Raw genomic sequence first — 144179 nt, forward strand, 5'->3', positions numbered from 1 at the left:
TAACATGCACAAGTAAGAGAAAACATGCAGCAGTTGTGTTTCTGGGTCTGAGTTACCTCACTCAGACCCATTGTTTCTGGATCTGTCCATTTACTTTTGAATTTCATTATACCATATTTTTTTACTATGAATATTCCATTGTGTACCTGTACCACATTTCATCATGCATTTATCAGCTATCACACATCTAGGCTGTTTCCATTTCCTGGTTATAATGAATAGGGGCAATGAAAATAGAAGCCTTGAGTAACTATTGGGTAGATATTTTGTATGCATTTCCTCTGAGGCTGAAACAATACATCCTGTACGGAAACAGGAAATTATAACTCAAAATAGTTTCAGTGAGTCCCTGAGGTTGTCCAGAGTATCTAGGCCTCTGTTTCCCAATATGTAAGCAAGCCCACTTGGCTGAGAGTCACTTTCAGAGAAGCCAAGCTTTCACTAATACAGGTGAGCTTCAAGGAAGATTCTGAACTGTGGAAGAAGGAGAAACCAGCTCAACTACCTGGAAGATGTTTAGACAAACTGAGTCAACTGGAAAGGACATACTGCATCCTGTTGAGCTGCCTTCAGGCTGTGCCCTGTGTTCCAGAATCCCAGCTTCTGAGAGCTGTCAACCATGCTGGTGAGGACATTGCTCACATTGTCTTTGAGTAATTTTTGTTGCTGTCAGTAACCCCTCACCCATATTCACATGCATAATCCCAATAAAACTCATAGTTCACCAAGTCGAAATTTGGTAGAATCTATATGTTGGTCTGTCACAGATTCCCAGTTTGAGGTGAGAAGACATGTATATGTCTACTCCAAGGTCTTACCAGCAAATGTCTCTAAATCCTACATAACAGTAGGATGCAGAGTCCTTTCGGGGTATATATTCAGGAGCAATAAACTGGATCATATGGCAAATTTATTTCTACTTTATTGCAAAATATCGCACTTATTTCCCTAGTGTCTATATGAGTTGTCTCCTACACCAAGAGTTAGTATGTGGTCACTGTTCTCTATTCCCATGCCTTTGATTTTGCTTGTTTGTTGTTCTTTTGGTTTGTTTTTTTTTCCCTGATCTTGGCCATTATGGGTGAGGTAAGTGAAAATCTCAGAGTAGTTTTATTTTGAATTTCTCTCAGGGATAAGAATATTCAACTAAGAAGAAACATTTTTTCTTTTATTGAAAATCAATGTTTTTCATATGATATATTCTTATGATTTTCCCTCACAGTTCTTTGCCACCTCGCCTGACTTTCTGTCTCTCCTTATAATTACAAAAACAGGTGCCTAAGGAATAATAATAAAATATGATGAAATTAAACAGACAAAAGGAGGGGGGAAAGCACAAGAAAGGGACAAGAACAGATGCATACACAAAGACACACTCATTTTCACATTCAGAAATCTCATAAAAAACACAAAACCAGAAGCCACAATGCATACACAAAACAATCTCTGCCCTATCTTCTAGAGGGTTCCATGAGAAGATGGATTTTATGGAAACATCATGTCTAGAGCTGAGTGGTCCAGGGTCTCTTGCACTCTGTCTATTGTGCGCACATGGATCTCTGTTCTGTTTTCCATCTTCTGAAGGAAATAGCTTCTTTGATGATGGCTGACCAAATGTTGCTCCTTGAGTATAGCAGAATGTCATTATATGTCATTTTGTTGCTATGCTCATTTTGTAGAACAGCAGTATTTGGTTGTTCCCTACGTCCCTGAGCTATCTAACTTCATGTTCATCATCACTCTAACAGCATTGTGTATGTGTTCCATCTCAAGAAGTAGGCTTTAACTAAAATCAGATATTGCTTGGTTACTGTAAGTGTTACAGCTCCAAGGGGACAGCTTTCTTCAAAGCCAATGTTGCACCTCTGAAGGGAAAGGTGTCCTATGTAGCAGTCAGGATCCAAGGAATGCCATAAAGGCACACTGCATAACAAACTTTACATAAGAGATATATTAGGAAAGACACAAGAGAGTAGCTTTCACTGCTCAGGTGAAAAGCAGCAAATAACTTAGCAGGAGACACTCATTATTTAAGATTTCTTGGTGAGGACCTGGAGCTTTCCTAAGTGGCCTGGGATTGGTGCTATTTTGTGGCTTCATTTGGGGAGAAGCTAAGGAACTCTTGGGATTCTATGATCCAGTTTTAGGGCAAGCTGAAGGATTCGTGAGATTCTGTGGCCTAATCTTGAGATTTTGTTGTTGTTGTTGTTTTGTTTGTTTTTCCCTGTAGAGCAACTTTGGCCTCCTGAGTCTCGAGATGCTGGGCTCCAAAGTCAGAGCAATCTGGGGGTGGGACCTAGCCACTCCTACCTCAGGGTTTTTCAGTTACTTCTACAAGCTTAGTGTTACCATTACTTCTGTGTAACTTACAGACAGGATACCTTTGTAAATGAAAAGGTGTTCAGCTATACTGGTGTTTATTTTTCTCCTTTGATAGCATGCTGAGTACTTGCCTATGCTAAAGACACTGGAATGTAAGGATGAAGGTTCTTGTTAGGCACTAGCTCAAGGTATCCATGTGCACTGAGTTCAGGTGTAGGTGTTATCTTAAGCTGTAGGGCCTTTCCAACAGTTTGTAGAAAGCAACTGATAGATAGCTTTTGTAATAAGTTGGCGTGTTTGGACCCCTTTGTTCAACAACTCAACTACATGTAACCCATTCTCTGTACTGAGGCATCATTTGGTGATGAGAGATGTCCAGTTAGGGCTCTGTTTCCTACATTATTTTGGCAATTTCATTTAGATTGCTTTGTGTATGTATATGTTTTCTACTGTATTGGGCTTCTGTATTCCCCCTCAAATGGACTTTGATTTTAACTATCCTCCCTCATTTCCCTAATCCTTCTTTCTCCATATTCTATCCTTTCACTTCAGTCTTCCATTTGTCTATCCATAATGATCTATTCTCTTTTGCAGTCTTAGGAAAATCTGTCTCTTCTTCCCAACCTCTCACTCTATATTTAACCTTGTGATTCTGCAGACTAAAGCTCACTTTTCTTAGCAGCTAACATCTACATATAAATAGACACACACTGACTTTGTATTTTGCTGTGTGATTACCTCATTCCACATTTTTTCCTACTTCTGACCTTTACCTACAAATTTTAGTACTTCACTATTTTAAAGGCTGAGTAATAATTCACCATGTAAATATACAACATTTTCATAATCCAACAATCTCTTGCAAGACATCTAAGTTGTTTCAAATTTCTGGTTATTATGAATAAAGAACAGCAATGAACATGATTGATCAAGTCTCTCTGTAGTAGGATGAAGTGTCTTTTGGGTATATGCCCAAGAGCAGTATAACTGGATCATGAGGTAGATCAATTACCATCTTCTTAAGGAACTGCTACACTCATTGTTATCTCAGCTATATAAGTTTTCACTCCCACCAGCAATGGCTAAGATTTCTCGTTACTCTACATCCTCAATAGCATGGGGCATCATTTGTTTTATTTATGTTGTCCATTCTGATTGGTGTAAAATAAAATCTCAAAATAGTTTTAATTTGCATTTTACTGATGACTAGCAATGTTGACCATTTCTTTAAGAGCTTCCCACCCATTTTAATTTCTTCTTTTGAATATTCACCATTTATATGTGTGCCATATTTTTTTCATTGAGTTCTTTACTTGGTGTTGTATTTTTGAGTTGTTTATAAATATTTTGATATTTATATTAAAATGCATGAAACCAAAAGCCTTACCTATTTTTTAGGCTGCCATTTTGTCCTAATGATACTGTCCTCTGCCTTGTAGAAGGTTTTCTGTTTTTTAAGATCTCAGACATTAACTGTTGTTCTTAATGCTTGTGCTAGCCATGTTTTGTTCAGTAGTCTTATCCTGTGACAAAAAGTACAAACCTATTCCCTCCATTCTCTTCTATAATGTTCAATGTATATGGTTTTATGTTGAGTCTTTGATCCATTTGGGGTTATTTATTGTGCAGTGTAATAGCTTGAGCAGCATCACTTGGTGAAGATGATGTCTGTTTTCCAGCATGCATTTCTGGCTTCCCTTAAAAATCAGGTGTTCATATATGTGAGTATTTCTGGATCTTCGACTGGATACCATTGGTCAACTTGTCTGTTTTTGTACCTGTGACATGAATTTTATTATTATAGTTCTTTAGTATAATTTGAGGTCAGAGATTGCTAGCTGATACTGCTAGCAATTTTTTATTATTTAGGATGGATTTATATGTCCTTGGTTTTTGTGTTTCCATATGAAACTGAAAAATCATCCTCTTGATTATTTTAAGAATTGTGTTAGAGTTTCAATGAAAATTGCATTGAAGGCAATCAAGAGGATACAAATTGAAAAGGAAAGTCAAAGTTTCATTATATGCAGATGATATAATAATATATATGAGTAGCTGAAATGGAAATTTCTGGTTTGGTTGGAGACCAGTTGTGTCATGTGATGTTTTTCTGGAAACTGTCCTATGAGAAGATGTTTCACTGAAGCAGACATGTGAAAGGAAGTTTTTCTGTTAATTGACATGTGGTGTTTTTTTGGAAGCTGCCTGGTGAAAGGGCATGTGATGTTTTGCTGGAGCAGACCCTTGAGAGGATGCATGATATTTGCAAAGAGTTTAAATCAAACCCTAAAGACAATGGAAAACTCTCTGGCATTTGTTCACTTCTCTTTCTTCACTGATCTTTGCTTGCCCTGACTTTGTAGAGGGAAATGCACCAAAGAACTTCTAATGGTGTTCCAGCTGCTTCTTCCCACTTCAGTGAACTCGTGTTGATTGGTGGAGCCTCATGGTTTCTTCTGGATCGAGGTGCTGCTGCTGCTGTTACTGCTGCTGCTGATAATGATGATGATAATGATGATGATTATGAGGAGGAGGAGAAGGAGGAGGCTGAACAGGAGGAAGAGGAGGAATATTTGTGTTTGATGATTTCCTAGTAGACTGGACTGCAAACAACGAAGAATAGAATTGGCCCAAGGAACTACTTCTAATCAGGTCCACAGCCCCTTGTCCTATTAGCCATCATCTTCCCTTACCTTTGGTCAGTGGGCTACAAGGGAAGTCAAAGCATTAAAGACCCCTTATTAAAAAAGGTTTTGAAAAATATAAGCCTACAAGGTACTATACAAATTCAACTGGAAACTCCCAAAGATAGTAAAACTTTCAGAAAAGTGGTTGGACTGAGAAAAATGAGATAAATAACACCTTTCATAATAACAAAATATGATATAAACATCATGGGACTATTCTAATCAAGCAAGTATAAGACTTGTACAAATAAAAAGTTCAAGTCATTAAAGAAGGTATCGGGGTGATAAAGATACTTTATAGTCATGTATATGTAGGATTAACTTAGTAAAATTGCCCATCCTAAGAAAATCAATCTACACATTCAATGAAATTCCCATCAAAATTCTAACATGATTCTTCACAGAATTTAAAAGGGCAATTCTCAACCTAATGACCTACCAAAAACTCAAACAGATGACTAAAACTTTTCTGAACAGGAAAAGAATGACCATTCCTGATTACAATTAATTTGCACTACAGAGCAATAGAAATCAAAACCACATGGTACTGGCATAAAAACAGCAACATTGATCAAGGGAAAACCCAGACATAAATCCACACTCTAATGGATTTTTGATAGCAAAGTCAGAAATAAATACTGGACGAAAGACAACATATTAAACAAATAGTGATGGTCAAACTAGATGTAAGCATGTAAGTGCAACCATACTTATCACCCTGAACAAACCTCAAGTCCAACTATATCAAAGACCTCAACATAAAACCAGATACACTGAATATGATAGAAGAGAAATTGAGGAATAGCCTTGAATTCATTGATACAGGAGACAGCTTCCTGAACAAAACACAAAAAAGTCATGCACTAAGAACAACAATAAATACAATCTCATGAAATTGAAGTTTCTTGAGGCAAAGGACATCAACATTAGGACAAGTGACAGCCTGAAGGAAAAAAATTTACCAACTTTACATCTGATAGAAGATTAATATTTAAAAATAAAGAACTTAAAACCTAGATATGCAAAATGATCTAATTTAAAAATGAGATACAGATATAAACAGAGAACTTCTCAATAGAGGAAACTCAAATGGCTGAGAAACATTTAAAGAAATGTTCAACATCCTTAACCAAAATGGAAATGCAGTTCAAAACTACTTTGAGATTCCATTTTACCTACGTCAGAATGACTAAGATCAATAACACAAAGGACAGCTCAAGCAGGATAGGATGTGAAGCAAAGGAAACATGGCTCCATGGCTGGTGGGGATGCAAACTTTTAAAACCATTATGGAAATCAATATGGCAGTTCCTCAGAAAACTGGTAATCATCTACCTCAGGATCTATCTATACTGTTCTTGGGCATGTACCCAAAGGAAACCCCATCCCACCACGAGGACAGGTGCTTAATTAACGATGCTCAATTTTGCTTTATTCAAAATACCAAGAAACTGAAAAAATCTAGATATTCCTCAGTAGAAGAATGCACTAAGAAAATGTGGTACATTTACACAATGGAGTATTACTAAGCTGTAACAAAATCCAACATCATGAAAATTGTAGGCAAATAAATGGAACAACAAAAAAAGACATCCTGAGTGAGCTAATCCAGACCCAGACAGTCATATATGTTATGTATTTACTTGTATGTGGATATTAATCATTAAATAAATGATAACCAAGATAAAAATCCATAGACCCAGAAAAGATAGGCATAAAAGAAGGGACCTTAGGGTGGGGAGGCAGATACATGTATCTCTCTGTGATGGGGAAGAGTAGAATAGATTTTTATGAGTGGAGTGGGAGAAGTTGGGGACCTAAATCAGAGGGTCAACTAGGGAAGAAGAGGGCACATAGAGTTGAGGGAGAGAATTCAGGAGAAACAGCTGGACCTGAGGGACATTTGAGGTCTTTACAGAAACCTATTACAGTGGAAACTTCCTAAAGTATATGAAGATAATCACAATAAGACCTCTTAGTAATGAAGAATATTGAGTCTCAACTGGCCATCTCTTGGGACTTGGTTGCATTCAATTGAGTTGTTAGCCAAGGGGGTCCCAAAGAAATCGCCAAACAACTCAGGCTGTTGCTAAGATAATGAATTGCTGTCCACAAACTGACAGCAGGGCCCCATTGCTAAAGACAATACACACACACACACACACACACACACACACACACACACACACACACACACACACACAAACACATGCACGCACACACGCGCGCACACACACAGAGACAAACACAAACAGAAACACAGACACACACAACTCATTCATTGAACATGGAGAAGTCAAGCAGGTACCAACTTTGAGCCTTCATCCCTATGTTCTAGTGTTTTTGGTGAGATAAAGTACTCTGCACGCTACCAAAAGACAAACACAAACACAAACTGAGCCACTAAACTTGATCCATAATCTGTCCTGTCTGCAAAATATAGTGTGGCAATGGTATCATAGACAGAAGCCATTGAGCCTTCTCTGTTTCACAACTGTACACACAATGTGACCAACCGCCACACACTGTCTTCCAGGAAATGTTGAACCACAACTGACCCATTCTTCTGTGATCTACCTTCTCTTTTTGCTAGAGCAAAGAGAGAAGTGACCAAAAGAAATAGCCAATAGTATAAACATAAACAAATATAAAAGAGGCTTTGTTGCATCGGTTTATCCAACCAGTGTCTGTATAATGTGTGTGCCAAAGACACTAAGAAATTAGTAGACACTCAGTCCCAGAAAATGGAGGCTCAAAACAAAGCAGACCAATGGCATAGCCCCAGTCTGCCGCTGAAAGGCCAAAGCTCTCTGGAGAGTTGCTGGCTTTACTCTTGTCTTAATGATAGAATGTTTCCCAGTATAATTTTAGGTGTTATAATCTAGACAGAGAAATGTTCTTTTAATACTTTATTTGTAACAAACTACCATATTAACATGTTTTGCTCCCTCTTACAATTTCAAAATATTGAAGTCTATAAATTATAATATCATTATCTAATAAAAACTATTTTAGTGTTGGGTCATAACTTTTATTTTCATCCCCTTAGTTACTAGAGACAATGAACACTTTTTTCCTTTTTTTCTTGAAAAAATATTAATACAATATAATTTGATCATTGTGTCCTCTCCCCAAATTCTTCCCACAACCTCCCCACCTCCACATCTATGCAACTCTACTGTCTCTTTAAACAACAAACAGGCTAATGAACAAGCAAAAACACACCAGATTTTTTTAGTGAACAAAACTATCCAGAAAACACACACATATACACAAACAATACCCATCAAACACAAAATTGTAAAACATAATATACAAGACCAGTAAGACAAAAAAGTACCCAAAGAAAACAACATGAAGCAAAATGTCTACAAGAATATCATTGTGTCTCCCAATGTTTGAACATAGTTGTGGTTTTCATGCCTCTAGTTTTATTACAGATTCCACATCTGTGTTAATAGTAACAGTGCCAAACATGTTTATCATATATATATATATATATTCTATTACATATGTAATGTTATATATAATATATTATATAATGTAATATACTATATATACTATATGTTGATGTCAGTTGAATTTTTTCAGTACTTCAAATTTTTAGAAATAGCGTTAGACATTTGCAATGAAATTGCTTTCATCTTTGCATTTTCCAAACTATTATTTAATTTTCTTTAAATATTGAGTCATTTAAATTTTTCCACTTATTTATTTATTTATTCACTACCACCCCTTAAGTCCCTGCCTCATGCCATCCCTTCCCTCCCTTTCTTATCTGAGAGGGTGGGGGACCCCTGATTATCCCCAATTCTAGCACATCATGTCTTGGCAGGGCTAGGCACGTCCTCTCCCACTGAGGCCAGACAAGGCAGCCCAGCTAGAAGAACATAGGCCCAGGACAGGCAACAGCTTTTAGGATAGCCCCCATTCCAGTTATTTTGGATTCACATAAAGACCAAGCTGTACATCTGCTCTATATGTTTGGGTGTAACAGTGGTTTACCCAGCCCATTTATACTCTTTGGATGGTGGTTCAGATTCTGACAGCCTCAAGGGTTCTGCTTAGTTGGCTCTGTTGGTCTTCCTGTTCTCCTGCCCTCAATCCTTCCCACAACTCTTCCATAAGATTCCTCAAGCTCCATCCACTGTTTTGCTGTAGGTCTCTGCATATTTCAATGAGGTGCTGTGTGGAGCGTCTCTGGACAGTCATGCTAGGCTCCTATCTGCAAGCATACCAGAGTATCATTTTGAGTGTCATGGATCGGTGCTTGCCCATGGAATCGTTCTCAACTTGGGCCCCACAACCGAAGAATGGATACAGAAAATGGGGTTCATTCACACAATGTAATATTACTCGGCTATTAAAAACAAAGACATCATGAATTTTGGAGGCAAACAGGTGGAACTAAAAAAATACCATTCTTAGTGAGATTACACAGACCCAAAAGGACATACATGGTATATACTCACAAGTGGATACTAGCTATAAAGTACAGGATACCCAGGCTTCAATCCACAGGCCCAAAGAAGTTAAAAAGAAGGAAAACCCAAGACAGGATGCTTGAATCTCACATACAAGGGAGAATAAAAGTCATACGAGGCAGATACAGAGAGGAAACTCTGTGGGAGAAGGGATGGAGAGGGGAATGGGGTAGTCAAGATCAGGTGTAAAGAGAAAGAAGTGAGAGGGCCAGAGGACCAGGAGAGTGGATGGAGATCTGCTTACTATGGTGGGGTTGGAGCATCTCTAGGACATGTCAAAAACCTGAGATAGGGGGGCTCCAAGGAGTCTATGGGAGTGACTTTATCTGAAACTTATAACAGTGAGGATATGGAACCCAAAGTGGCCACCTCTTGTAGTCAGGCAGGACCCCCAGTGGAGAGATAATTATACCATCCCTCCAACAAAACTTCGGACCCAAAATTTGTCTTGCATACAAGTAATTTAAACTTTAATGAGTTCTAGTAATTACATGCTAATTAAATTATATTCCTTTTTATGCTAATGTTTAAATTATTTTGAATACTTTTTTATTGAGACATCTCAACACTTCTAGAATATATCCTGTTTGAACACCATGCATACATTTCTAGTTTACTCTTCAGTTCATTCTGGTAACTTAGTTTGATTAACTCTCAATTTTAATCTAATAAAGATGCTGGTGCTGTGAGATCTATATGCTTTTTGTCTGAGCTGATCCTTTAACCATCATGAGAATTATTGCAGAAACACACCATGAAGTCAGAAGAAAGCATGCTGGACCAATCAGTGCTGCATGATTCAAGCTTTTGGAAAACACAAGGAACTGCCATGCTATAGTATTTTGAGTTTTTAAAAATTTTTATTGCTGCTTTGTGAATTGCACATCATGCACCCCAGTCCCACTCATCTGCCCTTCCCTCTATATCTGTCCTCTGCCATTGTAACCTCTGTCCTAAAGAAAATAAAACAAAGCAAAAACATCTCCTTGTAGAAACTGTGTTGTATCACACAGTATACTCATGCTGAAACAGATTCACCGGCAAATGTTCATCTCAATGAGTCATCAGTGTGGTTCCAGGGCTCTGGCTTCTGCTGCACTTCCAATACTAAATCCTCCCAGAACTCCTCTTGGTGTTGTTATTGCCCTGTGTCATGGAGATTTTGCAGCCTTGGTTCTACTGTCATATCAACCCTGCAGAGCTTTGGTTCTACAGAACCACCCCCTTAACATGTTTCAGCAGTTGGGATGGAATAACTCCAGTCCCTAGATTTGGGGCTGGGTGGTAGCTGAGTCAGTCTGCCCACCAGCCCTCTTGCACTGATACCATTAGGGCCAGCTCTCCCTCGCTTCCCTGGCAAGCAGCAGGCCAGCTCATGAGAAAGCTGCTACCAGTAATGGGCAGGTCCAGTTCTCATGATCTTATGTCCTCAGGGCTGGCTCACCCAGATCTCATCCATCAGAGCCTGCTCTACTGTGCTGCCCAGGTGCTGTGCAGGGTCCACTCTCTTGAGTGCAACAGTAGACGAGAAGAGATGGTGGAGATTTCCGACACTGCCTAGTCAAGATTCAGGGCCACCTCTCCTAGGCCCACAGAATAGCATGACTGGCAAGAGACAGAGCCAGCTCTCTTGTATTAATGCCTTCCTGGCTGGCTCACATGCTACCCCACCACCATAGGCAGCTCTACTCTGCTGCCCAGGCTCTCTGTGTGTGGGTGGGGTGGGTGGGGGGTTGTCCACTCTCCAAGTGCTGCAGCCAGCAAAGGAGAGGATGACCTCTCCCTTTTTGAGGACTAGCTCTCTCATCCTGCCCAGACGAAGGGTGGTGAAAGCTTTACTCAACCTTTGGACCTCCACATGACCATCAGCATGGACTTTGATGGTAATGTGAGACCTGTACATAAATACAGACTCATGCTGTTGCAGGGCCATGGATGCAGACATGTCTGTCAGTAGTAGCTCAAAGCCAGAACTCACCATGGCTTCAGTGGAGGCAACTCACATCAGCCTGTTCCTCACCACCCTCATGTTTCCAGTTCCACCTCACTTTATAGTACACAAACCGTTCTGCTTCTCTCCCTCCCTCCCTCCCCCTCCTCTCTATCTCTCTATCGCATACTTGCATATCATATGGTGCCCTACTCTGTGTCAACAATGACATCTTTTGAAAGATAAGATGATTAAATATTTGTTCAATCCTAAGATTCCAAAAGAAATAAACCCCTGGCCAAAGTTAAACACAGTGCAGAAAAATTGTAACTCTACATAGAGTCATCCAGTCTCATGGTTGAACCACCATCCCAAACATCTGGGCAGATTAGCAGATAATTAAATAATGAGAAGTTAACACAGAAGGGTATGTCCAGTCAGTTGCGGGTCACCACGCTTCAGAAACTACCCTGAGCTAGGATATAGCTCTGGGAGTCACACAGTGACTCACACAGTGACTGGTTTTCTCAATGGAAGAGAGCATAAGCCCAGTGGTACATGTGTTGTTATTGCCTCTAGTGATGGACAGTGTGATTCGCTATTTCCCAAGGAACAAGAATAGCAAACACCTTTGCATCTCCATTTCTGCTCCTCTTCATAGTGCACAAACCATTCTGCTTCTCTTTGTTCTCTATCTCTCCACTCTAATTTCTATCTCACTACACTGTGCCCCAGGTGTGGCCCATAGTGTAGGGTTATTTTTTTTTTTTACTGTTTTTTGATAGTTTGCTCTAGAAATTGTGCTTAATTTATATTTTTCAAAAATGTGATCATTTAAGTTGTTATTCAACTCAAAATTTTCTCATAAACATTTTTAATTTTGTTGTTTTTTTCCTTTTATTATATTTTGATTTAAACAATTTTAAATTTTAGTATATTTTGATCATATTCTTCCTTTCCACCAAGTCCTTCTCTCATCCTCCCTACTCATTCAACTTTTAAGTTTTTTTTTCAAAAAATAAACCAACACTTCCCCAAACATAGTAAGCAAAATAAAATACCAAAGAAAAAGGAAAAAAAAGCCCACACTGTAACCAAACAAAATAATTAAAACACAAACCAAACAAACTGTGTAGTCAATTATATGTTTGTCAACCACTCCTGAACATTAGGTCTGTCATGTTGTTGATGTACCCAGTGTCACTCTATTGGAGAAAACTGATTCCCTCTCTCCAGGCAGGTATGACTGGCAGGTCAGTTGTTAAACCTTTAACCTAGAGACTAGGTTTTTATTCAGTCAGTTATTTACTTTTATAAATATAACAAAATATAGTATAAAAAGATTAAAACAAAACCCTTTACACTGATGTTGGACAAGATAAACCTATAGGAGGAAAAGAGCCCCAGACAAGGCACAAGAGTCAGAGATCCACCTGTTGACACACTCAGGAATCTCATAAAAGAATTAAACTTGAAGCCATTATATGAATGCAGAAGACCTAGTGCAGAACCTTGCAGTTCCTGTGCACTTTCTCTCTGTGAGCCCATAAGGTTTGCTCATGTGGATATAGACAACATTGTTTCCTTAGCACTGTGGATCTCCTCTGGCTCCTACACTCTTTCTACCCCATATTATGCTGGGTCGCTGACCTCTAGGGAAAGAATTTGATGGAGACGTCCTATTTAGGCTGAGTGTTCCAAGGTCTCTCGTGCTTCATCCTTTCATAGGGACACTAACTCATCTACGTCCTTTGCTGCTCTCTTCATAGTAGACAGACATTGGAAACAACCTAAATACCACTCAACAGAAAAAACAGATTTAGAAAACGTGGTTTATTTCCACAATCTAGTATTTATTTCTCATCCATTAAAAAGAATTACATCATAAAATTTCTAGGCAAATGGATAGAACTAGGAAAAAATTTTTCTGAGCTAGGTATCACAGAATCAAAAAGTCTTTCATCATACGAGCTTTTTCCTACAGCATATAAGGACAAATATAGAAACCCACAGTCACATTTTGCAAAGAATGAGAGGTCATGAAATATAATTTTTAAGCATTCTTTTGTATTGGATATTTTTATTTACATTTTAAATCCTATCCTTTCCTAGTTTCCCCTCCAGAAACCTGCTATCCCGTCCCTGCTCCCCCTGCTTCTAGAGGGTGCTCCCTCACCTACCCACTCACTCACTCCCATCTCCACACCCTGATATTCCCCTACACTGGGGCATCAAGACTTGACAGGACAAAGGGCCTCTCCCATTGATGCCCAACAAGGACATCCTCTGCTACATATACAGATGGAGTCATACATCCATCCCCATGTACTCTTGGGATGGTAATCTAGTCCCTGGAAACTCAGGAGGGTCTGCTTGGTTGATATTGTTGTTTTTCCTATGCGGTTGCAAACCTTCATCTCCTTCAGTCTTTTCTCTAACTCCTCTATATGGGGAGCTAGTGCTCAGTCCAATGGTTGACTGCAAGCATCCACCACTGTAGGTGTCAGGCTCTGGCATAGCCTCTCAGGAAACAGCTATATCAGGCTTTTGTCAGCATGCACTTCTTTATAAATGCAATAGTGTCTGGTTTTGCTGTCTGTTTATGGGGTGGATCCCCAGGTGGGGCAGTCTCTAGATGACATTTTCCTCAGTCTCTGCTATACACTTCATCTACATATTTCCTCCTGTGAGTATTTTTATTCCCCCTTCTAAGAAGATCTGGAATACACTTTGGTATTCCTTCTTCTTGAGCTTCATGAGGTTTGGGAATTGTATCTTGGGTATTCTGAGTTTTGGGGTTAATGTCTGCTTATCAGTGAGTGCATACCATGTCTGTTCTTTTGTGATTGGGTTACCTCATTCAGCATGATATTTTCTAGTTCCATCTATTTGTCTAAGAATTTCATGTAGTCATTGTTTTTATTTGGTAAGTAGTATTCCATTGTGTAAATGTATCACATTTTCTGTACACATCCTTTGTTAAAGGGCATCTGGATTCTTTCCAGCTTCTGGCTACTATAATTGATGCTGTTATGAACACAGTGAAGCATGTGTCTTTGTTGTATGTTGGAGCATCATTTGGGTATATGCCTAGGAGTGGTATAGTTGGGTCCTTAGGTAGTATTATGTCCAATTTTTTGAGGAGCCTCCAGACTGATTTCCAGAGTGGTTTTTAATGAGGTAAAGATATTTGTTTCTGGTATGGGAACAGAACTGAGGACAAGTGGTGAGAGGCAACAGAGTCACATGACAAATCCAGGGAAATCTGACTCTGGAGACCAACATCAGGTACAGACCTGAGTTTATTGCTCAGTCTATAAGCTTATATAAAGTGTTTGAGCCAAACCCAAGCCAGTAAATCTTTGGCCAATTGTGCCTTGCCATACCAGCACCATACTCCAATGAAATCCCTGCTTAATGAGGAAGCATGGAAGGACCGGGGGAGTATAGACACCTTGGCCTTGGATCCTATTTGCTGTATCACTGGTGTGCCTGGTGTCACCTTAGATATAATGTCATGTACAGCAGATCAGGATTCTTTAGGGAGTCACAAGAGCCTATGGCACCTTGTCTCTGTGATGGTTTGTATATGCTTGGTCCAGAGAATGGCACTATTTGGGGATGTGGCCTTGTTGGAGCAGGTGTGGCCTTGTTGGAGTAGGTAAGTCACTGTGGGTGTGAACTTTAAGACCCTACTCTAGCTGTCTGCAATTGAGTCTTCCACTAACAGCCTTCAGATGTAGATATAGAACCTCAGATCTGCCTGCATCATGCCTGCCTGGATGCTGCCATGTTCCTGCCTTGATGGTAATGGACTGAACCTCTGAACCTGTAAGCCAGCCCCAATTAAATGTTGTCCTTAAAAGACTTGCTTTGGTCATGGTTTACAGCAGTAAAACCCTAAGTAAGACACTTTCCATCCCACGTTTTTCTTCACAAGGGTTGACCCCTACATCCCCCACATGCTGGACTTTAATCTTTTTTTAAATATGATACTCATATTTTTTTAAAATCTCATATATTCATATATTATATTTTGATCACACTAGCCCTTCTATGCTACATCTAGTTCCTCCTAAATTCCTATCCTCAACCCTCTACCCAACTTCATGTATTCTTTTTACTTTTTTTCTTTACAACGCTCTAAGTCCAATTTGTATAGCTCATATATGCATACTTGTGGTGCCATCCACTGGATCATGGTTAAACTACAGGGGACCACACCCTTAAAATAAAAACTCTTCATCCTAGTAACTATCTGTTGCCAATAAATCCTCAGCTGGAGTTAGGAGTTTGTGATCCACTTCCACACCCGTGGTGAAATGATTATTGATAATGGCTTGATCTTCTTCAGGACTCATGAAGGCAGCCATGTCTTCATTCTCATTGCAACAGTCCTGCCAGTCCAGAGGACATCTGCCTCACTCTGGTCCTCTCCAACATCTACCTTTTACAGTCTTTCTGCCCTTTCTTCCTCAATGATCTCTGGAGGAAATGGGCATAATAATCATGTGTATGACAGATTTATGGACAAGGACCCTACAGATAGTAAGTTTTGCACTTTTACCAAATTGCAATTTTTTTGTAATTTTTTGTTTCCTCTTGTTTACTGCTCAGAAAGAATTCTCCTACAAGTGCTGGGAGCTACACTAATCTCTGAGGCTAGAGAAATATGTTTCAAATGCAGTTTAATACTTTCCACTTAGGAAGATAATAGTAGTTCATTTCCCATCAGACCTACGAATGTCCCAGCCCTAGTTTCTTCACCATATTCACAGCATCTGGCATACTTTGCCTCCTGTAGAATGAGCCTTAAATCCAATCAAAAATTATTATTCTCAAAACATTTGTGCTATTATTTTACCCATGGTCATTTGTAAATCTCAAGATAACTTCTTCCTCCACAAGAACTGTTCTATATGCTTATCAAAAATTACGATGTAACTAGATAGTTGAAAAATATTTCATGTGTATCAACGTAAGTTAAATAAGGAAAAATTTCTCAGTTCTGGTTTAAGATAGTTTTAATGATGACCCCTGAGGAGATTTTAATATGTTTATGCCAGGAAGTGACACTATTAGGAGATGTGACCTTGTTTGAGGAATTGTGTCATTGTAATGGTGGGCTACACCTAGACACATGAAAGCCAATCTGCTCCTGGCTTCATTTGAACGAAGATGTAGAACTTTTGGTACCAGGGACTGGGGTATTGTGATAGGCCTGACCATGCTTTTGTTTGGAGGGATGTGGATTTGGGGACTCTGTAGAGCAGTGGAAAGAGTTCAACAGGGCTTAATGGGCCAGACTAGCAGAAGCATGGAGCATTCCTGAGTGTGTTTAGAACTGCGGGGACCTAGTTCAAGTGTTTTCTGAGAAGACTTTTAGTGTGTAGTCTAGAGACTGTTTTGTGATATTTTTGGTGAAAATGTGATTGCTTTTTGCCATTGTCCAAAGACTCTGCCTGAGGCTAAAATGAAGAAATCTATATTACTTGCTTTGAGAAAGAAAGTCTCAAAACAGTTCCTACCTTCATGCAAATGGACTGAACCTCTGAACCTTTAAGCCAACCCCGATTAAATGTTGTTCTTTATAAGAGTTGCCTTGGTCACAGAAGTAAAACCCAAACTAAGACAATTCCTTTCTTTTATAAAGGAAAAAAATAAAAAGTGAGAAGATTACTATAGTTTTATATTCACAGAAATCTTGGGTCAAATGACAACAACGGCACAAATTAATCCAGCTTTTCTGGTTTACCAACAACAGTGCCATGTCAGGGAAGAGCCTCCTATGATAAGGTCAGAGAGATCAGTGATCAGATTGCTGGTAAAACGGAAAATAATCCTCAAACTGTAAAAAAAAATAATGGAAGTAATGAAGATAAGGATTACTTTATCAACTGAAATTCCTAATTTCCCAGAGTTACTCAACTTTAAACAAAAGCACGAAACAACTGAACACAACCATATGGAGTTGGCAACAGTACCGGGACATCCAGTAACTGACAAGGATTTTAGTGGCTCCCAGTGGAAATGCAGTTATTTTTGCAGTTGTTGTTACTGACAGAAGGGAGAGTAGGCCTGGGTATCATCAGCTAAGACACCTCCTTAGGTTAGGAATGCAATTTCTGTGTGGGCTATTGATCCATTTCAAACTATGAAAATAATACTGCAAATAATTCTCACTCCCACAGATGATTGACTAGGTATCATCTTGAATTAGAAATCATTGTTTAAGAATAAATAAATTTTAGCCTTTTAAAATTAAAATAAAGTATATTTGCATAACTATACTTTTGAAGGTTTATTTCTTGAAACCCAACCCAATCTATATATGTATGTATGTATGTATGTATGTATGTATGTATGTATGTATGTATGTGTGGTTATGTATATACATATATGATTCAGTGCTACTTCATATATATGATTCCAGGAATAACCACTTATAATAGATATCCAATTAGGAGCTCCAGACTGAGCTTGGTCTTCCTAAAGTTCAAATATGAAAGCTCTGAAATGATTTGTAGTGAGGATACCAACATTACTCTCTACTACCCAGGAACATTTTGTAATAAGTAGTAAATAGACTTCATATAAAATGAATAAATAAAGCAAAATCTAATGCAATTTACCTGGGTAATGAGCACTCCACACAAATGTTACTGTTATGCTTCTCCCCACCACTCTCTCCTCACTCACTTATCATCCCACTCTCAACTCAGCCTGGAAACTGCCACAACCGTTTGAATATAACTACACTCAAATTATAGTGCTAGTTTAGAAATCATAGAGAGTACCTCAACTCATAATAATACAGATGACAATGAAACAAATATCCCAAGTTTGTCAGTTTAGAAAAATTAGCAACATACCTAACATACCCAATTAAAATTAGGTTTATCCAAAGTTCAAGTCATAGTTAAACTCTTTAATTTTAAAATGCTTTAGGTTACATTGCTAACCAAAAGACCAACTAGCTACATGTACCATCACAGATTTTCTTTTAACCAAATTATATACTTATCTATTAATCTCTGGCCTAATTGTAAATGAAATGGCGCTGTGGCGAATGATACGGCTCCATGGATTCCATCCTCTATGTGGTCATGGGTGAAAGTAACTCCAACATTTCTGAGTCGTGTGACGTAAATAAGTCCATCATCTCTTAGGATGTCATGCTCACATGTGAGGATATAAGTTAATGGCAATTTTTGTAACTGGGAATCATTGACCAACAAAGGTGATACTCTGCTATCCACAAGTCCTGGATGGGATGCACTAAGTTTTCCAAGAACTGGTTCAGTGTAAACATGGTTCTTTTTGTACTTCTCAGGAAGGAAGTCACTCCAGTTAACAAACTTGAATAGGTGTCTTGACTCCTTAGGCACATGAGCATTTCTCAGTATTGTCTTGGGCAATTCTTTATCTTCTGATAAATATAGACATGTCATCTTAATTGCTACCTTCCTTGTCAAAAAGGGACCATGTTCATATTCTCGAAAAGATGGCATTAAGGTATCAAGTGCCTGTAGTCCAGGATATAGCAAGGTTTGTGCTTTAATTTTGTTTTTGTATTCTGGGTCATCCTGTAGCTGTAAATATAACACAGTATGAGTGTTAAGGAGTCAATAGCTTTTAAGCAGAAGGATTGGCACCCTGTTTTTATAACTGGAAGTGAATAAATTTACAAACCTAAAACAGTGTCTGATGATTACTCTAATATTTACTCATTGTTTGAAACAGGAACATGTCATTCAGTGAGAAAGTGGTACTCTCCTATTCACACACATTCATTCACCCATGGCAAGAAAATGGGACCATGATCTGAAGAGTCCCACTGAAGAAGACAGAAGGGCTATGCTTAAAAATATTTTTTGTTTTTGGTGACGTTATTTTTATCTATATAGGACAAACATACTGCCTCCCAAGTGATCTCTACATAGGCATATGTCATGATGCCAAGTTTGCTTATAACAATATAATGACTATACTAATATACATATACATATACATATACATATACATATACATATATATATATAAAAGGAGCAGAAAGAATAAATATAATAAAACAGCATGTCAAAAATCCATTCAAACAGACATAACCATTTGTTGCTACATGTTGGACACAGTATAATCATATGTCTTACCTTTAGCTGATTAGTATTATAACATGACAGAAAATACAAAGAATACTTTACAAAATCAGAAGGGCAGAAGGATGTAGTCGGCCATTTTATGTGTCATTTGTCTTCACCAAAAATGGGAAGTGTCCTTAGTTTGTAGCTGTAAGGAGACTCTTCCCTTTCACTTTCTAGTCCTGCTCATTTCTGGAGAAAATGTACAGTGGCCTCCCAAGAGTTGTCACTTAGGCAGCATATGTGTTTATACAGTAGTGCCACATCCACAAATGTTTGTCTCTACGGCCCTCCAGCCTAACACAGGGAGGATTACAATCTGTTTAGGTCAAGAACAGGCCTCCATCAAAGACGTTAATTTAAATGAAATGAGAGGATTGATTGAACGACAGCACATCTCAAGAAAAATCATCTGACAAACTCCAAAGTGCACACACAACAGACACAAAGTCAAAAATGTGCACATCGCAGACAACACAGTCCAGCAAGTTCCCGAGGAAAGTGAAGAAAAGTTTTTCCCTAAGAAAATGTTGTCAGATACTTGATCCTTCCCAGTGTCTTTAAGCTAGTGATTTTCCAAAATAAATGCAGTGTCCCAGATCATTCAGAGAATAAGGAGCACAAGAGTAAAACTGAAGCTGAGACAAGCAATAGCTTTTCCATGTACAACCTGACATTGTCCCCCGTGAAGGTACATGAGGACCAAGAAGATTACACGTCAATTAAGTTGTTCATGGCTCATTGAGACATGGCTCAATTGGTAATATCCTTGCCAGAACAAACCTCTGGAGCACGACCTAAAATTAGACCTGGTAATAGTGGCAGCCCTGCTCCAGTGCTAGGGTAGAGAAAGAAAGAAACAGCTGAGTTTATTGGATATTTAATCTAACAGATGATCCTGGGGAGTTCCAGGATCATTGGAAAGTACTCATGATACACACACACAGATACACACACACACATATGTGTGTGTTTGTATATTATTTATGTATATATATATATGTATATATATGTATGTCATATATTATATGTGTATATGATTTTCAAGGCCAAACTGGTTTACCTATCAAGTTACAGGCCAACAGATGCTACACAGTAAGAGTCTATCTCAGAAAGAAAAGAATAAAGGATGGAAAAGAAAATGAGGGAACAGCTGACTTCCACATGCTTAAACACATGTATGTACAACATATGTACATGCAAGGACCAACTCACATTCATATTCAAACGAACATGAATCCACACAGATACACAAAAAAAGAAAAGCATAATTACATTGAGTCTATCACACATTAAGAAAAAAAGAGAATAATGCCTTTCCCGGCAGTAATTTAAACTCCACAAAATTTACATCAAGAGAAACCCAGAAAGGCCAGCAAGTCAGCCAGTTAACAAAATAGAAAGAGCTGAGGTAGGGAGTGTCTATATTTGCAGGTATCTTGAACCCCATTCTGAGCCAAACAGTTATTTCTTCAATGTCTTTTGTGTTAAAGCTGTAAGATATGGGGATATTCTAACTGTTCCACTGGGGACCCGGTTCTCATTGGACAATGGTTGGCTGTGAGCTGGACTGAAGGAGTGGAAAGGGTTTGCAACACCATAAAAAGAACAGCAATATCAACTGACCAGACACCTCAGAGTCTCCCAAGGACTAAACCACCTATCATTGAGTATACATGGAGGGTCCCATGGCTCCAGCCTCATATGTTGCAGAGGATGATCTTGTCGGGCATCAATAGGAGGGACTGCCAGGATGGGGAGGAGGGAGGGAGGGAGTGGGTGAGTGAGCACTGTCATAGAAGCAGGGGGAAGGGGATGGACTCCAAGGTGCTGGAGGGGACACCAGGAAAGGGGATAACATTTGAAATGTAAATAAAGAAAATATCTAATAAAAGGGAAAGAAGATATGGGAATATTTGTCTTTACCTCTAAGTACTTCCTAAAACCACCATCCTTTGTTATGAGAAACCACAAAACAGTGGCTCCTGGGACACTAAAATACTTTCAGAATATCACATGCCAAATCTCCCAGAAGTCTAGTGAATAGAACATTCACTTATAAGGGTCCTTTCTACATAAAAGGTAAATGATTGAGAACTTGTCATTGCTCGGATTTATTAGCGCCATGGAAATCTGAGAAGTAATCACAAAAATTTTATCCATTAGCTAAGCCAGAGAAATCGTGTGGTCTCATTTGATCAAAAGGGGTCCAGATGCAAGACATGTCAACAAAACCACTGGCCCTTTCAGTCTTTTATATATCACAGACTTTTGTGAGGTCACACCTATGCTTTCAGAAAAGGTAGTTACTTTTATCCCAGAGTCAATGTGTGGTGTTCAACTTTGTATGAACCTGGAGACCCTCTCCTGCATTGCCCTCTACCAGAACCTTGGAAGGGAAACCACTGCAGTTGGATGGCGACCCCCTCCCTCCCAGCTAGAAAAGTCACCTCATGCAAAGAGGTATATAGTAACTGCCATGTGATAAGCTTCTTGAATTATTTCTAGACTTTTCATGAAGCCACCTTTATGAACTTTAGTAAATGTTCCAAAGAAATGAAGAAGCAGTTGTAGTAGTGGTTGAGTGGAAATCCCTTATTCTTCCCAGTGTGGTTGACAAGCAGAATGTGGAGAATAGAAGCAGCAAGGACAGGGTGTGCTGGTAGGCAGTATCTGTGCAGGTCTTAGCATTGCAGCTCCAGCCCACAACATTTTCCACAAATATTTCAATCCCAATAGCCATACTGCTTCCCTAATATTGTCTACTAATTTAGACTCCAACATCCTTACCTATCTTATTTCAAAACTTAGGTCAGATTTAGTCTTCTTCAGTTACATGATGCATAAAATGTCCAAGGATACTGACCCTGTACTGTCCACAACCACAGTGTTACCAGTCTGGTAACAATTTTGCAGGTGCTCTGAGGCAGTTTTAATTTTACCCGTAAGCATGCACCTGTACGTTTGTGCACGCAAACACCTAAGCAAGAGAATCACCTCATAAATTCACAGAACAATATACCGAATTTCCAATGCACCAATGTTCAATTCCCACCTTACATTAAAGACCATGTGTCATACTATGTCCTAAAAAGATATGGATGATTAAAGCAAGTAGACTAGCAAGAACAGCCAAATCAATGAGATCTGAGTTTGACTGAGAGACACTTTCTCCACAAACAAGATGGATGCACAATGGAGTATGCTTTCTAACACTGATCTCGGGCTTCCACATGCATGTAGGAATACACATGCAAAAACGTGTATAAACACGCATAGTGACATCACACACACACACACACACACACACACACACACACACACACCTTTAAAGGCCACTATATATAACATGAGCATAAACTGACATTTCATAATGTCTGTTCAGGGCCCTCCAGGATGCTGAAAGTGGTCGTGATTTGCTCTGATGACTCACTTCCAAGTTTCGTTGACTCACTTTGCTCATCTGTACTGCTCTTAAGAAGCTCACAATACACCCTGAGTTCCCGAAGCAGCACACAAACTGTCTTACATTTAAAAACCAATGATGTATGCAGTCAACATCCAGTCTGCCAAGAGGAAAGATCAGCTGGGTTTGAAAGGAGAAACTTTAGAGCCTGGCTTGTGTTAATTTGAGTTCTGGCTTCACAACATATAAATGTTGTACACTAGGCAAGATAACCTGTCTTGTCAAGGCTTGGGTCTCTAATGTGGAGTTTATAGCAGTAAGAATAATGTATAGGTTTTCCTTAATGTAACATTTTCCTTTGGGGGCATTGCTGTAAGAGTTCTGGGTTTATATCAGTTGCATACCTTCCCCCTTCCAACTCCTCTTATGTCTCTCTACCACTGTCTCTGAACTCATGACCTCCCCTTCCTTAATTATATTACCTTTCTGGAAGATATTTTAGCTTGAGCACAGAAACAATCATCTTAACTTTGTTTTTGTTGGGAAAGGCATACACAGGGTTTTGTGAGGGCCAGCAGGGGAAAACTTGTGGTAATATTAAATTAAATTAAGAATATGAAGTCATTGTTTTTGATAGTTGAGTAGCTCTCTGCTCCCAAAACCCGTGGGAGAGAGACCTCACCGCCTGGTCAGGTGGGCACTCCTGAGGCTGCAGAGCGGAAGAGACCACCAACACTGCCCACCCCTGCCCACATCCCTGGCCCAAGAGGAAACTGTATAAGGCCTCTGGGCTCCCGTGGGAGAGGGCCCAGGAAAGGCAGGAGCCCTGCCTGAGACACCGCCGGAACCTGAAGGAAACAGACCGGATAAACAGTTCTCTGCACCCAAATCCCGTGGGAGGGAGAGCTAAACCTTCAGAGAGGCAGACACGCCTGCGAAACCAGAAGAGACTGCTCTCTGCACACATTACTGATTCCAGAGGAAAACACCGGAGGCCATCTGGAACCCTGGTGCACGGAGGCTCCCGGAAGAGGCACAGAATCTTCCCAGTTGCTGCCACCACAGAGAACCGTGGGCAGCACCCAGCTGAACTTGAGCCTCGGGACCACAGGTAAGACCAACTTTTCTGCTTGAAAGTGACCTGCCTGGTGAACTCAAGACACAGGCCCACAGGAACAGCTGAAGACCTGTAGAGGGCAAAACTACACACACGAAAGCAGAACACTCTGTCCCCATAACTGGCTGAAAGAAAACAGGAAAACAGGTCTACAGCACTCCTGAAACACAGGCTTATAGGACAGTCTAGCCACTGTCAGAAATAGCAGAACAAAGTAACACTAGAGATAATCTGATGGCGAGAGGCAAGCGCAGGAACACAAGCAACAGAAACCAAGACTACATGGCATCATCGGAGCCCAATTCTCCCACCAAAACAAGCATGGATATCCAAACACACCAGAAAAGCAAGATCTAGTTTCAAAATCATATTTGATCATGATGCTGGAGGACTTCAAGAAAGACGTGAAGAACTCCCTTAGAGAACAAGTAGAAGCCTACAGAGAGGAATCGCAAAAAAAATCCCTGAAAGAATTCCAGGAAAACACAATCAAACAGTTGAAGGAATTAAAAATGGAAATAGAAGCAATCAAGAAAGAACACATGGAAACTGGATATAGAAAACCAAAAGAAGAGACAAGGAGCTGTAGATACAAGCTTCACCAACAGAATACAAGAGATGGAAGAGAGAATCTCAGGAGCAGAAGATTCCATAGAAATCATTGACTCAACTGTCAAAGATAATGTAAAGCGGAAAAAGCTACTGGTCCAAAACATACAGGAAATCCAGGACTCAATGAGAAGATCAAACCTAAGGATAATAGGTATAGAAGAGAGTGAAGACTCCCAGCTCAAAGGACCAGTAAATATCTTCAACAAAATCATAGAAGAAAACTTCCCTAACCTAAAAAAAGAGATACCCATAGGCATACAAGAAGCCTACAGAACTCCAAATAGATTGGACCAGAAAAGAAACACCTCCCGTCACATAATAGTCAAAACACTAAACGCACAAAATAAAGAAAGAATATTAAAAAGCAGTAAGGAAAAAGGTCAAGTAACATATAAAGGCAGACCTATCAGAATCACACCAGACTTCTACGCCAGAAACTATGAAGGCCAGAAGATCCTGGACTGATGTCATACAGACCCTAAGAGAACACAAATGCCAGCCCAGGCTACTGTATCCTGCAAAACTCTCAATTAACATAGATGGAGAAACCAAGATATTCCATGACAAAACCAAATTTACACAATATCTTTCTACAAATCCAGCACTACAAAGGATAATAAATGGTAAAAAGCCCAACATAAGGAGGCAAGCTATACCCTAGAAGAGGCAAGAAACTAATCGTCTTGGCAACAAAACAAAGAGAAGAAAAGCACACAAACACAACCTCACATCCAAATATGAATATAACAGGAAGCAATAATCACTATTCCTTAATATCTCTCAACATCAATGGCCTCAACTCCCCAATAAAAAGACATAGATTAACAAACTGGAAACGCAACGAGGACCCTGCATTCTGCTGCCTACAGGAAACACACCTCAGAGACAAAGACAGACACTACCTAAGAGTGAAAGGCTGGAAAACAACTTTCCAAGCAAATGGTCGGAAGAAGCAAGCTGGAGTAGCCATTCTAATATCAAATAAAATCAATTTTCAACTAAAAGTCATCAAAAAAGATAAGGAAGGACACTATATTCATCAAAGGAAAAATCCACCAAGATGAACTCTCAATCCTAAATATCTATGCCCCAAATACAAGGCCACCTACATACGTAAAAGAAACCTTACTAAAGCTCAAAACACACATTGCACCTCACACAATAATAGTAGGAGATTTCAACACCCCACTCTCATCAATGGACAGATCATGGAAACAGAAATTAAACAGAGACGTAGACAGACTAAGAGAAGTCATGAGCCAAATGGACTTAAGAGATATTTATAGAACGTTCTACCCTAAAGCAAAAGGATATACCTTCTTCTCAGCTCCTCATGGTACTTTCTCCAAAATTGACCATATAATTGGTCAAAAAACGGGCCTCAATTGGTACAGAAAGATAGAAATAATCCCATGCGTGCTATCGGACCACCAATGCCTAAAAGCTGGTCTTCAATAACAATAAGGGAAGAATGCCCACATATCGTGGAAATTGAACAATGCTCTACTCAATGATAACCTGGTCAAGGAAGAAATAAAGAAAGAAATTAAAAACTTTTTAGAATTTAATGAAAATGAAGGTACAACATACCCAAACTTATGGGACACAATGAAAGCTGTGCTAAAGAGGAAAACTCATAAGCGCTTGAGTGCCTGCAGAAAGAAACAGGAAAGAGCATATGTCAGCAGCTTGACAGCACACCTAAAAGCTCTAGAACAAAAAGAAGCAAATACACCCAGGAGGAGTAGAAGGCAGGAAATAATCAAACTCAGAGCTGAAATCAACCAAGTAGAAACAAAAGGACCATAGAAAGAATCAATAGAACCAAAAGTTGGTTCTTTGAGAAAATCAACAAGATAGATAAACCCCTAGCCAGACTAACGAGAGGACACAGAGAGTGTGTCCAAATTAACAAAATCAGAAATGAAAAGGGAGACATAACTACAGATTCAGAGGAAATTAAAAAAATCATCAGATCTTACTATAAAAGCCTATATTCAACAAAACTTGAAAATCTGCAGGAAATGGATAATTTCCTAGACAGATACCAGGTACTGAAGTTAAATCAGGAACAGATAAGCCAGTTAAACAACCCCATAACTCCTAAGGAAATAGAAGCAGTCATTAAAGGTCTCCCAACCAAAAAGAGCCCAGGTCCAGACGGGTTTAGTGCAGAATTCTATCAGACCTTCCTAGAAGACCTCATACCAATATTATCCAAACTATTCCACAAAAATTGAAACAGATGGAGCACTACCGAATTCCTTCTATGAAGCCACAATTACTCTTATACCTAAACCACACAAAGACCCAACAAAGAAAGAGAACTTCAGACCAATTTCCTTATGAACATCGGCCTTAAAAATACTCAACAAAATTCTGGCACACCGAATCCAAGAGCACATCAAAACAATCATCCACCATGATCAAGTAGGCTTCATCCCAGGCATGCAGGGATGGTTTAATATACGGAAAACCATCAACGTGATCCATTATATAAACAAACTGAAAGAACAAAACCACATGATCATTTCATTAGATGCTGAGAAAGCATTTGACAAAATTCAACACCCCTTCATGATAAAAGTCCTGGAAAGAATAGGAATTCAAGGCCCATACCTAAACATAGTAAAAGCCATATACAGCAAACCAGTGGCTAACATTAAACTAAATGGAGAGAAACTTGAAGCAATCCCACTAAAATCAGGGACTAGACAAGGCTGCCCACTCTCTCCTACTTATTCAATATAGTTCTTGAAGTTCTAGCCAGAGCAATCAGACAACAAAAAGGAGGTCAAGGGGATACAGATCAGAAAAGAAGAAGTCAAAATATCACTATTTGCAGATGATATGATAGTATATTTAAGTGATCCCAAAAGTTCCACCAGAGAACTACTAAAGCTAATAAACAACTTCAGCAAAGTGGCTGGGTATAAAATTAACTCAAATAAATCAGTAGCCTTCCTCTACACAAAAGAGAAACAAGCCGAGAAAGAAATTAGGGAAACGACACCCTTCATAATAGACCCAAATAATATAAAGTACCTCGGTGTGACTTTAACCAAGCAAGTAAAAGATCTGTACAATAAGAACTTCAAGACACTGAAGAAAGAAATTGAAGAAGACCTCAGAAGGTGGAAAGATCTCCCATGCTCATGGATTGGCAGGATTAATATAGTAAAAATGGCCATTTTACCAAAAGCGATCTACAGATTCAATGCAATCCCCATCAAAATACCAATCCAATTCTTCAAAGAGTTAGACAGAACAATTTGCAAATTCATCTGGAATAACAAAAAACCCAGGATAGCTAAAACTATCCTCAACAATAAAAAGGACTTCAGGGGAATCACTATCCTGAACTCAAGCAGTATTACAGAGCAATAGTGATAAAAACTGCATGGTATTGGTACAGAGACAGACAGATAGACCAATGGAACAGAATTGAAGACCCAGAAATGAACCACACACGTATGGTCACTTGATTTTTGACAAAGGGCCAAATCCATCCAATGGAAAAAAAGATAGCATTTTCAGCAAATGGTGCTGGTTCAACTGGAGGTCAACATGTAGGAGAATGCAGATCGATCCATGCTTATCACCCTGTACAAAGCTTAAGTCCAAGTGGATCAAGGACCTCCCACATCAAACCAGACACCTCAAACTAATAGAAGAAAAACTAGGGAAGCATCTGGAACACATGGGCACTGGAAAAAATTTCCTGAACAAAACACCAATGGCTTATGCTCTAAGATCAAGAATCGACAAATGGGATCTCATAAAACTGCAAAGCTTCTGTAAGGCAAAGGACACTGTGGTTAGGACAAAACGGCAACCAACAGATTGGGAAAAGATCTTTACCAATCCTACAACAGATAGAGGCCTTATATCCAAAATATATAAAGAACTCAAAAAGTTAGACAGGGAGACAAATAACCCTATTAAAAATGGGGTTCAGAGCTAAACAAAGAATTCACAGCTGAGGAATGCCGAATGGCTGAGAAACACCTAAAGAAATGTTCAACATCTTTAGTCATCAGGGAAATGCAAATCAAAACAACCCTGAGATTTCACCTCACACCAGTGAGAATGGCTAAGATCAAAAACTCAGGTGACAGCAAATGCTGGCGAGGATGTGGAGAAAGAGGAACACTCCTCCATTGTTGGTGGGATTGCAGACTGGTACAACCATTCTGGAAATCAGTCTGGAGGTTCCTCAGAAAATTGGACATTGAACTGCCTGAGGATCCAGCTATACCTCTCTTGGGCATATACCCAAAAGATGCCCCAACATATAAAAAGACACGTGCTCCACTATGTTCATCGCAGCCTTATTTATAATAGCCAGAAGCTGGAAAGAACCCAGATGCCCTTCAACAGAGGAATGGATACAGAAAATGTGGTACATCTACACAATGGAATATTACTCAGCTATCAAAAACAACAACTTTTATGAAATTTAGGGGCAAATGGTTGGAACTGGAAAATATCATCCTGAGTGAGGTAACCAATCACAGAAAGACATACATGGTATGCACTCATTGATAAGTGGCTATTAGCCCAAATGCCTGAATTACCCTAGATGCCTAGAACAAATGAAACTCAAGACGGATGATCAAAATGTGAATGCTTCACTCCTTCTTTAAAAGGGGAACAAGAATACCCTTGGCAGGGAAGAGAGAGGCAAAAGATTAAAACAGAGACTGAAGGACACCCATTCAGAGCCCCTGCCCCACATGTGGCCCATATATATAGAGCCACCCAATTAGATAAGATGGATGAAGCAAAGAAGTGCAGAAGTGTAGATCGCTCCTGAGAGACACAGCCAGAATACAGCAAATACAGAGGCGAATGTCAGCAGCAAACCACTGAACTGAGAATAGGACCCCCGTTGAAGGAATCAGAGAAAGAACTGGAAGAGCTTGAAGGGGCTCGAGACCCCATATGTACAACAATGCCAAGCAACCAGAGCTTCCAGGGACTAAGCCACTACCTAAAGACTATATACATGGACTGACTCTGGACTCTGACCTCATAGGTAGCAATGAATAGCCTAGTAAGAGCACCAGTGGAAGGGGAAGCCCTGGGTCCTGCTAAGACTGAACCTCCAGTGAACTAGACAGTTGGGGGAGGGCAGCAATAGGGGAGGGTGGGGGAGGGAACACCCATAAGGAAGGGAGGGGGGGGGATGTTTGCCGGAAACCGGAAAGGGAATAACACTTGAAATGTATATAAGAAATATTCAAGTTAATAAAAAAAAAAAAGGAGTGAAAAAAAAAAAAGAAAGTAAGTGAATAGTTGAGTAGCACTCCATTGTGTAAATGTACCACATTTTCTGAATCCATTCCTCTGTTGAAGGACATGTGGTCTCATTCCCGCTTCTGGCTATTATTAATAAGGCTGCTATAATCAGAGTGGAGCATGTGTTCTTGTTATATGTTAGAGCATCTTTTGGCAGACGGGGTAACTGGGAAAGGAGATAACATTTGAAATGTAAATACATAAAATATCCAATAAAAAATAGGAATATGCATTAAAAACCTTAGTTCTAAAAACTACCAAAGATAATCAAAGGCTATACAGTAATACTTGAATATGTTAGGAATTTTAGAAATAGAACAGACAAGACTCTATGTAGATATATACATATATATATATATATATAATTTAAGATATGATTTTATCATATTTCTAAAATGGGAACTCTTTAAATTTTTTCTGAATAAAAGAAAAAAATTGAAGAGGAAAATCATCGAACAAAGAAAGGTGTCCTAGTGATTCAGCTCAGATGAAGCTTAGAATCTGTGGTCAACTAATATGATTATGGTAAAAAAAAAATATTCTGAAAAATTAACTAGCAAATGCTATTAATAGATAGCTTTTGGAAGTTCCAAAATCAGATATTCCTTTATTTTTCCTATAAAAAGTATTAAAATTTAATATTAATGACAGACATGTTACCAAGCTGTAGAAATGTCTCAGCAGTTAAGGGCATTTGCTAAGTCCCAGTAAGTACATGGTGGCTCATAACTGTCAATACCTCCAGTTTCTGCGGAGTACATTGCCACCTTCTGGCCTCTGTGAGTATTGCATGAACACTAGGCGCAGGCAAACATGGGGGCAAAAACACACACATGTGTAAAAATAATAAGTGAAAATGTAAAAGAAAAACACAAAAATACAAGGAGATGTTTTATTTATCTGTGTAAAAAGTAAGATCATTATAAATGTGGCTATTCACTTCCTGTGAACATGAATCAAAGTACACACATGCTTAGATTTCTAGGACATATGAGGATTATTAAATTTACTTAGCAAATAACATGTGTCAATCCTTAAACATCATTAAATTTGACTTCTCAAAGCCTCACTCTCTCAAAGGAGCTATTGATTTTTGATGGCTCTTGGGAAAAGGAGTGTCTGTTTCCTTTAAGGATGTGGCTCCTGGTGACTTCCCCACCCTTGAGCAAAGCCCAAACATCTAAGAACTTCTGGGCAGCACAAGCAGTACTTGATGGGTGTCCTGATTTGTTTTTGCCAAACCAGGACAACATAGAGATATCTAAGACGATGAAACTACTTGGAATAAATGTCTCTGTAAGATTAGCCCGTGACAAACCTGTGATATATTTTGGCAACTAGTGATTACTGTAGGAGTACCCATCCAATTGTGGGGAATACAGCTTCTGGATGGGTGGTCCTGAATGATACAAAGAAGCTGACTGAGAAAGCCATGAGGATTAGTCCAGAAAGTTGAAAATCTCTTAAAGACTCTATCAGGGCCATCTATCAGATATTTTGATTCAAGAACCACTAAAATGAAAATCTTTAGTTACCTAGAACAATCAATACTGGTTGCTTGGGTTGAAGAATCAGCTGTGACTAAGCCACTATCCAAAGACTATACATGGACTGACCCTGGGCTCCAACCTCATAGGTAGCAATGAATATCCTAGTAAGAGCACCAGTGGAAGGGGAAGCCCTTGGTCCTGCCAAGACTGAACCCCCAGTGAATGTGATTGTTGGGGGGAAGGCATTAATGGGGGGAGTATGGGGAGAGGAATACCCACATAGAAGGGGAGGGGGAGGAGTTAGGGGGATGTTGTCCCGGAAACCAGGAAAGGGAATAACAATAGAAATGTAAATAAGAAATACCCAACTTAATAAAGAAAAAAAAAAAAAGAAGAGACTCATATCACTGAGTCAAAATCTTCTGAGAAGGGTTTCCTCAGGGTCAACACGTGAAGGCTGCACTCCAGGTGGAGTCAAGGTTTTACTTGGTGCTGGCAGTTGAACTTGGCAATATATAGTTTCACAGGTGGTGCTGGTTTTTAAATGAATGAAGGGATCGTGGGGAACAGTCAAAGCATGGCAGGCACCATGAGAGGCCCATAGAGGCTACTGATGAATGTGAAGCCGCAGGGCAGATAGAAGCCTAAGGACTGAAAGGTTCAGGGAAAGAGGGTGAGTCTTGGCACTGTGGGGCAGGGTTCATGACCCTGAAGAGAGCACAGGCAAAACCCTCTCAGTAATTGGTAAGCCCAGATGCCATGGAGACCACAACATTTTGGAGATGTCAGTAACACAGCAACAGCTATGGGGGTAAGCTAGTCACAGACTGTGAGACGTGCTGCACATGCTGTGGCCAACCTTTTGGAGTCTATATAGTGACTCTTCTATGTCTGGCATTGAGTTGTGTTATGTTGAGCATTTTCTTGCTTTATTCTGATTATGAGTATGCTCTGATACTTTCTTCTTGAATACAAAAGCATTTAACTAATTGATTATCTTAGAGAAGCCCACAGTTGTAGACTTTGGAATTTTAGGGAGACTTTGAATATTTTACAGTGACTGAACCGTCAAAGTCTTGGAATTTGCAGATTGCAGGACTTTTAAAGTTGGAATATGTTGAATATTGACATAGTAATATTAGTGCAAGATGTTATAATAAACAAGAGAATAAAGGCTAGAGTTGAATAATGATGTGTTTCTGACTCAAGGTGACAAGAACTCAATTTTCCTGGCTGGTTCAGTTTTATTTCATTTTGTTTGAAAACATGACAAAGGCTAGATTTATTTGAAAGAAAGGAACAATGAAGAAAATGCCTGTTAGATTGGTCTATGGGTGAGATTATGCAGTATATTGTAAACAAGTGATTGATTTCCCCAGCCCATTATGGGAGGTTCCATCCTGCATAACATAAGAAAGCAAGATGAGCAAGCCAGGAAGAACAAGTCATTGGGTACCATTTCTTCATGTCCTCGATTCATGGCTTTCTGTGTTCCTGGAGAAATGTAAGCAATCTGCTCCAGCCTCCTGCTTCATCCAGAGATAAACCCCCTCCCACTTCCATGTTTTTTTCTACCATGATGCATTGTACCTTGTCACACCACAAGCCCATAACTCATTTCTCCTTTAACTACTTCTTGCCATCTTTTCTAGTCAGAGAGACAAGAGAGCAATTAAGGGCAGTGATACCAATGTCACAAGAGATTTTACAATTTATTGTTAAAAAGTTAGCAGTAAAACTTATTTTAAATGGTAGGTCATAGTTATTGGTATCCTTTTAAAATTTATATGAGGTAGGCCAACTTGAGAAGAGTTTAAAAGGAGTTAATGGTAGACCATTTCTCTAGCAAGCATTGGATTCAATGCCCAGTAAATACAGAGAGAGAGAGAGAGAGAGAGAGAGAGAGAGAGAGAGAGAGAGAGAGAGAGAGAGAGAGACAGACAGACAGACAGACAGACAGACAGACAGACAAACATGCAGAGAGATAGATGAAAAAGAGAGAGAGCAGGATTATGAAATCCTTATTTAATATTACTTACTTAAAGTCAAAACTCAAGCTAAAATCATTCCAAATAAATAAATTTACTGGGTTATTTTACATTATATAGATTACAGTCCAAACATCATGGAAACACAAAACCCAAAAGATTTCTTTTGTTTTAGCACTAAACTGTATTGGTTTCTACCACAGGTAATACATACGACATACCAGTTGAGTCACTGTTGCTGCCAAGGTACCCCCAGAACTGTCTCCTGAAATGCAGATGCGAGTGGGATCCACTCTGTATTTTGCAAGAACTTTATCCTGGAGAAAGAATTTGGTCACCAAAACACAGTCTTCTAGGGCAGCTGGGAATAGGTACTGAGGAGCAAGTCTGTAGCTTTAAAGGTAAATCAATCAATCAAACAAACAAACAAAAAGAGTGGAGAAATTTTGATCAAGTTCATGTTTTCAACTATCTCTTGATTTCCCAAGATTTTTTTTAATTAGCCCATTTTGAACATTTAATTCCATCAACGAAACCTGGGCTTACTAAAATTTACAATTTTAAAACAAGAAGTAGATTCTGGATTCAAGGGTTTGGGGTATTGTTTCTACTGGGAGAAGAGTGAGGTAGGATGTGTCTCTGCCTTCAGAAAATCTGTAAGCTTCACCAAGCCCTCAATAGAGTCGGTGACTCAAAAGCAACTCATGATCATTGATTAGATAATTCAAGGAATTTAAAATCAGGGAACCTTAGAGAAGATCATTGGTAGTTGTCTCTAGTTAGAAATTTATTTAGATCAAAATTCCACAGAATGGTAGAATTTCATTTAATAAACATGAGAATGTGAATTAAAATTAAAAGTTTTATATATAAACATGAAGTCTATTACTAAAATACTGTAATCCTTAACACAAAAGAGTATCATAATTCATACTTGGCCCCTTCTTGCTCACCTCTCACTGTGTTCTGTTATAGAATCACAGCTCAAATGAGCCTCTCAGTTTTTTAACTCTCACTCTTACACACTAAAATCTACAATGATTTCTTCAATTATTCACAGTTCTACAATAAACAATAATATTCAGTCAGTCCTTGTGAATTCTTAAATTTTAAGATGTGACTAAGTGTTTTTAAGTAGCTAAGTATCAACCAAGCAACATTAAAATATTATATTTCACAGTAAAGTACAAATTGACCAAAATAACTATAGAATGCTTAAACTAGATATACCTTATTAGGCTCTCTGTTTTTAAAAAGAAAACTTCTTTAAATTGTAATGTGGAAATATTGGTTAAATTGTAATGAGGGAAGCAAACTATCATTACTACTTAGAAATTCCACAAATGTAATTAATTCCCTTTGCTTTGAAGAGGTAGCTGTGAACAGATCAGTACTGAGCTTTCTCATTTTTGCTACTTGACCCTACAATACCGTCAGCCAAAATTCTTTATAGTGTTACTGCACAAATCAAAAATTTTGTAAACTAATTTCTTTACTATAATATTGGCAAGTAAAAACTAATTTCCTCCAACCTCATCCTGGGATTTAAGAAGTACAGAATACTTAAAGTAACAGGCATATATTCAACTTTCTAGTATATTGTTGGACATTTGAGCAGGGAAAATCTTAAAATACTAAGGACTGTCATTGGGAAGGTTCTTGGAGTATTTGAATGGTCCCAGCATTGGTTCCAATATTACTGGACCCAGGAATAATCCTAACATACTTTGTTTTTGCTGTTATGTTATATAAAGCCCAACACCCCTGAGACAAGATTGCGATACATTGCAGGCACATTACCTGGGTGGGCTCTATGTTCTCAGAGCTATCACTGCTCTATACACAAAGATTCTTACTCCTCTGTGTCTCACAGGTGTCTACCATGGCAGAGATGAAAGCGAAACTGTGCCTTGTTGGGGACTCACTGGTATTATAGTAATTAGGAAAAAATTATAAATCAAAATTTCCTAGCAGTAGCCTAGCCACTGTTAAGGATTGTGTGACTTGGACTGTAAACCAAGTTTATCTTGGGAGGGCAAAGACCACAAAGATAAAGATTGTGAGGTCTCTTACTCTGGAGCAATAACAACAGCATCAAGTTTGTTGGCTGTCCATCGGTTCATGGAATCATAAGGCAGCATCTCTGGAATGGAAGAAATAAATGTAGAATAGACCTGCATACAGCCAAGAAATGAAAATCCAACACATCTATGAATCATAACCTACTTGAATTGTGGTTAATTGATAGAAACCTGTATCAACACTTCTGTGACAACATATAGGAAAATCAGACTTACGAGACCATCTTATATCCTGCCTACTAAATTACTCCTGAGCTGAGCCTGAGAAGTCAATATTTTGTCCTGAGAAGACAAAATCAGTTTGGTCACAATGAAATAAACAAGCTTGTATTCTGATGGCCTGCTGTGTTACCTCAGAAACTTTCCTCTGGGTTCATTGTGTTGCTCACTTATATGACCCTTGCTGCAGACCATAGTCTACAAGAATCATGCTCTTGTTCTTGTCTGGGGCCAGTTTCATCAGGAGAAGGCATATGCTTGAGCAGTACAGAAAGAAATTACACCAGGCAATATTGCACCAACAATGGCCACTGAGCAAATGTGAAGACCGTTATCCCAAAGCTTTAGTAGTAATAAATATTCTTTTCTTGATTTTCTTCTGGGAAAGGAAAAAGTGTATGCCTTGACTTTCTCAAAGTAACCACTTCCAAATCCATTAAACTGGCTTTAAATCAGAACTCTGGAAGTAAGTGAAGATATTATAATCATCACTATAATACTCATAAAATCAGATAGTAACATAATTAATCTTTAAATATCTTTTAGAGTTCTTGTAATTTTTAATAATGGAACTTTAACTTTACATATATATATATATTATGCAAAGCTTAGACTTTTAAGTAAAGTCATACATATTTAATGCATTTACAAATAAACTTCATTACTTTTTTGAATATATGTGAAAATTTTAATTGTAGTTAAAAATCAGTCAATGTATTCTTGTTTGTGTAATTTCTTACAGAAACTAACTATGGATTGTATCTAGTGATTATACAAAGAGTTGGGAATAAGAAAGGGTAAATTTATGATTAAAATCTTAACCAAAAACAATGTCAAAATGTATTTTGAAAACACAATTCACTTAAAGAGTATCAAACTGTATTCATGTTATAAAATATAATAACTATGCTATAAAACATAACAACTCCTATGACCTGCTTAAAGGGAAAATGAAATCACTGGAGGAGAAAGTGTATCAAGGTCATGAGAATACACAGAGTTCCATTTACTATAATAAATGTAATCAAAGAAAACCTCCATTTAAAAAATATACTTACTGAAGCTTCCCAATATAAAGGCACCACCATGAATGTGAATCACAGCTGGTCTCTTTCTTTCAGACTCCCTTTTGGGTAAATACAGACGAACAGGGATATCATTGAAGTCTGTGTCAATCACTGTAATGTTTTCATCTGAAACTGCCTTTGTATCTTGGATTCCCATTAATATGCCAAAAAACTCTTCAAATTTCATAAGACCCATATTTTCCAACCATGTGGCCTATTAAAACAACATCCAAATGCAAACATTAATATTATAATGTTAGTAATACTAAATACACATAGAAGTGAAGTGGGAAAAGTTAGTAGGAGGTGATAATACTGTATTGTGTATGACATAGCCCTTGCCACCGATTATGTGGACATAATGATGGTGAAGAAAGATGGAAACCCAGAAGAGGAAGACTGCTGAAATAGTGTCTTCCATACATGGCAAGGCAGTTGCACTTAAAAACTCACAGATGCTCTGCTTATCTGCATGAGATGCACATATGAACAAGTCAAACAATATGTAAGTGTAGATTGGAGGTTGTGATTAAAGAGACCCTAACCCCAACTCAGGAGCTATTGGCAGTTCCTGGCTACTGGGGATGGGAGAATCAGGTACCTTGAGGCATATGGCCCTTGGTCAGTTGCCTGGTTCCAATATATGGCTCTATATCTGCACACATAGTCAGCACCAACTGGACTAATTGAGTTATAGAAATATTTTGTAAAAGGACATGATGTTGAACAGGGTATGAAATAAGAAGGGTCTGGGAGAAATAAGTATCATTCCTACTTTAGAAAAATGTGAAAAATATCGTTGAACTCTAAAAAATGAGACTTCGTACATGTCCTACAACATGGACTATCATTTATGCCATAGGCATCTCAATAACTTCACCTGGAAGACTTTCATAAGATGGGGCCAATCAACATTTCATGATAGATATGGGAGTTACTCATGAAGTCCCAACCCAAACTCGTGGAAATACTGACAGTTAATGGTTGTGGTGGGAGTTCCCACTTTCTTCAGTAGTGTAGTTATCGTTATTCTTGTCCTGGTACATAATCTTCCTTCATGTTAAAAAACTAATTAAACCAAATGGGTCTTTGCAAAAAAATACATAAAAGTAGAAAGAGAAAATTTTGAGAATAATTTCATCAGAAGAGAGGGGAGCTCATCTCATGAGTGTATGGACTGTCAAACTTAAAAAAGAAATCTCAAGCATCCAAACTTTGGAAACAAAATAACTTCTTTTGACACCCCAATATTTTGGTTTTGTACTTTTCATTGTGTTAAGTTCTCCTTATCTGTTTTATCTAAAAATACCATGTAGGAATAGCATTTTATGCTTTTTTCCTTGAATGCATATTTCCAATATTTATTTTGTTGTTCAATCAATTTAGTTACAAGTTTTAAAGTTGTGTGTGTGTGTGTGTGTGTGTGTGTGTGTGTAGGCACATATGTACTATGTGTCTATGAAGCCAGAAGATACATTCAAATATTGTTTCTCAGTTTCCATACTGTGTGAGTTAAGGTCTGCATTTCTTGGCCACTGCATATGCCAGTTCTGCTACCCCACGAGCTTCTAGAAATTCCCCTGTCCCACCTCCCCATACCACTGTGGGAGCTGCACGGTTTCAAATTAACACTGTTGTGTTTAGTTTTATGTGGATATGAGAGATCCAAACTCATGTTTTCATGCACGGGCAGCAAGTGATTTACCCTCCAAGCCATCTCCCTGGCCTTCGATTCATTTCAGTGTTGAAATGTAATAATTTAGTTACCACATAACTAGTAGTCTGTTTCCATTTTTCAGCTACCAAGAACTTTCTTTTCTTTTCCTTAAATAAATCTCTTTTTATTTCTATAGCTGAAAAATAATCGCTCTTTAGTTTTTCTGTTTTCCTAACATGTAACTGTTACCTCAACTAAGTAATTAAAATTTGTTTTGTTACTTCAGTATTTCAGAAGCATATATTAATGTAATTATCTCTGGATAGAGACATCAATAATTCTAGTTTTGATAATCTTAGTATAGATAAATATCTATTTTCTGTCAACAATAATTTGGTTCACTTTAGAGAGACACTATCTCTATTAGTTAAAGTATTTTATTGGCCACCAATTAATAAGGCATTGGTAAGTTAGATGCAATCTAATAAATCAGATGTAATCCCATGTTAGCTTTAACGGGCTTGGTGATTTTATTTTGACTCAAAAAATAATGAGAATTGTTATAGATCATTAATCTCAAAACCATTTAGAAAGTGAATATCATTCATTTTAAAAATTGTAAGCCACAAATCTTCTTGACTGTCTTTAACAAATATAAATATATTCTCTTTTAGTCTTTTGATAACCTGACTAGTCAACTCCCAAAGTAAAAAAGTGACAAAAATAGTCTATATTCTTATTAGAAATTTTACAACCCATTTGTCTAGTTTACAGCCCAATTTTTCTATTGCCGTGATAAAATACCCTCACCAAGGAAACTTATAAAAGAAAGTATTTAATCTGGCTTAGGGTTACAAAGGGTTAAATCACGAGAACAGAAGAAAGGCCTGCAAGCGTATATCTTTATCAAAACCAACAAGGCAGAGAGAAACCATTAGGAATCACAAAAGTCTTTTAAAACCTGAACACTGTTGCCCAGTGGCACACCTCCACCAAATCCTTCCCAAACAATTCCACCAACTGGAGCCCAAGTTGATACAAGCCACTGTGAGGTACTGCCATTCGAAACACCATGCCAAAGTGTTCAGAAAATCAATGACAAACCACAATTACCTGGCCAAAAAACAAAAATGGAACAAAACAAATTAAACTATTTCACTGCAGGAAACCAAATCAAAGATAGAAAATGAGATTACCTGCATCTGAAGTTATGATTTTAAAATGATACTATAATTATGTTCCCTAATCCTCTGGGAACAGATTCAATAACAGACACCTTGTAAAAAAATAAGTACACTAAGAATGACTCGATGAAAAGTTATAACAGAACTAAAAAATTATTTATCCAAAATATTTATTACTAGACTTCAATAGTGAGAGGGAGAAGACAATGATTCAATAAACTTGAAAACATATCAAAAGAAAGTACACAATCTGAAATAAAAACAGTAACTGAAACTAAAGGAAGCAGACCTAAGATCCGTGAGATGATCCTTAGTGATTTCATATTTATAGAGTTGGAGAAAAAGGAAAGAATGTTACAGCAGAAAAGGCATATTTACTGAAATAATAGCTGAAAACTTCCAGATTTTTAAGTGATGCATTTTCATATCTAATAACCTTATCAGTGCTTAGAAAAGACAATCACAGACCAAAAAGTAACTCATCATATACAAGAGCTTGCCACCAAGTCTGATGACCTGAGTTCTGTCTCTAAGACCCAAATAGTGAAAGGAAAGAATTTGTCTTTTGACATTTAAGTGCAGGCCATGGCATAAACCTGCACCTATGAATGCAAATACACACAGAGAACAAATAAATTTAATCTATAGTTCTTGGCCCTTAAATTAAAATATACTCAGAAAAATCACAGTAAAAGTGCTGAGCAGCAAAGTTTTTTTTTTTTATTTTAATCTAGAGTAGTCAGAGCACAAAACACAATATTTGAGAAAGAATGTAAATGAAACAGCCCAGATGTTCCATGATAGAAGAATGGATACAGAAAATGTGGTTCATTTACATAACAGAATACTACTCAGCTATTAAAACAAGGGCATCCTGAGTTTGCAGGCAAATGGATGGAACTAGAAAATATCATCCTGAGTGAGGTAACTCAGACCCAAAAAGACATGCATGGTATGTTTTCACTAATAATTGGATATTAGCCAAAAAAATAAAGTACAGAATACCCAAGATACAGTCCACAGAAATAAAAAAAGATCAACAAGCTGAAGGGCCCAAGTGAGTTCATGTCAGTTACACTTGGTAGGAGAAAAAAGGGAGGGGGAGAGGGAGGAGGAAGGGACAGGGATAGAAAAGGGGATGGAGGTGGGGGCAGAGGGGAATATGATCCAATATTGCCTGGGGGAAAGACTGAAGCCCTGAGGGCCAGTAGAAAGAAGGGAAATAGGCAACCTCAGGAGGAAGGAGGTTGGAAGGACACTCTAGAATGTACCAGAGGGGAGGGGACCCTAAATGAAGGCCCTACAGTGGGGAGAGGGAACTTACTGCATCCACCTCCAGCAGAAAGACAGGGTCATCAAGTGAGGGATGGGGTTGCTATCCCACAGCCAAAACTCTGACTCATAATTCTTCCTGTCTTAAAGAAATGAAGGGATGGAAATGGAGAAGAACCTGAGGAAAAGAAGGTCTAGTGACAGGCCCAAAGTGGTTCCAGTTCAAGGGGAGGCCCCAAGACTTGACACCATTACTGAAGCTATGGGGCATTCATTAAAAAGTACCTACCATGACTGCCCTCCAGAAGACCCAACAACCAGCTGAAAGAATCAGATGTAGATATGTGTACCCAACCAATGAACAGAAGCTGCTGACCCCTCTGGTTGAATTAGGGAAAAGCTAGAGGAAGCCTAGGAGGAAGGCAACCTTGTAGGAGGACCAGCAGTCTCAATTAACCTGGACCCCTGAGATCTTTCAGACAATGGATCATCAACCAGGCTGCATACACCAGCTGAAATGAGGCTTCCAACACATATATAGCAGAGGACTCCCGGGTCTGGGTTCAGTCAGCGAAGATACATCTAACCCTCAAGAGACTGGAGGCCCCAGGAAGTTTAGAGGTCTGGTGGGGTAGGTGAGGTGGGGACACGCTTGTGGAGAAAGGAGATATGGGATGTGGAACTCTTGGAGGATGGACCAGGAGGGGAATAAAATCTATAAAAACAAATAAATAAAGAAGGAAGGAAGAAAAAGAAAGAAAGAAAAGAAAGAGAGAAAAAAGAAAGAATTGAGTATTGCTGAAAGAAAAGACCCAAAACATAGACTTAGACGCATTCAGAAATTGTTCTTTTTAAATATTTTTATTTGATATATTTCTTTACTTATATTTCAAATGTTATTCCCCTTCCTGGTTTCCTGTCCATAAGTCCCCATTACCTCCCCTCCCCCTCCCCCATACAGGTATTCCTCCTATACATCCCCCTTATTGCCCCCCCATATTCCCTTGCACTGGGGGGTCCAACCTTGGCATGACCAAGGGCTTCCTCTTCCCCTGGTGCCCCAACATGGTTAGAATAATATACAGGAGAAAAACAAACATAGCAACACAACTGAAAAGTCTATGAGAATTTATCTTGATCAGATTTGTTCTTGGTGGAAATAATGAAGGGAGTTCAAAAAAAACAGAAAAAAAAAAAGGGAAGCCTAAGACCTTCAAAAACCAGTTGAATTGGTTTCATATTATTTTCACATTATTGAAATAAAATACATTAACATTAGGAAGAGATCAAGTTATTTTATATAGAACACTCCCACCTTTAACAGAAAAAAAGATGAAACATAAAATAGCACACAAGGATAAAGGGATATCTTCTATAAAGAATCACTTTTAAGAGCTGGAGCCGGAACCTCGCTGATCCCGGGCCACAGCTCCCTGCTCCCAAACCCTGTGGGAGAGAGAGCTCACTGCCTGGACAGGTGGACACTCCTGAGACTGCAGAGCGGGAGAGACCACCAATACTGCCCACCCCTGCCCACATCCCTGGCCCAAGAGGAAACTGTATAGGGCCTCTGGGAACAGGAAGATAGGGGCACTCAAGCGGTAGGTCCCGTGCGGTCCAGACACCACCCTGACCTGAAGGGACCCGGCCAACAGCTCCCTGCACCCAAATGCCTGGTAGGGAAAGCTAAACCTTCAGAGGGGCAGATACGCCTGGGAAGCCAGAAGAGACTACACTATGCCCACATTTCTGACACCAGAGGAAAACATCTAACACCATCTGGCCCCCTGTGCACTGAGGCACCAGGAAAAGGCAGAAAAAGCCTCCTGGTTGCCGCCCTCACAGAGAGCTCAAAAGGAGCCCCCCAGGAGCAACTTCAGCCACAGGACAAGAGGTAGGACTAACTTTTTGCTCCAAGAGACCGCCTGGGGGACTCAGGACACACTCCTACAGGAGCAGCTAAAGACCAGTAGACAGTAAAGACAACACGACTAAAAGGAGAACACTCTGTTCCCATAACTGACTGAAAGAAAACAGGAAAACAGGTCTACAGCACTCCTGACACACAGGCCTACGGGACAGTCTAGCCACTGTCAGAAATAGCAGAACAAGGTAACACCAGAGAAAACCTGATGGCAAGAGGCACGCACAGGAACCCAAACAACAGAAACCAAGACTACATGGCATCATGGGAGCCCAATTCTCCCAACAAAGCAAACACTGAATATCGAAACACACCAGAAAAGCAAGATCTTGATTTTAAATCACATTCGACCATGATGATGGAGGACTTCAAGACAGACATAAAGAACTCCCTTACAGAAACGCAGGAAAACATAAATAAACAAGTAGAAGCCTATAGAGAGGAATCACAAAAATCCCTGAAAGAATTCCAGGAAAACACAATCAAACAGGTGAAGGAATTAAAAATGGAAATAGAAGCAATAAAGAAAACACAAAGGGAGACAACCCTGGATATAGAACACCAAAGGAAGAGACAAAAAACAGTAGATACAAGCATCACCAACAGAATGCAAGAGAGAGAAGAGAGAATCTCAGGAGCAGAAGATTCCATAGAAATCATCAACACAACTGTCAAAGATAATGTAAAATGGAAAAGGCTACTGGCCCAAAACATACAGGAAACCCAGGACACAATGAGAAGACCAAAGCTAAGGATAAGAGGTATAGAAGAGAGTGAAGACTACCAACTCAAAGGACCAGTAAATATCTTCAACAAATCATAGACGAAAACTTCCCTAACCTAAAGGGAGAAATGCCCATAAACATACAAGAAGCCTACAGAACTCCAAATAGATTGGACCAGAAAGGAAACTCCTCCTACCACATAATAGTCAAAACACCAAATGCACAAAACAAAGAAAGAATATTAAAAGCAGTAAGGAAAAAAGGTCAAGTAACATATAAAGGCAGACTTACCAGAATCACACCAGACTTCTCACCAGAGACTGTGAAAGCCAGAAGATCCTGGACAAATGTCATACAGACCATAAGAGAACAAATATGCCAGCCCAGGTTAGTGTATCCAGCAAAACTCTCAATTAACATAGATGGAGAAACCAAGATATTCCATGACAAAACCAAATTTACAAAATTACTTTCTACAAATCCAGCCCTACAAAGGATAATAAATGGTAAAGCCCAACATAAGGAGGCAAGCTACACCCTAGAAAAAGCAAGAAACTAATTGCCTTGGCAACAAAACAAAGAGAAGAAAAGTACACAAACATAACCTCACATCCAAATATGAATATAACAGGAAGCAATAATGACTATTCCTTAATATCTCTCAACATCAATGAACTCAACCCCAATAAAAAGACATAGATTAACAAACTGGATACACAATGAGGACCTTGCATTCTGCTGCCCACAGGAAACACACCTCAGAGACAAAGACAGACACTACCTCAGAGTGAAAGGCTGGGAAACAACTTTCCAAGCAAATGGTCAGAAGAAGCAAGCTGGAGTAGCCATTCTAATATCAAATAAAATCAATTTTCAACTAAAAGTCATCAAAAAAGATAAGGAAGGACACTTTATATTCATCAAAAGAAAAATCCACCAAGATGAACTCTCAGTCCTAAATATCTATGCCCCAAATACAAGGGCACCTACATACGTAAAAGAAACCTTACTAAAGCTCAAAACACACATTGCACCTCACACAATAATAGGAGATTTCAACACCCCACTCTCATCAATGGACAGATCATGGAAACAGAAATTAAACAGAGACATAGACAGACTAAGAAAAGTCATGAGCCAAATGGACTTAACGGATATTTATAGAACATTCTGTCCTAAAACAAAAGGATATACCTTCTTCTCACCACCTCATGGTGCTTTCTCAAAAATTAACCATATAATATGTCATTAAGCAGGCCTCAATAGGTACAGAAAGATAGAAGTTAAGATTCTCTTAACTATTAAAACTTCAGGTTTCTCAAAAACATGTCCTGCTTCCAATATTTCCTGGTACAACTTAATCATCATCATGAGTAGGGTTTAAACTTCCCAGAGAACAAGGGGAGCAGTCAGCCACCACATCCAGACCCCTTGTCCTGTTATCCTGAGTTGGCTACTTGAATGGCCAGAGCCAGAGCAATTTGTTTAAATAGCTATCAAAGCCATTTCCTTCTCTAGTAATACCCTCAACTATACCAAAATTATATTTAAGAGCAAATGGGGTATAGAAAAAGGCAAAATAAACAAGCATGTAAGGAAGATCAAGCCATTTGTATACTAGAAAGCCAGAGATGCATTATTCAGGGTGAAAGTGCTCCTGCAGCTGAAACTATGTCATGCAACTGTATTCACAACCATGCCACACCTGACATGACACATAGATAATGATTAAAAGAGAGTCACACTGGCTGTAAAAATGGTAAGCAAAATGCTTAACAATTGAACTCCCAGTGGAAACATGTCAATAACTGGAATGATCATTTAAATAACTCATAATTTGTTCATACATATCCATGTAGAAGGAAAACAATGTGCAGCTACATGTTTCATAGTTCTATTTTACATTTGAGAACACAAAAGTCACAGAATACGTTTATACTGATAGGGTATAAGTATCAGACCAGTTTGAAGTCTAGTAATACACCAACTTGTCAAAGATGATGATGCAGTAATTTCTCTATAAAACAGAACTGGCTTACCCGTCATTTCCTATATTGTCTAAGTCAATAATGTGAGGCATTAAGAAGCCCAAACCAGGATAACTCAGCTAACATTGGACTCAGAAGTAAACGTATTAGCTATTTTAATGATTAGTTCTACTGTCTACTTCATACAACCTAGAATCACCTTAGGAGGGTGTCTCATCAATTTTTTAAAGTATTTATTTATTTTATGTATGTAAGTACACTGTAGTTGTCTTCAGACACACGAGAAGAGGGCATCAGATCCCATTACAGATGGTTGTGAGCCACTGTGTGGTTGCTGGGAATTGAACTCAGGACCTCTGGAAGAGCAGTCAGTGCTCTTAACCACTGAGCCATCTCTTCAGCCCTGAGAGTGTCTCATTAAAGGACTGTCTTGATCGTGTTGGCTGGTGAACAGATGTTTGGGGAATTGTTTGATTGTATTAATGGATGTAGCAATATACAGCCTTGTAAAGTAGGTGGCCCCATTCCCCAATTTTGTGCCTGGATATTTAACTAAATATAAGATGCATACTTTCACTTCTCTCTGCTCTTGATGGCACATCAAGACCCAAAACTTGATCTTCCTGGAATAAAGGGGTGTTCTTTATGTAGCGAACTAAAATAAACATTCTCTCACGTAGGATGCTTTTGCCAGGGTGTATTATCACAGAAATCAGAATGAGAATAGGGCAGTTGTCTGGCATGGGGAGATCATCCTCTTTCTGCAGCACAATAGCCATGACTTCCTCATCTACTATACATTGCTGCATCTTCTCTGATCATTCATTGTTTGCTCTTTTCTACTTTCCGAACTTTCCTATCGTCACAATAGCCAAAGGCTTCCAAAAAGAAGTATATTTTGGTAAAAGAGAATGAGATGTATTCTTGAGTTCAAATTCAGGCACTGTCATTATAAATTCTGAATCCCAGAAACTTGGACCTAAAAACAGGCAACAACAGCAGAAGGTGCCAAGCTGTGGCCTTTGAGCTGTCAGGGAGTATGTGTTATATAGCACATTTTCTGAGAGAGAGAGAGAGAAAAGAGAGAGAGAGAGAGAGAGAGAGAGAGAGAGAGAGAGAGAGAGAAAGAGAGAGAGAGAGAGAAAGAAGAGAGAGAGAGAGAGAGAGAGAGAGAGAGAGAGAGAGAGAGAGGTGATCTGCTCATAAGTGCACAGGCTTACTTTCTAGTAGACTTTACAAATGGGGTATTGCAACACATAAATGCAAAAGCAGGTAGGACAGACAGCTTTACAATTATTACACAAATAATTGTTAAATGATATGAAAAGATAGAAATAAATAACACTATCATAACATTTTTCTGATTGTTAAAATATAATTTATTTAACATCAGCATAACCCTTGTATAAAGTTGTAGTGAAATTGTCTTTACCATTGAATTGATTACTAACATAGTTAATATTGATCAATTCTTTGGCATAAGGATAGTTTTTGAATATAGGAAACTTAGGAATTACCTAAAAATGGGGAAAAGATACTAAAACAAATAAATGTTTAACATATGCTAGCTTTTATAACACGAGTGGTTTAAACACATGAGTTTAAGAAAATATATGAGCCTAGGTATTCCAATATATTTAAACATCTGAACAGTTACCCAAATATTCTTCTAAGAACACTAATTCTTTTTTGTGGTCAATATATTATTAATTTTAGCAATAGCATCTTTTAAATACTAATTCCCTCAATAGACAATAAAGCATGTTAATGATTAACTCTAATGTTAAATACATGAACTATGGTAATTTGTACATACAGCACTAAACAAAACCAAAGAATCTTTCAAAATACTGATGAAAGGAAATTTCATATTAATTTGTAACAAAGCTTCACAATTTCTCAGGAAAAAAGTATTACCGTAAGTGATGATATTTTCATGCCAGCATCTATGATTCTCACTTTCCATGGTTCTTCAATGTTTTCTGGTATGGGTATATAAATATAATAAGCAAGGAATATAAAAAAGAATCCAAAGCACAGAGTTTTGTGCTTCATGATAAGTCTTCTCCAAACTTCTTTGTGTGAATAGTCAAATGTCACCTCATATGTATATATATATATATTGCTAAGTAGTAAGACAAAGGTAGAAGGCATATCTGTCCAGATCAAATGGTGATATAGCAACACTCACTGAAGATTAAGCACCAAGATCATTCCACTATTTTAATACGTTGAGCAACTGTGCTTTTTTGTGGAACAGAATGTACCATGTCTACTGATAATTCTCATTAAGAGCCAAAACATTTCAGAGTAGCAAATTCTTCTTTAACATCAGTGAAACACATCTTAATGGGACTCTCAGAACAGTACAGGAAAAATAAAAGTCCATTTTTGGTACCATTTTACCAAAAGCATTGACAAGAAGTTTAAAAAACGGGGATAGCATTGAATCAATCTAAACACTAAAGCCTATAGCCCAATAAAATATACTGTGTGAGGTGAGCATAGAATATAGAATAGGAAACTAAATGCTTGTCAAAATTACATATTTAATTCATTTGATGAAGACTAGGCAGTATTAAAATATAACACATAAAAGTTAAATTCAGAAAATTCATAGAGCTCTTTGCATTATCATGAGAATAATATCTATTCATTAAGCAAACATTTGTTGCAACATTGTATCTTTCATGTTCTGTGTGTAAACCTGACGTATGCCCATTCCTTTTATGAAACACCCGTGCTCTATTTACTTGTTCTGAGATCTTTCTGCCGATGTTATAATAGTTTCTTTATTTAAGTCCACTTCCAAGTTTCTCCAAGAAATTTGAGGCAGAAGCTATTACTGGCATGATTGTTCCATGTTTTTCCTTGCTGTAATGTTTACCAACCCTGCATTGATATCTACCAGAACAAAAAAAAATCAGAAGAAAAATCATTTCTCAAAAGCGTTTGGGATAATAAACTACATGGAATCATGGATGCTGAGCACGTTATACTTACACATTTAAGATCACATGTATATACATATAAACATATGTATGTAATAACAGTTCATTTAAGAAGAGCCCATGAACTTGTGAAAACAGCAAAAAGTGGTATTTGGGAGTGTTTGGAAGGAGGAAAGGAAAGTTTCAAATGAGGTAGTTATATTATAATCTCTGAAAATGAAAGAAATGATTTTAGAAAGAGAAGGTAGAGGCTGACAACAAGCAGAGGGAAAAATACGCAGACTGGAAAGAGAACTTAACTATGAATTATTAGGTGACTCTTGCATGTTCTTCTTATTTCTGAACTGCAGAGAGCTTTCGCAGAATTTTGTGACCCCACCACTACCTCATGTCCAGCCTGGTAAATCCTGTTCTTCCCTACTTTTCAAAACAGAATGTATCAAATGGAAGGAGAAAAAAGCAAAACCATCTTAACTTTGCTGTTGAAAGCTGAAAAGTTTTAGTAACAGGAAAATGTTAACAAGTCACAAAATTGGGTATCTTTCATAAAAACAAATGAGTGTGAGAACAAAAGAGGCAGGTCAGTAATGTTAGTCTCCACTGACACAGGACAAGCAAGCAAATATTAAGGCAAAAATCACAAGAGATATATTTCCAACGTTCATTGATCCGATGTGCGCGCGTGTGTGTGTGTGTGTGTGTGTGTGTGTGTGCCTATGTGTGTGTGTCTGTGTCTGTGTGTGTGTCTGTGTGTGGGAGAGAGAGAGAGAGAGAGAGAGAGAGAGAGAGAGAGAGAGAGAGAGGAGAGATTCTCATAAACAGAACAATATAGAAATAGAGAGATCATGCAGCACAGAGAGTAAGCATCCTCTAAAAGTAGAATTGACCTTAATCCAAAGACACAAAGAAAGGACAGTAAGCTCAGACATGGTTGTCAAAATTGTAAACCCATTACAAGGAAGTTCAAATGGAAGAATCACATGTTTAAAGTAAACCTACAGGTCAGTCAAAGCTACAGCATAATACCATTCCCCACAATTAAAAAAAAATCTAGACAGAGATAGAGACACACTGAATGAATGTGGCAATACCCTAAAATTCCTTACCATGATACCTCAGTTCTATGACCATAGAAAACAATAAAAGCCTAGGACAGCATTCAGAGGTCTTCCCCAAGTTACCCACTTCTACCAGTTGGTTTTTCATCCCATCAGTTTCTGACTTCAACTGCCCCCCATATGAAGGTAGAATGATATGTCAATGGGGATTGAACCCTTTAATGACAGGTTCAAATTGGAGAATTCTGACTATCAATGGGATTGGCAGAGGGCATCAAAAGTTCTGTTCACTTGCAGAAATTTTTATACTGTTTCTGATAATGTCCATTTGATAATCACAGTGAAGGAGACACAGGAGGCATACAGCTCCCATCAATACAAAGTCAAAGACAGTTGGGGAGCCAGGTCAAGCCTGATACCTCACCTCCTCTTGGGACTCTGACCTTCTGATTTCCACTGACTCTAATAAACCATGGAGGAAATATCCTTGCATTGCTAATAACTCTTTGGAATGGTTCCTGCTATTCTTGGACCACAGTTACAGCAGCTTCTATACATTGAAGCTAATGACAAATTTTCTAGGCAATTATTTTCTTGGAGGAAGAAAGTCTTAGCTTTTCTTTGTTGGTTTTAATCTCTTCAACAATGACACTACCCCTCCCTCTTCAGTAGACAAGTGACTGTACTCTTAAGTGTCCTGGTGCCCTTTTCTGCTCCAAGCTGCACACATCATTTCTTCCTGTCCTTGTTGCTCCTGTTCATTATATACTTAAGTAAGAGTGACCAGTAATAACCAATCCACAGGCTCAACATTGGCTATATTGAAACTTCCCCCTGGAAAATAAATCAGTATCTCACTTTTCAATTTAGTCTCTTAAAAAACTCTTAGGATAGTAGAAAGATACAGCTAGATTGTTGGTTAAAATATCACATAAATGTCATCTAGCCCAGTGGTTGATAGAGTCTCTGGTTCCTGCTGAGACTTTATGAACCAGATTTCTATCCACAGTGATTTCAGCAAAATTGCCTTTCAAATTCTTGATAAAAAAAAACTCCATTAAGCTCTGCTTAAAGCATTCAATTGCTTGTCTAGCACGAAGTTCCAAATGCTTCCACATACCTTCAAAACTCAACAGGATCAGGTTCCTTACAGCAACATTCTACCTGTGGTACCAATTTCTTTATCAATTGCTTTTGTGTAACTGTGATAAAGCATTGTGATAAAAAAACAACTTGGCAGAGGAAAGGTAGTAGTTTTAACTTTATGTTCCAAATGAGTAGAGTGCATGATAGTTTAGAGACAGAACATAGCATCAGGAGCTTGAAGCTACCTGATCAGATGTCCATTCATGCAAGGAAGCAGAAAGAGGTAATGGGAATTGGTGTGAGGGTATAAACCTACAAAACTCTACTCTTAGATTTATGTCTCTTAATGATTTCCTTGTATTTGCATATCTCTCATTTCATTTTAAGATTGTTCATCTGTTTCTCTATCTCTACTATTATTATATATTCACTTTATTTTCACCCACAGTACATAAACTTGCTATGGCAGTTAAAATGAAAATTGTCCCTCATGTGCACATACATTTGTGTTGCTATTTGTGTAAATTATGAAACCTTTAAGAGATGAATATACTGGAGGAAGCACACCTCTGACTTACTGGTATGTCCAGTCTATAATCCACCTCTTTGTAAAGCACCTGATATTTAGTGATCCATCATAGATCTGGATATTATATACTTTATGATAGAAGTTAGGCTAATTTATCTTTATATTCAATTTTTATTGGATTTTTTAATTTACATTTCAAACATTATTCCCTTTCCCAGTTTCCCATCCATAGACCCACTATCCCATCCCCCCTTCTTCTATGGGGGTGTTCTTCCACCCATCCACCCACACTGTCCCAACTGCCCACCATGAAATTCCCCTACATTGTGGATCTAGCCTTGGCAGGACCAAGGGCTTCTCCTCTAATTAGTGCCCAACAAGGCCATCCTCTGCTACATCTGCAGTTGGAGCCATGGGTCTGTCCATATGGACTCTTTGGATGGTGGGTTAGTCCTTGGGATCTCTGGTTGGTTGGTATTGTTGTTCTAATGAGGTTGCAAACCCTTCAGTTTCTTCAATCCTTTCTCCAATTCCTCCATTGAGGACCCCTTCTCAGTTCAATGGATGGCTGCTAGCACATGCCTCTATATTTGTCATGTTCTGGCAGAACTCTCAGGAGAAAGCTATATTAGGCTCCTGTCAGCGTGCAAATCTTGGCATCAGCAATATTGTCTGGGTTTGGTGGCTGTATGTATATGGGCTGGATCCCCAGGTAGGGCACTCTCTGAATGGTCATTCCTTCATTCTCTGTTCTAAACTTGATATCCATATTTCCTCCTATTAATATTTTAGTTCCCCATTCTAAGAAGGACTGAAGCATCCATACTTTGGCCATCCTTCTTCTTGAGCTTCATGTGGTCTGTCAATTGTATCATTGGGTAATCCAAGCTTTTGGGCTAATATCCACTTATCAGTGAGTGCATACCATGTGTGAATTTTTGTGATTGAGTTACCTCACTCAGGATGATGTTTTCTAGTTCCATCCATTTGACTATAAATTTTATGAAGTCATTGTCTTTGATAGATGAGTAGTACTCCATTGTGTGGATGTACCACATTTTCTGTATGCATTCCTCTGTTGAAGGGCATCTGGGTTTTTTCCAGCTTCTGGCTATTATAAAATAGGGCTCCTATGAACATAGTGGAGCATGTGTCTCTGTTTTATGTTGGAGCATCATTTGGGTATATGCCCAAGAGAGGTATAGCTGGGTCCTCAGGTAGTGCAATGTCCAATTTTCTGAGGAACCTCCAGACTGATTTCCAGACTGGTTGTACCAGTTTGCAATCCCACCAAAAATGGAGGAGTGTTCCTCTTTCTCCACAACCTTACCATAATCTATCCTCACCTGAGTTTTTAATGTTAGCCGTTCTGAATGTTGTGAGGGGGAATCTCAAGATTGTTTTGATTTGCATTTCCCTGATGACTAAGGATGTTGAACATTTCTTTAGGTACTTCTCAGTCATTTGATATTGCTCAGCTGAGAATTCTTTGTTTAGCGCTGTACCCCATTTTTAATAGGCTTATTTGATTTCTGAAGTCTAACTTCTCCTATTCTTGCATATTTTGGATATTAGCTCTCTATCAGGTGTAGGATTGGAAAAGATTTTTCCCAATCTGTTGGTTGCCATTTTGTCCTAATGACAGTGTCCTTTGCCTTACAGGAGATTTGTAATTTTCTGTGGTCTCATTTGTAGATTCTTGATCTTAGAACATAAGCCATTATGTTTTGTTCAGGAAATTTTCCCCAGTGCCCATGAAATCAAAACTGTTCCCTACTTTTTCTTCTATTATTTTGAGTGTACCTGGTTTTATGTGGAGGTCCTGGATCCACTTGGACTTAAGCTTTGTACAGGGTAATAAGAATGTGTCGATCTGCATTCTTCTACATGCTGACCTCCAGTTGAACCAGCACCAATTGTTGAAAATGCTATCTTTCTTCCACTGGATGGTTTTAGCTCCTTTGTCAAAGATCAAGTGATCATAGGTGTATGGGTTAATTTCTAGGTCTTTAGTTCTATTCCACTGATCTATCTGCCTGTCTCTGTACCAATACCATGCAGTTTTTATGACTATTGCTCTGTAACACTGCTTGAAGTCAAGGATGATGATTCCCCCAGAAATTCCTTTGTTGTTGAGGATAGTTTTCACTGTCCTGGGGTTTTTGTTATTTCAAATGAACTTGCAAATTGCTCTTTCTAACTCTATGAAGAATTGAGTTGGAATTTTGATGGGGATTGCATTGAATCTGTAGATTGCTTTTGGCAAAACAGCCATTTTTACTATATTAATCCTGCCAATCCGTGAGCATGGGCAGTCTTTCCATCTTCTGAGATCTTCTTCAATTTCTTTCTTCAGAGACTTGAAGTTCTTGTCATATGGACCTTTACTTCCTTGGTTAGAGTCACACCAATATATTTTATGTTATTTGTGAATATTGTGAAGGGTGTCATTTCCCTAATTTCTTTCTCAGTCTGTTCATCTTTTGAGTAGAAGAAGGCTATTGATTTGTTTGAGTTAATTTTATGTCCAGTCACTTTGCTGAAGTTGTTGATCAGCTGTAGGAGTTCTCTCATGGAACTTATGAGGTCACTTAAATATACAATTATATCCTCTGAAAATAGTGATATTCTGACTTCTTCCTTTCCAATCTCTGCTCCTTTTACCTGATTTTGTTGTCTAGTTGCTCTGGCTAGGACTTTGAGTACTATATTGAATAGGTAGAGAGTAAGTGGACAGGCTATTAAGTATATTTGCTTCAATATTCACAAGCAAGATTGGTCTGAAGTTTTCTTTGTTGCATTTTTTGTGTGGTGAAGGTATAAGCATTATTATGGCTTCAAAGAACAAAATGATTAGTGTTCCTTCTGTTCTATTTTGTGGAATAATTTGAAAAAATATTGGTATTAGGTTTTTTTTTTTTTGGTTGGGTGATTTTTAATGACTGCCTCTATTTCTTTAGGAGTTATGTGACTGTTTAGATGGTTTATCTGATCCTGATTTAACTTTGGTGTCTGGTATCTGTCTAGAAAATTGTCCACTTCCTCCAGATTTACCAGCTTTGTTGAATATAGACTTTTGTAGTAGAATCTGATGATTTTTTTTAATTTCTTCAGTGTCTGTTCTTATGTCTCCCTTTTGTTTCTGATTTCGTTGATTTAGATACTGTCCCTCTGCCCCATGGTTAGTATGGCTAAGGGTGTATCTATCTTGTTGATTTTCTTAAAGAGCCAGCTCCTGGTTTTGTTGCATCTTTGTATAGTTCTTTTTGTTTCTACTTGGTTGAGTTCAGCCCTGAGTTTGATTATTTCCTGCTGTCAACTCCTTTCAGTGTATTTGCTTCTTTTTGTTCTAGGAATTTGAGGTATGCTGTCAATCTGCTATTGTATGCTCTCTCCAATTTCATTTTGGAGGTACTTTGAGCTATAAGTTTTTCTCTTAGCACTGCTATCATTGTGCCACATAAGTTTGGTTATGTTTTGCCTTCATTTCATTAAATTCTAAAAAGTCCCTAATTTCTTTCTTGATTTCTTTCTTGACAAAGTTATCGTTGAGTAGAGCATTTTTTAGCTTCCATATGTATATGGGCTTTCAGTTGTTTTTGTTGTTATTGAAGATCAGCTTTAGTCTGTGGTGACTGATAGGATGCATGGGATTATTTAGGTCTTCTTGTATCTGTTGAGGCCTGTTTTATGACCAATTATATGGTCAATTTTGGAGTAGGTACCATGAGGTGCTGAGAAGATATATTATGTTCTTTTGGAATAAAATGTTCTATAGATACCTGTTAAATCCATTTGGTTCATAACTTCTGTTAGTTTCACTGTGCCTCTGTTTAGTTTCTGTTCCATATTCTGTCCTTAAATGAGGGTGGGGTGTTGAAGTCTCTCACTATTATTGTGTGAGGTAAAATGTGTAATTTGAGCTTTAGTAATGTTTCTTTTATGAATATCTGTGCCCTTGCATTTGCAGCATGGATGATCAGAATTGAGAATTCATCTTGGCAGATTTTTCCTTTGATGAGTATGAAGTGTCCTTTTTATCTTTTTTGATAACTTATGGCTGAAAATCAATTTTATCCGATATTAGACTGGCTACTCCAGCTTGTTTCTTGGAATCATTTACTTGGAAAAATTTTTCCCAGTCCTTTACTCTGAGGTAGTGTCTGTCTTTGTCACTGATGTGTGCTTCCTGTATGTAGCAAAATGTTGGGTCCTGTTTACATATCCAGACAGTTAGTCTATGTCTTTGTATTGGGCAATTGAATCCTTTAATGTTAGGAGATATTAAGGAAAAGTGGTTGTTGCTTCCCGTTTTTGTTTCTGTTGTTGTGTTTGTTGTTGTTGCTAGAAGTGGAATTATGTTTGTGTTTAAACCCCTTCTTTGGGGTTTAAAGAAGATTAATTTCTTGCTTTTTCTAGGATGTAGTTTCCCTCCTTGTGTTGGATTTTTACATCTATTATCCTTTGTAAGGCAGGATTTGTGGAAAAATGTTGTGAACATTTGGTTTTGACATGGAATATCTTGGTTTCTCATCTATGTTAATTGAGAATTTTATTGGGATAGTAGCCTAGGCTGTCATTTGTGTTCTCTTAGGATCTGTATGACCTCTGCCCATGATCTTGAGGCTTTCATAGTCTCTGGTGATTAGTCTGGTGTAATTTTGATAGATCTACCTTTATATGTCACTTGACTTTTTCCCTTATTGCTTTTGATATTCTTTTTTTGTTTTGTGCATTTAGTGTTTTGATTATTATATGATGAGAGGAATTTCTTTTCTTGTCCAGTCCATTTCGATTTCTGTAGGCTTCTTGTATGTTCATGGGCATCTTAGGTTAGGGAAGTTTTCTTCTATAATTTTTTGGAAAATATTTACTGGCCCTTTAAGTTGAGAGTCTTAACTCTCTTCTATACCTATTATCCTTAGGTTTGATCTTCTCATTGTCTCCTTGATTTCCTGAATGTTTTGGGTTAGGCGTTTTTTTCATTTTGCATTTTCTTTGACTATTGTGCCCCTGAGATTCTCTCTCCTATCTCTTGTATTCTGTTGGTGATGCTTGGATCTATGACTCCTGCTCTCTTTCCTAGGTTTTCTATGCCTAGGTTGGTCTCCCTTTGTGATTTCTTTATTGTTTCTATCTTTAGATCCTGGGTTGTTTTGTTTTGGCTTCAACTTGAGAATTTTTCTTATTTACCTCAACAACAATCTATTAACAAATCACTAAGATTTCACCAATAAGAGTCTTTCCTGATATTAATACACTAACTATTTAAGCAAACCAGGATCATTTGCTGTTGCCTGAATAATGATATGTATAAAGATAAGGTATTGTGTGTAACAATTCTTTTCATGTTTATAAAAGAGAAGGGACATTGATTAACCCATGCTGAAACAAAATTGACTAAAATTTCTTTGAATTGTCCATTATTCATTTAATCATATGAGTAGGTAATGTATAAGTTCTTGTTTTATGTCATTGTGAACAAAGAAATCTCTAGATAACTCCAATTATTTATGCATTTGTTAACCCATAGCCAACTTCTGCTTCAAGGGACCCTCCTAGAGCCTTCAGGACACAAGAAGTGAGGAGCAGTCTGGGACAGGATCCTTCCAGTTTCTACCTGCACCTGGAGCTGACCCAGTCCCAGTTCCCTTTACTAAGATCCCATAAGGAGAGAGTTGGACTCTCAGAAATGCAGACAATCCTGAGAGCATAAGTGAGACCACCAGTTCTGCTGACATTCCTGGCCCAAGAGAAACCAGCCTAGTGCTCTCATGACACAGGAACCGAGGAGCAGTCTGGGAGAGGACCCTTCTGGTTTCTGCCTGTGCCCAGAGCTTACCCTGTGACACAGCTCTCTGTACCCAGATCTCACTGGGAGAAAGCTGACCTCCCAGAGTGCTGACACATAGGCTTATAGAAGGGCCAAAGCACTGTCAGAGAGAGCAAGACTAGCTAACACCAGAGATAATCAAGTGGTGAGAGGCAAGCACAGGAACCTAAACAACAGAAAACAAGACTACTTGTGCTCATCAGAGCCCAGTTCTCCGACCACAGCAAATACTGGATATCCCAACACATCAGCAGAGCAAGATTTGGATTTAAAATCACATGTCATGATAATGATAGAGGACATTAAAAAGGACATAAATAACTCCTTTAAAGAAATACAGGACAACACAGGTAAACAAGTAGAAGAAATTAAAGGAAAACATAACTAAACAGGTGAAGAAATTGAAAAAAACCATCCAGGATTTAAAACTGGAAATAGAAACAAAAAAGAAAGCACAAACACGGAGACAGCCCTGGAGATAGAAAAACCAAGGAAAGAGACCAGGAGTAATGGATGCAAGCATCACCAACAGAACACAAGAGACAGAAGAGAGAATCTCAGGGACAGAAGATACCATAGAAAATACTGACACAGCAGTCAAAGAAAATGCAAAATGCAGCCTCCTAACCCAAAACATCCAGAAAATCCAGGAGAAAATGAGAAGATTAAACCTAAGAATATTTGTTATAGAAAAGAGCGAAGATTCGCGACTAAAGGAGGCAGTAAATATCTTCAACATAATTATAGAAGGAAACTTCCCTAACCTAAAGAAAGAGATGCCCATGAACATACAAGCAGCCCACAGAACTCCAAATAGATTGCACTAGAAAGGAAATTTCTCCCATCACATAATAGTTAAAACACCAAATGCACAAAACAGAAAGAATATTAAAAGCAGTAAGTCAAAAATGCCAAGAGACATATAAAGGCAATTCTATGAGAATTACACCAGACTTCTCACCAGAAGTCACCATAGTCTTTCACTATGAAAGCCTGAAGATCTTGGGCAGATATCATACAGATCCTAAGAGAACACAAATGCCAGCCCAGGCTACTCTATCCAGCAAAACTCTCAATTAACATAGATGGAGAAACCAAGACATTCCATGACAAAACCAACATATACACAACATCTTTCCACAAATAAAGTCCTACAAAGGATAATAGATGTAAAACTCCAACACAAGGAAGAAAACTACATCCCAGAAAAAGCAAGAAATCATCCTTCTTTCAACAAACCCAAAAGAAGAGAGCCACACAAACATAATTCCACCTCTAACAACAAAAATAACATGGAACAACAATCACTATTCCTTACTCTCTCGTAACATCAATGGACTCAATTCCCTCAATAAAAAGACATAGACTAAGAGACTGAATACATAAACAGGACCCAGCATTTTGCTGCATACAGGAAACACACCTCAGTGACAAAGTCAGACACTATCTCAGAGTAAAAGGCTGAAAAACAATTTTCCAAGAGAATGGTCTTAAGAAACAAGCTCAAAAAGCAATTCTAATCATAAAATTGACTTTCAACCAAAAGTTATCAAAAAAAGATAAGGAAGGACATTTCATATTCATCAAAGGAAAAATCCACCAATATGAACTCCTCAATCTATGTGCCAAATGCAAGGGCAACTTCATTCATTATAAAAAAAATCACCTTACTAAAGTCCAAAGCACACATTTCACCCCAACCAATAATAGTGGGAGACTTCAACACATCACTCTTATCAATGGAGAGATCATGGAAACAGAAACTAAACAGAGATACAGAGAAACTAACAGAAGTTATGATCCAAATAGATTTAACAGGTATCTATAGAACATTTCATCCAAAAACAAAAAAATACACTTCAGCATCTCATAATACAGTCTCCAAAATTAACCATATAATTGGTCACAAAACAGGCCTTAGCACATACAAGAATATTGGAAAAAAGTCCCATGCATCCTATCAGATTACCGTGGACTAAGGGTAGTCTTCAATAAAAACCATAAGGACAGAAAGTCCACATACACACGGAAGTTGAACAATGCTCTTCTCAATGATTACTTTGTCAAAAAAGAAATTAAAGACTTTTTAGAATTTAATGAAAATGAAGATACAACATACCCAAACTTATGGGACACAATGAATGCAGTGATAAGAGGAAAACTCATAGCTCTGAGTGCCTCCAAAAAGAAACTGGAAAAAGCATACATCAGCAGCTTGACAGCACACCTGAAAACTCTAGAACAAAAAGAAGAAAATACACCTAAGAGGAGTTAAGGGCAGGAAATAATCAAACTCAGTGCTGAAATCAACCAAGTAGAAACATAAAGAACTATACAAAGAATCAACAAACCCAGGAGTTGGTTCATTGTGAAAATCACCAAAATAGATAAACCCTTAGCCAGACTAACCAGAGGACACAGAGAACGTATCCAAATTAACAAAATAAGAAATAAAAGGGAAGACATGACCACAGAATCTGAGGAAATTCAAAATATCATCAGATCCAATTACAAAGCCTATACTCAACAAAACTGGAACATTTGGATAAAATGGACAATTTTCTTGACAGACACCAGTACTCAAGTTAAATCAGGATCAGATATATCATCTAAACAGTCCCGTAACTCCTAAATAATTAGAAGCAGTTCTTAAAAGTCTTCTAACAAAAAAAAAAGCCCAGACTAGATAGGTTTGGTGGACTCTATCAGACTGTCATAAAACACCTAATACTGTCAAAAATATTACACAAAATAGAAACAGAAGAGACATTACCCTATTCCTTCTATGAAGCCACAATTATGTTTATACCTAAACCACACAAATACACAACAGAGAAAGAAAACTTCTGACAAATTTCCCTTTATGAATATCGACACAAAAATACTCAATAAAATTCACACAAACCAAATTCAAGAACATATCAAAGCAATCATCTATCATGATCAAGTAAGCTTCATCCTAGAGATGCAGCGATGGTTCAATAAATAGAAATTCATCACCATAATCCACTATATGAACAAACTCAAAGGAAAAAACACATGGTCATCTCATTAGATTAGATTTATCAATGCTGAGAAAGCATTTGAAAAAGTTCAACACCCCTTCAAGTTGAAAGTCCTCAAAGATCAGGAATCAAGGCACATAGCTAAACATAGTAAAAGCAATATACAGTAAACCATTAGTCAATATCAAACTAATGGAGAGAACTTGAAGCAATGTGACTAAAACCAGAAATTGAAAGAGAAGAAGCCAAAATATCATTATTTGCAGATGATATGATAATATACTTAAGTGACCCCAAAATTTCCACCAGAGACTTTCTATAGCTGATAAACAACTTCAGCAAAGTGTCTGGATATAAAATTAACTCTAAGAAACCAATAACCTTCCTCTACTCAAAGGATAAACAGGCTGAGAAAGAAATTAGGGATATGTCACCCTTCAGGTGGGACTCTAACCAACCAAGTGAAAAATATGTATAACAAGAACTTTAAGTCTCTGAAAAAAAGAAAATGAAGAACTGAGAAGATGGAAAAATCTCCCGTGTTCATGGAAAGAAGGATTAATTTGATAAAAATGACCATCTTGCAAAAGCAATCTATAGATTCAATGCAATCCCCATCGAAATTCCAAATCAATTCTTCATAAAGTTAGAAAGAGCAACTTGCAAATTCATGTGGAATAACAAAACCCCAGGATAGAGAAGATTATCCTCAACAATAAAAAAAGATTTGGAGGAATCACCATCTCTGACTTCCAGCTGTATTATAGACCATAGTGATAAAAACTGTATGGTATTGCTACAGAGACAGGCAGGTAGATCAATGGAATATAATTAAAGACCCAAAAATGAACCCACACACATTTAGTCACTTGATCTTTGACAAAGGAGCTAAAACTGTCCAGTGGAAAAAAGACAGCATTTTCAACAAATGGTGCTGGTTCAGTTGGAAGCTGGCATGTAGAAGAGTGCAAATCTATTCATTATTAGGAGCTTTACAAAGCTTGAGTCCAAGTGGATCCAGGACCTCCACAGAAAACCAGATACACTCAAACTAATAGAAAAAAATGGGGAGGAGCCACAAACACAGAGGCACAGAGAAAATTTTCAACAGAATTCCAATAGCTTATGTTCTAAGATTAAGAATAGACAAATGGGACATCATAAAATTTCAAAACTTCTTTAAGGCAAAGGACATTGTCAATAGGACAAAAAGGCAAACAATATATTGGGAAACAATGTTTATCAATCCTACATCCAATAGAGGCTAATATCCAATATGTACAAAGATCTCATGAAGTAGGCTCCTAAAAACAAAATTACACTGTTAAAAAAAATGAGTACAGAGCTAAACAAAGAAATCTCATCTGAGAAATCTTGAATGCCTGAAAAGTAGCTAAAGAAATGTTCAACATTTCTCAGGTGACAGCAGATGCTGGCCAGGATGTGGAGAAATAGGAACACTCCTCCGTTGTTTATGGGATTACAAGCTTGTACTTATACTCTGAAAATCAGTTTGGCAGTTTGTCACAAAATTGGACACAGTACTACCTGAGGACCCAGCTATACCACTCCTGGGTATATACCCAAAAGATGCTCAAACAAGTAACAAAAACGCATGCTCTATGATGTTGATAATAGCCTTATTTATAATAGCCAGAAGCTGAAAAGGACAAAGATGTTCACAACTGAGGAATGGTAGAGAAAATGTTGTATATTTTCACAATGGAGTACTACTCAGCTATTAAAAACAATGACTAGACATGGTCCAGACCCGAAGGGACCAGGTCAACAGTTCTCTGCACCCAAATCCCATGGGAGGGAGAGCTAAACCTTCAGAGGGGCAGACATGCTTAGGATGCCAGAAGAGACTACACTCTGCCCACATTTCTGATTCCAGAAGCAAACACTTAATGCCATCTGGGACACTGGTGCACGAGGCCCTGGGAAAAGGTAGCGCAGGTCCTCCTGGTTGCCGCCCTCACAGAGAGCTCAAAAGCAGCTCCCCACAAGCAACTTGAGCTCCAAGAGACCTGCCTGGTGGAATCAGGACACAGGTCCATGGGAACAGCTGAAGACCAGTAGAGAGGAAAGACTACACGCCCGAAAGCAGAACACTCTGTTAACATAACTGGCTGAAAGAAATTAGGAAAATAGGTCTACAGCACTCCTGACACACAGGCCTATAGGACGGTCTAGCCACTGTCATAAATAACAGAACAAGGTAACACCAGAGAAAACCTGATGGCGAGAGGCAAGCACAGGAACCCAAGCTACAGAAACCAAGATTACATGGCATCATTGGAGCCCAATTCTCCCACCAAGGCAAACACTGAAAATCCAAACACACCAGAAAAGCAAAATCTAGATTTAAAATCACATTTGATCATGATGATGGAGGACTTCAAGAAAGACATAAAGAACTCCCTTAGAGAAACGGAGGAAAACATAAATAAACAAGTAGAAGCCTACAAAGTGGAATCACAAAAATCCCTGAAAGAATTCCAGGACAACACAATCAAACCGATGAAGGAATTAAAAATGGAAATAGAAGCAATAAAGAAAGCACAAAGGGAAACAACGCTGGATGTAGAAAACCAAAGGAAGGGAAAAGGAGCCATAGATACAAGCATCACAAACAGAATACAAGAGATAGAAGAGAGAATCTCAGGAGCAGAAGATTCCATAGAAATCATTGACTCAACTGTCAAAGATAATGTAAAGCGGAAAAAGCTACTGGTCCAAAACATACAGGAAATCCAGGACTCAATGAGAAGATCAAAGCTAAGGATAATAGGTATAGAAGAGAGTGAAGACTCCCAGCTCAAAGGACCAGTATCTACAACAAAATCATAGAAGAAAACTTCCCTAACCTAAAGAAAGAGATGCCCATAAGCATACAAGAAGCCTACAGAACTCGAAATAGACTGGACCAGAAAAGAAACTCCTCCCATCACATAATAGTCAAGACACCAAATGCACAAAACAAAGAATATTAAAAGCAGTAAGGGAAAAAAATCAAGTAACATATAAAGGCAGACCTATCAGAATCACACCAGACTTCTCACCAGAGACTATGAAAGCCAGAAGATCCTGGACAAATGTCATACAGACCCCAAAAGAACACAAATGCCACCCCAGGCTACTATACCCTGCAAAACACTCAATTAAAATGGATGGAGAAACCAAGGTATTCCATGACAAAACCAAATTTACATATCTTTCTATAAATCCAGCCCTACGAAGGAGAATAAATGGTAAAGCCCAACATAAGGAAGCAAGCTACACCCTACAAAAAGCCAGGAACTAATCGTCTTGGCAACAAAACAAAGAGAAGAGAAGCACACAAACATAATCTCACATCCAAATACGAATATAACAGGAAGCAACAATCACTATTCCTTAATATCTCTCAACATCAATGGCCTCAACTCCCCAATAAAAAGACATAGATTAACAAACTGGATATGCAACGAGGACCCTGCATTCTGCTGCCTACAGGAAACACACCGCAGAGACAAAGACAGACACAACCTCAGAGTGAAAGATTGGAAAATAACTTTCCAAGCAAATGGTCCAAGGAGCAAGCTGGAATAGCCATTCTAATATTAAATAAAATCAATTTTCACCTAAAAGTCATTAAAATACATAACGAAGGACACTTCACATTCACCAAAGGAAATACAAGGGCACCTACATACATAAAAGAAACCTTACTGAAGCCCAAAGCACACATTGCACCCCACAAAATAGTAGTTGGAGATGTCAACACCCCACTCTCATCAATGGACAGATCATGGAAACAGGAATTAAACAGAGGCATAGACACACTAAGAGAAGTCATGAACCAGATGGACTTAACAGATATTTATAGAACATTCTATCCTAAAACAAAAGGATATAACTTCTTCTCACCACCTCATGGTACTTTCTCCAAAATTGACCATATAATTTGTCATTAAACAGGCCTCAGCGATACAGAAAGATTCAAATAATCCCATGCGTGCTATCGGACCACCACGGACTAAAGCTGATCTTCAATAACAATAAGGGAAGAACGGCCACATATACATGGAAGTTGAACAATGCTCTACTCAATGATAACATGGTCAAGGAAGAAATAAAGAAATTAAAGACTTCTTAGAATTTAATGAAAATGAAGGTACACAATACCCAAAACTTATGGGACACAATGAAAGCTGTGCTAAGAGGAAAACTCATAGCTCTGAGTTCCTGCAGAAAGAAACAGGAGAGAGCATATATCAGCAGCTTGACGGAACACCTAAAAGCTCTAGAACAAAAAGAAGCAAATACACCCAGGAGGAATAGAAGGAAGGAAATAATCAGACTCAGAGCTGAAATCAACCAAGTAGAAACAAAAAGGACCATACAAAGAATCAACAGAACTAAAAGTTGGTTCTTTGAGAAAATCAACAAGATAGATAAACCCTTAGGCAGACTAACAAGAGGAAACAGAGACTGTGTCCAAATTAACCAAATCAGAAATGAAAAGGGAGACATAATTACAGAATCAAAAGAAATTCAAAAAATCATCAGATCCTACTACAAAAGCCTATATTCAACAAAACTTGAAAAATCTGCAGGAAATGGACAATTTCCTAGACAGATACCAGGTACTGAAGTAAAATCAGGAACAGATAAACCATTTAAACAACCCCATAACTCCTAAAGAAATAGAAGCAGTCATTAAAGGTCTCCCAACTAAAAAGAGCCAAGGACAAGATGGGTTCGGTGAAGAATTCTATCAGACCTTCATAGAAGACCTCATACCAATATTATCCAAACTATTCCAAAACAAAAAATTGAAACAGATGGAGCGCTACCAAATTCCTTCTGTGAAACCACAATTATTCTTATACCTAAACCACACAAAGACCCAACAAAGAAAGAAAACTTCAGACCAATTTCCCTTATGAATATCGACGTAAAAATACTGAATAAAATTCTGGCAAACCGAATCCAAGAACACATCAAAACAATCATCCATCATGGTCAAGTAAGCTTCATCCAAGGCATGCAGGGATGGTTTAATATATGGAAAACCAGCAATGCAATCCATTATATATACAAACAGAAAGAACAAAACCACATGATCATTTCATTACATGCTGAGAAAGCATTTGACAAAATTCAACCCCTATTCATGATAAAAGTCCTAGAAAGAATAGGAATTCAAGGCCAATACCTAAACATAGGAAAAGCCATATACAGCAAACCAGTAGCTAACATTAAACTAAATGGAGAGAAACTTGAAGCAATCCCACTAAAATCAGGGACTAGACAAGTCTGCCCACTCTCTCCCTACTTATTCAATATAGTTCTTGAAGTTCTAGCCACAGCAATCAGACAACAAAAGGAGATCAAGGGGATACAGATTGGAAAAGAAGTCAAAATATCACTATTTGCAGATGACATGATAGTATATTTAAGTGATCCCAAAAGATCCACCAGAGAACTACTAAAGCTGATAAACACCTTCAGCAAAGTGCCTGGGTATAAAATTAACTCAAATAAATCAGTAGCCTTCCTCTACACAAAAGAGAAACAAGCCGAGAAAGAAATTAGGGAAATGACACCCTTCATAATAGTCCTAAATAATATAAAATACCTCGGTGTGACTTTAACCAAGCAAGTGAAAGATCTGTATGATAAGAACTTCAAGCCTCTGAAGAAAGAAATTGAAGAAGACCTCAGAAAATAGAAAGATCTCCCATGCTCATGGATTGGCAGGATTAATAGAGTAAAAATGACCATTTTACCAAAAGCAATCTACAGATTCAATGCAATCCCCATCAAAATACAAATCCAATTCTTCAGAGAGTTAGACAGAACAATATGGAAATTCATCTGAAATAATGAAAAACCCAGGATAGCTTAAACTATCCTCAACAATAAAAGGACTTCTGGGGAAATCACTATCCCTGAACTCAAGCAGTATTACAGAGCAATAGTGATAAAAACTGCATGGTATTGGTACAGACACAGACAGATAGACTAGTGGAATAGAATTGAAGGCCCAGAAACGAACCCACACACCTATGGTCACTTTGACAAATTTTGACAAAGGAGCCAAAACCATCCAATAGAAAAAATATGACATTTTCAGCAAATGGTGTTGGTTCAACTGGAGGTCAGCATGTAGAAGAATGTAGATCAATCCATCCTTATCACCCTGTACAAAGATTAAGTCCAAGTGGATCAAGGACCTCCACATCAAACCAGATACACTTAAACTAATAGAAGAAATAGTGGGGAAGCATCTCGAACACATGGACACTGGAGAAAATTTGGCATTGTTGTTCATATGGGGTCTTGAACTCTGTCAAGCTCTTCCAGTCCTTTCTCTGATTCCTTCAATCGGGGTCCTGTTTGGCTTATGCTCTAAGATCAAGAATCAACAAATGGAATCTCATAAAACTACAAAGCTTCTGTAAGCAAAGGACACTGTTGTTAGGACAAAATGACAACCAACAGATTGGGAAAAGACTTTTATCAATCCTACAATTGATAGAGGGCTTATGTCCAAAATATACAAAGAACTCAAGAAGTTAGACTGCAGGGAGACAAATAACCCTATTTAAAAATGGGGTTGAGAGCTAAACAAAGAATTCACAGCTGAGGAGTACCGAATGGCTGAGAAACATCTAAAGAAATGGTCAACATCTTTAGTCATCAGGGAAATGCAAATCAAAACAACCCTGAGATTTCACCTCACACCAGTGAGAAATGGCTAAGTTCAAAAACTCAGGTGACAGCAAATGCTGGCAAGGATGTGGAGAAAGAGGAACTCTTCTCCATTGTTGGTGGGATTGCAGACTGGTACAACCATTCTGGAAATCAGTCTGGAGGTTCCTCAGAAAATTGGACGTTGAACTACCTGAGGACCCAGCTATACCTCTCTTGGACATATACCCAAAGGATGCCCCAACATATATCTAAGACATTTGCTATGTTCATAGCAGCCTTATTTATAATAGCCAGAAGCTGGAAAGAACCCAGATGCCCTTCAACAGAGGAATGGTTACAGAAAATGTGGTACATATACACAATGGAATATTACTCAGCTATCAAAAACAATGACTTTATGAAATTCATAGGCAAATGGATGGAACTGGAAAATATCATCCTGAGTGAGGTAACACAATCACAGAAAAACACACATGGTATGCACTCATTGATAAGTGGCTATTAGCCCAAAAGCTAGAATTACACTAGATGCACAGAACACATGAAACTCAAGAAGGATGACCAAAATGTGAATGCTTCACTCCTTCTTTAAAAGGGGAACAAGAATACCCTTGGCAAGGAATAGGGAGGCAAAGTTTAGAACAGAGGCAGAAGGAACACCCATTCAGAGCCTGCCCCACATGTGATCCATACATATACAGCCAACCAATTAGATAAGATGGTTGAAGCAGGCCGACAGGAACCAGATGTAGATCTCTCCTGAAAGACACAGCCAGAATACGGCAAACTCATGGGCGAATGTCTGCAGGAAACTACTGAACTGAGAATGGGACCCTGATTGAAGGAATCAGAGAAAGGACTGGAAGAGCTTGACAGAGTTCAAGACCCCATATGAACAACAATGCCAACCAACCAGAGCTTCCAGGGACTAAGCCACTACCCAAAGACTATTGACTGACCCTGGGCTCCAAGCACCAGTGGAAGGATAAGCCCTTGGTCCTTCCAAGACTGAACCCCCAGTGAATGTGATTGTTGGGGGGAGGGTGGTAATGTGGGGAGGATGGGAAAGGTAAAACCCATAGAGAAGGGGAGCGTGAGGGGTTGGGGGATGTTGGCCCAGAAACCATGAAGGGGAATAACAATCGAAATGTAAATAAGAAATATTCAAGTTAATAAAGATGGAAAAAAATAAAAATAAAAACAATGACTTCATGAAATTCTTAGGCAAATGGATGGAACTAGAAAATATCACACTGAGTGAGGTAATCCAATCACAAAAAATACACATGGTATGCAGTCACTGACAACTGGATATTAGCCCCAAAGCTTGGAATACCAAAGATACAATTTACAGACCACATGAAGCTCCAGAAGAAGGAAGAAAAAGTGTGGATGCTTCAGTCCTTCTTTGAAAGGGGAACAAAATGATCACAGGAGAAAGTATGGAGGGAATGTGTGGAGCAGAGTCTGAAGGAGAAGCCATCTCAAGACTGCCTCACCTGGGGTCTATCTCATATAGTCACCAAACCCATGTACTATTGAGGATGCAAGAAGTGCATGCTGACAGGAACCTGATATAACTGTCTCCTGAGAAGCTCTGTCACAGCCTGACAAATACAGAGGCAGATGCTCACAGCCAACCATTGGACTGAGAATGCAGTCCCCAATAGAAGAGTTAGAGAACAGACCGAAGGAGCTGAAGAAGAAACACAGGAAGAACAGCAATATCAACCAACCAGACCCCCTAGAGTTTCCAGTGACTAAACCACCAACCACATAGTACACATGTGCTGGGGACAGCATAAGATGACAGGGACTGCCCAGAGTAGGCCAGGATGGAGACATCTCAGTAGCCTGCAACATCTCTTTGTAAAAAAAAAAAAGTTTGTTCCAATTTCTCCTAACCTTATCCCTGGACAAAGGCTGTATAGATTTCATTTGTGCGTAACTGCTTTTCAGTTGGCTTTGATGTACATAATTGTTCTATTATATCTCACTTTCCTACTTCTTTCTCTTGCTCTGGTAAATTCTGTGAAACTAGATGCTCCTTGATGTAATGATTCTTAAACAATTGGAAATTGAGGCATAGAAGCAGAGCACAGCAAAGTCCTAATGGCCCAGGTGTATGTTGTGTGTTCTCATCTTGGGAACAATATAGTAACTGCATAATGGTAGTTCTAGATTAATGCTTGACTTGTAAAGATACTATTAGAAAATGAATTAGAGCCAATATTGGGACCCCAAGAAAAGCAAAAGTTATTGAAGTTTGGAAATACATTTTGCATAACATTTGACAGTTGTTCATGGATAAGGAAGTATAGAATACATAAAATTATATACTAGTAAAACTAAGTCAAAATACTGGGACTCTTAGAAGAGTCATTGTGTGTAATGTAAAGGAACAGAAAGCTAGTAGAACTACTGAGTTAAGTGTTAACTTGATTCTTTCTGGCCACTGCCTAGCAACTTTGCCCATGTCATTTATCTTAGAGCTTCACAGGAAAATGCAAGTAACTGACCTCAGAGCACTGAGGCCTAAAGTATAATAGTTTAAAAGTTAAAGGTTAAATAATGATAAGTTTGCAAAATATTATTATTTTGGCCATAGGCCTGGGAATAGGGGAACCTTGAAACTTTAGGAAACAATTGTGATTCTAAATTATTTGTGGGATGTGGTTATTCTTTTGAATCTGATTTGGCACTGATTATACAATGTCTTTTTTTTCTACCTGCTTTTTGAGACTCAATAAGAGAAAGGCTATAGAGCAAATGAGGGAGCAAGTGAGGAAGCAAGTGAGAGAGCATGTGTGAACATGTGTGAGCATGTGTGAGCATGTAAAAAACAAGTGGAGAGTGAGATGTACATGAGATTGTGTGTGTGTGTGTGTGAGAGAGAGAAAGAGAGAGAGAGAGAGAGAGAGAGAGAGAGAGAGAGAGCATGAGAAGAGCATGTGAAGACTAAGTGAAGATAGAATGTGAGGTGTGTATGAAGATTGTGTGTGTGAGTGAAAGGAGAGTGCATGTGGTGTGTGTGAGATGTGTATAAAGAGTATGTGTGAAAGTGAAAGGGTAATGAGCAGAGGTATACATGAGTGTGGGAGTTCAAGAAATGAAAAGTGCAAGGAAGAAAAGCAGAGTGCACAAGAGAGTGCCGAGTGTGTGCAGCCTCAAACTGTAGGCCAGTGAGCAAGAGAAAAAGAAAGCAGAGAGAGAGAGAGAGAGAGAGAGAGAGAGAGAGAGAGAGAGAGAGAGAGAGAAACTTTAAGCCTTGAAATTGCCTGTCAGTTTGTACCCAAAGAGTAGTCTGTGTATATTTATTATATGCCTTCCCAATATCCCTGCTTCCAGTGAGAACTCCGATTCTGTATCCAGTCTGGACTCAGACCCACATGGAAGGACCCATGGCTCCAGTGCATATGTAGCAGATGATGGCCTTGTTGGGCTTCAGTGGGAGGAGAGGCTCTTGGTCCTGTGAAGGCTTGATGCCCCAGTGTAGGCGAATGCCAGGTTAGGGAGGTAGGATGGAGATGGTGGGTGGTTGGGGAAGCACCCCCATAGAAGCATGGGGCAGGGGCATGGGATAGGGGGTTTCAGGAGGGGAAAGTGAGAACGGGGATAACAGTTGAAATATAAATAAAGAAAATATCCAATAAAATAGAAATAATCAGAAAACAAAGAAAAACAAACAAAAACTAATAAAATTTCTTGGAATGAGGATTGGATTTTAAATTAAATGCACAAAATTCACTTTGGCATATTTAAAAAAGAAAACTGATCCGGCATAGGATAAAGATCATCTCAGGTAAAAGAAGCCATGTGCAAACAGCATACTCATTTGTATCTCAGAAATTATATAATTTTAATACCTCCCAAAGAAAATGAAAATTGGTTATTATGCAGTTGTGAGCTGATGAGTGTGTTGGTCTCATCAAAGAGGGAAGCAAATAGATTGGAGCTTATATAACTTCCTAGGTGAATAGTCTCCACGTTTGCTAATGACTCACTTTGAAAATTAAGAAAAGCAGCATGAATAATTCTGACTGCTATCTATACTTGTTTCTATGACATCAAGGATTAAGAATCATTGGTTAGCAATGGATGATGTTCAGACAGTTATCTTCAAGTTTGCTTTTACTAAAGTATAAATAAAGATGACATATTTAAACTACAGGAAATATTTTCAGTTTAGATGTTAAGCTTCTCCACAATAAAGGAAAGCTTTCTATTCAGAGTATATATAAGCTTCCAAAAACATAAACTAAAAAATGGGTTTAATTTATATTGAGCATATGGAATTAATGTATAAATAAATAATTGGAAACTTTGCCAGAAATACTAAATAGTGTTCGCTCAATACAACTGTATTGTCTCCATCACTTGGTTTTTATCATCGTCTGGGAACAGACATGTGTTTTTGCATATAACCACATTTTAATGCTGAACTACTACAATTGAATTCTTAGAGACGTTCCATCACAAGATAATACATGATAGTAATGGGAATAATAAGTGAATACCTCCACGTTTTCAGTAACAAACAGGATATTTATGTATATTTATCAAATTTGTGCAAAGATCTTTATGCTAAATTATATGTATGTTCAAATACAACTCAAATTATCATCATGCTTACTAAACATTAGATTAAATTATCTCCAGCTATGCTTAATTTATAAGTTTTTTTCTAACCAACTGATATATTTTTCTCCTACTTTTAATCCTAACTGTAATTTGTATGGCATTGCAATGAGTGACATGACTCCATGGATCCCTTCTTCTATGTGGTCATGAGCAACTTGAACCCCAACATTTCTAAGACGTGTAATATAAATGAGACCCTCATCTCTTAGGACATCATGTTCACAAGTGAGGATGTATGTTAATGGCAAACTCTGTAACTGAGAGTCACTGGCTAGCAAAGGAGATAGCCTGCTATCCATAAGGGCTGGGTAGAATACATTTAGCTTTCCAAGAGTGGGCTCATTATAAACATGGTTCTTTTTATACTTCTCAGGAAGAAAGTCACTCCAGTTAACAAACTTGAACAGGTGTCTTGATCCTTGAGGCATGTGTTCATTTCTCTGCATAGCCTGCTGCAGGGCTATGTCTTCAGTTACATATAGGTGTGCCAGCTTAATTCCTATCTCTCTTGAAAGAAAGGGACCATGTTCATACTCTCGATGAGATGGCATCAAGGTGTCGATAAATTGTAGTGCAGGATATATCAAGGCTTGTGCCTTAATTTTATCTTTATATTCTGGATTATTCTGGAGCTGTAAATATAAAAATTATACTCATGATTTTTACACAAAAGGGATACATATTTGCATCAATAACCCAGGGTAAATAAATTCATAAAATGTAAACAGTAGTGATTATTCACACAATAGTTACTCATTGACTTAGAGATGTGAGGATGTGTCATTCCACATTCATCAATGTGGAAATAGTGTATGCTCTCCTATGCATGCAGTTATTCACTGTATGATAATAACCAAAACATGATCAAGGGAGTTCCCAAGATGATGACAGCATAATTATATCTCAGACTACTTTTAAAAATTTGAGTTTTTGAATGCTTGGCTTTTGTGTGGTGGGTGGTGTGTGTCTGTGTGTGTGTGTGTGTGTGTGTGTGTGAGAGAGAGAGAGAGAGAGAGAGAGAGAGAGAGAGAGAGAGAGAGAGAGAGAGAAAGGAGAAAGAGAGAAAGAGAGAAAGAGAAAGAAGGGTGTTTATACTTATCTATACCAGGTTGTTTTGGAACATACTGTTCTGTCTCATCCTCCCAAGTACTTGTAGTTATGTGTCAACATGCTCAAATTACTTAAACACACACACACACACATACACACACACAAATACATATATATATGTATACATAAAATGTATACATATATATGTATAATATATTATATATATAAAATATGTGTGAATGAGCAAAACAACTCCAAATTTGATATATAAATCTTATAAAAATGGAAGCTTAATGTATTGAGGCAATGTCAGGAGCCAACTAGGAGAGGCTAAGACTAGCAGATGAATTTTCTGGAGGTGGCACCCCATTTTTTACATAGCTTCTTGGGTGAGGTCTGACCTTCAAGTTTCCAAGAGACTTCATCTCAGGATTAATTCTTGCAGCTGATATAACTTTCCTGTAATGATTGTATAGACTAAGAATTCCTAGGCATTAGCCCACTCTATTGAGCAAATTTCCTGCATATCAACATAAAGATGAAGTTTCATGAATTAATGCTGTTTAGATGAATTAATGATTTTATAGAATTCTTGAGTTGATTCAAATAATTATAGGAAGAAAGTTTTAAGTGATAGTTAAGTTGTTTTGCCAGAAAGTTATAATAAAGTTAGAATCACGAAGAGAATATGGCAACCCTCCTAAAATAGTAAATAAAGGGTGAATAATATTGAGCTTTCACTATTATATGAAAAAGAAAAATAGGCTTGGGACAAATTTGTGATCAAGAAAAACCATTCATTCTATGTCAGGTCCAAGGATGAAGCCATGGGTGTAAACTATAATAAAGCAAGGATATATAATATTCTTGCTTTGAGCTTATAATGAGCTTACAGAACAAAACACTGCTTTGAGCTTAATATCAACATCCTTCTGCAATTCTCCTTTTTAGTAATATATCTATGAGGTAAATTTTAAAGAACTTTGGTCTATTAAAAGGTCATAGGAAAGAAGTAAAATGGAGGCTTGGGAGGTTCTGCTTCATCCATTTATCTAAATGGCATTTGAGGTTCAGCTTAATCCACTAAATGTATATTTGTATATGTCTGTTTGTCTATATGTATGTATGCAGGTATATGTGTCTGTATGTAAGACACATAAACACATTTGGAGTTGACTGAGACAGGTGGTCATGTCTGACTAGAATGTACGTGTGTGTGTGTATGTGTGTGTGTGTGTGTGTGTGTGTGTGTGCCTCTGTAAAGAATTTTAATTCTAAGAAACTAGTAGTTTTTAACACAAATAGTAAGAGAACAAGTAATAAAAGTACAAAGCCAGGGATCATCAGTCTTTGACTGTCATCTGACATTGTGTTGTGCCCAGTAGCATTCCCCTAAAGGCATAAAGGACCTGTGTAGGCTCCCAGCAAGGAAAGAATTCAAACATGAATCCTATCTTTAGGAAAACACAGGATGATATATAAAAATCAAAAACAGTGGGAAAAGATGAGGAATGCTTTGTGTATACAGCCCCCATCTTTACCAGAAATGGGAATTGTTCTGCGTTTGCAGCTACAAGAAGATTCCTCTTCCTTCCATTTTCTAGTTATACACACTGCAGAAGAGGGTCTGTAGTGGGATCCTAATGCTGATCACTCAGTCAGAACATGTGCTTATGCAGCACTGCCCTATCTACAAATGTCTGTCTCTGTAGCCCTCCACAGGGATGCTCAGGATTCATTTAGAGTTCTCAAGGCCTCGTCAAAGAAGTTGAGTTGTATAAAACGGAAGGATTAGTAGAAATCTCAATAGCACATAAGGAAAAATAACTGACCAAATTCAAAATATGCACACACAAATAGATACGAAGTTCTACGTGATAAAGAATTCCTAAGAGAATCTTTTTCATTGTTTATAAAATAAAAACTAAAATTTTAAATTTTATTACGATAATTTACAGAGTCTTTTCCATGCATTCATTTGTACATCCAAGTGACAAGATTTTCGAGCAGCCAGACACATTTTTAGGCAAATTTTCTTCCTTATGTAATCTACATGTGAGTGTCTATGGAAAGGAACAGCAAATCTGCAGTCTCATATCCATATATGCCTGCAGCCCAAACCCATATATGTCTGTTTATTTTAAATAAATTAAAATGAAATAACATTAAATATTCACATCCTCAGTCACATTATTCAAAATTAAATACTCTATGACTCTGTATGACTAATGACTACCTTCTTTGTTGGGTGAGGAGTCTTGATCTTAAAGGGGTATGGAGTGTATCAGAAGAATCAGAGAATAAACAGAATGGAACATGGTACCAATATTTTGGTAGATTCAAGTGATAGCTTCTCCACAAGGGAGCAGGTGTAATCCCAAATGAGTTGGTAGATGCTTCAGGTAGAGCAAAGTGCATTCCTGGAGTCCACCGGGCACGTAGTCCCACAGTTTCACAGAACTCCAAGGTCAGTGCATCAGCTTACTTGAAAACAGATCAAAACTGAATGAGAAATGTATTGATTTCTACACATTTGTGCACACATATGAGCATGAATCAGAATACATGCCCACATTTACCAGCACATGTATACATATTTATATGAAAAATAAAGCAAAATTCAAGTGAGTACCAGCACACATTAGGAAAATGGGCAAGAATGGACTTTCTTTGCAGAGTTCAGATTTCCCCAAGCTTTAACTCAAAAGAAGACAAAAGATATGCTGTACATTAATAGCTTAAACTTTAAGCATTAAATGAAAGAACTAAAGAGAAATGACAATATCTGGAATTCCATTTTCACTATTCCTGTGCAGTCTCAGAACACTTGTTATCTTTTTCAATACCCATTTTATTAAAGTTACTAAACTTTTGCAACAAGAATATATGTTTGCACCTCATACTTTGTGGTCAAACTAGTCTTTACTATTAAAATCCCAGTTCCAAATGCGCTGAAACACTGCCAGAATATCACAGGAAACATCTCCAGAAATGCTCTGATAACCAGGACATCCAGCTCAGGGTCTTTGGTAAAATAGTAATTATATGAAACTTCATGTTTCCTGGATTAGTCTAGGACTGTGAAAGAGTCCTGGGAACAGCTACAGAAGTCTCAGTCTTGGTCACTCAGCTGGATAACAAGTCTCACCTATCCAAAAGTATCTGAAATTGCATGATACAGAAGTGGATCTATATGAACTCTTTGTTTCTCACCTTTTCCACAGCCCTTTGTGGGTCACACCAACCCTTTGTAGGAAGACTGTAGCTATCTCATTGGAATATATGTGTGGTATTAAATTCTACAGATATAGAGAACCTTTGTCTAATTTCATGACCACTAGAACCATGGAGGGAAAACACTGCAGTTGAATAGGTAAACCATGTCTCCTCGACTAGAAAAGCTTCAGTCTGGCAAAGACGTGATCTGACAATCAAATGTCTTAAAATGCTTGAATTATTTCTAGATTTGTCTTGCAGACCACCTCATAGAATTTCATTAGCTATTTCAAAGAAATGTAGAGTCAGATAGAAAAAGAGTAGAGCAAAGTTTACTTGTGGTGCCTGGTGTAACTGGAAAAGTGAGATATACAGAATAGAAGCAGGCAAGGAGAAAGTCTGTAGGCATGGGAGTAGCAGTGGCCTATGTATGACAACATCAGAGCAGAATAGTCAAACATCTGTAGGAACAAAACATACCAACTGAGTTGCTGCTGTTGCCAAAGAGCCTCCAGAGCTGTCTCCAGAAATACAAATGCGAGTCGGATCTACTCCATACTTTTCAAGAATTGTGTCCTGGAGAAAGAACTTGATCACAAGAACACAATCTTCAAAGGCAGTTGGGAATGGATACTGAGGAGCAAGCCTGTAGCTTTAAAGAAAAAACAAACACTGAGAAAGTATTATGATTAAACTTATACATATCTCTCAACTTCACCAATACATATATTAATAAAGTATTGTTCTTTGAACCTTTAATTTCATCAGTAAACCTGGACTTACTAATTGCTTCTGTTTTAAAACAAGAAGCAGATTCTGGTTTAAAGGGTTTCAGGTACTAGTCCTTTAGTAGGATTAGTGAAAGAAGATGAACCTTCACCCTCATAAAGTCTGTAGGATTCATCAAGCCCTCAGCAAAGTTTGTGACTTAAAAACAATTCACAATTATTATAGAAGTTCCCAGGAAAATGTAAAATCAGATTAAACATAGGTACCTTGATTTAGGAATTTCTTTAAATCAGAATTCTATAAAAATGAAGAATTTCATAGACAAACCCGAGAGTTTTAATCAATATTAGCATGTTATTACTTAATAATTTAATAATTACTTAATTATGTGATGATAATATTAAAGTATTTCTATATACTGAAGTATATCCTAATAGTATGTAAATATATTAATGGGTCCTACCAAAATACTGTAAGTTAATTATTAAGACAAAATACAAGACATCCCAAGGTCGCAGACAGACTGCAACCTCTGCACACCTCATTCCACATCCTGGTCCAAGGGGAAACTGCACAGTGCCTCTGGACACAGGGATATACGAACAGAGAGCCGCCAGTCCCCGCCGTTCTGGTCTGCACTTAGGACCAAACTGAACAGGCCAAACAGCTCCCTGCACCCAAATGCCACGGGGGAGAGAGCTGGAACCTCAGAAGTGTAGATACTCCTGAGAAGTCAGTCCAGTCCCAAGAAAGAATTGCATAGTGCCAACTATACCCAAGGGTTGCAAGGACCTAAATGAGCAATCAGGGGCAGGACCCTTTGATTCGTGCCCGTACCTAGAGCTGGAAGACAGTACAGGAGTGCCTACACACCTGAAATCAGAGCACCTGTTCTCAGGAAAGGCTGAAAGAAAACAGGAAAACAGTTCTACGGGAGTGCTGAGACAGAGGTCTACAGCAGGGTCAAGTCATTCTCAGAAACAGCAAAACAAGCAAACACGAGAGACAACCCAATGGCCAGAGGCAAGCACAGGAACCTAAGCAACAGAAACCAAGACTACTTGGCATCATCAGAGCCCAGATCTCCCACCAAAGAAAATACTGGATATCCAAACACACCGGAAAAGCAAGATTTAGATTTGAAATCACATGTTTTAATAATGATGGAGGACTTTAAGAAAGACTTAAAGAACTCCCTCAGAGAAATGCAGGAAAGCACAAGTAAACAAGTAAAAGCCCTTAGAGAGGAAACACAAAAATCACTGAAAGAATTACAGGAAAACACAAACAAACAGGTGAAGGAATTGAAAATGGAAATAGAAACAATAAAGAAAGCACAAAGGGAGAAATACCTGGATATAGAAAACCAAAGGAAGAGACAAAGAGCCATAGACACAAGCATCACCAAGAGAATACAAGAGATAGAAGAATACAGGGACAGAAGATACCATAGAAAACATCAACAAAACTGACAAAGATAATGTAAAATGCAAAAAGCTCCTAGCCGAAAACATACAGGAAATCCAGGACACAATGAGAAGATCAAACCTAAGGATAATAGGTATAGAAGAAAGTAAAGACTCCCAACTTAAGGGGCCAGTAAATATATTCAACAAAATTATAGAAGAAAACTTCCTAACCTAAAAGAAAGAGATTCCCCATAAACATAAAAAGCCTACAGAACTCCAAATAGATTGGACCAGAAAAAAACACCTCCGTCACATAATAGTCAAAACACCAAACGCACAAAATAAAGAAAGAATATTAAAAGCAGTAAGGAAAAAAAAGTCAAGTGACATATAAAGGCAGACCTATCAGAATTACATAAGACTTCTCACCAGAGACTATGAAAGCCAGAAGATCCTGGACAGATGTTATACAGACTGTAAAAGAAGACAAATGCTAGCCCAAGTTGCTGTATCCAACAAAACTTTCAATTATCATAGATGGAGAAACCAAGATATTCCATGACAAAACCAAATTTACACAATATCTTTCTACAAATCCAGCCCAACAAAGGATAATAGATGGAAAACTCCAATACAAGGAGAGAAACTACACCATACATAAAGCAAGCAATTTAATTTCCTTGCAATGAAACCAAAAGAGAGACAAACAAACAAAATTCCACCTCTAACAATGAAAATAACAGGAAGCGACAATCACTATTTGTTAATATCTCTCAACATCAACAGACTCAATTCCTCAATAAAAAGACATAGACTAACAGTCTGGATATGTAAAGAGGACCCAGCATTCCTGCATGCAGGAAACACAGCTCAGAGACAAAGACAGACACTACCTCAGAGTAAATGGCTGGAAAACAATTGTCCAAGCAAATGGCCCGAAGAAACAGGCTGGAGTTCCCATTCTAATATTAAATAAAATTGACTTTCAACCAAGAGTCATTAAAAAAGATAAGGAAGGACACATCATATTCATCAAAGGAAAAATCAACCAAGATGAACTCTCAATCCTAAATATCTACGATCCAAATGCAAGGGTACCTATGTTCATAAAAGAAACCTTACTAAAGCTCAAAGCACACATTGCACCTCACATGATAATAGTAGGAGATTTCAACACCCGACTCACATCACTGGACAGATCATGGAAAAAGAAATTAAACAGAGATGTACAGAAACTAACAGAAGTTATGAACCAAATGGAACAGATATTTACAGAATATTCCATCCTAAAACAAAAGGATATACCTTCTTCTCAGCACCTCATGGAACCTTCTCCAAAATTGACCATATAATCAGTCACAATACAGGCTTCAACAGATACAGGAAGATAGAAATAATCCCATGCATCCTATCAGACCACCGTGCACTAAGACTGATCTACAAAAACAATAATAATGACAGAAAGTCCACATATATATGGAAGTTGAATAATGCTCTACTCAATGACGACTTGGTCAAGGAAGAAATAAAGAAATAAATTAAAGACTTCTTAGAATTTAATGAAAATGAAGATATAACATACCCAAACTTATAGGGTACAATGAAAGCAGTACTAAGAGGAAAACTCATAGCTCTAAGAGCCTGCAAAAAGAAACAGGAGAGAGCGTATGTCAGCAGCTTGACAGCACACCTTAAAGGTCTAGAACAAAGAGAAATAAATAAACCCAAGAGGAGTAGAAGGCAGGAAATAATCAAACTCTGACCTGAAATCAACCAAGTAGAAACGAAAAGGACTATACAAAGAATCAGCAAAAGCAGGAGCTGGTTCTTTGAGAAAATCAACAAGACAGATAAACCCTTAGCTAGACTAACCAGAGGTCACAGAGAGGGTATCCAAATTAACAAAATCAGAAATGAAAAGGGAGATATAACAACAGAATCTGAAGAAATTTAAAACATCATCAGATCCTACTACAAAAGCCTATATTCAATAAAACTGGAAAATCTGGAGGAAATGGACAATTTTCTACACCAGGTAAAAAAAGTTAAATCAGGAACAAATAAACAATCTAAACAGCCCCATAAATCTTAAAGAAATACAAGCAGTTATCAAAAGTCTCCCAACCAAAAAGAGCCCAGATCCAGATGGGTTCAGTGCAGAATTCTGTGAGACCATCATAAAAGACCTCATACCAATACTATCCAAACTATTCCACAAAATTAGAAACAGATGGAGCACTACCGAATTCCTTGTATGATACCACAATTACTCTTATACCAAAAACACACAAAGACCCATCAAAGAAAGAGAACTTCAGACCAATTTCCCTTATGAATATTGACACAAAAATACTCAATAAAATTCTTGAAAACTGAATCCAAGAATGCATAAAATGATCATTCATCTTGATCAAGTTGGCTTCATCCCAGGGATGCAGGGATGGTTTCATATACGAAAATCCATCATGTAATCCACTATATAAACAGACTCAAAGATAAGAACCACATGGTCATTTCATTAGATGCTGAGAAAGCATTTGACAATATTCAACGCCCCTTCATGATAAAAGTCTGGAAAGATCAGGTATTCAAGGTCCATATCTAAACATAGTAAAAGCAATATACAGCAAACTAGTAGCTAACATCAAACTAAATGGAGAGAAACTTGAAGTAATCCCACTAAAATCAGAAACTAGATAAGACTGCCCATTCTCTCCCTACTTATTCAGTATATTACTCGAAGTCCTAGCCAGAGCAATCAGAGAGCGAAAGGAGGTCAAAGGGATAAAAATTTGAAGGGAAGAAATTAAAGTATCACTATTTGCCGATGACATGATAGTGTACTTTTGTGACCCCAAAAGTTCCACCAGAGAACTACTTAACCTGATAAACACCTTCAGCAAAGTGTTGGGGTATGATATTATCTCAAACAAATCAGTATCCTTCCTCCACACAAAGGATAAACAAGCTGAAAAAGAAATTAAGGAAATGACACCCTTCATAATAGTCCCAAATAATATAAAATATCTTGGTGTGACTTTAATCAAGCAAGTGAAATATCTGTATGACAAGAACTTCAAGTTGCTGAAGAAAGAAATTGAGGAAGAGGAAGATCTCAGAAGATGGAAAGATCTTTTATGCTCATTGATTGGCAGGATTAATATAGTAAAGATAGTCATTTTGCCAAAAAGCAACCTACAGATTCAATGCAATCCCTATCAAAATTCCTACTCAATTCTTTATAGAGGTAGAAAGGGCAATTTGCAAATTTATTTCGAATAACAAAACCCAGGATAGCGAAAACTATACTCAACAATAAAAGAACGTCTGGGGGAATCACCATCCCTGACTTCAAGCAGTATTACAGACCAATAGTCATAAAAACTGTATGGTATTGGTACAGAGATAGGCAGATAGATCAGTGGAACAGAATTGAAGACTTAGAAATGAACCCACACAACTATGGTCACTTGATCTTTGACAAAGGAGCTAAAACCATCCAATGGAAGAAAGATATCATTTTCAAAAAATGATGTTGGTTCAACTGGAGGTCAGAATCTAGAAGAATGCAAATCGATCCATTCTTTTCCCCGTGTACAAAGCTTGAGTCCAAGTGGATCAAGGACCTCCACATCAAACAAGATACACTCAAACTAATAGAAGAAATAGTGGAGAAGCATCTCGAACACATGAGCACTGAGAAAATTTTCCTGAGCAAAACACCAATGTCTCATGCTCTAAGATCAAGAATCGACAAATGGGACCTCATAAAACTGCAAAGCTTTTGTAAAGCAAAAGACACTGTCATTAGGACAAAATGGCAGCCAACAGATTGGGAAAGATCTTTACCAATCATACATCTGACAGAGGACTAATATTGAAAATATACCATGAATTCAAGAAGTTAGACTCTAGAGAGCCAAATAACCCTATTAAAAATGGGGTATGGAGCTAAACAAAATATTCTCAGCCGAGGCTTATCTAATGGCAAAAAACACCTAAAGAAATGTTCAACATCCTTAGTCATCAGGGAAATGCAAATCAAAACAACCCTGAGATTCCACCTCACACCTGTCAGAATGTCTAAGATAAAATGTCAGGTGACAGCAGATGCTGATGAGGATATGGAGAAAGAGGAATACTCCTCCATTGTTGGTGGGATTGCAGACTGGTACAACCACTTTGGAACTCAGTCTGGAGGTGCCTCAGAAAATTGGACATTACACTACCTGAGGACCCAGCTATACCTCTCTTGGGCATATAACCAAAAGATGCTCCAACATACAACAAAGACAAATGTTTCACTATATTCGTAGCAGCCTTATTTATAATAGCCAGAAGCTGGAAAGAACCCAGATGCCCTTCAACAGAGGAATGGATTCAAAAAATGTGGTACATCTACACAATGGAGTACTACTCAGCTATCATAAACAATGACTTCATGAAATTATAGGCAAATGGAATGAACTAGAAAATATCATCCTGAGTGAGGTAGCTCAATCACAGAAAAATACACTTGGTATACACTCATTGATAAGTGGATATTAGCCAAAAAGCTTGAATTACCCAAGATGCAATCCACAGACCACAGGAAGCTCAAGAAGAAGGATGACCAAAATGCAGATGCTCCCAGTCCTTCTTAAAAGGGGGGAAAATCCATAGGAGGGGATATGGAAGCGAACTTTAGAGCAGCAACTCATGGAATAGTCATTCAGAGCATGACCCACATGTGGTCTATATATATATATATATATATATATATATATATATATATATATATATATATACAGCCACCAAAACTAGATAAGATTGATGAAGTTAGAAAGTTCATGCTGAAAGGGGCCGGATATAGATCTCTTCTGATAGAGACATCCAGAACATGTCCAATACAGAGGTCAATGTTAGCAGCAAACCTCTGAACTGAGAACAGGACCCCCTTGGGTGGAATTAAAGGGAGTATTGAAAGAGTTGAAGTAGTTTGCAATCCCATAAAAACAATGCCCACCAACCAGAGCTTCCAGGGACTAAACCACTACTGAAAGTCTATACATGGACTGACCCAGGGCTCCAATTGCATATGTAGCAGAGAATAGCCTTGTTGGGGCATCAGGGGAAGGGGAAGCCCTTGGTCCTGACAAGGTTGGTCCCCCAGTGCAGGGGAATATGGGGAGGGGGCAATAAGGGGAATGTATAGGGGGAAAACCTGTATGGGGAAGGGGGTGGGGAGGGAATGGGGACTTATGAACAGGAAACCGGAAGGGAATAACCTTTGAAATGTAAATAAAGAAATATATCTAAGGGGTTGGGGATTTAGTTCAGTGGTAGAGCGCTTGCCTAGCAAGCACAAGGCCCTGGGTTCGGTCCTCAGTTCTGGAAAAAAAAAGAAATATATCTAATACCAATTTAAAAAAAAACAAACAAAATACCATTGTGTTTTATATCCTGTGTGTGTGTGTGTGTGTTTGTGTGTGTGTGTTGATATAGGAATACATATCAATTGGACTGTCTTATTACTTTCTTTATAATTTTAAGCCATTAGTATTCTTCAGTTATTTATACACCAATATAAACAATTTTATTCAGATGATCTTTGCTTTTATATTTCAAATAATGCCTAAATGTTTCTAAAATAGCAGTCTAAATGAAGTAGACTTTAAAATATGAATATATATGCCAAGATAAATAAGTACAAGTACCTAAAGAAATATAGATTTATTAAAATAAATGTGATATAATACAGCATTTTAAAAGCCTGCATAAAATGATAAAGTGGTAGGTTTGGTTGAAATTACAAAAGGGAAGGCAGGTCCTTAGTCAGATCATCGTATGTCATTTATTTCTTAAAATACAATCATTCTGATTCCTTTAAGGAATGATTATGGGGACATCACTGATCCCTACAGTATGTTTACCTAATTCTATTATATTTGCAGCCAAGAAATTTCTCTCAGTGTATTCAGATATGTCCAAATGATGAAATTTTGGACTACAGAATTGACAGGAAAGATTCACCCTCATGATGAAGGTTTCATAATATAGAGTATACCAAATACATACTAAAGTAATAGGCACCTTCCTGTCCTTGGTGTGTAGTAGAAAAGTCTGGCCAATTTTCATGATATATGAAAATTATTATTTGGTAGAACACCTGAAATATTTATATGGTGCCAACATTGGTCATTTAATGTTACTAAATGCATGAATAATTCTAACCTACATTGTTCTTCTTAGTAGCTCTAATAAAGTACTGTTCCAAGACTGTCATGGCTGTATTTTCTAGGTAAGAAAAAATAATATAAATGTCAGAATAAGGATCCAGCATCACCCACTCCCCTTTTTTGAGGTTTAGTTGACTTGCTTTCTAAACCAAGCCTATTCTGGGAAGGCTATCACCACAGCATGGAAATTTTTGTTTTCTTACTCTAGTCCCACAACAACAGCATCAAGCTTGTTTGCTGTCCATCGGTTCAGGTAATCATAGGGGCGTATCTCTGAAATGAAAGAGAAAAACAAAACTGTGTTTGGTGAATGTCGAGCAGTGGAAACACAGGTAAATCTAAGAAATGCTATAGAAATGTGAACCATGGTGGACTGATGACAACTTTAAGAACAATTAACCATGTAACACTCCCCCCCCTTTTTTGGTAGTCAATGCATTCAGGCAAAATCTGGTTGGTCACAATGGGAGATTCTTGTTTTATTTAGCAAGACTTCCTTGGGATAAACAGAACAATTTCTCCAGTTTCAAGGTAGTGCTCCATTCAAAAGATGCCATTGTTACAGATAGGTCCCCTTGCATCACACTGCTTCTTTTTGGGGTCATTTTCGTGAGAAGGAGGCTTTTGATAAGCAGCACTGATAGAAACTATATCAGGCAATATTGTACTCATGATGACCCATTAGCAGGAAGTACGGACAAAGTAAAAATGCTTGATTAGCAATAGACACATTGTTTTCAATGTTCTTTAATTGAATTTTATATTTCTCAAGAGAGGAAAAAGTGTATGTCTTTACTCTCAAACTCAAAAGTAGCACATTCCCTACAACTATGGTTAGAAGAACTTAACCGGAATTTCTATTTTCATAAATTCAGATTTTTGCCATAATTAGCGTTCTAAGACTTTGTTAGTCCTAATTTTGTACATTTTTAACTTTTTAAAATCTGATATTATAATACAATTACATAATTTCTCTTTTCTCCTTTTGAAGCCTCTCAAATATCTTTCAAATTCATGGTTCATTTTTCATTAATTGTTCTTACGTGTATGTATTGTATGTATATACCTACATATGGTTCTAAATATAACCTGCTTAGTCTGTATAATGTTACTTGTATTCACTACTGATCATTTGACATTGGATAGCCAATTAATGCGCTCTTCACTGGGACAGATTATTTTAGCATTCCTTAGTTGTCAGTAATCCTTTGAGTAGTATTAAGGCCTGATGAGCTAGTCCACTTTGGCATGTGTATTGCCTTATGAGACTTGAACTAAAGCTAGAAATACTTCATGGTATAAATTTTTTTAAAAAGTTTTTTATGTTGTCATGAACATGAATACTTACACAAATACTTTTATACTTAAAAATTTATAACAAACTTTGTTAACATTCTAAACAAATAATTTCAGATGTCATTAAAATAAGCAATATTATATTCTTATATTAGTAATTCCTTATAAAATGTATTATTCATTAACTCTAACTATTACATACAAGGTAGATAAAAAGAGGGTTAAAATTTGTAATTAATGCCTGAGCAGAAAGCAATGACAAAATTCCTTTTACTTAATAATGGAAACCAATTATATAAACACAAACATAATGACTACTATTAAGTGCTTAAGGAAAGAATGAAATCATTGCAGTAAAAACTGTAATAAGGTCATGAGAAGTAAAAGCTCTCAACTCAAAGTAGCGAGATGCAAATTATATATATATATATATATATATATATATATATATATATATATATATATAAAACCAACTTACTGCAGCTTCCTAAGGTGAAGGCACCACCATGAATGTAAATCACAGCTGGTCGCTGTCTTTCAGACTTCCATTTGGGTAAATACAGACGAACAGGGATGTCACTGAAGTCTGTGTCAATCACTGTAATGTTTTCATCTGAAACTGGTTTTGTCAGAAGCACTCTCATAAATATGGACAAAACATCTTCATATTTTATAAGACCCAAGTTTTCAAACATTTTGGCCTATCAAAACAAAAATTTAAACATTAATTTTTTTAGTAACAACAAATATATATATATATATATATATGTAGTGTAAAAACAAATAAGTGATGTGAAGATGCCATATGTGTGTACATCTAAATTGGAGGCAGATTAATAATGTCCTGAGGTTGTGGAGGACTGCAAAAATACAGTCTTCTGGACATTATATGATGCTGTACTTGTGATCTCAAAGCAGTTGTGATTGCCTGAAAAAGATATGCCACTCAACTTTTCAGTAAGTAGGAGTGAGTGACTCAGTAGGACCTTTCCATGGTAAGGAGAAATTGGCTAGTGAAGAATGGAGAGTCAAGAAGATGTGTGGGGAAAAGGAAGCTTACCTGTATGGTTCAGGAGTCTGATGGAAATGGAAGAGAGGTAGGAGGAAAATGGAGGTTCCCCTGGGATAAATTTCCTAATTTCATATTGCATCATAGCTAAATTAAATTGTGTTCTACACATATACGTTTTCTTTTCATATCTGTTGCTTCATAGTAGCTCTTTATGTATTATCACCTAATCACCATGTGCATCCTTATACACAGATGTTCGATTTTCTCTGTGGTAAGACTTTATAATCCATTGGCTATACACAGGAATAGTATAGGTTATGTGGAGGTTCTAGTTGTGCTAGGGACCCTCACTGAGCTTTCCACAGTGGCTGCTCATAGTATTTTGCTAACAATGCCAGTGTTCTTTTTTCCCCCACATCCTCATCAACATTTGGTGTTATTTGTTTTCTTGATGTGAGGGGTTACATTTATAGGAGATAAAAATTTCAAACAGTTCTAATTTTCATTTCCCTAGTAGTCAGGATGTTATACCACTCTCAGATATTTATTAACCATTATTGTCTCTTCTTTTGAGAACCTTCCCCTCATTTAATGTGTGCATTCATTTAAGCAACAGAAACCGATGCTATTTGCCATCATCAGATCCCACTTCTCCCACCACAATAAGCTCTGGATACACCAACACACCTGAAAAGCAAGATTCTGTTTTAAAATCCCATTTCATGAAGATGATAAAGGCCTTTAAGGTGAATATAAATAATTCCTGTAAAGGAATAAAAGAAGACACAGGCAAACAGGTAGAAGGCCTTAATGAGGAAACAAATAAATCTCTTAAATAAACATAGGAAAACACAATCAAAGAGGTGAAGAAATTGAATAAAATGGTCCAACAACCAATATCAAATTAAATGGAGAGATGTTTGAAGCAATCCCACTAAAATCAAGGACAAGACAAGGCTGCCCAATCTTTGCCTATCTATTCAATATAGTACTTGAAGTTCTAGCTAGAGCAATTAGACAACAAAAAGAGATCACGGATATCAAAAACAAATTGGAAAAGAAGAAGTGAAGGTATCACTATTTGTGGATGATATGATAATATACATAAGCAACAGCAAAAATTTTACTGACAAACTCCTACAGTTAATAAACACCTTCAGCACAGTGGCTGAATATAAAATTTACTCAAACAAATCAGTAGCCTTCCTTTATATGAATGATAAATAGGCTGAGAAAGAAATTAGGGAAACAACACTCTTCGCAATAGCCACAGATAATATAAAAGATCTTGGTGTAACTCTAACCAAGCAAATGGAAGACTGTCAGGAGGAATGAGTAGAAGCTAAAAGCTAGTAGGTGATCTTCCTGAGATGGATCCACTTTGGATTTGCTCTGCTAGCAAGGCTCAGGAGAAATCTATTTTAGGAACAATTCCTGCTATTTATATGCTTTTCCTTTTATTATTATTTATAATTACTAGGCATTAGCCCACCCCTTTGAGCAGATCTCTGAAGAATAATAAAGATGTACTGGCTTGTAGTGATGCTATATAGACAAATAGATGATTTCTTAATACTTAATGAAGATCCTATAAGAATTCCTAAAAATTTTTACTCTTTTATAATAATATTGCTATTAAGCTTTTTCTGATAGTTAAAACTGCATTGAGAACTCTGCCAGTCTTTAGTGTCAAGACGTGCATGCTTCAGAGATAACAAGCAGGAATCTAGTACTCAGAGCATATTCAACGAGGTTGTAAAAACATTAACCAAAGGTCATAAAAAGGAAACTAGTGATCTACTATAGGAGCTAGGACATAAGATGAAATATTGACTGAGTTTATCTGTACAAAACTTTACTAATAGCATGGTCACAAGTGTTAGGGTTTTTAGCTCTCTATGAACCTACAGAGCTGATGACAGGTGATATGTTTAGCCAGATAATTACTCCTAATGGATATGTATGTAAACATTCTCTGTTGTAAACTTCTTATTTGCTTTATGATTTGAATTTATGTGTAAATTTGTGGTGAACTTTTTACCATGTGATCATGTATTCTGAAAAAAAAACTATGAGTGCTGAGAACAAAGAGAGGAGACAATTAAACTGAGGAGAATTCTTTAGACAGAACTAAGGAAAACTTTTAGACAGAATTGATCACAGGAAGAACTTAGAACTAAACACATTGGGTGTAACAGAATTATTATATAAGAGCAGGAGGAGACAGCAAGATTAGGAGAATGCAGAGTCGAATAACTTAGAAACTATAAGAAAGCAATTTTGCAGAAAGAAATATGCAGAATGCAGAAGGAAAGAGGAAAAATGAAGCTACAGAGAGAGCAGGAGGAGCTGGCAGACTTCCCCTTACCATGGGACAGAATGGGCCTTTTCTATATAGCAAGGAAGACTTAGTCTTAATAAAGAGTACAAAGCTTCTTACTTACTGACTTGAGTTTAATTCCTTTAGGAATAAAAAGGTAGAAGCTTTTACTCTCTCTATGCAATAAAGATTGGAGCCCATTTTTCACCCAGAATGAGTGAATTCATTCTGCACTAGTGCTTAGTATTTTACTCCATATACATAAGTAAGTATGGATGTGTGTTTGTAAATACATATTTATGACATAGTATGAAAGCTGGAGCCAACTGGCTTGAATATGTATGTATGAATATGGTATGAATTTATGTGACTTTAATTCATATTTGCTTATATAAAATATTTTTCTTCTGTGAGTATGATTCTCTTTTCCTGTTTCAATAGAAATTTATTGCTCCAAATTTCCCCCTAGCCTGACAAGCAAGAGGCATCTGGACAAAAAGGAAAAGGTTCTAGCAATTAATCCTTGACTTAGTACCCTGCTATTATAATGAGGTGCTAAATGCCAGAGACTACAGTTTCTGGCCCTGAAGGGCACAGGCAGATAAGCTACAGTAGCAAAATGACTTAGACTTAGATAGATAAACATTTTATTATTATACAGCAACGCTAAATATCTTGTAAGTCCAATTCTTACCCCTGCCAATGTTCTTACCCCTCTGTTGCCTCAAGAAGAACTAAGAACAAGATAGAACAACCAGGACTGGCCCCAGGCAAAAGATCTGTATTAAAAGAACTTCAAGTCCCTGAAGAAAGAAATTGCAGAAGGCATCAGAAGACAAGATCTATGCTCATGGATCAGTAGGGATAACACACTAAAATTGACCATCTTACCAAAAGCAATCTACAGATTCAATTCAACCCCCATCTAAATTTCAACACAATTTCTCACAGACATGGGAAGAACAATTCTCAACTTCATATGGGAAAACAAAAACCCTAGGATAACCAAAACAATAAAAGAACTTCTGGAGGAATCATCATCCCTGACCTCAAGCTCTAAGCCAGAGCAATAGTGATAAAAGACAGTGGCATGCAGATCTCTGAGTTCGAGGTCAATCAACAGCACAAGTTCCAGAATAGTCAAGCTTAGGTAGTGAAAGAGTTGGAAAACAGAAACCTGGTAATAATGCAATAGAAAAAAGGCACATACTCCAGCCCCATCAAGCAGCAGGTTAAGCCATGTTGCTCTGGCTTTAGGGTGAAGAATAGAAGAGACAACTTCGACAATTGATATTTGTTAACAGAGCTAAGAAATCAGTGGTGATTAAGAAGAGAATAGCACCACTAAAGTGAAATCTTCTGGGAATTATTTTCTGAGAGTAAAAAGCTGTGTTCCAGAGATAGCTAAGGTTATAGCTCATGCTGCAGCTGGTCTCAGTAATGTGTGAAAAATCATCCAAGTGGTTATGGTTTTGAAGGCATGAAGAACAGCTGAGGCTTGGTACTGTGAGAGGCCAGGGAAGGCCATTGTTGATGATGCAGCCTCATTTTCAATTGAAGCCCAGGACCTAAGGGGTCATGCAAAGAAGTTCACGCTTAGTAACATGACAAGAGCCTTTGAGAGGCTATTAGTAAAGCCTAGTTGCAGTGGAAGACTTCAATGTATTGGAGATGCCAACACCATGGGATGATCATGAAGAACATCAGCAGCAATGGAGTAGAGTCAACCAGGCCTAGAGTTCTGTAGAAGGCAGAGCTGGAGAAGTGATCCAAGCCCTTGTGAGAAGCCCAGAAGATCATGTTTAGATCACAGACATTGGAATAAGAATCTGAAAAGTTGAAGTTGCCTTGGAGACCCCAACATTTTAGAGATTCTAGAGCTCTGGCATACTGCTGAGGAAAGCTGCAAACAGGAAGTGGAACTATCCCAGGAGAAAGAAGTTTGTTCCAGTCAACAAAAATGAAAGGAATTGGAACCTTATAGCAAGAATAACAGTATCAACGAACCAGACACCCTAGAGCTCCCAAGGACTAAACCATCAACAGAAAAGTACACATCGAGGTACTCATGGTTCCAGATGCATATGTGGCAGAGGATTGCCTTATAGGGCATCAATGAGAGGAGAGGTCGTTGGTGCTATGAAGGCTCAATGCCCCAGTGTAGGGGAATGCCAGCGTGTTGAGGTTGGAGTGGATGGGTGGGAGGGGACACATCTTCATAGAGTCAGGGAGAGGGGGATAGGAGAGGAGAGAAAGGGGATAACATTTGAAATATAAATACATAAAACATCCAAATAAATAAATAAATAAATAAATAAATAAATAAATAAATAAATAAGAAAGTGCTTTGACATTAGACATAGAGATGCAGAGTTTAGAGTTGTCCCAGCTGGTTATTGTTCTTGTTTGGTCCAATATTCTTCACTATGATACTTTGGAATGGTAATGTATATCCTGAGATGCTTAAGGTCTCCTTATTGATTGAATGAATCTTAAAGACAAAAGTTTGAACTTTTAACATTGTTGAGACTACTATAGACTATAGGGTATTTGAAAATTGGACTAAATGTATTTTTATTATGCTATGGCTAGGTATAGCCCCTATAGAGTCATGTGTTTAATCAAGTCTATGGAGGCCAAGAAGTGAAATGCAGTGATTTGAATATTTTTGACCCAGGGAGTGGCACTATTAGGAGGTGCGGCCTTGCTGGAGTAGGTGTGGCCTTGTTGGAGGAAGTGTGTCACTGTGGGACTGGACAATGCAAGCCTCCTCCTAATCACATGGGAGCAAGTCTTCTCCTGTTTGCCTTGGAACAAGATATAGAACTCTTAGCACCTCCAGTGCCATATCTGCTTGTCTAGACACTGTCATTCTTCCTGGTATGATTAAAATGGACTGAACATCTGAACCCGTAATCTAGTCCCAATTAAATGTTGTCATTTATAAGAGTTGCCTTGGTCATGGTATCTCTTCAAAGCAATAAAACCCTAATTAAGATACAACCTAACACATTTCTTATTCTGATAATTAGTTATATTACTTACTAGTACTAAGAAAATGAAATTAAAGGGCATGTAATAACTTCCTATTATTTTAAAAGGTATGCGAGGAATCAAACACAGGTCCTCTGTAAGGGACCAAATGCTCTAAAGTGCTGAGCCGCCTCTCCATGAGAACTTAAGGGGCCATTTGGACACACAGTAAAGAAAAACAAGTTTTATAAGTCTATAATGCAAAGAAAGGATTTTGTATACACATTTAATTTTTTAAATGTTACTGTTATTAAAAATTACATTAAAACTAGCCTAAACAATTGTTTATTGCTCTGTTTATGAAATGTTTTACTCTCTGCACTTCATTTTAGAAGTGGTAATAATAACAGTGATCCCTTCAAAGTGGAAAACAAGAGGTTAAATTCTTAAGATAATTGAAGTGGTGAGCCACTAGTAAATAACTCAGTGGCTTTTAACATAGTCACTGAATGTTAAAATATCAATTTTAGGGCCCATAGACTCCTGAACTGGAGCTGACCTGATAGCCCCTTCCTGAAGACTAGCTTCCATGGTATTAGAAGACAACATGCAAGCTACCAAAGAGAAAGGGAACTAACATTCCTACGTAGCTTTGAAGACTATGAACCACATCAACAACCAGCATGCCACTAATATCCTAAAAGTGAAGTAGTAGGACATACCTTGGTGGTAACCCACAGCTCTGTGATTGGATTTAAGACCTTCTTAACAAGAAATAAACCATGCCCAGAATTAAAAAACCTATTAACTAAATCAGCATAATTCCAACCATCTGTAAAATGTATATTTATACCTAGAGATAAATGTAACATCCAACCCTTGTCAAGGAAATTTTACTGTTTGCAACACACAGAGACCACTGCAAAAAAAAAAAAAAAATCTAAATGGAGAGTTTTAGAGCCCAGTTCCAATCGACACATATACAAAATACTCCCAACCTAAGCACAGGGAACATTTCAGTAGTGTTGTTGTAAAATTATTTTAAAAGGTTTTCTTTTACCCCACTAGGTCTGGTACTGTAGTGCCCCAAGATATCTGCTAGATATCTTGGCAGAATTACATCCCAACACCATGGCGGCCCAGTGTCTCCAGCCACCACACACTCTCTTACACTTAAATTGCTACAAGAAAGAACACACAACAAATTAACCTCTGCTCCAATTGATAAGATTTATACTTATCAACTAAGATATATAATTATATTTTTTTGCCAAAGATAATCAGTATGTTTATTCATGAGAAAATTACAAACTTGCACATGCAACATCTATTGTCTGCTTCATAACAAAATTATATTTTGACATGGAAATATCTTCATTCAGGTTTTTAATATAATAATAAATTCAATGTTTGCATATTCTATTTTAATCACATTGTTTTGATTTGTTAGTTAATTTATTTCTATGTATGTGTGCGTGTATGATACACAGTTGTGTGCTGACAGGTTTACATGGCTATACATGCTTATATTACATAAATATACATATAAACATGTGGAGGTCTGAGGTTGTCTTTGAGGCCTTCTTTAGTAGTTTTCTCTATTTTACACGGTAGAGAGCATCTCTCAGTTGACTTAGACCGTACAGACTCATCTTTGAAGGTCCTATTTCAGCCTTCCAAAGAAGCTACTATCTGCCCAAAGAATGTACCTGTGTGCTAGGATCTCAGTTATATTCCCTTCTCAGTAGGCCATAAGATTTTGTTATCTTTATTAACTTGAGTATTTCTTATTTACATTTCGATTGTTATTCCCTTTACCGGTTTCTGGGCCAACATCCCCCTAAACCCTCCCTCTCCGCCTCCCCTTCAATATTGGTGTGCCCCTCCCAAATCCTCCATCCATTACCGCCCTCCCCCAAACAATCACGTTAACTGGGGGTTCAGTCTGGGCAGGACAAAGGGCTTCCCCTTCCACTGGTGCTCTTACTAGACTATTCATGGCTACCTATGAGGTCAGAGTCCAGGGTCAGTCCATGTATAGTCTTTGGGTAGTGGCTTAGTCCCTGGAAGTTCTGGTTGGTTGGCATTGTTGTTCATATGGGGTCTCAAGCCCCTTCAACCTCTTCCAGTCCTTTCTCTGATTCCTTCAATGGGGGTCCCGTTCTTGGTTCAGGGGTTTGCCGCTGGCATTCACCTATGTATTAGCTGTATTCTGGCTGTGTCTCTCAGGAGAGATCTACATCCGGTTCCTGTCGGCCTGCACTTCTTTGCTTCATCCATCTTATCTAGTTTGTATATGTATGGGTCACATGTGGGGCAGGCTCTGAATGGGTGTTCCTTCTGCCTCTGTTCTAAACTTTGCCTCCCTATTCCCTGCCAAGGGTATTCTTGTTCCCCTTTTAAAGAAGGAGTGAAGCATTCACATTTTGGTCATCCTTCTTGAGTTTCATGTGTTCTATGCATCTAGGGTAATTCAAGCATTTGTGCTAATAGCCACTTATCAATGAGTGCATACCATGTGTGTTTTTCTGTGATTGTGTTACCTCACTCAGGATGATATTTTCCAGTTCCATCCATTTGCCTATGAATTTCATAAAGTCATTGTTTTTGATAGCTGAGTAATATTCCATTGTGTAGATGTTCCAGGTCACAATCTTAACGCAACCTTGCTTTGATGTCTATCTGAACATCAGAGTCAAAAGTCACATGGATGGAACAACACTAAGCAGGCTACAAACAAGTTTAACCAAACAATCCTGTGTTTACATCCTGGAAATATCAACCCACTATTTATTTTGCTTGGTCTTAGTGTGAAACAAATTTAAGCCAGGTATGGTGGTACACAGCTGAGTTTCCAGCATGAGGGAGTTCATTTGTAAGAAAAATTATGAATTCAAAGTCAGTCAGGGCAGCATAGCAAGCTCCAGGTCAGTTTTCCTATGAGGCAATGCCTTTTCTCAAAATATAAAAGAGGCAAGCAGGGAGGAAGAGACACGAAGAGATGGGAGAGGAGAAGCAGGAAAAAGAGAGGGAGGAATGGGAGAAGAGAGAGAGAAAGAGTGAAAGGGAAGAGGGAGGGGAAGAATAAAAAATAGACAAGTAAGAGGAGAGGGAGAGAGAAGAGAGGGAGAGTGGGGAGGGTTAAGGGGAGAGAGAGGAGGGAAGGCCACAGGAAGGGATAGGGATATAAATATGGGAGAGGGTGGGAGAGTGTGAGGGACCAATTTGATTAAAAAATTGAAGTGGCATTAGGCTATCAGAAGGCAGACAAGTATCCGACAAGTACCAAGCAAGATGAGGTGGAGTGGGTTCAGATCTTCCACCTCTATCACAGGTGCTTCTTCTGATGCATATTTCTGGGATATTTGTCTGAATTTAGGACGATGAGGTCACATGAATTATTTTCATGGCATCTAGTCTGATATATTGAGTACTTTGATCTGTGCATCTGTTTTTTAAATTGGCTATTATTTAATTAACATTTCATAAGTTATCCCTTTTCCCAGTTTCCCATCCATAAACCCCTATTCCATCCCTCTCCCCCATCTTCTATGAGGGTGTTCTCCCACCCAACCACCCACCCCTTCCTGCCTTCCCTACAGTGGTGGTGGGAGGGGTCCAGCCTTAGCAGGACCAAGGGCTTCTCCTCCCATTCCTGTCCAAGAAGGTCATCCTCTGTTACACATACAGATGGAGCCATAGGTCTGTCCATGTGTACTCTTTGGTTGGTGGTTTAGTCCTTGGGAAGCCTGGTTGGTTGGTATTGCTGCTCTTTTGGGGTTACAAGCCCCTTCAGCTCCTTCAATCCTTTCTCTAACTCCTCCAATGGGAACCCCGTAATCAGTTGAATGGTTGGCTGTGAGCATCCACCTCTGTATTTGTCAGGCTCTGGCAGAGTCTCTCAGGACACAGCTATATCAGGCTCTTGTCAGCACGCACTTCTGGACATCAACAATATTGTCTGGGTTTGGTGGCTGTATGTATATGCGCTGGATCCCCATGTGGAGCAGGCAGCGAATGGCCATTCCTTCAGTCTCTGCTCCAAACTTTGTCTCCATATCTCATCCTTTGAATATTTTTTGTTCCCCCTTTTAAGAAGGACTGAAGCATCCCCATTCTGGTTGTCCTTCTTCTTGAGCTTCATTTGGTCTGTGGATTGTTTCTTGGATAATCTTATCTTTTGGGCTAATAACCACTTATCAGTGAGTGCATACAATATGTGTTTTTGTGTGATTGGGTTACCTCACTCAGGATGATATTTCCTAATTCCATCCATTTGCCTATGATTTTCATAATGTAATAGTTTTTGATAGCTTAGTAGTATTCCATTGTGTCAATGTACCACATTCTCTGTATCCATTCCTCTGTTGAAGGGCATCTGGTTTCTTTCCAGCTTCTGGCTATTATAATTAAGGCTACTATGAAAATAGTGGAGCATGTGTCTTTGTTATGTGTTTGGGCATCTTTTGGGTATATACCCAAGAGAGGTATAGCTGGATCCTCATGTAGTTCAATGTACAATTTTCTGAGGAACCTCCACACTGATTTCCAGAATTTTTGTACCAGTCTGCAATCCCACCAACAATGGAGGAGTTTTCCTCTTTCTCCACATCCTCACCAGCATTTCCTGTCTACTGAGTTTTTGATCTTAGCCATTCTCACTGGTGTGAGGTGAAATCTCAGAGTTGTTTTCATTTGCATTTCCCTTGTGACTAAAGATGTTGAACATTTCTCTAGTTGTTTCTCAGCCATTCGTCATTCCTCAGTTGTGAATTCTTTGTTTAGCTCTGAACCCCATTTTTTAAATGGTTTATTTTTCTCCCTGCTTTCTACCTTCTTGAGTTCTTTGTATATTTTGGATATAAGCCCTCTATCTGCTGTAGCATTGGTAGAGATCTTTTTCCAATCTGTTGGTTGTCATTTTGTCCTAACAACACTGTCTTTTGCCTTACAAAAGTTTTGCAGTTTTATGAGATCCCATTTGTCGATTCTTGATCTTAGAGCATAAGCCATTAGTGTTTTGTTCAGGAAATTTTCTTCAGTGCCCATGTGTTTGAGATGTGTCCCCACTTTTTCTTCTATTAGTTTGAGTGTATCTCGTTTGATGTGGAGGTCCTTGATCCACTTGGAATTAAGCTTTGTCCAGGGTGATAAGCATGGATCGATATGCATTCTTCTACATACTGACCTCCAGTTGAACCAGCACCATTTGCTTAAAATGCTATCTTTTTTCCATTGCATGGTTTTGGCCCCTTTGTCAAAAATCAAGTGTCAAAATAGGTGTGTGGGTTCATTTCTGGGTCTTCAATTCTATTCCACTGGTCTATCTGTCTGTCTCTGTACCAATACTATGCAGGGTTTTTTAATCACTATTGCTCTCTAATACTGCTTGAGTTCAGGAATAGTGATTCCCCCAGAAGTCCTTTTATTGTTGATGATAGTTTTAGCTATCCTGGGTTTTTTGTTATTCCAGATGAATTTGCAAATTGTTCTGTCTAACAAAACCATCCAGGATTTTAAAATGGAAAAAGAAACACTAAAGAAAACACAAAAGGAGACAACCCTGGTGATAGAAAACCTTTGGAAGAGATCAGAAGTCATAGATGCAAGCATAACCCACAGAAAACAAGAGATAGAGGAGAGAATCTCAGGGGTAGAAGATACCATAGAAAGCATCAACAGATAAGGTAAAATGCAAAAAGCTGATAACCCAAAACATTCAGGAAATCCAGGACACAATGAAAAGGTCAAACCTAAGGATAATAGGTATAGAAGAGGGTGAAGACTCCCAACTTAAAGGGTCAGTAAATATATTCAACAAAATTATAGAAGAAAACTTCCTTAACCTAAAGAAAGAGATGTCCATAAATGTACAAGAAGCCTACAGAATCCCAAATAGATTGGAACAGAAAAGAAACTCCTCCCACCACTTAATAGTCAAAACACCAAATGCACAAAACAAAGAAAGAATATTAAAAGCAGTAAGGGGAAAAGGTCAAGTAACATATAAAGGAAGACCTATAAGAATTACACCAAACTTCTCACCAGAGACTATGAAAAGCAGAAGATGCTGGGCAGATATCATACAGGCCCTAAGAACACAAATGCCAGCCCAGGGTACTATATACAGCAAAACTCCCAATTGACATAGATGGAGAAAACAAGATATTCCATGACAAAACCAAATTTACACAATATCTTTCTACAAATCCAGCCCTTTGAAGGATAATAGATGGAAAACTCCAACACAAGGAAGAAAACTACACCCTAGAAAAAGCAAGAAAGTAATCTTGCAGTGAAACCAAAAGAAGAGAGACACACCAACATGATTCCACGTCTAAAATAACAGGAAGCAAAAATCAATTACTATTGCTTAATATCTCTCAACACCAATGGCCTCAATTCCCCAATAAAAAGATATAGACTAGCAGACTGGATAGATAAAGAGGACCCAGCATTTTGTTGCATACAGGAAACATACATCACAAAGAAAAAGAGACAATATTGCAGAGGAAAAGGCAGGAAAACTACTTTCCAAGCAAATGGTATGAAGAAACAAGCTAGAGTTCCCATTCTAATATCAAATAAAATCGACTTTCAACCGAAAGTCATCACAAAAGATAAGAAAGGACACTTCATATTCATAAAAAAAAAGCCACCACGATGAACCCTCAATCCTAAATATCTATGCTCCAAATGCAAGGGCACCTACATTCATAAAAGAAACCTTACTAAAGCTCAAATCACACATTGGACCTCACACGATAATAGTGGGAGATTTCAATACCTGACTCTCATCACTGGACAGATCACAGAAACAGAAATTAAACATAGACGTACAGAAATTAACAGAAGTTATGAACCAAATGGATTTAACAGATATTTATAGAACAGTCCATCCTAAAACAAAAGGATATATCTTCTTCTCAGTACCTCATGGAACCTTCTCCAAAATTGACCATATAATCAGTCACAAAACAGGCTTCAACAGATACAGGAAGACAGAAAAATTCCATGCATCCTATCAGATCACCATGCACTAAGACTGGTCTTCAATAACAACAATAATGACAGAAAGCCCACATATGCATGGAAGTTGAACAATGCTCTACTCAATGACAACTTGGTCAAGGAAGAAAGAAAGAAAGAAAGAAAGAAAGAAAGAAAGAAAGAAAGAAAGAAAGAAAGAAAGAAAGAAAGAAATTAAAGTCTTCTTAGAATTTAATGAAAAGAAAGATACAACATACCCAAACTTATGGGAAACAATGAAAACAAAGCTAAGAGAAAAATTCATAAATCTGCATGCCTGCAGAAAGAAACAGCAGAGAGCATATGTCAGCAGCTTGACAGCACACCTAAAAGCACTAGAACAGAAAGAAACAAATACAAGAGGAGTAGAAGGCACAAAATATTCAAATTCATGGCTGAAGTCAACCAAGTAGAAACAAAAAGGACTATACAAAGAATCAGGAGCTGTGCTTTTTGTTTGTTTGTTTGTTTGTTTGTTTGTTTTTTGAGAAAATCAACATGATAGATAAAGCCTTAGCCAGACTTACCAGAGGTCACAGAGAATGTATCCAAATTAGGCAAATCAGAAATGAGAAGGGAGACATAACAACAGAATCTGATGAAATTCAAAAAATCATCAGATCCTACTACAAAAGCCTATATTCAACAAAACTCAAAAATCTAAAGGAAATATACAATTTTCTAGACAAATACCAGGTACCAAAGGTAAATCAGGAATAGTTAAACCATCTAAAAACCCCATAACTCCTAAAGAAATAGAAGCAGTTATTAAAAGTCCTCCAACCAAAAAGAGCCCAGGACCAGATGAGTTTAGTGCGGAATTCTATCAGACCTTCATAGAAGACTTCATACCAATACTGTCCAAACTATTCCACAAAATAGAAACAGCCAAAACACTACCAAATTCCTTCTACAAATCCACAATTACTCTTATACCTAAACCACATAAAGCCCCAACAAAGAAAGAGAACTTCAGACCAATTTCCCTTATGAATATCAACGTAAAAATAGTCAATAAAATTCTTACAAACCAAAACCAAGAACACATCAAAACAATCATCAGTCATGATCAAAGTAGGCTTCATCCCAAGAATGCAGGATGGTTCAATATACAGAAATCCATGAATGTAATCGAGGATATAAACAAAACCAAAGATAAAAATCACATGATCATTTCATTAGATGATGAGAAAGCATTTGGCAAAATTCAACACCTTTTCATGATAAAAGTCTTGGAAAAATCAGGAACTCAAGGCCCATATCTAAACATAGTAAAAGCAATATACAGCAAACCAGTAGCTAACATCAAACTAAAAGGAGGGAAACTTGAAGCAATCTCCAAGGCTGCCCACATCTCCCTACTTATTCAATATAGTACTCCATGTCCTAGTCAGAGCAATCAGGCAACAGAAGGAGGTCAAAGGGATACAAATTGAAAAGGAAGAATTCAAAATATCACTATTGATATAATAGTATACTTAAGTGACCCCAAAAGTTACCCCAGAGAACTACTAAGCATGAAAAACAACTTCAGCAAAGTGTCTGCATATAGGATTAACTCAAACAAATCAGTACCTTTCTCTACTCAAAGGATAAACAGGCTGAGAAAGAAATTAAGGAAATGACATCTTTCACAATTGTCCCAAATAATATAAAATACCTCAGTGTGACTTTAACCAAGCAAGAGAAAGATCTATATGTCAAGAACTTCAAGTTTCTGAAGAAAGAATTTGAAGATCTCAGAAGATGGAAAGACCTCCCATGATCATGGATTGGCAGGATTAATATAGTAAAAATGGCCTTTTTGCTGAAAGTAATCTACAGACTCAATGCAATCCCCATCAAAATGGCTCATGGTCTAAGATCAAAAATCGAAAAATGGGACCTCATAAAACTGCAAAGCCTCAGTAAGGCTAAGGACACTGTCATTAGGACAAACAGCAACCAACAGATTAGGAAAAAAAATTTACCAATACTACATCCAATAGAGGGCTAATATCCAAAATATACAAAGAATTCAAGAAGCTAGACTACATAGAGAGACCAATAACCTTATTAAAAATGGGGTAAGGAGCTAAATAAAGAATTCTCAGCTGAGGAATATCGAACGGCTAAGAAGTACCTAAAGAAATGTTCAATATCCTTAGTCATCAAAGGAAATGCAAATCAAAACAACCCTGTTATTCCACCTCACACCAGTCAGAATAGCTAACATCAAAACTCAGGTGACAGCAGGTGCTGGCAAGGATGTGGAAAAAGAGGAACACTCTTCCATTGTTGGTGGGATTGCAAACTGGTACAACCAGCTATACCTCTCTTGGGCATATACCCAAAAGATGTTCCAATATACAGCAAACACATGCTCCACTATCTTCATAGCAGCCTTATTTTTAATAGCTAGAAGCTGGAAAGAACCCAGATGCCCTTTAACAGAGAAATGGATACAGAAAATATGGTACATTTACACAATGGAGTCCTACTCAGCTATCAAAACAATGACTTCATGAAATTCAAGGCAAATGGATTGAACTAGAAAATATCATCCTGAGTGAGGTAACCCAATCACAGAAAAGCACACATGGTATGCACTCACTGATAAGTGGATATTAACCAAAAAGCTTGAATTACACAAGATGCCATCCACAGACCACATGAAGCTCAAGAGGAAGAATGATCAAAATGTGGATGCTTCACTCCTTCTTAAAAGGGGGAACAAATATATCCATAGGAAAGGATATGGAGGCAAAGTTTGGAGCAGAGACTGAAGAAATGGCCACTCAGAGCCTGCCCCACATCTTGCCCATATAAAGATAGATGATAGATAGATAGATGAGAGAGAGAGAGAGTGAGAGAGAGAGAGAGACAGAGAGACAGAGAGAGAGAGAGAGAGAGAGAGAGACCAAATCTTGATAAGAATGAGGAAGCTAAGAAGTACATGCTGACAGAGACCGGATATAGATTTCTCCTGAGAGTCACAGCCAGAGCATGTCAATACAGAGGCGAATGCTAGCAGCAAACCACTGAACTGAGAATGAAACCCTAGTTGAAAGGAGTAGAGAAAGTATTGAAAGAGCTAAAAGGGCTTGCAACACCTTAAGAACAACATTGATTGTGGATGTGAGTGACTAGAGGTTTTAAGAGTTCTGTCAACATTTTTCCTGCGTTGAGTTGCTTTTGTCAGGATGCAGTATTAAAGAAACAGAAACAAAAATAGGACAGTTGTTCTTCATGGAAAATTGTCTATCTCTTCTGTAGCATATTAAGAAGCTTCATCCTCACTTACTAAACCTTGATGTGACTTCTCTCATCATATATTAGCTGCTTCTGTTTTCTCTATAAATTTTTCCATTGTCACTATATCCATAAGGCTTCCAGACAGAGATATATTTTTGTAAAATGAAACATGGTGTATTGTTGTGATAAACCTAAATTTAGGTACTACCAAAATAAAATTTGAACCCTAGCAGCGTGGACCTAAAGACAGACAGCACCAATCGCATGGGTCAAGATGTGGCCTTTGAACTACTTGGGTCTCTGATGTGTCATCTAATGCACTTACTGTTTCAAATTCTCCTCTGCTTATAAGAACATAATAACGGTATCTAGGGTGATATCAGTAGATGGAATATTGCAAAATCAATAATTAATGTGAAAGCAGACAGGAAAGCCAGCTCTTTCCCTTAAACAAATGTGTTTCAGAGATCTAAGAAATTGGAAAAGGTTCTTCCACATTGACATTTTCCTGTTACTAAAAGTATATTTTTATGTTAATATAAATACTCCACTGTGTAAATTGCAATGATCTTCATCTTCTTCTTCTTCATCATCATCATCATCTTCATCATCATCATTGGTGAATTAGTTACTAACACAGTTAAGAATGACAGTTGACACCTCTTTGGAGTTCACAAAAACACAAGGAATGTGTATAATTTCTGAGAATAGGAAATTGAATTATCCAAAGGAGAAAATAGTAAATGATTAAATATACATAGAAATGCTATAATATAATAGACATTATATAATATTACATTAGTTTAGGAGTGTATAAGGTCTTAGATTTTTAGAAAAGCATTTAGTACATTTTAACTTTTCAAAAATCACTCAAGTGTTGCTTTAGACAACACCAGTTCTTTTATTCTCAGGACAGTATATGATAGCCGTTTAGTTTAGAAATAGTATCTTAGAAAACATGTGTCCCTTTCTTTGTGTACATTCAATTAAACATGTTAAACATTAAATAAGGCATTAAGTTTTTTGATTATTCAGAATGCCATAAAAGGAAATCAAAGTCTATTTGGAATTACTGCTGAAATATTATGAAATTTGAACTATTTTCATAAATAATTGTAACAAGTCCTCCTTGCACCCCAGAAGAATGATTTTAAAACATTGTGTTAAATTCACAAAAAAATTAATAAAATATTATATTAGAATATATTACCATAAATGACAACATTTTCATACCAGCATCCAGAAACTGAATTTTCCAGCGTTCTTCAATGTTTTCAGGCATTGGTATATAACTATAATAAGCAAAGAGAATAAGGAACAACCCAAAGCACAGAGTTTTGTATCCCATGGCTAATCTTTCTTTACTTCTGTGCAATGAGGAGTGTCATCCTACATACTGACTACTAAATATTAAGTCAAAGGGCTTAAGTGAAGTCTCTGACATGTAACACCCATTTAGCAACACTCACCTGTAGGGGAAATATTATAATGATTTTGTAATTGCATGGCTAATAAAGCTAACTTTATGACCACATATCTAAATATGAACCAATACTAGACAACATTATGAGAGCAGCTGACCGTTCTTACTCAACCGTGCAATGCCAGCAAAGCTCAGTAGAACTCTTGTCAGAGCACACAAACAAGAAGTAAATACTATTGTGCAAATATTTTAAAACTATGCTGTACATATACAGGCTCTTCCCAGTTTCAAGGCTGAGAGGGAGTTCCCAACAATGAGAAGAAGTCAACATAAATCCTACCCCTAATCAAAAAGCTGTCTGCAATTGGCACCATGTTACAAATTAAAACACAGTTTCTTTCTGAGTCTTATTGGTTATATTAATCACACTTAAAAGTAGGCATCATGCTTAGCAGTAGATGGTAAACACAAGATGAGAACTATGGTATTTTATAAACTTTTTATCTGAATATTGTTTTATTTGAGCATACCAGTCTGTTGTGCTAAGTTATTATTATTTGTCAATTTGTAGTATTATGTTTCTCTCTCTCTCTCTCTCTCTCTCTCTCTCTCTCTCTCTCTCTCTCTCTCTCTCTGTGTGTGTGTGTGTGTGTGTGTGTGTGTGTGTGTGTTTGCATGTGTGTGAGTGTGTGTTTTTCTTTTTTGTTTCTTATTGTTGTCACTGTTTTATTTTGGTTTGATGTTCTGCCTGTTTGATTTCTAAAAAGAAAAAAGAAATAAGAAAAAGGGAAGGAAGGAAGGGAGGAAGGAAGGAAGGAAGGAAGGAAGGAAGGAAGGAAGGAAGGAAGGAAGGAAGAAAGGAAGCATGGAGTTGAGTGAGTGAAGATTTGGGGATATAAGGTTTAAGGGTGAAGAATTTAGAAAGAGTTAAAGGAGCAATGTGTTGTATGAAATATTTTCAATAGAAAGGGGAAAAGATGCAATGTGGGGTGTCATTTAATTAATCTGAAGGATAGAACACAAATGGCTTAGAAAATCGAAATCTACTGAATCCCAATGAGATTACATAGGAAAGGGGAAAGTGAAACTACTGCCAAAATTTCAGAATTAATTCATTAGATTCTGAAACATTAATGCAGTGTTCACCAAGCCTTCAACTTAAAAACTGCTAATTCATGTAACTCCTTGTATAATTTGTGGAAGACTTTGAATATTGATAAAGAAAATATTTGCTATGTACTTGATTATGAAAAACAAAACAAAACAACAACAACAACAACAAAAACGTTGAGCAAACCTTGGCATTTGTTCTTTCTTTGGGAAAACGTCCTTCATCCTTTGGCAGTCATTGTTCTAAGACTTTCTATAAACGCTATCACAGAGTAAGGTCCTCATTTAAAGCGGCTTCCAGAGTGTGGGGGAAAGAAACTTGTTGCCCTCTCTTACTTGTTCCATGTAAGTCTATGCTGCAACTTTTTTTTTTATGTTATATTTGAGTGGACTATTCTTTTTTTCCTTTTCTTTAAATCTTTATTAACTTGAGTATTTCTTATTTACATTTCAATTGTTATTACCCTTCCCGGTTTCCGGGCCAACATCCCCCTAACCCCCCCCCTCACCCATCCATCCTCTCCCCATTGCCACCCTCCCCCCAACAATCATGTTCACTGGGGGTTCAGTCTTGGCAGGACCAAGGGCTTCCCCTTACACTGATGCTCTTACTAGGATATTCATTGTTACCTATGAGGTTGGAGCCCAGGGTCAGTCCATGTATAGTCTTTGGGTAGTGGCTTAGTCCCTGGAAGCTCTGGTTGCTTGGCATTGTTGTTCATATGGGGTCTCAAGCCCCTTCAAGCTCTTCCAGTCCTTTCTCTGATTCCTTCAACGGGGGTCCCATTCTCAGTTCACTGGTTTGCTGCTGGCATTTGCCTATGTATTTGCTGTATTCTGGGTATGCTGCAACTTTTACCAACCATGCTTTCATGTCTGTCTGAACAACAGAATATCTGAAGAAAAGGTCATTCTCAAGTACATTTAGAGATATAGAAGTACACAGATTATGGATGAAAGAGGCTAAGAGGAAAAGGAGGCTACAAAATCTGGAGGGAAAAATCCCACATGTACAGGAAAGTAAACCAAGTTTTTAAACATTAGATTACGTTTGCAAAGTTTGTCCTTCTTTTTCCCATTTCATCTACATAGAACATGCATCATCAGTTCTCAACCTGTGGGTCACAACCCCTTTGGGGAGGGGGATCAAATTGTTCTTTCATAGGAGTCACATATCAGATATTTTTATTATGATTCATAAGAGTATCAAAATTGTAGTTATGAACTAGCAATATATAACTTTATGGTTGGGGTCAACACAACATAAGGAACTGTATTTTGGGGGTCACAGTATTAGGAAGGTTGAGAATCACTGACTTACAAGTAACTGATGAGTCCTGCTCCCTCCAGTCACGAAAGCCTTTTACTCTCAATTTTTCAAGAATAAAATATATAATCAGAAAATATAAAAATTAAATAATTAACTATCTAGCATAGTACATCTGAAAAGCAAAGAGAACATTAAAGACTGTTTTAGGTAAAGTTGCAAAGGAGGTTAAATTCCACTGGTGTTTCCTGTTGTTGTGAAAGCAATTTAAAAGACAAAGGGTTTATTTGGCTCATGATTAGTTCTCATGTTTTGTCTGTGCATAGAATTCAACTTGACCTGATTGTTCATATCAACAGTTAAAAGCAGAGCACAGTGAATGAATGATGTATGTATCCTAGTGCTCAGGAAGCTTCCTCTTCATGCAATGCAGAATCTTCTCCTTAGATTGTCAAGTTTTCCAAACTCATTAATGGGACTTAACTATCTTCAGAGGCACTGTTACGCTATACTATCTGTGTGTCTATTATACTAATAACTCTTCTAATAATCTTCATACTCCTCTTGAACCCTACATCATATATCTATCACTATTCATCTTTAAAGGTCTCCAAAGTCTTTAAAAATTACAATTAAAGTTGAACTTTAATTCAAGTTGAGGAGTACTGGAAGACAGTAATTGTACATAGGTATGGTTGCTGTATGTGGTATAAATAAATATATAAAAGAAGAAATTTGTATAAAAGAATGAAAATAAAGGGGTTGGGGACTTAGTTCAGTGGTAGAACACTTGCCTGGCAAGAACAAGGCGCTGGGTTCGGTGCTCAGCTCCGGAAGAAAAAAAAAAGAATAAAAATAGATTTCTATAAATTATTTGGTGCAGACAATCTCAGATCCATAGAACTGTATGAAGGTGACTGTTCAGTCTATTGAGAGACCTGCAAGCCTTTTAATAGGATTCAAAGATGTAGTCATTGGGAGGCATCTCCCTGCCAGGGTGAATGTTTTAATGATGATAATGCCTCTGAGTCCATGAACCTGTGAGTTACCCCTTACCAATACCCCTAAAATTAAACTAATAAATATTTGTTCACCAAGTTAGACATTTATAGAACCATTGTTTGTTTTAGTGTTGGTTTCTTATCAGTCTTGAGTAAGCATTTACCCAGTTCTCCCAGAAAAATTCACAAATGTTTATATCTCAAGGAGTTGTGATAATCTAAGATGGGGCAATGGATGTGAGAGGGGCAGACATGCATGGAAAGCCAGAAGAGACTACACTCTGCCCACATTTCTGACTCCAGAGGAAAACACCTAAAACGATCTGGAACCCTGTTGCACTGGGCCCCAGGAAAAGACAACTCAGGCACTACTGGTTATCACCCTCACAGAGAGCTCAAAAGCAGCCCCCAGGAGCAACTTCAGCCATGAGACCAGAGGAAAGAAAAACTTTTCTTCTCCAAGCGACCTACTGGGTGGACTCAGGACACACAAAGGCAAAATTCCTCTGGGACCTGACACTACCAGTTTTTAGCTGGAGACAGAACCTCACTGATACCAGCCCACAGCACCCTGACCAAAATGCGAATGCTTCACTCCTTCTTTAAAAGGGAACAGGAATACCCTTGGGAGGGAATAGGGAGGCTATTAAGTTTAGAACAGAGGCAGAAGGAACACCATTCAGAGCCTGCCCCACATGTGGCCCTTACATATACAGCAACGAAACTACATAAGATGGATGAAGCAAAGAAGTGCAGGCCAAGAGGAACCAGATGTAGATCTCTCCTGTGAGACACAGCAAGAATACAGCAAATACATAGGCGAATGCCAGCAGCAAACCATTGAATTGAGAACAGGACCCCCGTTGAAGGAATCAGAGAAAGGACTGGCAGAGCTTGAAGGGGCTTGAACCCCATATGAACAACAATGGCAACCAACCAGAGCTTCCAGGGACTAAGCCACTACCCAAACACTATACATGCACTGACCCTGTGCTCCAATGTTAAAGGTAACAATGAATATCCTAGTAAGAGCACCAGTGGAAGGGGAAGCCTTTGGTCCTGCCAACACTGAACCCCCAGTGAACTGGATTGTTGGGTTGAGGGCAGTAATGGGGGGAGGGTGGGGAGCAGAACACCCATATAGAACGGGAGGGTGAGGGGTTATGGGTTAGACCCTGTGGTCTAACTGCTTGAGTTCTTTGTATATTTTGGATATAAGCCCTCTATCTGTTGTACGATTGGTAAATATCTTTTCCCACTCTGTTGGTTGCTGTTTTGTCCTAACAACAGTGTCCTTTGCCTTACAGAAGCTTTGCAGTTTTAGGAGATCCCATTTGTCGATTCCTGATCTTAGAGCATAAGCCATTGGTGTTTTCTTTTTTCTTTTTTTTTCTTTTTTCTTTTTTTTCTTTTTTTCAGAGCTGGGGACTGAACCCAGGGCCTTGCGCTTGCTAGGCAAGCGCTCTACCACTGAGCTAAATCCCCAACCCCGCCATTGGTGTTTTGTTCAGGAAATTTTCTCGAGTGCCCATGTGTTCGAGATGCTTCCCCACTTTATCTTCTATTAGTTTGAGTGTATCTGGTTTGATGTGGAGGTCCATGATCCACTTGGACTTAAGCTTTGTACAGGGTGATAAACATGGATCGATATGCATTCTTCTACATACTGACCTCCAGTTGAACCAGTACCATTTGCTGAAAATGCTATCCTTTTTCCATTGGATGGTTTTGGCTCCTTTGTCAAAATTCAAGTGACCATAGGTCTGTGGGTACATTTCTGGGTCTTCAATTCTATTCCACTGGTTAATCTGTGTGTCTCTGTACCAATACCATGCAGTTTTTAATCACTATTGCTCTGTAATACTGCTTGAGTTCAGGGATAGTGATTCCCCTAGAAGTCCTTTTATTGTTGAGGATAGTTTTAGCTATCCTGGGTGTTTTGTTATTCCAGATGAATTTGCAAATTGTTCTGTCTAACTCTCTGAAGAATGGGATTGGTATTTTGATGGGGATTGCATTGAATGTGTAGATCGCTTTTGGTAAAATGGCCATTTTTACTATGTTAATCCTGCCAATCCATGAGCATGGGGGATCTTTCCATCTTCTGAGATCTTCTTCAATTTCTTTCTTCAGAGGCTTGAAGTTCATATCATACAGATCTTTTACTTGCTTGGTTAAAATCAGACCGAGATATTTTATATTATTCGGGACTATTATGAAGGGTGTCGTTTCCCTAATTTCTTTCTCGGCTTGTTTCTCTTTTGTGTAGAGCAAGGCTACTGATTGATTTAATTTTATATCCAGCCACTTTGCTGAAGGTGTTTATGAGGTTTAGTAGTTCTCTGGTGGAACTTTTAAGATCACTTAAATATTTTATCATATCATCTGCAAATAGTGATCTTTTGACTTCTTCTTTTCCAATCTGTATCCCTTTGATCTCCTTTGTTGTCTGATTGCTCTAGCTAGAAATTCAAGAACTATATTGAATAAGGAGGGAAAGTGTGGGCAGCCTTGTCTAGTCCCTGATTTTAGTGGGATTGCTTCAAGTTTCTCTCCATTTAGTTTAAGGGACTGGTTTGCTGTATACGGCTTTAACTATGTTTAGGTATGGGCCTTGAATCACTATTCTTTCCAGGACATTTATCATGAAGGGGTGTTGAATTTTGTCAAATGCTTTCTCAGCATCTAATGAAATGATCATGTGGTTTTTATCTTTCAGTTTATTGATATAGTGGATTACGTTGATGGTTTTCTGTGTATTAAACCATCCCTGCATGCCTGGGATCAAGCCTACTTGATCATTATGGATGATTGTTTTGATGTGCTCTTGGATTTGGTTTGCCAGAATTTTATTGAGTATTTTTGCGTCAGTATTCATAAGGGAAATTGGTGTGAAGTTCTCTTTCTTTTTGGAGTCTTTGTGTGGTTTAGGTATAAGAGTAATTGTGGCTTCATGGAAGGAATTTGGTAGCGCTCCATTTGTTTCAATTTTGTGGAATAGTTTGGATAGTATTGGTATGAAGTCTTCTATGAAGATCTGATAGAATTCTGCACTGAACCCATCTGGACCTGGGCTCTTTTTGGTTAGGAGAACTTTAATGACTGCTTCTATTTCATTGGGAGTTATGGGGTGATTTAAATGGTTCATCTGTTCCTGATTTACTTTGGTACCTGGTTTCTGTCTAGGAAATTGTCCATTTCCTGCAGATTTTCAAATTTTGTTGAATATAGTCTTTTGTAGTAGGATCTGATGATTTTTTGAATTTCCTCTGATTCTGTAATTATGTCTCCCTTTTCATTTCTGATTTTGTTAATTTGGACACATTCTTTGTGTCCTCTCATTAGTGTGGCTAAGGGTTTAATCTATCTTGTTGATTTTCTCAAAGAACCAACTTTTGGTTCTGTTGATTCTTTCTATGGTCCTTTTTGTTTCTACTTGGTTGATTTCAGCTCTGAGTTTGATTATTTCCTGCCTTCTACTCCTCCTGGGTGTATTTGCTTCTTTTTGTTCTAGAGCTTTTAGGTGTGCTGTCAAGCTGCTGATATATGCTCTCTCCTGCTTCTTTCTGCAGGCACTCAGAGCTATGAGTTTTCCTCTTAGCACAGCTTTCATTGTGTCCCATGAGTTTGGGTATGTTGTACCTTCATTTTCATTAAATTCTAAGAAGTCTTTAATTTCTTTCTTTATTTCTTCCTTGACCAGGTTGTGATTGAGTAGAGCATTGTTCAACTTCCATGTATATGTGGGCATTCTTCCCTTATCGTTATTGAAGACCAGTTTTAGGCCGTGGTGGTCTGATAGGATGCATGGGATTATTTCTATCTTTCTGTAACTGTTGAGGCCTTTTTATGATCTATTATATGGTCAATTTTGGAGAAAGTACCATGAGGTGGTGAGAAGAAGGTATATCCTTTTGTTTTAGGATAGAATTTTCTATAAATATCTCTTAAGTCCATTTGGTTCATGATTTCTCTTAGTCCGTCTATGTCTCTGTTTAATTTCTTTTTCCATGATCTGTCCATTGATGAGAGTGGGGTATTGAAATTTCCCACTGTTATTGTGTGAGGTGTATTGTGTGCTTTGAGCTTTAGTAAGGTTTCTTTTATGGATGTAGGTGCCCTTGCATTTGGAGCATAGATATTTAGGTTTGAGTGGATCCATCTTGGTGGATTTTTCCTTTGCTGAATATGAAGTGTCCTTCCTTATCTTTTTTGATGACTTTTAGTTGAAAATCGATTTTATTCGATATTAGAATGGCTACACCAGCTTGCTTCTTCAGACCATTTGCTTGGAAAGTTGTTTTCCAGCCTTTCACTCTGAGGTAGTTTCTATCGTTGTCTCTGAGGTGTGTTTCCCGTATGCAGCAGAATGAGGGTCCTCATTGCATATCCAGTTTGTTAATCTGTGTCTTTTTATTGGAGAATTGAGACCATTGATGTTGAGAGATATTAAGGAAGCGTGATTATTGCTTCCTGTTATATTCATATTTGGATGTGAGATTATGTTTGTGTGCTTTCCTTCTCTTTGTTTTGTTGCCAAGACGATTAGTTTCTTGCTTCTTCTAGGGTGTAGCTTGCCTCCTTATGTTGGGCTTTACCATTTATTATCCTTTTTAGGGCTGGATTTGTAGAAAGATATTGTGTAAATTTGGTTTTGTCATGGAATATCTTGGTTACTACATCTATGATAATTGAGAGTTCTGCAGGATACAGTTACCTGGGCTGGCATTTGTGTTCCCTTATGGTCTGTATGATATCTGTCTAGGATCTTCTGGCTTTCATAGTCTCTGGTGAGAAGTCTGGTGTAATTCTGATAGGTCTGCCTTTATATGTTACTTGACCTTTTTCCCTTACTGCTTTTAATATTCTTTCTTTATTTTGTGCATTTGGTGTTTTGACTATTATGTGACAAGAGGATTTTCTTTTCTGGTCCAATCTATTTAGAGTTCTGTAGGCTTCTTGTATGTTTATGGGCATCTCTTTCTTTAGGTTAGGGAAGTTTTCTTCTATGACTTTGTTGAAGATATTTACTGGTCCTTTGACCTGGGAGTCTTCACTCTCTTCTATACCTATTATCCTTAGGTTTGATCTCGTTGAGTCCTGGACTTCCTGTGTTTTGGATCAGTAACTTTTTCCATTTTACATTATCTTTGACTGTTGTGTTGATGATATGTATGGAATCTTCTGCTTCTGAGATTCTCTCTTCTATCTCTTGTATTCTGTTGGTAATGCTTGTATCTGCGGCTCCTTGTCTTTTCCTTTGGTTTTCTACATCCAGGCTTGTTTCTCTTGTGCTTTCTTTATTGCTTCTATTTCCATTTTTAATTCCTTCAACTCTTTGATTGTCTTTTCCTGGAATTCTTTCAGGATTTTTGTGATTCCTCTCTATAGGCTTCTACTTGTTTATTTATGTTTTCCTGCATTTCTCTAAGGGAGTTCTTCATGTCTTTCTTGAAGTCCTCCAGCATCATGATCAAATGTGATTTAAAATCTAGATCTTGCTTTTCTGGTGTGCTTGGGTTCCTGCACTTGCCTCTCGCCATCCGGTTGTGTCTGGTGTTGCCTTGTCCTGCTATTTCTGGCAGTGGCTAGACCGTCCTATAAGCCTGTGTGTTAAGAGTGCTGTAGATCTATTTTCCTGTTTTCTTTCAGCCAGTTATGGGAACAGAGTGCTCTGCTTTCGGACATGTAGTCTTTCCTCTCTGCTGGTCTTCAGCTGTTCCTGTGGTCCTGTGTCCTGAGTCCACCAGACAGGTCACCTGGAGCAGAAAAGTTGGTCTTACCTGTAGTCCTGCAGCTTAAGTTGCTCCTGGGGCACTGCTTTTGAGCTCTCTGTGAGGGCAGCAACCAGGAGGTCCTGCACCACCTTTTCCCATGGCCCTGGTGCACCTGGGTCCCAGATGGCATTAGTTGTTTTCCTCTGGAGTCAGAAATGTGGGCAGAGTGTAGTCTCTTCTGGCTTCCCAGGCATGTCTGCCCCTCTGAAGGTTTAGCTCTCCCTCCCACGGGATTTGATTGCAGAGAACTGTTGACCGGCTCCCTTCAGGTCCAGTTGGTGTCTGGACTGCCCACTATTGTTTTCAAAAGAGCTTTTGAAATTATTCCCCTACTGTACTCTTAATTCCATTGATCAACATTGCCATATGATTTCTGCCATTCTTGTTTCAGGAAACAAATAGTCTTTCTACTGAGACCAACTTTTCCCTTTGCTTATTTTTTACAGTTTGTTTTATAGACAACCAGGTAGTTAGCCATTAAATCAGGCATCAATACATAATTTGATTCCATACCATAACTATTTTTATTAATGTCATTACAAGAATGCAAATATTTTGATAAAGTATCTAAATTTTCATCTAATATTTGGTCATTTTTCTCATGTGAATACTATATTTTGATCATATTAACCCTTATTAATTTCTGTGTTCCCACCCATTCTTTTGAATCCCTTCTTCCTAGTTACCGCCCTGTCATTTCTACCTTTTTAAATGTTTTATTATATTTATTTGTATCTTGGCACAGAAAAGAGAGGAGAGACAGAGACAGAGTCAGACAGACAGACTGAGACAGAGAAACAGAAAGACAGAGAACATTCATGACAAGGTGTATCTATATGTCAGAGGGCAACTCTTAGGAATCTGTTCAACATGTGGTTCCAGGGGTAGAACTCAGATCTTCCAACTTGGTAGTAAGTGTATTTATCCACTGAGCCATGTCACTGGCTTTCTCTTGTTTTTTATCTCTGTGTTCAGTTAGGATTCTGGGTTTGAGATTATTTACCAGAATATGGGCAAACTAAAATATGCTACAAAACTGAAGAAAAACGACCATCTCTCCATTAGTAGCCATTAATAGTTATAGTTCTTCTGCTAAGGATTTTGCTTTATAATCCTCTTCTCAATTCACTGATGGGCTCAATTTTGTAGAGATCTTGTGAGGGTAACCACATCTGCTGAGATTTCAAGAGTATAATGGCATGCTTTTATATTTTTCTACCTCCTCCTCTGCAACTGAAGGGGGGATGATACAAGTGTCTTGTGATAGCACATTCCATGATTACATATTCTCTCTATGTTGACAAGTTATGAATCACTGCATTAATCAATATTCAAAAACCATCTTTTCTTCCCTAGTCTGAAGCAGCACTACCCTAAGAGTGTATACATAAATAGTTTTAAGGCAATTTTTTATTCACCAAAATAACTGTAACTAGAGTCACTTCTGAAGTCTTTTAGTGACTAAGCCAAAATTTTGACCAGTCTTATAGTACACGGAATGAATTCCTTCTTGTGGAATAGGCCTGAAATCCAAACAAAAGGTGGTTTATTGACACCCCTTGCTACATATAACTACTGTACATGGACACATCTTGCTTATCAAGTCAGTAAGTGATATGTACATTCTAACACATTAATGACTTGTTTCCATATATAGCAGCTTCAGTACTGTGAAGTCTATACAACATGGAGAATGATTCTAGTAATTCAGTTACAACTTTTATTTTTCTGTATGCTAAAAGCAATGTATGTGATATGTTCAACCATCTCTGTTCAGTGAGCAATCAAGGATAGCAGAAAAAGACCAATTTTGGGGGGGATCCTACAGGACCATGAAGAGGTATAGAGAGATATATGTTGCCTGAAACTATTGAGAGGCAAGGTGATCTAAGGCTTTCTCAGAGGCTCTGTTGAAAGGACAAGGGAATCTAATTCAGTGTCTTGGCCCAGTAACAAATTTGACAAGGACTGGGGCTGGGGTCAAGTCGTCAAAGAGTTATGTATGGTTTTAGTTCCTGGGAACTTGGCTATTTAACCAGGATAGATTAATAAATCCCAAAATGTGTATTTTCAGTCTGTGATGTACTTGAGATATCCTGTGTTCCCTTTGTGTGACAATGCTCAAATGTATTCCTATCACTTCATCCCATTGCAGGATAGCTGTCCCTTGACTCCATCTCATGTCTCACCCCTTCAAACTACCAACAAGATGTTGTGTTTCTTAATTAACTTATTTGGCATAATTAATCAGGTTTTGCAAGGTCTGATCCCAACTTGCCCATCTTGTTTATTTTCTCATACCTGTTCCTATCCCATAAAGCCCTATTCCTAAAGAATAAATTGTTGGTCTCTCTATCAAAAAGTTATCATTTTTTAAATAATTTATGACATCTGGGAGCAATATTGTCCACATATGAAAGGAATACTCAAACTCATTTATTAATTAATCCATTAATTTAAACTACATTTTAATTAGTTTGAGAATGAATACTATCCATTTGTCTTTTCACACATTAGTTTTGGTTAGCATTTTATCTATGTATTCTTCTCTCCCTGTCCCTTTTCCCCTATACCTGTTTAAAACTTCCCCCTCCAAGTATAATCTCCCTATATTTTTATATCACATGTGTCCTAGTGTTCCCCACATCTTTGTCCTCCATCTACATCATGGGCTCTTCCTAGATTCATGCTCTCCAGACAATCCAAATTAAACATACAATTTTAAAATCTGAAGCACGTTTGAATATTAGAGAAAACAGGGAATGTTGTCTATCTTGTCCTTGATTATTTCCAGTCTCATCCATTCTCCTAAACTTCAATTATTTTTTAGATATTAATAAAATTTCATTGTGCAATGCCTTACTTTCACAATGGATTTATCAAGAGATAACAATCTAAGATGGTTACAACTCTTGCTATTGTGAGTAAAATGACATTAAACATAGATAAACAAATAATTCCATTTTAGTTCTGTGCATATCTAGATTCAAGACCAGTCCTATTCTTCACATTGTGAGAAAACTTCCACACTGATTTCCAGACTTGCTACATTAATTTATACTCCCAATATCAATGTTAAAAGTTCATTTTCCCTACTGTGTCAGTTTGAATGACAAGAGTTCCCCCATAATCTTTAACTCTTGAGCGCTTGGTTTTAGGTTAGTAGCACTGTTTGGGGAAGCTAAGTTGATACCAACCTAGGGAGGGATGATAAAGACATCTGTGCGGTCAATGCTACTCCATATGATTTTGTTCATTTTTCAAAATTTCTGTATTCAGTATTGAAAACACACACACACACACACACACACACACACGTTTACACACTACATGAATAGAGGTCCCCACTTAGTGAACTGTTTTTCCTTTTACAAAGATTCCTGGTAACTAAATTATAATGACCATAGTCGTGCCTGTGAGTCCTTTACTTCAGAAGAAAAAAGGAAGAACCAAGAATTCATATACAATGGGTCATATGATAGATTCTGGTACTCTAGTCATTTGTGTGTGGATCCTAGTGAGCCTTGGAATTCTTCTTAATAATAATGCTTTTTCTCTACTTGTTTGTTGTTAACAGTATCTTGCTATGTATCTAACTTGTAAATGTTGTCCTTTTGAATGTTGACTTAGAACATATATGCACATACATATGCACACACACACACACACACACACACACACACACACAAATCTGGTGCCCAAAGTGAATCCAGTATAGGATGAACTATTTCTATTTGATAATCTAGTGTTTAGCTTATAAATATCAAATTAGTCGATGGGAAATTGAAATCTGTGTCACAAATACAGCAGTCTAGCCATAAGACATGTCCTTCAGCCAAGAGCATCCTTCCAGATAGTTGTGAACTGCCTGATATGGGTGCTGTGAACCAAAATCAGGTCTTCTGCAAAAGCATTGTTCACTCTTATTTCACTCTTAATTGTTGAGCCATCTCTTTAGCTTTGAAGAGTGGTTGTATCAACGGCATTTCCTGCCACTGTTGAGATTATTGTGTGATATCTGTCCATTAATGAAATGAATTGCTTATATTGATTTGTGTATATTGAACAATCCTTACATCACTGTTTAAAGCCAATCTTGTCAAGATGGGAGATTTTTTATTTAATATTGAACTTAGTTACTATGCGTTTTACAGAGGATCTTTGAATATGTATTGATCAAGAAGATTAATCTGTAATTTTCTTTTCTGGGATCTTTATCTGATTTTGATATCATGGTAATAATGGTTTCATTAAAAAATGGAAACTTTCTTTTTTATTTTATGGAATAATTTGAGTAATGTTAACATTAAATCTTCTTGGAAGTTTTGCTACAAATCTGCAATTAATCCACATTGCCCTGAGAATTTATTTAGTTGGGTACTATTTTATTACTACATTGATATCATTGTTATATATGGATTTTAAAGTCATTTATTTCATTGTTGTTTATCACTAGTAGATTGTACGCATGTAGGAATTCATTTTTTTAGTGTTTCCAAATTGAAAATATGTTTGCATAGTATATCCTTATAAGTTTCTGAATTTAATTAGTAGATAGTATAATGTCTCACTTTTCATTTGTAATTTTATTAAAATGGTTCTTCTATCTGCATTGTTTTTTCTAAATTGACAAGGTGTTTTTTAATATTGTTGATTTTTTTAAAGAAAGAGCTTTTCATTTTATTAAATCTTTATAATTTTTCTAGTTCCATATCACTAACTTCTGCCTAACTTTGACTGCTAGCTTTTTACTCTCACATAGTAAATTCTCTTAATATGAGCTTTGCATTTGGTTTACTGAGGTTTTAACTTCCAGTCTGGCTATGAACCAGCCACAGTACTAAGCATCAGTTCTGAAAGAAAGGTAAGGATGGGCAGCATTGCAAGAGTAAAACTTGCTTACTTTTGATAATATTTGCCTTTGTAAATTCTACTCTATTCTGTGGCAGTAGATTAGATAAAGGAATTAGCTCAGTCATAAGGCAATTTATTAACACTTTGGGAGCCAAAAAAATAAAAAAGGAAAAAAACCTTGGAGTGGAGGAAAAAACCACTCTGGATGAATAAAAAAGTGATTCCATGCATACATACATAAATACATACATACATACATACATACACACTATACATATATATATATATATATACACATACATACCTATAAAAATATTTGGTTGATGAAGTAAAAGCTTCCTGGAGAAAGCTCCAGCAACTTCGTAATACACATATATACACATAATAATACACATATATACAAATATTTGATAGATAGAACAAGCTTCATAGAGCAAGCCCCAACATAACTTTATTTATGCACACAGGAAAAAATACACATTCTTGATGAAGCTGAATAAAAATGTATCATCGTTTGTTTATTTTTGGTTCTTAGTTCTCATACTCTTTCAGGATAATTGGTCACATGGTTTTCTAAGTATCTTTAAGTTCCATAAGTTCATGTCACAAAATGACAGAGTTGCAGTGGAAATGTTTGCATGGCTTTTAAGACTAGTATGTGACTAAACATTCATTATCTAACTTTTAGACCCATAAGTTCATTGTAAGTTTAAAGCAACATGGTTTTGTTGATAGAAAAGTCATCTGCCTAGTGTCATTATTTTTGAAGTTTTGTGTGAATAAACTAGTCAATATTTTATTTACTGTCCCTGCATCTGCAATAAATTGTCCATTCCCAGTTTATGACCTTTAGTTACTTAGATAGTGGTCTTACAGCTAACCTGGAAGAGATGTTTCTCCTGATCATAAATTTGTTCCAAGCCTGTTTTCTTTTCCTAGTACAATTAGTCTATGACACATGAAGGTTTACAGAGCCCGAATTTCAGCTTTTAGAGAGCTCAAAATTACTTGTTTAAATTTAGAAATTTTATAGAATCATTTTTATGAATTATGAAATCATAGAGTTATCTACTACATAGCATTACCACATAAAAGTACATCTTCATGTTAATCTTCAAAAAACATGTCCAATATGGTGAGCTAATGCCCAGGAATCATTAGCCTATGTAAGAGGGTCAGAAATAAGGTATATCAGGAGCAAGAGGCAATCCTGCAATGAAGTCTCTTGGGACCTTGCCTCAGAGCTCACCCATCATCACAGACCACGCAAAATGGTGGGCCATCTCCAAAGAAGTCACTTGCATGCCTTTAGGCTTGCTTAGTTGGCTTCTGATAATTATCTTTTCAGTTTGCTTATTCTTCAGCAATTGAGGAATTTATTAATTTTATTTTTTGTTTCAGTTATACTGAAGTGTATTTGTATATTATTAGGCTGTGCAAAGATAATATAATTGTTCTTTTTTATCAAATTTTTGTCTTATTTACATTTCAGATGTTATTCCCTTTCCCAGTTTCCTGTCCATCAGCCCCCCAGCCCCTCCCTTTCCCCTTCTACAAGGGTGTTCCCCTCCCCATCAACCCCCTTATTATAGACCCCCAATAATCCCCTACACTAGGGGTCCAACCATGGCAGGACCAAGGGCTTCCCCTTTCACTGGTGCCCCAATAAGGCTATTCACTGCTACCTATGAAGTTGGAGCCCAGGGTCAGTCCATGTATAGTCTTTGGGTAGTGTAGTCCCTGGAAGCTCTGGTTGGTTGGCATTGGTGTTCTTATGAGATCTCAAGCCCTTTCAGTTCTTTCAGTCCTTTCTCCAATTCTTCCAATGGGAGTCCCGTTCTCAGTTCAGTGGTTTGCTGCTGGCATCCACCTCTATATTTGACATGTTCTGGCTGTGTCTCTCAGAGAGATCTATATCCAGTTCCTGATCTAGTTTTGGGATATATATATATATATATGGTTCTGAATGGCCATTCCTTCAGTCTCTGCTTTAAACATTGCCTCCCTATCCTCTCCTATGGATATTTTTGTTCCCCTTTTAAAGAAGGAGTGAAGCATCCACATTTTGGTCATCCTTCTTGAGTTTCTTGTGGTCCATGCATTGTATCTGGGGTAATGCGAGCATTTGGGCTAATATCCACTTATCAAAGAGTGCATACCATGTGTGGTTTTTTGTGATTGGGTTACCTCACTCAGGATGATATTTTCTAGGTCCAACCATTTGCGTATAAATTTCATGAAGTCATCATTTTTGAGGGCTGAGTAGTACTCCATTGTGTAAATGTATCTCATTTTCTGTATCCATTCCTCTGTTGAGGGCATCAGGGTTCTTTCCAGCTTCTGGCTATTATAAATAAGACTGCTATGAACATAGTGGAACATGTATCTTTGTTGTATGTTGGAGCATCTTTTGGGTATATGCCCAGGAGAGGTATAGACAGGTTCTCAGGTAGTGGAATGTCCAATTTTCTGAGGAAACTTCAGACTGATTTCCAGAGTGGTTGTACCAGTTTGCAATCTCACCAATAATGGAGGAGTGTTCCTCTTTCTCCACATCCTTGCCAGCATCTGCTGTCACCTGAGTTTTTGATCTTAGCCATTCTGACTGGTGTTTGGTAGAATCTCAGGGTTGTTTTGATTTGCATTTCCCTGATGACTAAGGATGTTGAACATTTCTTTAGGTGCTTCTGAGCCATTGGATATTCCTCAGCTGTGAGTTCTTTGTTTAGGTACGTATCCCTATTTTTAATACAGTTATTTGCCTTTCTGGACTCTAACTTCTGGAGTTCTTTGTATATTTTGTTTATTAGTCCTCTATTGGATGAAGTATTGGTAAAAATATTTTCCCAATCTGTTGGTTGCTGTTTTGTCCTAACAACAGTGTCCTTTGAAGCTTATGACATCCCATTTGTTGATTCTTGATCTTAGAGCATAAGCCATTGGTGTTCTGTTCAGGAAATTTTTTCCAGTGTCCTTGTGTTCGAGACTCTTCCCCACTTTTTTTCTTCCTTAGTTTGAGTGTATCTCATTTGCTGTTGAGGTCCTTGATCCACTTGGACTTAAGCTTTGTTCAGGGTGATAAGAATGAACCAATTTGTATTCTTCTACATGTTGACTTCCAGTTGAACCAGCACCATTTGTTGAAAATGCTACCTTTTTTCCATTGGATAGTTTTATCTCCTTTGTCAAAAATCAAGTGACCATAAGTGTGTGGGTTCATTTCTGCATCTTCAATTCTAGTTCACTGGTCTATCTGCCTGTCTCTGTACCAATGCCATACAGTTTTTAATCACTATTGCTCTGTAATACTGCTTGAGGTCAGGGATGATTATTCCCCCAGAAGTTCTTTTACTGTTGAGGATAGTTTTAGCTATCCTGGGATTTTTGTTATTCCAAATGAATTTGCAAATTTTTCTTTCTAACTCTATGAAGAATTGAATTGGAATTTTGATGGGGATTACATTAAATCTGTAGATCGCTTTTGGTAAAATGGCTATTTTTACTATATTAATACTCCCAATCCATGAGCATGGGAGATCTTTCCATCTTCTGAAATCTTTCTCAATTTCTTTCTTCAGAGACTTGGAGTTCTTATCCTTCAGATCTTTCACTTGCTTGGTTAAAGTCACACTGAGGTATTTCATATTTTGGGGGACTATTATCAAGGGTGTCATTTCCCTAATTTCTCTCTCAGCCTGTTTATCTTTTGTGTAGAGGAAGGCCACTGATTTATTTGAGTTAATTTTAGGCAAGTGCTCTACCACTGAGCTAAACCCCCAACCCTTTGAGTTAATTTTATAGTCAGCCACTTTGTTGAAGTTGTTTATCAGGCTTAGTAGCTCTGTAGTGGAACTTTTAGGGTCACTTAAGAATATTATCATATCATCTGCAAATAGTAATATTTTGACTTCTTCCTTTCCAATCTGCATCCTTTTGATCTCCTTTTGTTGTCTGATTGCTCTGGCGAGAACTTTATTGAATAAGTAGGGAGAGAGTAGACAGCTTTGTCTGGTCCCTGATTTTAGTGGGATTGCTTCAAGTTTCTCTCCATTTAGTTTAATGTTAGCTACTGGCTTGCTGTATATGGCTTTTACTATGTTTAGGTAGGGGCCTTGTATTCCTGATCTTTCCAGGACTTTCATCATGAAGGGGTGTTGAATTTTGTCAAATGCATTCTCAGCATCTAATGAAATGATCATGTGGTTTTTATCTTTCAGTTTGTTTATATAGTCGTTTACATTGATGGTTTTCCATATATTAAACCATCCCTGAATACCTGGGATGAAGCCTACTTGATCATGATGGATGATTGTTTTGATGTATTCTTGGATTTGGTTTGCAAGAATTTTATTGAGTTTTTTTGTGTCGATATTCATAAGAGAAATTCTTTGTTGGGTCTTTGTGTGGTTTAGGTATAAGAGAAATTGTTGATTCATAGGAGGAATTTGGTAGTGCTCTGTCTGTTTTGATTTTGTGGAATTATTTGGACAATATTGATATCAGGTCTTCTATGAAGGTCTTATAAAGTTCTGAACTAAACCCATATGGTCCTGAGCTCTTTTTGATTGGAAGACTTTTAATGACTACTTCTATTTCTTTAGGACTTATGGGGTTGTTTAAATGGTTTATCTGTTCCTGATTTAACTTCGTTACCTTGTATTTGTCTAGAAAATAGTCCATTTCCTCCAGTTTTTCAAGTTTTGTTGAATATAGGCTTTTGTAATAGGATCTGATGTTTTAATTTCCTCTGATTCTGTTGTTATGTCTCCCTTTTCATTTCTGATTTTGTTAATTTGGATACACTCTCTGTGCCCTCTGGTTAGTCGGGCTAAGGGTTTATCTATCTTGTTGATTTTCTCAGGTTTTTGTTCTGTTGATTCTTTGTATAGTCCTTTTTGTTTCTTTAGAAGTTCCTTTTCTTATAATTGTTGTCAGGGCATTTTAAATATTTATGTTATCTTTATTTGTTTTGACATCTGTTTTTTTTTAAATATGTTATGACTTCCAGTTTAGTGTTTTTATGAGATTCCCAAGTGTGGGAATGAGTGGGCCTCTGCATCTATATCTATTTCTTATGCCTTTTCTTGCTTCGTTTCCTTTTGTTTCTTTTGCTCTGTCCTATTATGATGTATTAGTTTTGTTTTGTTTTGTTTCATTATTATCTCTTAGATGTCTATTTGTTTACTAAGGATAGAAAGAAAATAGTGGGACCTCAATGAGAGGGGATGAGGGAAGTAACTTAGAGGAGTAGTGGGGGGAAATTATTGATGATATATTATGTGACAAAAACTTTATTTTCAGTAAGAGAGAAAAAATTCTTTCCTGAGTACCTTATAACTATTTGAGCACTGTTACCCAAGAAACTATAGGGTTAACAATAGTAGACTAATGCGTTCCTTTCCTAGTATTAAGACCTGATCTTCTACAGCTAACACATAACTAGTATGTATGGAATTGAACAAAATTGTGCAATCCATCTGGGTTCAATTCAACCTGAGTACATAAGGAACAATTAAGACCAAATCTCCTTTCCCCCTTACACCAACATAAATTAGAAATACAGAAGGCCCAGTTTTCTTTCTTTTTTAAGTCCCAACCTTTTTTTTCATTTTTATTGGATATTTTCTCTATCTATAATTCAAATATTATCTCCCTTCCTGGTTTCCATTCCAGAAACCCCCTATCCCATCCCCTCACCCCCTGCTTCCATGAGGGTACACCCCCACCTATCCACTCCCTCCTGCCTCCCCACCCTGGTATTCCCTTACACTGGGGCAGTGAGCCTTCACAGGTCCAAGGGCCTCCAATGATGCCTGACAAGGCCCATCTTCTGCTTCATATCCAGCTGAAGCCATGGTTCTCTCCATCTGTACTCTTTGGTTGATGGTTGTCTTAGTTAGGGTTTTTATTCCTGTACAAACACCATGACCAAGAAGCATGTTAGGGAGGAAATGGTTTGTTCAGTTTACACATTCACATGGCTGTTCATCACCAAGTTCCAGGGCTGGAACTCACAGAGGACAGGAAGCAAGAGCTGATGCAGAGGCCATGGAGAGATGTTAGTTACTGGCTTGCTTCCCCTGGCTTGCTCAGCTTGCTTTCTTATAGAACCCAAGACTACCAGCCCAGGGATGGCACCATCAACAATGGGCTGGACCCTTTCCTATAAATCATTAATTGAGAAAATGCCTTACAGTTGGGTCTCATGGAAGCATTTCACCAACTTAGACTCCTTTCTCTGTGATAACACCAGCTTGTGTCAAAATGACACAAAACCAGCCAATACAGTGGTTTAGATCCTGGGAGCTCTGGGGTGTCTGGTGGATTAATGTTGTTCTTGTTACAAAACTCCTCCATTAGGGACCCCATTCTCTGTCTAATGGTGGGCTGCAAGCATCCACCTCTAAATTAGTCAGGCTCTGGCAGAATTGTCTCTCAGGAGACAGCTATATCAGGTTCCTGTCAGGATGCACCTCTTGGCATCCCCAATAGTGACTGGGTTTGGTGACTGCATGTAGGATAAATCCCCATGTATGACAGTCTCAGGATGGCCTTTCCCTCAGTCTCTGCTCCATACTTTGTCTCCATATTTTCTTCCTGTGAATATTTTGTTCCCCATTCTGAGAAAGACTGAAGCATCCACACTTTTGTCTTTCTTCTTGAGCTTCATGTTGTCTGTGAATTGTACCTTGGGTATTCCCAGCTTTTGGGTTAATATCCACTTCTCATTGAGTACATATCATGTGTGTTCTTTTGGGATTGAGTTACCTCACTCAGAATGATATTTTCTAGTTCCATACATTTGCCTATGAATTTCATGAAGTCATTGTTTTTAATAGTTGGGTAGTATTCCATTGTGTAGATGTACCACATTTTCTGTATCCACTCCTCCGTTGAAGGGCATCTGGGTCCTTTACAGCATCTGGCTTTTCTAAATAAGGTTGCTATGAACATAGTGGAGCATGTGTACTTGTTATAGGTTGGAGCACCTTTTGGGTATATGCCCGGGAGTGGTATAACTGGGTCCTCAGGTAGCACTCTGTCCAATTTTCTGATTTCCAGAGTGGTTGTATCAGTTTGCAATCCCACCAACAATAGAGAAGTGTTCCTCTTTCTCCACATCCTTGCCAGCATCTGCTGTCACCTGAGTTTTTTGATCTTAGCCATTCTGACTAGTGTGAGGTGGAATCTCAGGGTTGTTTTGATTTGCAGTTCTCTGATGACTAGAGATGTTCAACATTTCTTGTCCTTTTCTTTTCTTTTTATCTAATGAGCTTTTATGTTGTAGTCTCTTTTTTATTGGATATATTTCTTTATTTACATTTCAAATGTTATTCCCTTTCCTGGTTTCCTATCCATAAGCCCTGTATCCCTTACCCCTCCCCTTCTTCTATAAGGGTGTTTCCCTCCCCATCCATCCCCCCTTACCACCCCCCTGAGAATACCTAAGCTGTTTCATTATAATGATAAGTGTTCCTGAAACATGACAGAGGCGAAAAGATCACTGTCACATAAGAAAGACTCCTGTCTGTGACAACAAGATGTCTCAGCTTATACAGTTCTTCCTACACATACCTGGAAACTTACATTCAATCTCAGGAATCCACATAAGGGTGAAAGGAGAGAAGCAAATTTACTAGATTTTCCTCTGTCTCTATGCATGTGCCATGGCACACTCATAATCATATACAAACTTCAGACACACAATAAAATAAGTAAATAAATAAATACATTTTTAAATCAATTTTCAAAAGGGAGTCATGATCACCCATTTTTATCTTTGAAAACATAAAGAGACCACAAGCAATTCGAGGAGCCTCTAAAATCTAAAATGGGGAAAGCAAACACCAATAACCAATTCTCTAGAAAACAGGGGAGCCTTGTAAGTACTTTGCTTTAGCCTAGAAAAATCTAATTCAGACCTCTAATCTAAATAATTGTATGATAATAAATATGTGTTGTTTCGTCTCTGTTCCAGCAGTGACAGGAAACCACTCTGTCTCACAGAAGACCTAAGCATCCCATCATAATCACTTCAATATGCTCTCATTCTCAACTCAGGAAGTCAGAGGAAAACCAAATACTTGCATTTTAGTAGAACGACAGCAAAATATAAGTAATATGATGACTGAACTAAACCCATCAAATCATTTGGCACGTAAATAGGACTTGGGAACTGTTGTGCTTTCACCATTACATGCATTAGCATTCACTTGTAAACTTGACAATAAAGGGAATGTTGTGGGAGCCTGGGTCTCTTGATAAGGTTTCCTGACTACAACAGTGGAGGACTCTGCATCTGGGGTGAAGGCCAAGAGCAGATAAACAATGAAACTTGTCCTACTTTTCAGCAGGAAATCAGTGAGAGTATCATGGGATTTACTCTTATGCTGGTAAAGATGTATGACCCTCCACTCAATAGTAAGGTTTATTAGGGAAAGCTCATCAACTGTGAAACAAAGAAGCAACACATCTCACCCCTTCATCCTCTGGAATGTTTCCTATTGGCTGATAACTATGCTGCTCTCAAATGTAAAGCATATCTCTTTGCATTCAACAGAAAGAAGAGAGAAAAATTTACAGAAACTCCTACTTTATATGTTGCTATTTTTTCTTTTCATTTGTGGCTGCTTTGATGATTTTGCTGTTTCATATTTGGGAGTGTGGGGCATTTATCATGATACCCCATTATCCCCAGATTAAATCTACTCCATCACTTTTAAAATCTTTAAAAGATTTTTTAATATTTTTTAAAGTTAAAGAAAAATATATACACAGTGTAGAGATATTATACACCCTGCCCCAGTAACCCATTTTATTAAAAATTACTGTGATACAGACTACATGAAGCTCAAGAAGGAAGATTAAAATGTGGATACTTCAGTCCTTCTTAGAAGGAGGAACAAAAATACTCACAAGAGGAAATATGCAGAAAAAGTGTGGAGCTTCCCCCATAGCTCTCAACTGTCCAAACCAAGAATCTGACCTGGAGTAAAGCATGAAAAGGGGGAAGAAAAATATTCACAGGAGAAAATATGGAGACAACATGTGGAGGAGAGACTGAAGGAAAGGCCATTCAGAGCCTGCCATACATGGGGATCCATCCCACATATATATAGCCACCAAACCCAGTCAACATTGCAGATGCCAAGAAGTGATTGCTGACAGTAGCCTGATATAGCTGTCTACTGAGAGGTTCTTTCAGAGCTTGAGAAATACAGAAGTGGAGGCTCGAAGCCAACCATTGAACTGAGAATGGGGTCCCCAATGGAGAAGTTAGAGAAAGGACTGAAGAAGCTGAAGGGGTCTGCAAATCCATAAGAAGAACAACGATATCATCCAACCAGACCCTTCAGAACTCCCAGGGACTAAATCACCAACCAGAATACACATGGAGGGACCCATGACTCCAGCCACATATGTAGCAGACATATGTTGGACATCAATGGGAGGAGAGGCCCTTGGTCCTGGGAAGGCTCAATGCCCCAGTGTAGGGAAATGGCAGAGTGAGGAGGTAGGAGTGGGTGGGTGGGGAAGCACTCTCGTAGCATCTGGGGAGTCTGGAGAACGGGATAGGGGGTTTCCAGAAAGCAAACTGGAAAAGGGGACACTATTTGAAATGTAAATAACCTAAATATTCAATAAAAGAGAAAGTGAAAAAAGAATTATTGTGATAACACTTGTTTAAAATTTATGATTTGGCTAAATGCCATTTAGTAGTTTAAGATCTTATGACAGTCTCCATGTTTTACCAATTTCTGCCTTCCCAAGTAAACATTAAACTCACTGATTAAAAGTATTATGGATATTTTTCCTCTAACTTATAAATTTGTGATATTCTGTGTATAGTATTAAAAATTAACGCTGATCTGAGCTCCACACATTAGATTTTCTCACTTTTTATCCAATGCCATATTTCTATCTCAAAGTAGTATACCAAAAAAAAATCACATTATCTCATTACTTCTCCTAGATAGATCATTTTAGGTGTCTGTAAGCAGAGATACTTTCTTTAAATTGTTTTTAAAAGTCAATATTTTTAGTTTTTATATTTAAAAGTTCACATTTCCAATTATGAAATGAATATATCATATGCAAATTAGATTATAGAATATATCTGTACCTCAACAAAATACATAATATGGTTGCATATAAATATTTGCAATCTACCTACATCCTTTTGCATAAAAACATAGATAACAGCAGATCATATTGGATAAACATTGTTGCTAAAATGCTCTGCTAAAAGAATATAATATTTGCTTTTCAGTATAATTGTGTGATTCATACCTTTTATATGAATCATTATATTCCTGCACATATATTCTATTTGGTGAACTTATGTAAGTAAATAAATGAACTGAAAATGTATTTTCTACAATGAGACAATGAGTATTGAAGGGAAGGGAGGGCAATCGAACATGAGCAACAGAAAAGATGGGTGGAAAGGCACAAGTAGAATCAGGCGATTGAGGAAGAAGAATAAGGATGTCAACAAAAAAAATTTCCTGAAAAATAACAATATGCTCTATAGTACTGTAAAGGCAAATTCAATTTTTAAAATATAATAATGTTTTATATTTATATAGAACTGTATATATTATATATATAACAAATGTAATAGATATGGTATAAATATATAATTATATAATAATATAGTTTAATAACTATGAAAATTAAAATAAGAGATTCAATTTCTGCCAAAAATGTCTAAGAATATTAAACTGTATATTAAGTCTTGATTGTTATTCATAAAAATAAATGCTCTGGCAGTTTCTTTAAACTCTGTATTGGTCATTGTAGTAAACATTTTAATAATCTCATGAGTTTTGAAAAGAATTCCTCCAGAATTTTCAGGAATGCCTCTCAGCTGCGGTTAATTTGGGTCCCTTCTGGAGAAACAAAGAGTGCCATTATTTGAGGAGCTGGAGAATGTGTTGCAATTCTCTAGACCCAGACCTGGTATCTGAAAAGCTGATTAATTCTGGCAATGACATATGTACTACCAGGATATACCTATGTTACAAATGAAATTGAAAGCATCATTTGATACTCTAGAATGTACAAAACCAATTCCATCTGTAGGTCGGCATTTTTCAGCCTTCTGAGGAAGTCACTAGCATCATTGATCTTTAGCTGGTTAAACCTTTAACTTATTTTCCTTGAGGAGATGTGAAAAGAAAGGAATTTTCTGCAACGAGAAGTTCTTTTGTATTTTGATTTTCATACTTTCGTTTTGTAATTTCATGAAGCAGCATGAAAATTGCTTGGGGCAGAAGTAATTGTTGCAACTTTCCCTGGAGTTTTCATCACACAGAATCCATGCCAAACAAAAGTCTATGTAATTTTTGGCATTGCTCCAGGCCAGGCCATAGGATTCTGAGCAAACTGTAACACAGAAATGTCTGTTTTAGTGAGGAATATTTTTGCCGTAATAGGTAAAACTCCACATTAAGGTTTTAGCCAAGTTCTCACTGAGTCCCACTTTACAAAATACTTCAGACAAAACTTCTGACCTTTCCTTAAACAGGACCACCCAAAAGCTTAGAAGTTCTTCCCACATCTCCGTTAAAACAAGTTCCCTCATATTCTTGCTGCCCTTGCCTCTTCTGGCACTTCACAATCATGCCTCATTCTCTTTGACATGTTCAAGCAGTATCAGTCTCCTCAGATTGCTGTCCAAACTCTTTTGTTCAGTTGAAATAAGTCATGTTTGGTATTTTGGTTTTTAATTTTACTGTAATTTAAATTTTTCTCTCTTTTAAACACTGTCTAGTCGGTTGCCAATATATTTTCTTATACATTTTTAAATGCCACATACATGTTTAAATCTACATTTTATAACATCCTACGTGGACCCCTGTGGTTTTATTACTTGTATTTCCTTCAGGTTTTTATTTTTCGTCTTAGTTCATATATATATATATATATATATATATATGTATATATATATATGTGTGTGTGTGTATGTACATATATATATATATGTGAATACATACATATATACGGATAGATGCCATTTTCTCCAAGTGTCTGACATGGCTATGAAAAAAACTAAAAAGCAGAAATGATTTAAGACCTAAGGTGATATTCTCTTCATCTTTGCTTTGAGCTCGACATATTCCTCAACTACCTTAATCCAATTATACCAATTTAGTTTTCCAGTAAAAGAGATGATGCTTCCAGAGAAGCAAGTTTGTGCAAAATGGACTTCCCATCCTCAACTTCATACCATAGCTAAAAGAGTTTCTTTAGCCAAGCATGGGTGCCCACAAATGGAATAGTCTGGAAACTAGGCTGGAAGTTAAGGGTATGTTCTCAACAGAAGTTAAACCTTGGCTGACAGATAGTACAGAACATGAGCAACTCTGTGGTGGGAACAGTGACTTGTCAGTCTCCTTTATTCCAAACACACAATTCAAAAGACTAAAAATATAATAGTTTCCTTAATCTCTCTCCAGATGTAGCTACTACTGAGAAAAACCTAGCATCTACCATTTCATGCCTTGTTCTTTAACAGGCCACAAAGTCTCTCTGATCTAGCCAGTAGTAAACACAAGCCTTCCTAATACCTGATCCCTGGCTTATCCAACATTTACCAGGTGGGACTGTGGTGGTGGTGTGTAGTTTTAACTTAAACTGGTGCTTAAATCTAAAACTAAGCTGACTGTGGCTAACTAAATCATATTTGAAGGACCAGGTTCTTTTGAATTCATAAGCAAGGAGAAACAAGGTTTTAGAAAAAAGAATAAATATCTCCTGTAATAAAACACATGAGCAATTTTTGTGGGGAATAAGCTGTGTAGCTATGCCATTAGGAACAACTGATCAAAACCAAATCTCTCATAAGTAAGAATAGGGGCCTTCAACAATAAAATGGAAAGGGGCACTGAGTGGATCTAATGACCAAGTCCTTCTGTGTGGAAGATCTACTGTGGGGGAAGATAATGTGCATTCACAGAGGTCTGATGACTCTGAATTTAACCCATTTAAAAAATCCCTCTTCCCTTAAATCTAATTCCCTCAGTCAATTCCATAGTACTGCAAAAGAAAACTTGCTGCAGCCTTCTCTGCCCCATGCCCACATCCCCTAGGTATGCCATAGACTATCCCTTTTAAACTCTTTCACCCCTCTTATCACTATATGCCAGAATCCAACTACAGCAAGTATGCCCTATTAATCCAAGATCCACAAATTCAGGGCAACAAGTAGACTGAAGGCAGACCCACACCTCTTCTACTGCTTGTGAGATCCTATCTCTCCAGTCTCAATCTCAGCTATGTATGTGGAAACCTGCTATGGTTTCTCTTTCCTCATCACCTACAAACACCCACAAAGACTTCACCTCCAACTCATCTCAATTACCTAGACTCCAATACCAACAAGCATGTGTGTGTGTGTGTGTGTGTGTGTGAACACACAAGCTGAACAGACCAGAAAAGCAGGCAACAAATAGCCATCACATTCCATGAATGTCCAGACAGGAAACATAAACCAAGGAACAAAACACCCACCCAACAAAGACAAATCCAGAAGTCATATAAATGCAGATGCTGAAATGCCAGTACAAAAACACAATCATCTACATCCAAGGAACTATGCCTCTACTAATTCCAGCTGTTACCACAGCAGTCCATAATGTTCCAACATGGGTTAAGCACAAAAACAATGCCTTAAAAGGACTATTTTAAAGAAAATAAAGGCTCTTAAAAAGTAAATGAATAAATCTTTAAAAAATCCAGAAAAACATAGCAAATAGTGTAAAGAAATAAATAAAACTATGCAAGACCTGAAATTGGAAATAAGAGTTGATTAAAACAAAACTGAGGGAATTTTGGAAACAAAAAATGTAGTAATTTTAACAGGAATTAAGAAGGCAAGTTTCCCCAAAAGAATACAGAGATGGCAGAGAGAAGATCAGGTGTAGAAGATATCATAGAAAAAATTGGATGTATCCATCAGTCAAAGAAAATATTAAATCTAAAAAAACTCCTGGTATAAAAAAATTCAGTAAATATGGGACTCTATGAAAAGACCAAACCCAAAAATAATAGGTATAGAGGAAAAAGAAGAAATTCAGCTCAAATGCCCAAATACAGTTTTCAATAAAATTATAGAAGAAACTTTTCCTAAAATAAAGAAGGAGATGCCTATAAAGGTAAAAGAGGAATACAGAACATCAAAGAGATTGAACCAGAAATGAAGGTTCCCAAGCACATAACAAATCAAAACATATAGGACAAAAAATATATTAAAAGCTGCAAGAGAAATAACATATAAAGGCAGACTAGTAGAATTACATTTGACTTTTTAGTGGGGGTTCTAAAAGCTAGAAGGGTCTGGAGAAATTTGATGTAGACTCTAAGAAACCACAGATGACAGACCAGACTACTATACCAAGAAAAACTTTCAATCAACATAAAGGAAAGATATTCCAAGACAAATAGAATTTAAACAATCTCTACTTGTAAATCCATCCCTACAGAAGATGCTAAAAAGAAAACTCCACCCTAAGGAGGTTAACAATACTTTCATATTCTTCACACATGAAAAACAGTAATTAAAAAAAAACCCTCACATCAACAAAGTTAAAAGACTGGAAGCATACATAACACACACACACACACACACACACACCATCACCACCAACAACACCAACAACAAAAACAAAATAACAGGAATCAACAATCATTGGTCACTGATATCTCTCAATATTAATGGACTCAATTTTATAATATAAAGATAAAAACTAAAAGAATTGATAGAAAAACAGTATCCATTTTTCCTCAGTATCTATAATGGATATTCCTGGTTATCAACTTGACTATATCTGGAAGGAACTACAATCCAGAATTGGAGGGCTTACCTGTGATCCATATCTTGAGGCTAGAAGACACAAATTTGTTTCTGACCTGCATCATGGCATGGAGATCTTGAGGCATAGTGGCCATTAAAAGCTTATGCCCAGGCAAGATAGTACATACCTTTAATCTCAGGAGACTTCAACAAGGAGATCTCTGAGTTCAAAGTCAGCCTGGATCAAAGCAAATCCCAGACCCAGGTATAGTGGTACAAATCTTTAATCTGGGCTACACCTTTAGCTAGATGCCTACATAAGGACATTGGAAGAAGGAAGATTAACTCTTCTTCACCAGCTTGCATTTACTTGCCAGCACATTTGTTAAACCTACTTCTACAGAAGACCAGCTGAAACAAATAGCCTTATGGGACTGAGCAACTACTAGAATCTTGGACTTCCCATCCACAGCTGACCATTGTTGAGTTAGCTGAACTACAGACTATAAGTCACCATAATAAATTCCTTCAATATAGAAAAACATTCCATAAATTCTGTGACTCTGGAGAACCCAGTATCCAAGAAACAAACCACACCAAGAATAAATATCACCTCAGGGTGAGAAAGGTAGGGTAAAATTATTTCCAGCAAATTGACCTACAAAGCAAGCTGCTATAGCCATTTTAATATCTAACAAAATAGACTTCAAACTAAAACTAATCAAAAGAGATAGGGAAGGACTACAAATTCTCCAAAAGAAAAGAAAGCCCTAACATCTTTGCACCAAACATGAGGGCACTTATGTTTCTAAAAGAAACAGCGCTACAGCTTAACTCATATATTGACCCTCACACACTGGTCATAAGAAAGTTCAATACTCCACTCTCACCAATGACCAAGGTAATAAAGACATAAACTAAACAAAGAAATACTGGACCTAAAAGTGGCTAGAAACAAAATTAACTCAAAGAAATTAGTAACCCTCCTATACAAACAACAGAGAAACTGAGAATTCAGGGAAACAACAGCTTTAGCAACAGCCTCAAATAATATTAAATATCTTGGGATACCACTGTAACAAAGCAAGGAAGAGACTTGAATAATAAAACCTTCAAATCTTTGAAGAAAGAAATTGAAGATAATACTCTAAAATGGAAAGCTTTTCCATGCTCATGGATCAGTAGGATTTACCTAGTAAAAAGGGTCATCCAAACAAAAGCAATCTATGTAATCTCATCAAATTCTCAAAACATTTCTTTACAGAACTCAAAGGGACTGTTCGCAGCCTCATACAAAAAAAAAAACAAAAAAAAAAAAAACAAAAACAAAAAAAAAAAACAAAAGGCTCTGGATAACTAAAACAATCCTGAACAATAAATGAACTGATGAACTGCTGGCGAAATCTAGTTGTACTACAGAGATCTAATAGTAAAAACAGGATACAATATCTAATATACTACACCTGATAGAAATACAAATGGGGAATAGCATTGGCACAAGAATGCATTGGCACATGAGACAACTCTCTAAGAAAGGCACTGATACGGCAGGCACTAAGATTGACAATTAAGAAATGAAACCTCATGAAACTGAAAAGCTTTCTTAAAGTGAAGGACACTATCATTTGGACAAAGCCACAGCCTACAGAATAGGGAAAGATATTTATCAACTCCAGATCCAATGAAGACTAATAACCAAAATACATAAAGGACTCAAGAAACTAGATATCAAAAAACAAATAATTCCATTAAAAATTGGGAACAGGTCTAAAAAATAAATAAGAGAGGACTTTCAAATGGCTGAGAAACAGTTAAAGAAACGTTCACCATCCTTAGCCATCAGGGAAATGCGAATCAAAACTGCTTTACGATTCCATCGTACACCTGTCGGAATGTCTAAGATCCCTAAAACAAATGGGAGCTAATGGTGGCTAGGATGTGGAGCAAGAAAACATTTCTCCATTGATGGTGAGAGTGCAAACCCGTAGGCCAGTATGCAACTCAAGATGGTGATTCCTCAGAAAGATGGAAATCAATCTACCTCAAGACCCTGCTATACTATTCTTGGACATATACCCAATGAACTCTCTATCTTACCACAAGATTCTTGCTCAACCATGGTTTTTGTGTGTGTGTGTGGCTTTATTATAATAACCAGAAACTGGAAACAATCTGGATGTCCCTCAACAAATGAAGGGATGAAGAAAGCATTGTGCATTTTAACAATAGAGTGTTACTGAGCAGCCAAAACAAAGGCATCATGTAATTTGAAGACAACTGGATGAAACTAGGTAAAAGAAACACAAGCAAGGTAGATAACTTAGATCCAGAAAGACAAACATGGCATGTATTCACTCATAAGTGGATATTAGCTGTAAAGTAAAAGAACCAAAGAGTCTAACAAGGAGGGCTAAAGAATGAAATGCAAGGATCTGCCTGGAAGGGGGAAACATAACAGATTTATGGGAAAACTGGTGGCCATTGAAGATAGAGGCAGGAAAATAGGTAGGAGGGAAGATAGGCTGGAAGAAGAGAATGCCAGGAGAGATTCTCTTAATCAAATACAGCTGTAATTGTGAAACAATGTGGAGTGGGGTGGAAACCTAGTGCAGTGAAACCATTCTAGAGTCTATGAAGGGGATCGTAATGAGAACTAGTAGTTATGGGGATATAGAGTATCAACTGACCATCACTTGCAGTTAGGTAAGGCTTTCCAGGGTGAGACTAAGTCATATTAAATTATTGGCCAAAAGGGTTGTATAGAAATCTCCAATTATCCCAAGCTGTAGGCTAAGACAAAATATAACTCCGCAAGTTGACAACATGGCTGTATTGCTGAGGACAACACCTATGCAAGTAATTGAACAAAGAGAAGTCATGCTGGGTTAGCATGAACCTTCATCCCATTTGCGCAATGAGCCTTGGCACTTTGGGCACAGTACCGAGAAAGCCTGAGCTGAATCTGACCTGAAAGCCTCCCTTCTGGGGACTGGCTTTCATGGTATCTGAAAGCAACATGCAAGTTACCAAGAGAGAGGGTTTTTACCAAATGATCGCACAAGTGAAACAAAAGCCAAATAAAAACAAAACCATCACGGTACAATAAATATAGGGCATTAAGAGTGTCACACATATCTTAATGGTAACTAATTGCTCATTATTTGAATGTTAGACCTGCTCAACAAGAAAGAAACCATATATGAAACTTAGTCAAACTATTTGTGGTTAATGACATCACAGAGTTTGGAGGTGATCCTACAACTGTCACTTCACTAAACAAGGATATTTCCTAACTACATTCTAAATATTTTACCTACATTCACATATAAGTATAGTTATCACCTCTAGTCAAATTTCTTTTTTCAACAGACAAAGATAATTACAGAAAACTAAACTGGTTAAAATACAGAGAAAAATATCATATGGTACTCAGCTCCAACTGAAACGTCTACAACATAATTTCTATATTTAAATTTATCACATTTCTATGTATCTAAAAGTAACTGTGTTAATATGTGAATGTATTATATGCATGGTCAACCATCAGACTCTTAATAAGAATCTTGTGTAGCTGTATTCACAGCTAGGTCAGTTTTAAAGCATGAATTAAAAAAGAATCTTGTGTAGCCAGTGGCATATGACTGTTGATATTGTTTGCTGCATTTCAGAAATCAAGAGCAGTCAAGAAATAGAATTGTTCATTAAAAGAAATTACAATTCCATATTAAAAATATTTTAGTTTTTTATATATATTTGACAAAGAACCCAAAAATATACCATGCAAAAAAGAAAGCATCTTCAATAAAAGGTTCTGGCCTAGCTGGCAGTCAGTATGTGGAAAAATGAAAACAGATCCATATTTGTCACCTTGCACACAGCTCAAGTCCAAGTGGATCAAGGACCTCAACATAAAACCAGATACACTGAATCTATTAGAAGAGAAAGTGGGAAAGAGCCATGAACTTATTTGTTATTGGCACAGGGAGAAATTTCCTAAACAGAACTCTAATGGCTCATGCTCTAAGATCAAGAATTTAGAAATGGGAATTCATGGAACTAGAAAGTTTCTGTAAAGCAAGGGACATGATCAATAGGACAAATTGGAAACCTACAGATTGAGAAAAAAGAGGTTTTTAATGGCTGAGTAGTATTCCACTGTGTAGATGTATCACATTTTCTTTATCCATCCTTCATTTAAGGGACATCTAGGTTGTTTCCAAGTTCTGGCTATTATGAATGAAGCTGCTATGAACATAGTTGAGCAAGTGTATACGTGATATAGTGGGGCATCTTTTGAGTATATGCGCAGCAGTGGTATATCTAGTTCTTGAGGTAAAATTCTTCCCAGTTTTCTGGGATGGTGATTCCTCAGAAAGATGGAAATCAATCTACCTCAAGACCCTGCTATACTATTCTTGGACATATACCCAATGAACTCTCCATCTTACCACAAGATTCTTGCTCAACCATGGTTATTTGTGTGTGTGGTTTTATTATAATAACCAGAAACTGGAAACAATCTAACCAGAAACTGGAAACAATCTGGATGCCCCTCAACAGATGAATGGATGAAGAAAACATTGTGCATTTTAACAATAGAGTATACTGGCTGCCAAAACAATGGCATCATGTAATTTGAAGACAACTGGATGGAACTAGGTAAAAGAAACACAAGCAAGGTAGAGCTAAACAGAGAATTCTCGGGAGAGGAATCTCAAATGGCTGAGAAGCATTAAAGAAATGTTCAAGGTCCTTAGTCATCAGGGAAATGCAAATCCAAACAAGCCTGAGATTCCATCTTATACATGTCAGAATGGCTAAGAATAAAAACTCAAGTGGAAGCACATGCTGACAGGGATGTGGAGCAAGGGGAATATTCCTGCATTGCTGGTGGGAGTGCAAACTTGGACAACCAGCTTGAAAATCAATTTAGTGGGTTGTTTAACTTCTTGAGATACACACACACACACACACACACACACACACACACACACACACACACACACACACATATATATATATGTGTGATATTATCCCTCTATCAGATGTAGGGATGGTGAGGATGCTTTTCCATTGTGAAGGCTATCATTTTATCTTATTGCCCTTTGCCTTACAGAAGCTTTTCCATTTATCATTTTTTGATCTTAGAGCCATTGGTGTTATGTTCAGGAAGTTATCACCTGTACAATGAGTTAAAAGCTATTTACCACTTTTATTCTATTAGATTTAGTGTATCCTGTTTTACATTTAGGTCTTTAATCCACTTGGACTTGAGTTTTGTGCAAGGTGATAGATATAGATCTATTTTCATTCTTCTACATTCAATCAGTTACACTAGCACCATTGTTGAAGATGCTTTCTTTTTTTTTCTATTTTATGGTTTTGTTTTCTTTGTCAAGAATCAGGAGTCCATAGGTGTGTGGGTTTATTTCTGGGTCTCAACTGTCTGAAGGTATGTGGTTTTATTTCAAGGTCTCTGATCTGACTCTCACCCCCAGCCCATCCATGGTCCTGTTCCAAGATATGGCATTGGTATAGGAACAATTGAATAGTTGATCAACTGAATCAAATCAAAGAGATTACAAATTAATTACAACATTTCTTTTTTGTCCAAACTTCCCCATAAACTCATCACCATCATGTCAATCAAAAGCTTCTAAATCCTTGGCTAATTATGTCTTGTCATACTGTACCATTCACCAATGAAAGCCCTGCCTAGTGAAGTAACTCAGAAGAAGTGAGGGAAGCATTGTCACCTGTAAGGGCTTCCATGAAGTTGGAGGAAGTAGTCACCACCCTGGCCTCAGTTCATTTTTGCCATCTCATGAGTGTGCCTGGTACCATGTTAGATCTAATGCCATGTACCAAAGATCAGAACACTTTGAGAAGTTATAGCAGTCTGCAGCATCTCACTCTCCATCCCACTTTTTTATCACAAGGTTGACATCTACATCCTCCACAACCATGGAGTTTTTATTACTACTACTCTGTCCCACCTCTCTGCCCACCTCAACAGACCTGCTCCAGAGCAATACAGGTGAGATTCCCTTACTGCACCCATCTCCCCTTTCCACTGAGTTCTCTGGGATATCCAGTTGCACAGAGCAGCTACACAGCTGCACAGCAGCCTTCTATCCTCACTGGACTTTCATTCTGCTGTCACCTCTCCACCATTCTTCATCAGATCTGCTGATCCAGAACCATACAGCCCAAAAATTCCCACCAGAGACCTGTCACACAAGGATCATAGAGGTTAGTCCCTTTCCCAATATTTGCTACAACATGAACATCCAGGAACTAATGCCATCTAGGTGGCTAAAGGCCCTCAAAAGAACACAAACAACAAAAACCAGGGAAATATGACACCATCAGAGCACAGGTATTCTACTATAGCAAGTCCTCAATTTCCTAACATTCAAAGCACAAGAAAATTACCATAAATCCAATCTTACAAAGATAATAGAGCCCTTTAAAGAGGAAATGAATAAACCCCTTCAATAAATACTGAAAAATACAATTAAATAGGTAAAGGAAATAAGTAAAACTGTTCAAGAAAACTTGAAAGTGGAAATAAAAGCAACAAAGAAAACACAAATTGAGGGAATCCTGGAGATGGGAAACCTAGGAAAGAGAAGAGGAATAATAGATGAAAGCATCGCCAACAGAATATAAGAGATGAAAGAGAAAATCTGATGCATCGAATATAAAATAGTAGAAATTGACACATCAGTCAAAAGCTGTTAAATCTAAACACTTTATGACTCAAATATCTGAAAGTTCTGGGATACCAGGAAAAGACCTAACCTAAAAATAATAGAAATAGAAGAAGGTGAAGAACCAGAAACTATTTTCAACAATATCATAGAAGAAAACTTTCCCAATCTAAAGAAAGAGATGCATATAAACAAACAAGAAACTTACAGAATACCAATTACACTGAACCACAAAAAAAGTCCTCCAAATAATCAAACCACAAATTTACAGAATAAAGAATGAATGTTTAAAGTGTCATAGACAAAGGGCCAGGTAACTTACAAAGGCAAACCTATCAAAATTACACTAACTTCTCAACAGAGACTCTAAAAGCTAGAACAGACTGGACAGATGTCTTTTAATCTCTTAAAAAAATAGATGCCAACCTAGACTACCATACCCAGCAAAACTCTCAATCACCTTAGATGGAGAAAAAAGATATTTCAAGGCAAATCCAAATTTAAACAATATCTATCCACAAATCCAGCCCTACAGAAAATACTAGAAGGAAAACTGCAACCCAAGGAGGATAACTACATCCAAGAAAACACAGGAAATAAGTAATTCCATAACAGCAAAACCAAGGGAAATATGCACATACGTACATACATACATACATACATACATACATACACACACATGCACGCCATGCATACCACCACCACCACCACCACCACCACCATCAAAATAATGTGAATTAACTCACTAGTCATTAATATCTCTCAACATCAATGGATTCAATTCCCCAATAAAAACAAAGGCTAACAGAATGGATGTGAAGACAGGAACCATCATTTGGGTACATATAAGAAACACACCTCAGCAATAATGATATACATTATCTCAGAGTAAAGAGTTGCAAAAGAAGTTTGCCAAGCAAACAGATCCAAGAAGTAAGTTGGATTCTAGTATCTAATAAAATAGACTTTCAACCAAAATTAATCAAAAGAGACAGAAAAGGATGCTTCATTCTCAAAGGAAAAAATCTACAAAGAAAATATCTCAATTCTGAACATCTATGCTCCAAACACAAGGGCACCCACATTTGAGAAAAAAAAAAAACACTAAAGCTTAAATCCTACATCATCAAAACCCATGATTAATAGTGGAAGAATTCAATACCCCATACTTATCAAATTAAAGGTCATTCAGATAAAGGCTAAACCAAAGCTCTTTGGCTGAATACTCAGGACCAATCTAGATATCTCACCAGCATGCAAAAGTCCAGGTTTTTATGCCATGTAACTTTACTCAGGTAGAAATAAGTGTGGGGGCTTAGAATCCCCTGACAAGGTGAGAGAAGGAGAAAAATCTGGTAACAAGAGTCTCCCATTTTGTGCCCTTCTCAGAGGCCATGAGGTCATGGCGGACTTCAACCTTGTTGAAGTTGTCCCAAAAGAAATCATAAAAGTAAATGATATTATGAATCAAATGGACCTAGCAGACTTCTATAGAATTTTTCAACTAAACCCCCAAAAATATACTTTCTTCTCAGCACCTCATGGATACTTCCCCAAAACTGACCATATAGTTGGTCAGAAAATGCTGAACAAATGCCAGAAAAATGGTCAACAAATGCAAGGAAATCGAAACAACACCTAGTTTTTTTTATCTGACCACCATGGTTTAAAGATGGATTTCAACAACAACAGAAACACCAGAAGCCTAAACATCATGGAAAGTGAACAACTCTGTACTCATGATCTCTGGGTCAGGAAAGAAATAAAAAAAGAAAAGAAAGACAGTTTAGAATTCAACGAGAATAGAGGCACAACACAAACAAATTTATGGGACATGATGAAAGCAGTGTTAAGAAGAAAGTTCATAAAATGACCTGCCTCCAAAAATAAATTAGAAAATTCTCATGCTAGCAATTAAAAGTACACCTAAGAAATCTAGAAAAAAGGAGCAAGCACCCCAAAGAAGAGTAGAAGGCAGGGAATAATCAAAATCAGGGCTGAAGTCAATCAAGTAAAATCAAAGAGAACACCAAAACCAAGAGCTAGTACTTTAAGTAAATCAAGATAGACAAACAAACCCTTAAACTAATAAACTAACCATAAGACAGAGAGACAGTATCCATATACAAAATCAGAAGTGAAAAGGAAGACATGACAACAGACACCTAGGAAATTATGTCTTACTTCAAAAGCCTATTCTCCACAAATTTGGAAAATTTACTAAAGTGGATAATGCCACATACTGAAGTTAAATGAAGATCAGGTAAACTACTTATTTAGTCCTATAACCCCTAAAAATAGTAGCAAGCCCCCCAAAAAGCTTTGGTCAGATAGTTTTAGCACAGAATTCTACCATACTTTCAAAGAGGAACTAATACCAATACTCCCTCAAACTCTTTCACAAACTAGAAACAGAAAGAGCACTACCAAATTCATTCTATGAGGCCAGAGTCATCCTGATACCCAAACCACACAAAGACTCAACAAATATATAATTTCAGACCAATTTCACTTGTAAACATAGATGCAAAAATGCTTAATAAAATACTTGTGAACTGAATCCAAGAACAGATAAAAACAATATCCACCATTATCAAGTAGGCTTCATCCCAGTGATGCAGGAATGGTCCAAAATACAAAAATTCATCAATGTGATCCACCAGTATAAACAAACTGAAAAAACATCACATGATTATCTCATTAGACTCAAAATTCCAACACCTTTGCATTTTAAAATTTTAGAGATATCAGGGATACAAGGAACATACCTAAACACAATGTACAAGCCAATAGCCAGCATCAAAATAAATAGAGAGAAACTTAAAGCAATTCCACTAAATTCAGGGACAAGGCTGGTCACTGTCTAGTCAATGTATTCCTGAAGTTCTAGATAGAGCAATAAGACAACGTTAGTTAAAGAAGTTCAAGATGATACACAATTGGAAAGGAAGAGGTCAAAGTATTGCTATTTGCAGATGATATAATAATATTCATAAGCAACCCCAAAATTCTACCAGAGAACTCTTATATCTCTTATTCAGAAATGTGGCTAGATACAAAACTAACTGCAAAAAATGAGTAGCCCTCCTTTATATAAACAATAATTTAGCTGAGAAAGAAATTAGGGAAACAACATTCATTACAATATGCACAAATAATATAAAATACTTTAGTGTAACTCTAACCAAGACTTATATGACAAGAACTTCAAATCACTGATGAAAAAAATTTAGGAAGATATCAGAAGATGGAAAGATCTCCCATGCTCATGGATCAGTGGGGGACTAAGAGGGAATAAAATCTAGAGGAAGAAGAAGAAGAGGAAGAAGGAGGAGGAGGAGGAGGAAAAGGAGAAGGAGAAGGAGAAGGGGAGTTGTTAAAATGACAATCCACAGATTCAATGCAATTCCCATAAAAATTACAACACAATTCTTTATGGACATTAAAAGAATAATTCTCAACTTCATATAAAACAACAAAAAACCCAGGATACCTGAAACAATCCTGAACAATAAAAGAACTTCTGTAGGCATTACCATCCCTGTCCTTAAGCAGTACTACAGAGCAGAAGTAATAAAAACTGCAAGTGTTAGGATAGGAACATTCAGATTGATCAATGGAATTGAATCAAAGACCCTGAAGTAAATAAACCCTTACACTAACAGACACTTCATTGACAAAGAATGCAAAACTGTACAAAGGAAAAAAGAAAGCATCTTTTCTCCCTCTTAATCCATCTTTCTTTCCCTCTTTCCCCTTCTGTCCCCTCCACTGAACATATTTTAAATTATGTTTACAGTTGTAATTCTTAATTTTTTTGCTATGAAGTTTAAGCATGACACACTTTGCACTGATTAAGAGATAAACCTGAATACAAGTTACAAAACTTGTCTTATTACATGAACGCTTCCTTACATAGGATATATTCCAAAGTCATTGTTCAATTCTTTCATGTTGCAGTTTTCCCATAATGTTTTATATTGTACTTTCAGTTTCTAATCCACTGCAAAATATTCTATAGTGTTTGATTTCTTTTATGTTTTTAATTTTAAGTCTGGCTTATGAAAGCTATTTCACAAGTAGGAATACATTTACCCTTCCTATGAGTTAAGCTGAGTGAGATTTTAATACCAAATACATTCACATGATCACCGCAAAAATAAGCCGAGAAAGAAATTAGGGAAACGACACCCTTCATAATAGACCCAAATAATATAAAAAATACCTCGTGTGACTTTAACCAAGCAAGTAAAAGATCTGTACAATAAGAACTTCAAGACACTGAAGAAAGAAATTGAAGAAGACCTCAGAAGGTGGAAAGATCTCCCATGCTCATGGATTGGCAGGATTAATATAGTAAAATGGCCATTTTTACCAAAATTTATCTACAGATTCAATGCAATCCCCATCAAAATACCAATCCAATTCTTCAAAGAGTTAGACAGAACAATTTAAATTCATCTGAATAACAAAAACCCAGGATAGCTAAAACTATCCTCAAAATAAAAAGGACTTCAGGGGGAATCACTATCCCTGAACTCAAGCAGTATTACAGAGCAATAGTGATAAAAACTGCATAGTATCGGTACAGAGACAGACAGATAGACCAGTGGAATAGAACTGAAGACCCAGAAATGAACCCACACACCTATGGTCACTTGATTTTTGACAAAGGAGCCAAATCCATCCAATGGAAAAAAGATAGCATTTTCAGCAAATGGTGCTGGTTCAACTGGAGGTCAACATGTATAAGAATGCAGATCGATCCATGCTTATCACCCTGTACAAAGCTTAAGTCCAAGTGGATCAAGGACCTCCACATCAAACCAGACACACTCAAACTAATAGAAGAAAAACTAGGGAAGCATCTGGAACACATGGGCACTGGAAAAAATTTCCTGAACAAAACACCAATGGCTTATGCTCTAAGATCAAGAATCGACAAATGGGATCTCATAAAACTGCAAAGCTTCTGTAAGGCAAAGGACACTGTGGTTAGGACAAAACGGCAACCAACAGATTGGGAAAGATCTTTACCAATCCTACGACAGATAGAGGCCTTATATCCAAAATATACAAAGAACTGAAGAAGTTAGACAGCAAGGAGACAAATAACCCTATGAAAAAATGGGGTTCAGAGCTAAACAGAGAATTCACAGCTGAGGAATGCCGAATGGCTGAGAAACACCTAAAGAAATGTTCAACATCGTTAGTCATAAGGGAAATGCAAATCAAAACAACCCCGAGATTTCACCTCACACCAGTGAGAATGGCTAAGATCAAAAACTCAGGTGACAGCAGATGCTGGCGAGGATGTGGAGAAAGAGGAACACTCCTCCATTGTTGGTGGG

General features: G+C 37.6%; 2 protein-coding genes across 2 annotated transcripts; both read right to left on the minus strand.

Moving 5' to 3' along the window:
• Positions 1-18361: 18361 nt before the first annotated feature.
• LOC116895483 (arylacetamide deacetylase-like 2) lies at positions 18362-47647 on the minus strand. Its single transcript, XM_032896744.1, has 5 exons — positions 47510-47647; positions 36834-37056; positions 35549-35618; positions 33697-33868; positions 18362-19015 (listed from the first exon to the last, which is right to left on the minus strand). Exons 1-5 carry the CDS (start codon positions 47645-47647, stop codon positions 18413-18415), a joined length of 1206 nt encoding a protein of 401 aa, XP_032752635.1. The 3' UTR covers positions 18362-18412.
• A 23782-nt stretch (positions 47648-71429) lies between these two features.
• On the minus strand, positions 71430-103234 carry LOC116895484 (arylacetamide deacetylase-like 2). The gene is made up of 5 exons (XM_032896745.1): positions 103097-103234; positions 85797-86019; positions 84226-84295; positions 76147-76318; positions 71430-72032 (listed from the first exon to the last, which is right to left on the minus strand). Exons 1-5 carry the CDS (start codon positions 103232-103234, stop codon positions 71430-71432), a joined length of 1206 nt encoding a protein of 401 aa, XP_032752636.1.
• Between the last annotated feature and the right edge of the window lie 40945 nt (positions 103235-144179).

Source organism: Rattus rattus, chromosome 3 (genome assembly GCF_011064425.1).
Source record: "Rattus rattus isolate New Zealand chromosome 3, Rrattus_CSIRO_v1, whole genome shotgun sequence".
NCBI classification, from domain to species: Eukaryota; Metazoa; Chordata; class Mammalia; order Rodentia; family Muridae; genus Rattus; species Rattus rattus.

What these genes read in the sequence shown, in the direction of transcription:
- LOC116895483 (XM_032896744.1), bottom strand. Translation starts at nt 47,647, where the DNA reads ATGAAGCACAAAACTCTGTGCTTTGGATTCTTTTTTATATTCCTTGCT. An exon ending in GCTGTTGTTATTGCTCCAGA is followed by an intron (nt 33,869 to 35,548) that starts GTAAGAGACCTC and finishes TTACCTTTAAAG; the next exon opens with CTACAGACTTGCTCCTCAGT. An exon ending in CAGCAACAGTGACTCAACTG is followed by an intron (nt 19,016 to 33,696) that starts GTATGTCGTATG and finishes TTATATTTACAG; the next exon opens with CTACAGGATGACCCAGAATA.
- LOC116895484 (XM_032896745.1), bottom strand. Translation starts at nt 103,234, where the DNA reads ATGGGATACAAAACTCTGTGCTTTGGGTTGTTCCTTATTCTCTTTGCT. An exon ending in CTTCACCTTAGGAAGCTGCA is followed by an intron (nt 84,296 to 85,796) that starts GTAAGTTGGTTT and finishes CTTTCATTTCAG; the next exon opens with AGATACGCCCCTATGATTAC. An exon ending in CAACAGCAGCAACTCAGTTG is followed by an intron (nt 72,033 to 76,146) that starts GTATGTTTTGTT and finishes TTATATTTACAG; the next exon opens with CTCCAGAATAATCCAGAATA.